The 144,179-nt window shown below is 32.5% G+C and overlaps 1 protein-coding gene across 2 annotated transcripts; it reads left to right on the top strand.

The window, feature by feature from the left end:
- The first annotated feature begins 44,458 nt into the window (after positions 1–44,458).
- Positions 44,459–131,943, top strand: LOC129806434 (homeotic protein ocelliless). Of its 2 annotated transcripts, XM_055855026.1 has the most exons (4): positions 44,459–44,556; positions 88,033–88,260; positions 120,772–120,926; positions 129,059–131,943. In XM_055855026.1, exons 2-4 carry the CDS (start codon positions 88,083–88,085, stop codon positions 129,962–129,964), a joined length of 1,239 nt encoding a protein of 412 aa, XP_055711001.1. In that variant the 5' UTR covers positions 44,459–44,556; positions 88,033–88,082; the 3' UTR covers positions 129,965–131,943. The 2 variants fall into 2 exon arrangements, with proteins under 2 accessions (XP_055711001.1, XP_055711000.1); XM_055855025.1 differs by lacking the exon at positions 44,459–44,556 and having other exon boundaries at positions 88,033–88,251.
- Positions 131,944–144,179: the final 12,236 nt, after the last annotated feature.

Raw genomic sequence — 144,179 nt, 5'->3', positions numbered from 1 at the left:
ACACGAGCTTAAACTAACGCTATACTTCATGAGAGCGAACTGTCAGTTAAATCCGCCGATTCTTCGCTAAAATCGTTCCGATCTGCCGATTTTTGTAAATGAACATGGACAGTTCAACATGCCGATCTGTCGATTTCTAGTCAACTTGTGCCGATCTGTCGATTTCTAGCCAACTTGTGCCTATCTGTCGATTTCTTAGAAAAATAGTGCCAATCTGTCAATTTTTACGTCCAGATCGGTAGAGTTTTGCCGATCGCCTTTTACAGTTCACTCTGAGAGTCGCTTATTCACTGTCAATGCTTTTTGTTTAATTTACTACTAAGTTCCACTGCATTTAGTGAAGAGTTAGCCATACATGTAATAAAGAAGTCTGATCACAAAAAGGCAGTAAACTATAATAAGTTTTAATGGTTATAGGTGGGCATTATGTCTACCTGTGAATATATCGGTAAACCATTCCCAAAAACGGATTTTCAAGGTCAAAGTTTTAAAAAGGCTTAAGAAAGCGTATCTCTCAGTCAAAGAGCATCAGATTTGGGATCATTGGAAAGGTTTTGGAGTTCTTGACAAGCCTGAGCTGATTGCAATAAGTTATGAACAATTGTACTTTTTTTAAGCTATTTTGAACGATCTTTTAAGTGACTTATAAATCGGTTCAAATCGGTTGTGAACCACTAAATGAGATATAGTATCAAAATCACGAGTTCGAGCATTTAGTAAAGTATATTTCGAACACATACTTTACTGCTCAGCCTGTGCGATGATCGTCAAAATCTCCACAGTTCAGTAGCTCCAAAAATCCACAAAAATCATATCATACATAAAAAAAATTATTACATTTCTTGTGCTACACATAAAAGCTCCACGGTGAGGCTTTTTTGGGTGCGAGGTGAATTGCCCAAAAGAAAAAGATCTGCGGTATTTTCGGCGACGAAGAGATGAAAGAGGAGAAGATACGAATTATGCATAATATAGCCACTACTATACAAACTTTAAACTAGCGCTTCTGGAATTCAAATTAAAAATTATGGAAATAAAAATATCTGCATAATAAATCAATAAATTAACTTTATGACTTCTTTGTACCGATTTTTGAAGCTGTTTTCGATCCAAGTGATTCTCTTGCCCCACAGTAGAAAAATATCATTTATTCTCCTTTTCTTCTACCACCATCCTCGTCTTTGGGCCTCTTTTTTTCTCTCTTCACGGCTCTTCATGTGCTTTTAATATACAAAATTTATTGATATTTGTGTGAGGTTTGCTTCTTTTTATCAGACACTTTGGGGTTTCGATCAAAATCACCACCAACGAAAATGTCTTGAACCAAAAAAAAAAGAGAGAAACGCGTTTTACTTCAAAAAACTTGAAGCATTTCCGTTTTGACAAAAACCATCGGATTTTGAATTATTATTTTACGATCATCTAGTTTAAGGTGGGAAATCTCTTTGGTAAAAAAAAATGGATATTTTATTGTATCACATTTGCGGCTACCTTTTAGTTCTTTTTTTTTCGAGCCATTCACCAAACTTCACCCTCATTCTATCATTGATCAAAGAAAAGAGATGTCCTTTAAGTAAAAAAAAAACCTTCGCGGTGGACAAAGAGACAGGTGCCCTTCCCCTATTTCTTTCAACCATTTAACACCAAAGGACATCCAAGTTGGTAAAAAAAGGCTTTTTAGTGGTGGAAGGAGTAGAAAAATTTATATAGATGCTCTGCAATAAATTACGTGCTAATGACATTGTCAGTGGTTTTCACTGTTAAGAATTGCTTCACATTTTACCTCCCTCATTCACAACAAATCGATATTTTCCAGTGTAAAGACGACACAAACTAAATATAAAGTCACCCTTCATGCTTTTCAGACCCCCTTACCACACTTCCGCCTCCCCTTTAAGCCCCTTAGACACGGAAGAAATGATGTTGCGTATTGATAGAGAACGCACATCATTTTTATATAAAGATCAACATTTCTTTTTCCCATATACATATCTATATAAATATATATATATAACTCTAGAAAAAATAGACGATTCGACATTTTGCTTGAATCAAAAAATAAAAAGGAAATATTAACAAAATACAACTATTCTTACCACCTTCGTAAACTTCCTGCCACTCCATTGTCCTCCCAATTTCATTTATTGGCCATACCCAAGGATCAAATCGATTGTAATGTCCTCGGGATCTTTCATTTTTCTTCTTTTACCCATTTCCCAAGACAGCAAAAATGGACAAATGATTCGATCCCCCTCGAGACATGAGACTGAAAAAAAGTAGAAAAAAATCAGATTGTAATAAAGAATGAAAAGACAAGAGAAATATGAATTTTCTTTAAGCACCTCTCGTAGAGAATGGTCAAAAAAAATCTTATTAAATATTTATAAATTGCCATATCACAAGGACTTTGCCTTATTAGAAACCAAAAGAAAACAACAGAGAGAATTGATAAAATTTTCACAACGCACTTTTATTTAAAAAAAAACTTGGGCACTTGAATTTGAAAAAAAAATCAAATTTATGCTTGTTGTTGAATGTAATAATCTTTCGAAAATGTGATCAACCAGGGGCCCATCAAGCCTAATAAAAAGTGAAGATATTTTTCACTTTTCCTTGCAAAAATTTTGCAGATATTGCACCGCGACTTAAACAAATTTGCCGGTAGTTCTTGTATTAGTTCGGCGAATATTGTAAATGGCGAAATATGTATTTTTAGATAGCTTTTAATGCATAATTTCGAAATATATCAGACTGATAAGTCAACCCAAGAAGCAAAATAGCTGCCTTATAGAACCAAGTATTAGACAAGTCTTTTAGTGCACTTTTAAAAGACTTAGAGTGAGAATTTTCTGTTGAAATTCTTATAGAAACTCTTAAGATCCTTAAGAGTGCGCCACTTTAATTCTAGTAATCTCAGTGATGGAATCAAGAGAGTTATAAGCAAATAAAAAGTTTTTTGGTTCTATAATGTCTTACTTAGGGAATTCTACAAGACTATATTAAGAAAAAATTGCTCCTTGGGAATTCTCTTTAGAAAAAAATTTGCCAATAGTCTTCAGTGTCTCTATGCAAAAACGTATGGAAAAATGAAATGTTGAGAGGCCCATGTGGTCAACTAATATTGAAATTCTCAGACTATTAAATAAACACTAAAAGAAAAGAAAAACAAAATAAGAAATCTTGAAAATGAACTCTATTTGGCTGATTGCTCGATTTTTATTCGAACAGAAATGACATCTCACACAAAAGTTAAATAAAAGCAAAATATAGATCATAAACTTATAAATCAAATTTAAAAGAGAAAATGCAAAACACAGTTGGAGTTTTACCGATATTTTTCTTCAAAATTGCTTAAAAATCCAAATTTTAAATTTTTGACAAGTTTTTCTACATAATTTGAGCTACAATGCCTCTGGTGTCGGATTTACGAACTTCACTGGGTCTAAAAAGTTTAAGACAATTTAAAGGTTTTCAACTTATTCTTTATAAAGAATGAAGTAGGTTTAATAGAGTTCTAGTAAAGGTCACTTCAGCATAAAAACAGAAAATAAGAATTTGGTTACGCATATGCTAAGTGTACCAAATTCCGGACAGCTTACAATTCCGGACACCTTTATATGTTGATCAAATTTTCATGAATTTTTAGTTTTTACATACTCTAGAGATTATACAATGCAAAAGAACAACAAATAAAACGTAGCTTGGGAAAACGAGAAAACGTGAAAAAGACATTGGAATAATTCCCGAAGAGCAAGGAACTGTGAGAATGAAAACGAAGTAGCTAAACTGACATGAAGTTAATATGAAGGTAGGACACGAGTGTCCCTTCCGGAAGCGTCAGTGGAAAAATTATTTTCAACTCAGAGTTCCTCAGAGTTTCTCTGAATTCAAAATCATTTTTCCACTGACGCTTCCTGAAGGGACACTCGTGTCCTGCCTTCATATGAGAATGAAGGTTGTCGAAATAGGGTACCAAAGCTATGTCTACACTTTTATTTATTTTAAAATGTAATAATAATGATTTTAGAGTAAATAAAGATGATAAACTCTCTACAAGGTTCCAACAACACTCCTTAAGGAGGAGTAATAAAAAAAATCAATTTGTATTAAAAATATTACATTTCAAACCTGAGACTTTGGCGCTTGCATGCAACTATGCCGAAATTTGGCACACTTACCTTATGAAAGCAAGAGCGAATTGAAATCAAAATCAAAAGCAATGTCTTGCATTTTATTAAACTGAAGCAATAAAATAACAGCAAAAGAACTGTGATCCAAAATCACTGTTGCATAGTCTTATCTTATTATACATCTATCTATAATAACTTAAAAAAAAACATTTTTTACTAATATTTATGGTTATTTAGTTTTTTTAAATGTCATAAAAAACACCTTTTATAATACATAAATAATATTTTTTACTATGTTATGCCCAACGCATAATAACTTTTTTTAAGCATAAAACATGCTTTTTGACATTTCAACAAGAGTGAATGAAATGTAGATTTCGCCATCTCGCTCACTCTCATAGTAAATTTTGAAAATATGTTTACAACCAAAAGTTATTATGCACTAGGCATTATGCGCAGCGTACAATAACTTTTGTATTAAAACTTTAAAATATGTTCCCCAAGTATTCTATTTGCGTGAGCAGGATGACTATATCTAAAATATCTCGATTTCATTCACACTTTTTGAAATGTCAAAAACATATTAACAAAACAAAAGTTATTGTGCTCTGAGCATTACCTTAAAGTTTCAAGATCTACTAATTGAGAGCAATTTTCGGTAAAAATCACCTTTTTAAGTTCATCTTTTTCAATCAAAGGAAAATATCAGAATTATGTCAAAATAACATTTATTTACGAAAATAGCTCCAAACCAAATCAAGCCTTAATGGCCACTACACATTAATAAAATTCCTGTCCATATTTGGTATAATTGAAGAAATTTTAACAGTTTTTCTTTCATACGTGTAAGCAATTTTCTTCAATATTCCAATTTTGACAAAAACTTATAGTGTGTAGATTATATAAGGGCCTCTATATATTGACATTATAGCAAATTACATTAAGTCATTTTGAAAAAAAGATTGTATAAATATTTTTAAGCAAATTTTTGAAGAAAATACCACCATATTGGGTGAAATATTTACAATAGAGTCTCTCAAACTTGAATCTCTCAAATTCGAACAACTCTCAAATTCAAATTGTCAAATGTGAGGTTATGCTAAAAATTCGTTTTGCTGAGGATCATTGAGAACCCTGTTTCCCTGTTACTTCCTGAATATTTACGCACATTATAATCGTATAATAATAATGTAAGGGCACTTGATTTAAAGTACTATTTAATGATATATAGTAGGTGTCATAAGTTTGTTACGTCTTGTATGTTGAAGAAACTAGGTGGGAAAAAAGATAGAAAAAAATTACTTTTTAAAAATTTTCTTTTTGCAAATTGGTTGCCTGTAATCCGTAGATCTTATTAATGTATTTTATAAATAATAATTGATCTTATTTCATATGAAAAATAATTGTTTGCCAAAAGTTGATTATTTTTAATTCGTCAAAAGTTTGTTACGTCAATTGGATAAGTACCTCAAAAAGATAAAATAATTAATCCGGTTATATTTTGAAGTTATATCATTTAATAAGCAAATAGTACATTTGCACATTTTTAAAATTTTCAATGGTCAATATATGCATATAAATAAAATGATAAATAATAGGAAATAATTTTTTTTGTTAATTTAAAATTTAGGTTAAAATGGCATGTTACAAGAAGTTAAAAGAAGAGATATTGTCCAGAAATACTGCCGCAATGAATCTGCGTCGTCTGCGTCAGATATTTTCTGTATTGGATGGAAAATCCCTGCAGGATGTACATAAAATCGACAAAATTTATAGTGATTAAACATAACTACATGTGGAAAACGCTACTGGTCAGACCCAGGGTTTTGATTCTGAAGGTTGATAACTGCATTATAAGTATCTCTGATAGTGACCCCATGATATCTGTTCCAAAAATTCAAAGTAACTTGGTTACCGAAGGGATACAGCACACTTTTGTTACAAAAATTAAGCTGAAATTGAAAAAATGGAAAAAATGGTTGAGTGACTCCCGGGATTTCATGGGTAGGAAAGACTAATTTGGTTAAAATGTTGTATTTCTACTCAAAACGCGTTAAAAAAGTTAATTTGCAACATTTTAACCAAATTAGTCTTTCCTACCCATGGAATCCCGGGAGTCACTCAACCATTCTTGCCATTTTTTCAATTTCAGCTTAATTTTTGTAACAAAAGTGTCCTGTATCCCTTCGGTAACCAAGTTACTTTGAATTTTTGGAACAGATATCATGGGGTCACTATCAGAGATACTTATAATGTAGTTATCAACCTTCAGAATCAAAACCCTGGGTCGTCCTGACACGAGTTTTTAAAGTGTCAATAGGTGTTCCTTTCACCCTATAATTTTATGGCGCTATTTTCGTTATTATCTGGTTGTTCAAGTATTTCACTAAAAAAAACCTAATTATAGAATGTTGTATTAAAAATTTTTCTTACGAAAAGGCGCCAAAGAAACCCTACTGAAAATAATTTTCACGCGGAAAATTGAAAAATGTGGGAAATGCGATGAGGTTTCCAGGCTTGGAAATGCGAAACTCAAAGTTGTAATCAATACCATTTCCATTATCCATCGCCAAATGGTATGAAAATTGGAAAATTCAATCACACTGAGACTTATCCATTCTTCTCTCTCTCTCTCTCACTAGGTGGTGAGAAATTTTTTCAACTGTAAAATTACTCATGAATTAAAAGACAAAAACAAAATTCTTCGTGAATTTCCAGGGGAAAGCATCAGTTGGGAGCAAAGAGAAGTAGAAAAGAAAAAAGAAGTAGCTGCATAGAGAGAACTTTTTGGAAATAGAAAAATTGTGAGAATAGAGTGTCTGTAGCATAGAAAAGCAGCATGTTGCATCCCAATGTTTAAGCCCTTTTTTTGTCTTCTTCATCTCCACCCAACATACACATTTTATGGAATATTTCACTCCTCTATTGAACCTCTCACACCATTCATGGTATACCCATTGAGTATGTTCAAAATACCAAAAGTAATTGAACAACAATCACCAACTGGATACAACATTTTGACGTGGAGGTCGTGTCCCGATAGAATAAGGTAGCATACACACAATTTCTATGCTGATGAATTTCCATCCTACAAAAGGATCACCCCACAAAATATATTTCATTCTCTTTCTGGGTGGACTCTAGTTGCCATTATAACAATGGCCTGGGACAAAAGATGATGGAAAAGAGATGTAAAAATAAGATGTGCGGTTTTTAGGGGCGGTTGAGGGTGTACCACTCCACATTCTCAATTATTAGCCAACACTTTTACCTATATATATATATATAGCTTTCGTGAATTACCTGGAATGTACCAAAAATGCCTCTCAAAATGAACACAATTCACCCCCCTGGTGATACCACTGAAATTGAGTTCCTTTTCTTACTAATTAATTTTCTCTTATGGCATTCCCCAGGAATCCCCTTGAGAGATACTTGAGGTATTTTCTAAAAATACCTCCTCTCAAGTTGAATAGATTTGATTTAAAAGTCGCCATTTTTTGAGACAAATTAAATTAAGATTGCGATACTGAGAATCTTAGATGAATTTTAGACATTCAATGCCCTAATAAAAAGTTCGTTTACCTTTTTTCCTTCGAAATTAGATGAGATTTCTTGGTAGAGAAATTATTTAAAGTGCTTTTTATGAAATCTTTCTTACAAGAAAAAGTCTGGTTATGCATATAGAATCAGGAGGGGAAAGTACTCTCCCTTCGAACGTTCATGCCTTCGAATACTGTGAATTTTCTTTTATTTTCCTAAGAGATTTCCACATTATTTTCACATAATTATCAATAAAATTGATAATAAGCTAAATAATATTTAATAGAAATGTTTAATTTTCTTAGGAAAATTTAAAGAAAATTGACATTATTCGAAGGTATGAAGGTTCGAAGGGAGAGTACTTTCCCCAACATCTCATGTTCGACTTTAGTTGTAAATAGAATTTTGCATATGACTCTATCGACAGATGACGATATGTAGGAGAGACTGGGACAAAACTTGTCAAAACGCATATTTAATTCTTTCACGAGCTCTGAGAAAACTTAATTGTTTTATAATAAGCATACTCTTATAGGAAATTTACTGTTCTACAACATTACAGAAGACTATTTTCCTCTATCTCGAAAGAAATGTGATTTTCGAATCATTTTTTAAAAGTCGATTTTGTGGAGATTCTCAAAATTGCTGGGGCAAATTTTGTCAGTCTTTGGATAATTTGTGACGTTTTACTCTCGCAAACGTTAAAAATATCAAATAGACATATTTTTATAGGAAATTTATTCCTCTATAACTTTGTCGAAGATAATTTTTCTCTACCTTAACGAAAGATATGCTTAAATTGAGCTAATCAGAAGGGTAAAGTGATATAATTTGGAACTAGTGTTACAAGTTGGACAATTCGCCGGTACAAGTTGGACATGGCTTTTTTCTTGATAAATACAGTACAAAATTTGTTCTTAAGCACAAGGAACCAAATTATAAAACTAAAGTATTAAAAATATACAAATAAAAATCAAGTACTACACTGGTAAAAATAAAGGGGGCAAATTGACCCTTTTCAACAAAAATGGATCATATTTGACCCTTTGAAAGATTCACTTGAATCTTTTGAAATTTTGTATGCATATTTACCACGATAGATCGTGCTTTATCGTAAATTTAGTATTCTTATCGTATTTCTCTCATCTAAGCGAACACCAACGATGACTTTTTCATTGCTTTTGTTCGTTTATTCCAGAGTTAAATAGGTGTCAAAACAGTGACCCTTTCAGAGGGTCATCGGTGACCCTTTTATTTTTACCAGTGTAATTTATAAAGACAAAAAGCCCTGTCCAAATTGTACCATTGTCCAACTTGTACCACTATCCAACTTGTACCACTTTACCCTATTGATATTTTCTGTAAGGCAAATATTCCAAAAATAAGGCTCAAAATTTCATTATTTTTTATTTTACATAATCCTTCCTCGAATCCCTTGAAACTTTGTAAGTTTAAGAAGGTTCATGAAGGCTATCTATAATACAAATTTCAAACCTCAGTCTGTTTTATTTTAGAAAACAGTGAATATTGAAATTTTCGTTTTGACAAATTTTGCCCCAGTCTCCCCTATATCCCTTAAATCTAAAATAATTTTCAAACTTTAACGCAAAAATTTAAATAAGCAATGAAAAAGAAAATTAAATTTGCTGAACAAGATATTAAATTTTTAAGAATCGAATTTTTTACAAAAAAAAACTCTAATTTACACAAATAACATTTAATGGGGTTGCAAATAAATTAAAAAAAAAACATTTATTTTCCCTTTGTAAATGCATAAAAATTTTACTGCTTTTAAATTTCTGAACTGAGTAGGGGAGACCGGGAAAGTTTGGGACACTTTTTCATGTTTTGGCTTTGAGACAGTATTCCATCAAATCAAGGTAATGTATTGTTTATAATATTATGCGGTCTAGAATACTTATGGGTATTGACTTTATAAAAAGTACTAGATAGAACTTGGAAAACAACTGAGTTTTCTTGGAAAAGATAAAACATTTAACCTGAAGCTTTGTCCGAAACCTCCCTGATTTGGGGCAGTATGGGACGTAAAAGGGGATGTTTGGGATGCATTTTTACTAGCATAACTTGCATTATTGGAGCATGGTAATTAATTTCAAATACTAGATTAAAAATATTTATTAGAAATTAATACCAATCTTATTTGTACAGTGGAGTAATTTTTTGTTAATCAGTTATTTAAAGTATTTTCTTCTTGTTTGCCATCCTAGCTTTCACAGTTTTTTCATTCTAGATATTGGATCGTTAAATCCATGTTTTTTTGTGATTGGTCGAAAACGCGTCGTGCGATTTTTTCATTTTTGGATACGTTTTAGAGATTAATTAGGCGGACGTTTCGTCCTTAGGCGAAAATACCGTTGAATTATTCCTAATAACGGTTTTCCAAGGTCAGAGATTAAAAAGGCTCTAGAGAGCGTATACATCAGGCGAATGGGGTCATGTTTGGGTTCGTTGGAAAGGTCTTGGAATTTCTAATAAAACTGAACCGGTTCAATTATTCAATTATATTAGTCCTAAGTTATTTTGAATAATGGTTTGAGTGATTTATAAATCGGTTCAAATCGATTTTGAACCGGTAATGACCCCGTTATTAACCGATAAGTAATTTTTGTCCGAAAATCGATCTTATTAATTTTCACTCAAAAAGGGCAGTTCTAACTTTGTATGGGATTTTCAAAAATACAGCTCTTGTCTGCATAAAAATATTTTAAGATCCGAATCAACCTAAACATGTCGTGCTTTGAATTAAGTAGCGTTTAAGCAATTAAGTTAAAATACCATCTCACTAACAGCGAATTTTGCGAGGTTATGCCCAAAAAATGTGATCCCCAAAAAATTTGAAAACATTTCGGGCATTTTGCTCAGCGATAGTCGAATAGAAAAATATCTCCCGAAATGTGAGTATCAAATTGGACAAAAATAGATCAATTTCGCTTTAGATTTTAGTAGAAAATTATGGAATGTGACAAATTATAGTTTAGAAAGTGTATGCGGTGGTAGTTCACTAAAAAATGTGTATTTAATTTGCTTTTTTTTATTTGTGAGCGTACGTCGATTTTGTTGTGATGCAGCACAGAAAAATTGATACTAGAATCATAATTCGTTTTACTTTGCTTCAAGAATTTCTCAGTACTTAAAATTCTTTCAGAGACTATTTTTCCATCTATCTGAATTTAAAGACTATACGTTCTTGAGTCAAAGCATTTTTTAAAATAAATACTTTCATTTAAGTAAAATAGTCTTAAACTCAATACACAAATGCTCATTCTTGTTTCAAGAGCTAAATTAAGAACTGTTTCGATCTTTCAAGTTGATCTTTTGAGTGATTTACAAATCACATAAATCAGTTGAAAACCGGTAAACAGTAAACGAGAATAGTATGGAATGTAGCCGTCGAAATGTCAAGAATAAAGGAATTTAGAAATGGCAGAACAATCAGTGCTAAAGCGGCGAGTACGTGAACTTACACTTTAGGCTTCCGGTAGATTTTCGAATAGGTTTGGTTTGGCTTTGGAGTAGCTTTGTCTCTTCGAAAGGTTATTACTGAACGGAACCAATATGGATATAAATTTCTTTAGTGTGTAGGAGCCATAAGGCTCTTATTCCTCTCGACTGTTATTAAGTTAAAATGTTTAATCTGTACGTAATTTAGATAAAAATTTCTTACATTGTGAAAATCCTATTAGGCACACAATGAGTGAAATGGTAGGTATCTGCTCAATAAAACATGTAGGAGGAACTGGGGCACCACCAACTACGGGGTAGTATTAAACACTATGATTTTTTAATCAGATATTAAACTTCAGAGGACAAGCCTTATTCCTACACTGAGAAAAAAAAGAGGATGCGATTAACTTTTTTTCCTCGTAACTTTAACACTTTTTAAGTGTAAAAATATATTTTTAAATATATCATAAATATATATATCAACATTTTTTAATGTTAATTTTAACATGAAAAAGGGTAACTAAATAGTACTTAAAAAGTTAAAATAACATTCCGGAAATGTTAATTTTACCCTGCATTATTTATCCGAAATCGGTATAGATATTATGCTTTTTAGGTGTATTATGGGTTAACCCATAATACACCTAAAAAGCATAATATCTACACGGATTTCATACAAATAAAGCAGGGTAAAATTAACATTTCCGGAATGTTATTTTAACTTTTTCGGATTTCTCTCAGTGTAGACACACTTACGACTTAAGCCGAGAGACGGCTTAGTGGAAAATGATAAAAATGCGGTTTAACTATTATTTCTGATATAATTACGCTAAGTCGTCTCTCGGCTAATCCTCAAGTCTGTTAAGGCCCTTACAGTCCAAGTATTTTAGAAATACAAATTAGTGTTTGGTGCTAGGGTGAAAGGAACGTCTATTGACACTTTAAGAACGGCAAAAAACAAACGATCAGTAAAAAATTCTAAATGGGCAGTAAAAAATTAAAAATGAGCAGTGAAATATCTAATTATGGTCGGTAAAAAACTTAAATCTTTACAAAGATGGGCCTAATTTATATATTTAACATTTAAAATATTTCCATATAGAGTGAAAAGCCCTTTATTTTCCCTTTGCCAAAATTTGGACGATAATATCACTGTTTCAAATTTTTTTGTTACTGATCAATTTTAACTTTTTACTGCTCATTTATTCAATGCCTTTAAGAACTCGTGTCAGCACCTATTGACACCCTACTCTATACCATTTGGGATACGAAATTTGAACATCTCTGTTTATAGTAAAAGGTATATTAAAGAAAAAACGTTATATTACATTTACTAGATACATTAATTAATTTTCAACATTTTGACAAAAGTGTCAATAGGGGTTCCCTGTCGAACAGATATTCCTCCGACCCTACGCCGTATTTGGTGGTACCCTAGTTTCCCCTATTCCCAGTTCTAATCCCCTCTAAGTTCGTATAGGAATCTTTCACTATTGAAAGTGTTAGAATCTCAATTAGTCTGGAAATCTTAGTTCTTGTATGGCATAACATTGATTCCTTTATTAATTTCATATAAATTTTGTAAGTCTGAAATTTGATACATCAATTTTCCTTTGAAAATTTCATAGTGCAATCACTTTCAGTGTAAATTGTCACTAATAGAAATCCCTTCTCTTATGAATGCAACTTTAGTTTATTGTGCAAATAAGACCCAAGAATCAAACAACGAATTAATTGCCAGTAAAAGACACTGAGAGAGTGTCTTCAAAGTATCACAAAGTTGAGCATTATACTTCAGTAACATTAACCATGAGAAAATTCTTAATAAAACATTCTCTTATTCTGTCTCATATAGCTTTTGTTTGTGAATAAATTGTGATTATTTTCGTGTATTTTTAGGGAAGAGAAATACCATAAAAAAAAAGTACACCAACGAATGAAACAAACAAAAAAATATAGTCTAAAGACACCTTTTAAGTATATTGTCGAAAGAACTGGGAAGCCGATGAGTTCTTCAATTATTCCTGAGTTGAAAATCTTTCGCTTTTTTTTATTATATTCCTCTTGGGGTTCATTGTGGGACGACTTTGAGGGATGCGCGCACTCAAACAAATTGTATCATGCAAGGATGAATGATAAAAAGGAGTCCCGCACATTTAATACAAGACGCTGGGAGGAAGCAAAAAAAAAAGAAAAAAAATTAAGTAAAGAAACTGTGGACAGAGTTACCGAAGATGGGAAGGTTTTTTTTGGAGTAAAAAGCCAGGAGAGTAAAATGGGAATCTCACAAGAATCCAAACATAATTCGATGCAACGGCCTGGAAATGTTGAGTGCTCCGCACTTGAATTCAACACTTTTTTCCATCAATTTCCAACTTTTTCTCCATTCGTGATCCTCCTTTTTTTTGTTCTTTTTTTTTTGCATTTTTCACGGATCTCTGATTCCCCTGGCAAATGCCGCAAATTCAAATTAACGAATACACCATAAATCAATTTGAAAATCTATTGAGATACAAAGCCAAGAAAAAAAAGCATAACACAGAGAGTGAAATTTAACGTATTAAAAAGTGAATATGGTCCGGATCTATCTCACAAAAGACATATCTATGGCTAAAAAATTATATATAATTCTATGATATATATATATAAAGAAAATAAAATCGTCCAACTGCAAAAATGTACCTCGATTTTGCTTCATTCTCAATTTCTCGATCACCCCGTCAATTTTCATCGTATATATATAAAGCAATAATAGAAACGGAACTCCATTCAGATGGCATTAGCATCCTAATCTTGTGTGAATGATACTTTTCAACCCTCATACACCCCAAGTGATTTTAGACCGTGAATTTATATTACTCTCACCCATTTCTACCCCTCCTCTGCATTAGCCCTCAAAAAAAAAGAATCCCGCCAATACATTTTCAGTCTCATGCCTCCCTGAAAAATTTTCAAGTTGAAACGATCAAAAAATTTTCATCCATGCACTTTTTACCATCGACCTTTTACGTGCACATTGTGAATAATGGGCCAAAAAATATAAAAATGTGTACATAGTATGGGGAAGGACCTTAAATCCCTCTTGTAGACTTTTTTTTCGCCTCTTCGCCTTCCTGGCCCAAACCATTTTTACGATATATTTTTTTTTATTATTTAGATTTTCCATACTTCGCATTTTAACCCTCATCGCTTTTCTCAATAAATCAATCAACAGTCTCGCAGAAAGAATATGGCTGGAAAATTCACATCTACAGGAGATTACGCAAGATACACAAAGGGTATAGTCTCAATGACCGCCAGAGTAAACAACTTTTAGATAAAAGAGAGATGAAAAACTTCTCGAAAACTCAAGAAAGACTTTGATCAATAAACCTTTCATAAAAGTCTTTAAAATTGTGGTCAATTAACGAAATATTTAAAGTTCTTTCTTGACCATCTGTTCCGTTAATGAAAAATACTTTAAATAGTACAAGTCCAAAGCTAAAATCAAAACTAAACTATAGGGGAAAGCGCGCTACCCTCGGACGTCTCAAGCATTGGATAATTCAATTTTTTCTCTATCTAAAATTTTGAGGCATTGGACTAGCTATTAAAATATAATATTATAATGGGCCAAATTCATTTATACCACATTGAACAAAATCATTTGTTGCGAAGCTTAAATCGTCCGAAGATAGCGCGCTTTCCCCTGCACTATTCATTAGTTTAACTGAAAAGCTTCTAAACGAAAATGAAAATAGACAATATTGAAATGGATTTCCAAAGTTTGCACTCGAATTGTTTGAGCCTTTGATACTAAATTGTTCAATGGGGATGAAAATGTAATATAGGGGCGACTGGGGCTGTTTAAAAGGTATAGGAGAAAGCACGTTACCTTCGGACGACTCATGCTTCGGACAATTCAATTTTTCTCTATGTTCCTTATGGATTTCACCAAAAGCTCTTGTCTCAAAATTTGATGTATTGCACTACCTATTAAAATATGATATTATAATTGGCCAAATTCATTTATAACACATTAAAAAAATGATTTGTGTGCAGCATAATTGTCCGAAGGTATCGAGCTTTCCCCTATAAGATAAAAAACTTTTTTAAGTACGATAAATAAATATTTAGAGGTGTTGCTATATGTTTTCAGATCGATTAGGCCCTTTGTAATATATAATTTGAAAAAAGAATTTTGAAAATGTATTTAACTGTAATCATCTGACATTGAAATTGTCAAAATTGAATAATTTCAATTTAGGGTAATGTGGTACATTTTGGAAAACCGTTGGAACCTAATCTGGAGTGTTCTGGAATGCAAAATAAATATATCGCTTAAAATCATATGAATACTTGTTTTCCCTTCATTTTTAAGTTTTATTTGAATTATTTAGCTTTCTACGTACCAGATATAGTCAAGTGTGCTAATTCGGGCGCTTCGCTATGTGGATCGTTTATGACTAATCCACTTAAAATAATATTTTCATTTTTATTTCCGTAATATAGTAACTCCAGTAACATAATATAACTATTCAAGTTTGAGAAAAAGCAAAAATAATATTTTTATCCATTAAATAAGTGACTGTAATCGACTCATTTCAATCTTGTGTCAGCTTCACTAAAAATTTTCTAGCAGTGATATTTTCGCTAATGACAGTTCGTTGATTGAAAACATTTATTGTTTTTTTCTTGTGAAAAAAGTATTTAAAATCCAAAGGTTTAATTAAAAGTGAATTAGCGAAAAGGCGACTCAGTTAGTGCATGCTAGAGTTAGAGTATTTAAGTATTATCATTATTTTATACATTTTCTTTAATATTTTTGATAATTTTTTTATATATTGTTCCTGAATGAAATATTCAATAATTCTATGGATTTAGAAGAAGTAAAAAAGAATTTCATCAGTTCAAAAACAAGCGTTTAAGTAGCACTCTTTGGAAAACGATCCAGTTACCCCACCTTACTATATACATAAAACTTCAAATTAGATTTAATTTAGAGTGTAACAAACGCGCGGAAATTGACAGTGTACCATTCCACTTTTCACAAAATCTTCAGTGTGGTCAATTTTGCCGATGTCAGCAGAAAAAGTGCAAAGTTTTTTCATTATTTAAACTATTTTATCAGTTAAATAGAAACGTAATTCTGATAAAAAAAGAGTAAAGTTTGGACCTTGTATTCGAAGGTCAGTCATCAAGTTCAATGAAATTTGTTTGATTTTTTAGTGAAAAAAGCAAATTTACAAAAGTAAACAATCCAGTGAATTTTGGAATGTGAAAGAACTTTACAGTATTTCCTGTTTTTTTTGAAATTTCGATATCAAAGGAGCCTTTAAAAGGCAATGTGTCAAAAAGTACGATTTTCACGGGCAAGTGTCCAGTGAAATTCCAGACAAGACTCCCCAAAACTTACTCTCGAGGGGGAGAAGGACCTGGTGCAATGCTTCTTAGATTGTTACAATCGGTAGCATCCAATAACCCAAGATCAAATGTTGGATACCCTGTGTACAAATTCGTCTTGTTCCAAAATACCCCATTTCTCTTTGTTCCAAAATACTCACATCTTTCCAAAATGTACCATTTTTACTTCTTTATATTTTTTGCTATTTTATATAAAAAATTATGCCTTTTCCAATAATTTTCCATAAGATTTTTATTCTTAATAAACAAAGAATATAAATATTAATTTCAACAATGAAAAAAATAATATGGGAAGTCACTAACGTGTTTGAAAGTTGAAAAAGCTAAAAGTCGGTCAAAAATGTACCACATTACCCTATACGGGCTTCAGACCTAAGGCTTGGCTATCTGGTTTAGCTTTTCTAATTCCTCATCAAGCATGATTTTTAGGAAATTGTTGTTTAACATTGGATATTAATGACAAATATTCCATGCATTAGATTTTGAAAAATCAATAAAAATCCTTGTTATTGAGATTTTTGAGATCTTCGGGAACTGGGCTAAACTTCCAGTCTGAGTCTGAAGCCGGCATTAAACTAAAATTCAAATTCTTATAATGTCTTCATTGCCTTTTAAATTCTGAATTTATTAGTTTCAATTTTTAGTCACTGTACTGATCGAATTTGATTTTTGCTTACGAAATTCAGTGAGATATTTACATTTACATTTTACACTTATTGATAATAAAGAGTAGGGCATACCTTCTTACAAGAAAAGTGTAAAAAAAAAAAAACAAAATACAAATGAACAACAGAAATAAAAAAAAAACAAAAATAAAGGCAGATGTCAAATACTACTCGATCAATGACGCAAAACGATTTAAAAGCTCGCTTACGAATTCATAGGAGTTCATTCCGAAAAATGATTCCCTCAACGAATAAACAGCAACGCAAGATTCAACAAAACTATCTCGGAATGAGCAGACACGAAGACCTTCGATCAGACGGAGAGAGAACATTTGGAATCGGTGTAACCATGGCAAGTTTCTAATCATCGGGGAAGCAAGAGCAAGTAATTGAATATAAAGATTGAATATCCAGATGCACAAAAATCACCCCTAATCTAAATTTTTCCTTAATTTATAATCCTAAAGAGCAATAAATGAAATTTATATTAATAAACAAATAAGAGTTATTTAAAAACTGCACAGAAATTCTCTCAAAAGAAAAAATACTGATACCAAAATCGTAATCAATTTTAATTCCCTAAATAATACGGTTTACAGATTGGAGGTTTAACCCACTGGTTCCAGCCATAATCCAAAAAGTGAAAATGCCGAATGCCAAAATCCTGAAAAGCCAAAATCTCGAATGAACAGCATTCTTAATGGATCGAAACCTTGAACGCGTCGAAATTTCGTGAACCAAAATTCCAAGTAACGAAAATCCCGAGTAGGTCAAAATCTTGAACGTAAAATTCCGAAAACCAAAATCCCGAAACCCACAATCTCAAATGGTTAAAATGCTGGAAGAGATAAAATTTCTAAAACACACACAACTTCCAGTTGCCTCCAGCGAACGTGGGAACAATCGTAGGAGTATCTATGACACTTTTAAGAATTTGGGATCTTGGCTTTCTGGATTTGGCCCTTGCGTTATTTTGCCATTCGGGATTTCAACATTTGGGATTTGAACCGATTAGAGATTTCGGTTAATAGGGATTTCGACCCATTCGGGATTTTGTTAGATTCGGGTTTTTGGCTTTTCGGGATTTTGGTCCATTTGGAATTTTGGCGTTTAACATTTTGGTAATTTCAGGATTTTGGTGTTCGAGATTTTGTCCGGGACTCTTAACCCACTGGCCTAAAGCTTTGAATATCCCATGTCAAAAATTTTCCAAAAATTCTCCCTGAAGTTGAAGAAGTTGAGCTATATAGTGAGACACTAGATCTGAAGCTCGTATACGAATATCAAAACGCAATATTAATTAATATGGGTCCCGGTCAAAATCCCGAAAGCCAAAATCCCGAACGCCAAAATCCCAAAAGCCAAATTCCCGAATTCTTAAAAGTATCATAGCTACTCCAGTGATTGTACCCGCGTTTTCTGGAGGCAAAGGGAAATCTTCTGAGTCTTGGAAAATTATTCTAAACATTTTCCCCCATATAATTTCATCCCTTCCAGGATTTTGAACATTCGGGATATTGGCTTTCGGGATTTTGGCTGCCACCAATTAATATATCCTACTTAATACCACATTAAATGAATTAGAGAAATGATACTACTCAAAGAGAAATCATTAACCTTTTTCTTAATTTCGAACCATTAATCAAATAAAATTGAGAATTTTGGGATTCATTAATTAGATCATAACACTAACTAAGTAAGAAAAATCAATTATTTGGGTTTATGAAAAACCTTGAACTGAAATTTAAGTGGCCTATCTTTGAATGAAGCAGCCTTTGAATATTTCAAATTTTCTCATATGTCTCCAAGCAAAAATTCTATTCTATAAATTATTCTATTAATTATTTTTAATTAGTAAAAAATATAGATTATATCCTCAATCATCGGCCTATTATTAACACCTTTTTTATTATTATTATTTATTATTAACACCCTTTTAAGCCCCACCCTCGATGAAAATTTCTCCTTTTTAACTGAGACACTGCGGAAGAATTATACCAGACGGTAGAGAAATATCTCAGGAACGAACCACTACGAAAGATTTTCTATGAAACATTGGAGTATAGCACACCGGGGCATTCCGAAATAATCCCGTCTAAAACCACTTTTTGGGTATCAATCAAAAAATTTAGCAACTTCTGTATAAAAACTAACTGAATTTCGACTAAAATTTGCTTAAAATTCCAAAATGGAAACCAATGATAAATTTGATAAAAAAATTTCCTACTAAAACCACCCCAATCTCCCCTTCTGACAAACAATTTCATTGCAAAACATACTTGTGGGAATATGCCCCATTTTATTTTCTATACTAAAGTTCGAAATCATTGGTAATCGTTCGTCAAACAACCAACTCGACAATATGGCAAGAACCACAAATTCCGCCTGATTTTCCACACAATGTGCACATTACACATCCATGCATTACTAAGCCCAAAAACCGTGAAGTGAAAAAGAGAAAGAGAGTTGAAGTAACGAGAATAGGAACATAAAAGTGATTATCCGTGATTAGCAAGTGTCAAAATATGGGACTTAAAAGTTTTATCGTATCAAAATGTGAGTAAATAAAATTAAATCTCAACTTGTGGAAATACTTGAAAAATTTCCACTCAGTCATGCGAGAGTTTTTTTTTCTCTATGTTACACTCTTCAATCTCTTATAATCTATTTTCTAGAGAATTTAGTTAGCTTCTGAAAAATATTTTAGAGTACAAACAAGATTTTCACGCATGGCGACAGAGAAAATACCAACAAATCATATTAAATATTGTTGTGCTAATTTTTTTTCTGACCACTCGCTGAGAATTTACATAAGATATTATAGATATGTTTCAATATGTATGTCGTCTAGAATAATAAAATTTGATTCTATAAATATCGAATGCAGTTGTGAACAAAAGAACTCTTTTAGCATAAAAATCAAACTATAAGACAGTGATTTAGTCCCAGAGGGAGATTATAAAAGATTCTCCCAGACAAAATAAACATATATGGTAATTTAAATAAAAAAATAAAAAAGAAGGTGATTTTCTGCAAATAAAAGGGGTGACTAAGTGAAAAACACTTCGCGGAAAGCTCGAGCTTGTCCTAGGTTTTTTCCTGAGTTTTTACAAAAAAAAAGTATCCTTGCTTTAAGCTTTAAGATACGATAATTGTTTCAGAGTTCAGACACGTTGTAATTGAAAAATAAATCAGAATTTTTCAGAAACAAAACAGGTAGACGATATTAGAAACATAACCTCAATGATGCACTCGGTAAATCGCTCATAAAATATCTATTTTTGCACGAAAAACTTAGTCAATCTGTTTAAGTTTACTGCAAATTTACTCGTAAAGAACTAAAATTTTTTAACACAAATTAACACAATCTTTATGAATACTTATTGTCCGACATTTCTCTTAATGTGGCCGGCATTGTAAGCTGTCCGAAATATTGCTCTGGTACCCTCCATTTTAATTTCTATTTATTTTATCTCAATTTTCAGGATGACCATATCATCGCTTTGATCAACAATTGTCGTACCTTATTTGTCACCTCAGTATAGTTAAGTAAACTGTGTATTTAGTCACGACAATAACTGATCTAAACGACGACATCTGCAAGATGCGTTTTTAAGGTACCTTCAACATTTATTTTGGAGAAGATAAAGAGGACATAGATTAAATATTGGGTCAAGTAGAAAGTTTTCATGCTTTCTCGCAACACATCTTTAGTGAGCCACATCTCAGGATATATAGGGTCGAAGGCATACCTATTGACATTTTAAGAAATTGTGAAAATGAATGAATGAATAAAGAAAAGTGGCCCAAGAATAAGTCCCTGTCCTACACCATGAGAAAGGATAACTAACTGCTGTAGTTGTTTTTCCAGCCAACACAGCAAAGTAGGATCGTTCTCTACCTCTCTGTAATGGGTCGCGACATGAATGGTGTAGCTACTATGTCATGAAAGCTTTCCTAGTTCATATCGTGTATACGAGAAGTTCACACAGAGGACTACCACAAGTCTGAGTCCTAAGTGCCTCTTTTATGTAGTTATTTATTTAAAAAATCGAACTGCTTTTGAAACCGTGTGTCCCTTAGAGGTATAATAACAGGCAAGAGGTTTATGCGTCCACCGCCGTCTTAGCGTTGATGCCCAGTACTTCGGAGCCAAACCGTGGAAATGCTCCTCCCAGGGAGGAGACAGTACAGTATAATGGCAAAAAAAACTAGCAGTAAAATTTCAAAATGTATAATAAAAAATTAAAAATGATCAGTAAAATATCTAATCAGAAAAAAACTTAAATCTTTACAAAAAAGGGTCTAATTTATATATTTAACATTTCAAATTGTTGCAGATAGAATGAAAAGCCCTTTATTTTCTTTTTGCCAAAATTTCGACGATAATATCACTGTTTCAATTTTTTGTTACTGCCCAATTTTAACTTTTTACTGCTCATTCATACAATGCCCAATATGATTAATAAGCAAAACAAAAATGAAACTAAAGGAAAGAGAAGAAAGGCAGTTAAGGCATTACAAAAGCTTGGATCAATTGCTTTATTCTCTCTCTAGGGGATTTTTGTGTTCCCGGCGTCCAGGAAGAAATTGGGACACTTCACTGTTGAGCCTTTATCTATCATATTACCCAGAAACTCAATGAAATAAAAATAAATAAATGCCAATTTTTGCTAATGAACATGCCGATCTGTCGCTTTCTCGCCAAATTCTGCCGATTTGTTGAATTTTTAGCTTGAATTGAATAATATCGGTCTGACCTAATCTGTTTTAGGTAAGAACTTAAGATTTTTGCACGCTGTCCAAAACCATTCTAACCATTTACTGAAGAACTGTGACCAAAAAGTACTGTTTGTTAATGCATTTCTAGTATTAGACAGTTGAATATTTTTGCTTGAACTACTCTTACTCCGCGCAAAATTCGTTCCACGTCCAATTTATTCAAAAGAAAGCCCCTGCGGGTATGCAAATTTTCTCGATGCATAATTCCATTTCGCGCGTTTTTTCTGTTCCGAAAATGTGCATAATACCGGGATTGAGTGTATGAGCTGCTGCACAATGGTCAAACGCCCAATTCGGACCTCTATTGTCAACAACTGATCATATTGAAGCAGGCGATCAACCAGAAGCGTCTAGAATTGGCCAATAGGAAGGTTGTTGTGTTCCATCAAGACAACGCCAGACAGTAGGGAAAACCGGGCCAGAATTAACCACGGATTGAATTAGGCAGTGGCATGTTATAGTTTGCCTTAGAAGGAATATTGAGGAAACTATTAATTATTCGAAGAAAATACCTTCCTTCATATTCAATGAAATATTTATCAGCCTGATAAATTTTCCTACGAATTAAACGCAATGAAAAATTTAATTTGCTAGCTAAATCTACCCCGGTCTCATCTACAGATCTTTAGAAACGCTTTAGAAGCTCCGAGAACTTGGATAGAAGATTCTATTGCTAAAGTATGTAGTTTAGATCTGGCAGCAATCTATCTTTTTGATAGTACACAACTGTCTTCAAGAACGACTTGTAAAAATGAGCCAGTCAAGTGCACTAATTAATCAGAAAGGATGAGTACTTGTTCTATTGTGAAATTGCCATCAAAGTGGACGAAAGTTATCAAACATAACGGCGCATATTTGATTTAAATCGTGAGAGTAGCTATTAGGGGGAGGTGGGGCTACTTTGAGGTCTGGAGCTACATTGTTATAGGATTTTTTCGCATATTTCTAATAGAAGCTGGGTTTTAACATTATGTAATTTGAATCAGCCTCATTTAAAAATAGTCGAAAAAGTCGTAAAACAAACTAGCCCCACAGTTCAAAGTAGCCCCACCTCCCCCTATACTTTGAAAAATTCGGGATTTTGGCTTTCGGAATATTGACCCTTTCGGGAGTTTTGAATTTTGACCCAATCAGGGGTCGAATGATAACTTTTGGACACTATCGAATCGATAGTATCGATAAATCTATCTGTTAGGTTAAGTGAATGTCGACTTTTTACTCATTGCTGGGCAATTCATTGTGATCTAGTCCCCGGTGGGTGGCCTTCAAAATTGAAGCCAATTTTTTACTTTCACATACAAATGCGTATGGGAATTTTGCTGCACTCGTGATCGTTATGCTAAATATTTAAAAAGTGAGAAGTTTCTACGTATTATAAGATACCTTTCCGTATGGAGGAATAAATATACTAAATTTTTGTTTAAGTAAATTTTTTCCTTGGAGCACTGTGAGCTGAGTCCGAGATCAATTTAGGAATTGGCTTCAAGTAGCTCCATATAAAAAAGCCAACTTGCCAGGCGCTTGATTGTGATATTCTTAAAAGAATGTGACTGTTTATAAATATCTGTATTCGTTACAGGAAGTTCTGCTATAGTTTAAATTTTTCAAAATCGACAGACGATAGTATCGAAAATAAGTTATCATGTCACCTCAGGATTTTAGCCCTTTTGAGAATTTCGCTCGGAATTTTGACTTTTCGAAATTTTGGCCCATTCGGATAATCCTTTTAACTATGTTAATTTCATTTTGAAAATAAGGCTTAAAAAGCCTTAGGATTTTTTACTAGCCCTAATATAATTGATGACCATAACTCGCAGGTTTGCTTTTGAGGATCCCCTAAAGACCACACGTCGCTATCTCTAACCGTTTGGCCCCTATCTACCACAGTTTTTATTATAAAATTCACCTTTATAAGAGTGAAAGCATAAAATTCGAACTATTTAACAATCCAGGGGGGGAATTCTGTAACTCTGGTGAAGCGATCACCTGTCAAAATTGATGACCGCTTCACTGAAGTGATAGCAAAAGAGATTCTGTAACTTGCGATAGTTTCACGTGAAAGGATCACTTTGAGGTTATGTGTTTCACTTGTCAATTTTTTGGTGAAGAAGATGTTATCACTCGGTGAAGCCAGTAAAAATTTTTTCCATACTCAGCTTGAAAAACAAGACCATATCATTTCTAATACTCAATTCTAGTGTTTTCCATAGTTATTTAGTTCAAATATTGATGAAAATCTTAAATTCAATGAAAATTTCAATACACTTCCCCTCTCTGCTTCACGCAAAGGTACAGAATAACTTTTCTAACAGTCGTGAAGGGAAGCTCGTGAATTTTTCACTAGTGAACCGTTCACTAATGAAGCGTTCATCGAGTTACAGAATTCCCCCCCAGGGACTATAATATCAGGGGCCTCTCGACATTTCATTTTTCCATACGTTTTTTGCATAGATGCACTGAAGACTGTTGGCAAGTTTTTTCCTAAAGAGAATTGACTTATCAGTCTGATATATTTCGAAATTGTGCATTAAAAGCTATCTAAAAATACATATTTCATAATGCTCGCCGAAATAATACAAGAACTACGAGCAAATTTGTTTAAGTCGCGGTGCAATATCTGCAAAATTTTTACAAGGAAAAGTGAAAAATAGTTTCACTTTTTATTAGGCTTGATGGGCCCCTGATAGTATATTGATTTCTCAGTAGAGTTCGAGCAATTGTTAGCCACAAATACCATAATCACCGTCGCCAATAAATATTGTATAATTTGCGGTTAATAGCTGTTCCTCCCCAAAGAAACATTGTTCAACTGGTATCCTCCTTCATCATCCCACTATTCACCATCTTGCTCCTCTCTGCATTCATTTGATATTTATAAATTTATTTTCATCTCCTCCCAAAGACACAAAAGCATATAATGGAGTGATAGAGAGGAGTGACTCAGGACGGCAAAAAGAAGGACGGCAAAAAAATGCTATATATGAGTGATCTTCTAAGCCGATCTCTCCACCATGTCACGTTACACATTTCAGTTTGTGTGACACATTTCATCCCTCGATATTGCTAATTGAATCATGTTTGGAGGCCCCCAACAAAAGTGGGTGTATGTCATTCATTATTACGAATATATCAACACAAACATTCAGGCATACGTATTCTTAAGATATATACACATATTGTGGATGAATTGTCGGGAGAATGAGTGAAAAAGGAGACCTTTTCACAATATATCCTTCTGTCACATTCCCATCAACTTCCCTCTGGCTCAATTGAAGTGAATAGAGGCCAATGGGAATGTCCTGGAATTCTTTAGAAATAGCTGTGAAAGGATATAAAGTAGTTTCACTAAAATTAATACCTAAATATTTCTAATTAATGTAAATATAGAATAAATTGAGAATATGATGATCAATTTATAAATAGGGGGGTCACTCAAGGATTACTACAAGATATCTCCCACTGTTTAGCCTCTAACCGTTGATAAACGACCCAACAACTTGACTTAATTCTTTAAGAAGTTCATTACAAGCAGCAACACTTTGAAGTTTTAATTTTTCCCATCTACATATCGGTATTATTTGATCAATTTATAAACTCCAACTCAACGTCATCTTAAATTAGCCAATAACAATTTCTTTATTTTTTTTCTAACCTTTTTTTCCCTTTAATCACTTCAATTAGTATCAAATTGTACCGTATTAAAGACATTGCAGTTAAGTAGTTTAATAAAAAAAGCCCATCAATAACGAAAATCTCATTGGAAGGTCCAACTAAGATTTTCGCCTCGAGCAATAAACCATCAGCAAAGCATCAAAATCAACATGCTGCTGAAGGTATTTTACATCAATTGACAAGCGAAATTCATTTGAATTTCAGAGTCCACGGAGATGAACTACTTCCCAAAACTCTATTTTATAAAAGAAGAAGAAAGAAAAAAAAGAGAATCTTGATGCATTTGTCGTGTGCATTTGTGATATCTGAAGAATTTGAAAGGTCTGACAGGTCAACAGTGATAAAAACGTAACATTGAAGAGACACAAAGAAATTTACCAATTTGGTACGTTTTTATCAAATAAATTTTTCTAAGACCTAGCGCATTCTTCCTTTTTTATTCACCTCGCCTTCAACTCTGTCGTTTATTTTTTGTTTTCTTCATGTCTTGAGGTTCAAGATGGGTCCATTGGAGGCCGATCGAGGGTAAAAAGTGTGAGATGTGAATGAAATAAAAGGAGAAAACTTCATCTGAAGCAAATTGAAGAGTTGACAACATCGAAATGTGTCAATCTTCACAGAAACACATCCAAAAGGTAAGGAAAAAAAATTTAAAGAAAAAATTAGAGAAACCGAAAGTAGTCGACATAAAATTTCTAAAAAATGTCTCTGCAAAGATTCATGAAATGAGAAATTCCCAAAACACCTTTCAGATACACAAGAAATTTCTATATCGAAAAACCAAATGTTCATTTTTTAATACAGTGGAACCTCGATAGAGTCAACTAATTATTTCCAGGCCTGTTGACTCCATTGGATTCGGTGACTCTATCGGAGTCCGAAAAAAATCAATTAAAATGTGAAATTTTAATATAAAGGGGTATTATTTTATGTTTGTACTAAATAATTGATAAGTATATAACACGATAGTAGAATATTTTATTTAATTAACCCATAAATTCTGTCCCCTCTGGTCCAAAAAAGTCGTATGATTGGGCAAAAGTTGAAGATTACAGAATGATTTTACAGAATGTTTTTAATATTAGTAAGTATCTTAAGTGAAAATTACTATCCATGTGATAATATTGAAGTCCATCCACGATGTTAAGTAAGGAAATGGTGTCTTAAAGATTTCTTTTTCACTTTTTGTTTAGAAGAGCTCCGGTAGATATTTAATTGTTGAAAATTCTGATGCAATTAACGTTATTAATTAGAATTTATTTTAAACCGTTATTGTATGAAAGAAGACATTGATAGTTGTTGTTATTGTTACGACATAACTATGGCTCTCAAGGGGGATATATTAGGGTGAAAATGTGCACACCACTTCCAGCCACTTCCACAATTTGTATAGGAGAAGCCTTCACACTTCCGAAAATTCGCAACACTCTCGAAAATATTGCAATACTTCCAGTACTTCCTGCACTTCATGCACTTCTCATACTTAGAAATCAGTAATTTATTTAATCTGATGAACAATCTAATTAGTAAAAATTAAAAAAAAAATTAACGAAATATATTTTTTACCATTTTCCTTATATTTTGAATTTCTAGTGCCCGATATTCTTGAATTTTTTAATATTATCTGAATTTTACGAAGGGGTATCAACATATTTTGAATTTTCCTAAGATACCAGTGAAGCTACTTTTGGAAAATAGAGTATCTAAAAAACAATGTATTGTCATTTGTAATTATTAAAACTGTGCTGGATGGTCTACAAGAGCCCAAAAGTACTAGTGCAAGAACTAATTCAACACTTCAGACGTATCTTCACTTTTTATTAAGTTCCCCTTATTCCTTTCAGTGAAAGAAATTGACACACATATGTCGAGATTTTAAACATATCCAGGCTTTTCTAAATAGCAAAATACGGTCTAAGTATTGCTTTTCAACATTTTAACAATCTCTTTAATTGTTATCCACAAATTTTCATTCACTAGGATACTCACAATATTGCCATTAATATTACAGGCTGTTTAAAATGGAATTGATATTTCGAAGGATAGATCGAGATAGACTTTAGAGCAAGGATACGATTTAAATAAACCTCCAAAATGTTTTTTTTTTTCTAAATGGAAGTCCATCAGATAGGTCTTTCCAAAATTAGTCTAAAATTAAATATTACAAATGCACCTTTTGTTCCACATTTTATAAAAGTCCTGAAAACCACAAATCGACCTTTTTGACGAATACTTTTTGCATTGAAGAGATGTAAAACACTAAAAGCTTTCCAGTATTTGAGAAAAGGTAAACAAAAATTGGTGGAGATAACATTTGGAATACCCCTTACCTATATTCGCGAAAAAGTTACACTAATTTATACAATCATCCAATTACATACATATTTACGACAAATTAGAAAAAAATATATATCAAATTGATTCACAGTCAATTGCAATAGCAATGTCATTATTGGTGAGCAACTACATGAATTTGAAATTCCTGTAAAAATTCAGGAAGATCATTATTCAACTGAATATTTCCTCGGAAAAATTACGACACAAATCAAGCTATAATAAATTTCATTATCATAACCGAACTTGAAAATTTCAACAAACCTTTCCAAATTATACTGCCGCTCGAATTAAAAATTAAAAGTAACGTAGTCTGAAGAATATGGAATTATACAGAAAAGACTTTATATTCGAGTACTCCCACTTCCGAAGACTTCAAAGCACTTCATTTTCAGCTGTACACTACATCCGACCCTAATATCTCCCCCTTGATGGCTCTAAACTTCACAAAAAGAGCAATAAAGCCAATTTTTCTCATATTCTTCTTATTCTGAAAAATGGGCGCTAAATGGTTAGAGATACCTATTTGGAGTCTTCAGATGACCGCCTAATAAGTCCTAGTCCCCCTAGGAAAACACGTCATTCGCGATCATAGGGCTTAATCAAAAAATCTTAAGACAGGAGAGCAAAGATAAGAGAACTTTCAATCGGTCAAACCTCTTAAAATCACGAAAAGAAAATTATTTTGTCGAAAATTGATTACACGATTAATATAAGAATTTTATCATAATATTGTTTTTCTTGTGTTTATAAACGTTACATTGATACACCAAAACACTGATTTTAATTTTGAAAAAGTCATACAATACAGAAGACTCTCTCAAAATTGGGCACTTGAGACCGAAATGTCACCCGAATTAGAGAGAAATTCGCGCTACATAATTTTTGAAATGCAACAATTTCTTTTATTCATCTGCACACTCATTAAGTTTACATATTCATATTTGTTGCAAATGTCAAAAAAAAACATCATAAGTAAGGCAAACCAATGCAAATTTAAGGATATTTCCTTCATTCGATAACCAAGATCAAACTTGAAAAATGTCAACAAACTTTTTTTCAAAAATATCTGCTGCCTGAATTAAAAAGTATCCCGATCTTAAAAGAGCCGAATTAGCGAGAGTCTACTGTATTATTAGTTCAATAATAATGGAAAAGTTGACTCTATCGGAGTCAATTTGGGTCCAAGTGGACACTATCGGAGTCCGGAGAGTAAAAAATAGCTTTTGACTCTATTGGAGATTGACTCTATCGTGGGTTGACTCTATCGAGGTCCCACTGTATTTTCTACCTTTGCAAAGTTTTTGGAATGTTGCATTATCAATTTAATATATTTTGAATGCAATGATCTAGTTATGCAAGATTTAAGTTTTTACTGAATAGTCGAAATCCCGAAAGGCTTGTAATCTTGAATAGGTTAAAATCCCGAAAGTCCAAAATTCCGAATGAACCAAAATCTTGAAAAGCCAAAATCCCGATATAGAAAATATCGAATGATCAAAATCCTGAAAGGGACGAAATATACGGAGGATAATATGGGAAACAATTTCCCAAGTCATGAAAAATTTCCCTTTGCCTCCAAGGAAGGCTGGTTCAATCGTGGGAGTAGGGGAGACTGGGGCAAAAAGTCACAAAAATGATATTTTATTTTTTTACAAACTACCCTAGCGCTCCAGAAATTTCTATTTAGCGCAGTTTTATAGGAAATTTACCGCTCTACAACTTTGTGAAAGTCACTTTCCCCTATTTCGTAAGGAGACACATTTATCGAGCTGTTTTCTAAAAGGTAATTTTGTGACCATTCTCAAAAATGCTGGGGCAAATAGTATCAGGCATAAGATACTATCACATTTTGATCGCTTTATAACGGGTTTCCGTAAATTTAAGTAAAATACCGAGATTATATATTTTCATAGGAAATTTATTCATCTGCACTTTTGTAAAACAGAGTTTTATCTATCTGAACAAGAAAAGCTCTGTTAAAGCTTTTAGAAAAAAAACACACACAAAAGACTGAAAATCGTTTAACCAATACAAACAACAAGCGGCGAGACATGATAATGACGTTTCTCTTCACCGTGAGACATCAGAAATTGCTTCGGTTTTTTTTACTTTTTGCTCAATACCTTTTGTTACTTTTTACCCCACGTGGTCATTTTCAATGAAAGGAATTTCTCGAGATAAGAATCTTTGTAAAATTCTAAAATAGATAGCGGCTTCGTATTCAAAGAATCCAAATTATTTCAAAATCAGGGCTAAAAAGTTCATTTTTCTTGTTCGAATTCTAAAAAACTTACGACATTGAAGAAGGTCAACGGAGGCTATCTGTGGAAAAAAATTTAAGTTGATATCTTTTTTAACTTTGATGATATTGAATTTTAAAACTTTCGATTTGTAACATTTTGCCCTAGTCTCCCTTACCTTTGAAGGACACTGAAGAATCCAGGATTTTGGCTTTCGGAATATTGATCTTTTCGGGAGTTTGGCTTTCGGAATTTTAGCATCCGGAATTTTGACCCATTCATAATTTTGGTCCTTTTGGGAATTTAGTTCGGAGTTTTGGTTAAACGGGATTTTGGCCCATTCCGGATTTCGACCTATTCGAGATTTTGGCTTTCGAAATTTTGGTTTTTGGGATTTTTGCATTCAGGATTTTCGCTTTCGGAATTCTGGCTTTTCGGATTTTGACCGGAAAAATTCAGTCGAGTAAATATTCAATTTCACCGTGGTGTCACAAAAACCATAAACCACAAAAAGATAGCAAGCGTTTTATTTTGCCTCTTTCTCGCATTTCCCCTCTGCGTACAAAATTGGCAGTCATTAAATCGCTCGAAAACTGACCGAATCACAGTTGGCACTCATGGAAAATTGCAGGGGCATGACATTTCCTATGTTTCCCATATGTTTCTAGCGATCCGAAAAACTTTTGAGTTTATTAGCTGTTTTCTGTCATTGTAGAATGAATTAGCAAAAAATACTAATACAAAATAAAAGCCAATTTAATAACGAAGAGGTAACCGAAAACCCTAAATTGGAAATCTACGTAGTTTTGGAGATATCTCGTGAAATGTGTACGAAAACAGGGAAAATTTTACACTAAAACCGGTTGCATTTTTCAGACCTAATGTCACCCCCTTGGAAAATTGCTCGAATTGCCTGTAATATGGTTCAGAAAACAATTAATACGAACAGTAATATATTACTCCACTAGAATGTACTCTTCCTAACACACGTGATAGGTAATTCCGCACTGTTCAGACTAAATTTTACTTTTAAACTCTCATTAAAATTCGAGCATAGTGTAAATAAACAAAAACTATTTAAAAATGCGTTTCACTTATTTGACAGAATTTTGATTTAGTGCGGTGTTTAAAGTCACACATTATTCATCATCACTTGCCCCTGGAGGTCTTATTTGACCAATAAATTGTTCATTGACATTTCCGGTTTATTAGAAGAAGATGATCACATAGAGAATTCAGAAAAGGTGTTTGGCGAAGTGTAATGAGTGAAAAACCAAGTCAAAAATAGACTTAATAAAAAAAAAGACTGACAAACTATTGATCAAATCTCAGAGATTACGTGCATCGAAATTAGTTTCGTCAGCCTAGGATTAATGTCTGGAGGTCTTGAAACAAATGGTCAAAAGCACTTTGAGTGTGAAAATGATTTTCTTACTAATTTACCAAGTGTGAGGCCTCTAGTTCTTATTTTATTTTTTTTCCTGATGTACAATTGGAAGAGATTTATACCCACTTCCTCTTCTTATACAATTGCTTTTTTTCGTATCAGTAGGTCAATTGACTTTTTCATTATTCTCCTTAAAGGTATTAGCTTAGTTATAAGATTACAGGTGATCCTCATAAGCCATTAGCCAAAAATCCAACCACAAGCATAATTTTCATAAGTCGAAAAAGAGGAGAGAAGAAAAGGGATATTGGGATGAAGATGAAGGAGTTTTCAAACATATGCAATGAATATTACCAACTAATAATGTTGCAAAGATATTCATCTAACCCAAGGGTTCAAAATATCTCTCATATTGAAAGTTTTACTGCTCAGTAAACATCTTTATTATCTTCAGAGGATTTTTATCCTAGATTAACACATCCTGCTGCGTAACCCTTTTGCACCCTAAATATTCCTGAGAAAAAGATCTCAGGTTAACCTTAAGACCATCCCGAGATGTCTTCTGGTGTGGTCAGATCCAAAAAAAAAAACTCAAAGATAGTTTCACCTGTCAATGGAATTCTTATTATGGAATTTTCCTTTCTACATATCTCAAATTATAGCTGTTAAATTGTATATCAACAATGAAAATCAAACAGAATCCGATGCGCATCGAATCCACCCATTTCCATCAAATCAAATACCCAACATAATTTTCTTAAATTTCTCTCCACCTCATCTTAATCTCCGATACCACTGCCCTTTCCTTTAGCCACGGACGAAAAAAGGGATAAAAAAAAAACTCGTGTGCCTACAACAATGCAGGGAGTGAAACCAGAAGCCAAATCTATGTTATGTGACAACCCACTAATCATCTTCGACCTGGAAAATATTTCTCTCTCAATAAAGCACCTCCAAATCCAGCCAAAAGAGAGTAAAAAAACTGTAGCTTAAATCTCTGCCTACAACAAAATGTTCTTTTCTATTTCAAATTATGCTTCTTTCTGATGCAATAAATTAGGCACGATCGCTTTTTGTTAGTCACTTTTTGCTGGACCCTTTTGTCATTTGTCTAATATCGGGTCCTGCTTTGAGATTTTGTTCACATCGTGAGTCATATCTTCATGGAAAATTTAGACTGTTGCTCAAAATATGTCGTAGTTGTGATAAAATTATTTACATGAGTTCAGTAGGGTCGAAGGAACACCTCTTCAACAGGGTATAACCGTTTTATTTTCAATCTAAAATAGGTACAGAATGGTGAGAGATACAGACTTGGGACCTTCGGGGGACCCCCCCATAAGTTGACCCTGGGACCATTAATATGTCCTTTATTTTGCCCCCCACTCCTCCCCTTCCCCTCCAAAATAATCTTTTCAGGATTGCTCGAAAACACGTCGTACGATTTTTTTTCAATTCTGGATATATTTTAGAAAAACATAAAAATGGTCCCAGGGTCAACTTATGGGGGGTCCGCTGAAAGTCCCAAGTCCCTATCTCTCAACATTTTGCATACAGATATCCGTAAACATAAAAAAGGATGTTCTTTTTATTGCTCATTCTGCAAAATTTGAGATATAAAAACTGTCATATCGGTTATAACTGTTGTGTTCTACTTGTTCATACTAAAAATTTAGAACAAATTCTAGCCTGTAATGTTAATCACAATCTATTTTTTAGTAATTAACTATCTACCGGAGCTATTTGAAAAATACGCGAAAAATGGACAACTTCAACATATCGATTCCTCAACTTACCATCGTGATAGGATCCCCATATTATCCCTGAACATGGAGGATAGTTCATACACAAGATATTTGCAAATAACAAAAACATTCTCTGAAACCATTCCTTAATCCCTAACTTTTCGTCAAACGTACGACTTATTTCGGAACGGAGGGAGTATTTTTTTATTAATCTAAGTTTTTCGATAAAGATAAGTGTTCGAATTTCGTATTCCACTGATATGAGTGAGAGAAATCCGAAAAAGTTAAAATAACATACCGGAAATGTTAATTTTACCCTGCAGTATTGATCCAAAATCGGTGTAAATATTACCCTTTTTCATGTTAATTTTACCCTAAAAAAGGTGTAAAATTAACATTAAAAAATGTTAATATATTTTTACACCTAAAAAGTGTTAAAGTTATGAAAATAAAAGTTAATCGCACCTTCTTTTTTTTCTCAGTGTCCAAATGGTACAGAGTAGGGTATCAATAAGTCCTGACACGAGTTTTTAAAGTATCAACGGGTGTTCCTTTCACCCTAAAAAAGATATTTTGATCAGTAAAATCTTAATACTTACGAAAATGCATCATTCATATGAAAAGCTCGTCATTTTCCCTTTTACTTCTCTTTTTTGATTCTTACTTTCTTAGTTTTAATTTTATCACTGATCAAATTATATTTTGTGCACTGAGAAAAACATATTTATTACCGGCAATACTGAAAGAGTAATGTATGATCCCTAAAGCCTACTAGGAGTATAACTAAAAAAAATGCTTTCTTAAGGAAAATTTCCCCTATCATTGTAGGCTGGAACGTCAAATTTTTTGAAGGGAAATTTTTGACGAAAATTGCTTCTAGTGTGTTGACACCATAACTCAACACCCACTTTAATTTAACCTCAAGCAGGGTTTTAGTTACATTCAAGTGTTGAAATAAATCTACCTAAAGCTAGCTTCAGACTAGACGTTTAATATTAATATTAAGAAAAGCCGGAGAGAGAGGTATATATTATTCAAAATTTCAAATGGAAAATCACGTGTGTTAGAAAGAGTACACTCTAGTGGAGTAATACGATGAGTAAGATATTACTGTTCGTATTAATTGTTTTCTGAATCGTATTACAGGAAATTCGAGCAATTTTCCATGAGTGCCAACTGTGATTCGGTCAGTTATCGAGCGAAACATAAAAGAGAGGCATGATAAAACACTTGCTATCCTTTGCTAGCATTCTCGCAGTTCAGAAAGTATTAATCTTAATATTAATCTTATATGTGACATGGTCATTAGGCTTCTTTTAGTGCGAGCTTTGTATATACCGAATCTACCGAATCTGAAGAAATTGACTAATCTCTAAAAGGACAGTTTCTACTCAACCGTCGCATTTTCGAATTTGAGAAGTTCGTATTTGAGGAATATGACTATACAATGCTTTGGATTTGTGAGAAATTATGTAAACCTATTTCTCGGTCTAGTTTATTTATCCGTTTGGTACAAGACCTAGAAGCACAGTAACCAAACGGTTTGAGATCCAACTGGGACATTTGGAGAACTCTCGCTACTCATAAGTTGAGCAAAGAACCATTAACATTACCTTCATGTTGCCATCACCTTTTCAATATCATGTTTTTTGGTAATGATTGAAAAACCGTCGTGCGTTTTCTTTTTTTATTTTGTATATATTTTTGAATCAGATTAAACCGGTTTAAATCGTTTGTAAACCAGTAATGAACCCATTATGGCCCGGAAGTTACTTTTATCTGAAATTCAATTATATTATTTCTAAATTATTTTTGACGATCGTTACGGAATTATTACGGAATTATTTCTTACTTATCATCTTCACCGATCTTTTTCAATGTCTTTTGTCCTTTCTCCATCTCGTGCACGATAAATAGTAGATATTAGCACTACTTTTTATGACAATTTAATCACGAATAAATTGGTGAGAAAATTGTGGCGCAGAAACTACCCGAATGACTGCAATAAAGTAGTACGTGATGAAAATTTAATGAGCAAATTTTGCTCATAAATTTGCTCAATTCGGATTAATTTGTGCATTAATTATCAATCGTATTTATGTTATTTTAATCTATTTAAACCAATTTTTGTGACTCGAGTACATTTTTTATCACTAAATGAATCGATTTCTAAAAGCTCTTGACGAAAATTGCACATTAGGACACATACCAGCAACAATTAATGAGAATCTCATTAAAATTTTAATGTGAAATTCTCTAGTGTGATACCACGGTTAGAGTTATTTAATATTAAATTGGTTTAAATCGGCAGTGAACTAGTATCTAAGCATTAAATCAAATTGAGAAATGTGAAAAAGAACGCGCAATGATCAAATTTTGACTCATACTCATTTTACCCATTTTAGTTAAAATTGCGAAAATAATTTTGCCGTATTGCATCTAGCACGAGTATCAGACTAAAGCATTAACTCTAAAAGAGGCTAACAGAACAACTATACCCGAAGTATTAAATTTTAAGTTAGAATATTCCCAAAAATCTTGCATGAAATAAAAGAAGTTAAACCATATGTCTAAATCTTTAGTCTTATACTGGCTTCAGACTTGAGGCTTAAACATATGGCTTAAATTCTCTAATACCTTATCAATCAAAATCAAAAAATATTAAAATAATAGAAGATTTACGACAGGATTTTATACCTTTGATCATAAAACTCGTCTAAACTTCATCGAGTATGGCTTATACAGGCTTTAGACCTAGGCTTAGTCATATATCTTCAGTTTTCTACAATAATTATCTATCAGTCAAGACTTTTGATAATATTTTGACTTAGGAATGGATATTAAGGAAAAATTATCCATTAGATTTTGAAAAATCAACAAAATTGTTTGCTGTTTAGATTTTTGAGGTTTTCGGGAACTGGGCTAAACCTCCAGTCTGAAGCCGGTATTAGTCTGAGGCTGAAAAATCACGAGTTCGAGTATATCGCAAAGTATGGAACGCTTTGCCGCCCCTTTTGATATAACAAGTAAGTTTTAGAGTTAAAGCTCCAGTCTGATAACTTCTTAATGCGCTTGTTTTTATGCCAACCAAGCCAACCAAAGTATCTCATCAAATTTTGCGTGATATGACCTTTTCTTTTAGGAAAAATAGGTGATTTTGCATTGGCCAAATGAGATTTTTCCTTAATGAATTTTCAGGTGAAATGAGAGCCAAAGAAGGTCAGTGGGTGGCAGTTGAAAAAAAAAATACTAAGAGGGTAAATGATCCTTGCTTCTTGGTTTTCGAGTTATTATTTTTCTCTCTTGGTTCTGCTTCACCTTTCCAAGTTGTCCGAGGATGATCCTTGTGCTGCATGGACAGAAGGACTCTGGTGAGTCAATTTGTTCCACCCAGTGGTATTCCGATTGTGTGTGAAGGACACACGCGACACAAGAAGGTAATAAACACAGCTTGGCGATTGTCTAATCTGACCACTAAGACTCAGAGTAATGGGCGATTATGGGCATGAGGGGGGGCGGCTAAGCCAAATTACTTATTATACTTTGTACAACACTCTGCCTTGTGTAATTTTTTCACGTCTTTCCTCCTTTACTTTACCCATTTTCTCCCCGAAAAAAAAATACTCTTCATCGGAAAATTTATTTGCACTGCGGCTTTCTTTTTGCCCAAAAAAAAAGTCTTCAGACAAGGGATGTATTTTTTTGTGATTTTCGACTCATTCCTCATGTTAATGGCCCTATTAACATGAAATGGTCATCTTCATGGTAATTACATTAGGGTCTAATTTCTAAATTATTTTTAATAATTATTATTTCGTTTTTGGGGGTAGATACGACGACTAGAAGTCTAATGTGCAAGTCACAAAGTTGGGGTGCTAGGTGATTATTACCTGAGAAATTGTTGAGAAAGAGAGGTAGCAAGTGGTGGCTTCCAGCAGAAAAGAAATTTGACCTCCTGGAGAGTCCAGAGCTCCCTGGCACTATCTCTATATTTCGTCCCAAAAGTATCCTGTTGCAAATCCATCAAGGAATTTCCAGCATTTTGTCTGGCCATAAATCAATTTGCATAAATGTATGCAGAATTTAGGAGAGCGATATATTTTTTTGAAAAATACTCCGTTGGGAAAATGTTGGCAAAAAGAAGAGATTTCACCACTCTGTTGCATGCAATAAATCCCTTTTTTCTACACCAAGAAATGTTTTCTTTCCACAGAACTTAGGATAATGGGCCAGAGTGAGTATGGGGTGTATGAAACCATCTGAGACAAGGGATATTTTATTGCCTCATTTGCTGATTTTATTGTTAACCCAGGACATTATCCTAATGAGGTTTCTCACTCTTCACACAAAGTCAAAATTTGCATACTAGTGGTCTGGTCATTTCAATATACCTCCTTTCTTACCTTTTGTCCTAGGTAGAAATTTACAAAATTCTTTATAACGTTTTTCACTATATTCCAAATCATTTTGCAGTTTAAAGATTAGGGGAGACTGGGGCAAAAAGTCACAAATCGAAAAATTCAAAATTCAATATCTTCCAAGATAAAAAAGATAGCGGCTTAAATTTTTTTCTATAGATAGCCTCCATAAACCTTCTTCAATGTCGTAAGTTTCTTAGAATTCGAACAAAGGAATTTAAAAAAATAAAAAAATATTGAAATTTTTAGCCCTATTTTTGAAATATTTTCCTTGCAGAAATAACAATTATTACCTACTTATTTTTCCAAAATTGATGCACTGGTGAATATTTTCTAAATACTTTGGATTTTTTGAATACGAATCCGATATCTATTTTAGAATTTCACAAAAGTTCTTTTCTCTAGAAAACCTTTTATTAAAAATGGCCACTTGGGGTAAAAAGTAACAAAAGCTATAGAGCAAAAAGTAACAAAAAAACGAAGCAATTTCTGATGTCTCACGGCGAAAAGAACGTCATTATCATGTCTCGCTGCTTGTTGTTTGCATTCGTCAAAAGATTTGCAGTCTTTTGTGTCTTTTTTCTAAAATAGCTTGAAAAGCTCTTTTCTCGTTTTCTCACTTTTCTCGCCGAGAAAACGGTGTTTTACAAAGGTGTAGATGAATAAATTTTCTATGAAAATATGTCCTCTAGGTATTTTTTCAAATTTACGGAAGCCCGTAATGAATCGAATCAGAATATGATAATACGCAATGTCTGGTACTATTTGCCCCAGCCTTTTTGAGAATAGTCACAAAATTACCTTTTAGAAATTGGCTCGATAAACGTATTTCCTTACAAAATAGAGGAACATGACTTTCACAAAGTTGTAGAGTGGTAAATTTCCTATAAAACTGGGCTAATTAGAAATTTTTGAAGCGCTCGAGTAGGTTGTAAATAAATAAAATTTCCGTTTTGTGACTTTTTGCCCCAGTCTCCCCTATATAAGCAACTTAGAAGATAATTTTGTGAATTATACTAATTTTTGAAGACAGATTTTTTATTTTATTTTTTAAATTTGCATCAGAACGATTGTAGCAAACCGTATCAATAACAGCGGTCTTCATATTAGACTCACAGCCCAGTTACAGGTCTCAAAATCCTAAATGAAAATCAATTTTATCGATTTATCAGAGTCTAATGGATCATTTACCCTTTTGAAAATTCTGCAAAAAATTTTGATTGATAAGAAATTGGAGAAGTTAAGACGTATGGTTATGCCTTGAGTTTCAAGCCTGTTTAATCTTCATTATTATCTCATACTTCTCTATCACAGGATCTCATTGGTTATAAATCATACATAAACCGAGTATAAACCGATAAATTATTTGTGGTCGAAATACAAATGTTTATGTTTATACGGGTCCCAGTCATAATCTCGAAAACCAAAACCCGAAAAAAGTCAAAATCGCGAATGCTAAAATCCTGAAAGCCAAAATCTTCAATTGGCCAAAATCTCGAAAGCCAAAATCCTGTATTCTTAAAAGTGTCATAGGTACTCCCACGATTGCTGGAGGCAAAGGGAAATTTTAATTTCATCCATTTGAGGATTTTGGCTTTCGAGATTTTGTCCCTTTCGGGATTTTGGCTGCTTCCAGTTTAGACCAATTTTATAAAATCCAGAATTCGGTCATGAACCGGTTAAATACAAAACCGATACGTTTGAACTTGAAAGGACGGGACCCTTAAACATAATTTGGATCCCTTTAAAACTTTATTAATCTTGGCAAAAAATGCAAAGAACTTTTGAATTATAGCATCTGAATCTCAAGTTCAAGTTGTTAAAGAAACATTATCTTTGTTTTTATGTGATTATGTTAAAAATTATCTGCAAAAGGGTGTGATAGTTATCACATAGGGGAAAGTACTCTCCCTTTGAACGTTCATGACTTCGAATAATGTGCATTTCTTTTATTTTTCTCAAGAGACTTACGCATATGTATCACATAATTATCAATTATTGATAATAAGCACACTAATATTTAAAAGAAATGTGTAAGTCTCTTAGGAAAAATAAAAGAGAATTCACATTATTCGAAGACATATGAACGTTTGAAGGGAGAGTATTTTCCCTGTGATATCTTCGCCCATATCAAAGAATCCACTTTTTCAATTAAATTAATCCAGAGTTAATTTTACCCCTCAACACTTGAGAGTCAACAATCTGAATAAATTTCACACGTCACTGAAGGATCTCGATACAATTTTCCTTATAAACCTTACAAGTCTGACGGTAAGTCGAAAAATGATTTAGCGTAAAATTATTGGAATTGTAATTCAGCTATCATTACATTAAGCTGTGTAAAGATAAACCTCGATCTGTGGAAAACTCTAAGTTCATTAAAATTTAGAAACCCTCACTAAACCTCAAGTTTAAATAATAAAAGCTTAATCCCGGGTTTAATGACATTAATTTTAACTTAAAGGAAAATAAAATCATTAAAAAAATATATATATAATCGTTTTGAAGATAAAAACTATTATCCTAAAATATCTATATAAGATTAATGTTTTATCTGAGATGATCTTCTTTAGTGATCCTCTTAAAGCACCCTATTTAGACTTGAAAGTCACCTGCTGAAGAAACTACTTCCAATAATGTTTATTTTAGGGGAAGTATTATTCGATATTTTTGTTAATTAAATATTTAAATTCAAACAATATTTTATGAGTAATTTTACAGAACAGTGAGCTAAATTTCAAGATAAAATTTGTAGTGTAGTATTCAATATATTACGCATATGTAGTTAGAGGTTCTTTAAGAACTCGAGGATGCAGGAGGAAGGAATGGTCATGAAGATCTTATAGAATTTTGCTAAATTGTCAAAATCAATAATTTTTAACTCAATGCAGTATTTGCGTAAGCGTAAAATCCCAAATAAGTCCATTGAACCAATTATTAAAAAGAAAACAACAACAACAAATGAATTTCAAACGATGATGATTTTTAGAGAAACTTCTCAGAGAAGTTCTGATAGATCTAAAAATGATTTGCGATCGACTGGATCGTTTGGATCCCTCTTTAATTACCGTTAATATCTTTAAAACCTGAAAAAAAACTTTTTTTTTTGCCACAGATAGAAAACTCTTGTCAAGAAGGTGTCACAAAGAACGTTTTCCGTCATAAACTGATAAACAATTTTAATTTCATTCGAAAAAAGTATTTTCAACGATTAGGGGAGGATGGGATAGTTTCGAAAGTACATATTTTTGAGATAATAAATAACTATATAGGAATTGTAGTGGGTGGTGGATATTTTTAGATAGGAAATAGTCAAGAGAAACTAACGAGATATAGTTTGAATACGATTCATACAAGTTTGGTAAATAGGTTTTGAAAAAGGGTTTATCTGCGTGAACTGCCTCACCCTCCTGTATCAGCTAGGCTCGGTACCTATTAAAAAATGCTACTTCTACGCTCTCATTCAAATATACTATCCAAACAATTCAATCAATCACAATTTATTTTTAATTTTTTTTAAGATATGTCTAAAACGTTTTTCCGCTATAGTCAAGTGTGCTAATCTGGGCGCTTCGCTATTGTAGATCGTTTATGACTAATCCACTTAAAATAATATTTTTATTTTTATTTCCGTAATGTAGTCACTACAGTAACATAATGTAACTATTCAAGTTTTAGAAAAAGCAGAAATAATATTTTTATCAATTTTTTTTAAATTTTTTTTAACAAAAGATTGTTTAATTGGGCTAAAATTAGCCAACAACTGATTTTTTTTCGTTGTCTTTAATTTGTGGAAAACATTTTTCAGACTGATAAATATTTCACTGAATAGAAAAAATTATAACAACCCACTGTCTTATTCTTCCACCTTCGGACTCCTCTATAAAATTTTAACGAGGATTTTCTTACAGTAGAACCCCGCTATAGGCCATCGCTCTATAGTCCACATTTTATCGAGCGTTGATTTCAAAACACTGATTTTAAGTTAGGTTATGTTTTTTAGTGCGCGACATGCAATGTTGTCATAATTATTTTAATATTTTTGGCAAACTTTGTTGAGTAGTTGTGATAATTGTGATCGATAATGAAGAGAGCGAGGACAAGTACCACAATCGCAAAGAAAGTGGAAGCCGTCGAGCAATATCAATACTAAAAGTCGTTGATAATTTAAAAAAAAAATGACGGACTATAGTACGACGCAAGTGTCAAATCTGGAACCAAATATGGCCTATAGCGAGGCTCTACTGTATAACCATTAAAGTACTATAAAATACATTACAAAACCCATAATATTTTAAATTCAGATAGACTTTGATGATTGAATAACGGCGTTATCACACTTGCACATTAAAATTTTAATGTGATTCACATTAATTGTCGCTTGTGAGCATCCAAATATGTTACTTGTGTCTTTGAGTCACTTAATATTTGGGGTTTTTCTATTTATTGATAAAGAAGTGGACTTGGCCTGCAAAAATAAGTTTAACTTCACCTAAAGCATAAATATTTTTCACATAAAAAAATTAAAGAGAAAATCGCATTAATTAAATAAATCAATTTATATCAAATTTTGCGGGCCAAGTCTACCAAGTCTAGTTTTTATCAACAAATAGATCAAATTTTGAATACAGAACGATTCAATCACACAAATTACACATTTGCACTCTCACCAGCGACAATTAATGTGAATCATATTAAAATTTTAATGTGTAAGTGTGATAACACAGTAAATCTATGCTCAACTAAAGAAAGACACTGCCCAAGCAGCAATTTTTTCTTAAAATAGTCTTGTAGAATTGCCTAAGTAAGGCACTATAGAACCAAAAATCTATTAATTTACTTATAACGCTCTTGCTTCCATCACTGAGATTACTATAAGTAAAGTGGCGCACTCTTAAGGATCTTAAGAGCTGCTATAGGAATTTCCACAGAAAATTTTCACTTTAAGTCTTTTAAAAGTGCACTAAAAGACTTGTCTAATACTTGGTTCTATAAGGCAGCTATTTTGCTTCTTGAGTGTCCAATGTAGCCCTGCTCTCCTCTATCATTGTAAAAAAAGGTCCTCCAACCCTAGCTTCAATTGAAGTTCAAAATATATAAATTTATGAAATGTGTAATTATACCAACGTAGGTTTACATTCAATTTCAATAGCAAATTCCGCCCCAACTCCCTTCAAAATGTAAAATCACCATGCAAGAAAGAGACGGAAAAACTTTTCCGTTGAAATATGGAAAAGTTTAATTATACAATTCATCACTCATGCTGGAATAAATTATATTGAACTCCATCCAGACTTTCAATCAACATGAAAACTTTCTCTCCCACACTTTGACACTTTTCTATGTTTTTTTTTGGCTCCACAGGGATTTTATGTACAATATTTTCCAGGATAGTATATGGTAAAAAAAATGGGATATTTTCCCTTTACACATAAAATCAGAAATTTTTCACACAAAGGGTAAAGGGATGAAAAAAATATAAAACTGCTACCTCAAAATCATTTTTGCAACATTTTTCACTTCTGCGCTCAAATTTTCTTCCATGGAGAGCATACAGTTTTTTTGTTGTTGCCTCTTCATGGATGGTGATGATATATTTTCCCATTTGAGATGAAAAGCACATTTACTTTTTGGGGAAAATGATGCTTTTACATGCAGATGTATTAGTGCATACCGGGTGCGTATATGGTACATAATGTACTAAGATAGAACGCTTAGCGCAAGCCTTGGAGGGCGGAGTTTGCCGTATGAGAGGGAGAGGTAGCAATAATGCTGCTTTTTGGTCTTGATACCACCAGGGAAAAATTCATTGTAAACCAAAATGGAAAATTGCAGGGATATTGATTAAAGGTGAATGCGATATTTCAACTAAAAGCCCTACTAAGGCCTTAATGAGTTACTAAATAATCATATGACATGAACATCTTGAATGATTTTCAAGCAAAGAAAGTCAAATTTGGCCATCGAAATCACACAATTCTCAGCCATGTACACCGGACAATCTTGAATGGTAACACCACCTCAGAGAGGCCCATTAAAAGCCCTGGGTTAGAGTGAGACAACCAGATACCCGACCAAACAGCAGACGCAACGGGGGTCATTTGCTATACTGGTAAGGCCGAGAGGTATAGTTTGTTTTTCGACTTAGTACGTATCAGACAGTCGCGTGTAACACATGAGGAGGACAGTGAGCTTCGCATCGCAGCCAATATACAAAACTTGTCTCCTCACCGTAATCTGTGCTGTTATTTGTTTTTTTTTTCACTGTTCATCAACATAAAATCCGAAAGCCTAAACAAAGTGCTAAATACTCAATCAACAATTTGCCATTTATAATCAACCAAATCCGGTTTTGATTAAACCACCCTCAAGACCATAATCCGTCTTGTCAAAAGGACCCACAAAAGTGTTTCAAGGATATTTGTTTCAAATCAAGTTTCGGGTATTTATCCCGTAAACCGTTCTGCCAAAAAATCTAATCACGTGGATATCCTCAAGGCTTCGGATTGATCACCGGGACTAAGGACATCGTTTATAGATATTCCGAAAAGAAAAATTCTAAAAACAAGTGTAATCTAGTTAATCACAGTGATACATTCCCTCTTTTTCTCTGTTAGTGTGCCGGATTTGTGTGTTCGAATAAAGAGGAGATAAATTGTTCTTTTCTGAGAATACTCATTTAAAAAAAAAAACAGCCACAAAGTGATTCCGAACGTGGCTCGATCACCAATTAACGGAAATACTGTACGGAACGTTTTATCCGACGAAGGTACGTCCCCAATAAAATATCAATATCAACTTTTGACATTACATTTTAAGCAACAGTGTTTTGGGTTAAGGCTACAGTGGATGCCTGATTTTCTTTTTGATTTGGATGAATTATTGAATTACAGTGGTACTTCAATAGTGTAAACGCGTTATACTGATTCACTTTTAAAACGTGGTCTTTAGACGTATTTAGTTTTTACTTTTTACATCAGTTCCCGAAGCTTTTTATTTTCTAAAGAATCATAGGGGATGTAGGGCTACTTTGAGCTGTAGGCCTACATTGTTATACGATTTTTTCGCATATTTCTAATGGAATCTGTGTTTTAACATGATGTAATTTGGATAGACAAAACAATTGTGAATCTAAATAAAATAATTGTAAGGACCAGCTTCATTCAGAAAAAGCCGAAAAGTCGTATAACACTCTAATGCCGTGATTTTAAATATCGTCGGTTGCCTCAGCAACTGTGCTAACTGCATCTGCTTTGTGTCTGCATTAGTTGCAAACGCCGCGCAGCGATGCGTTGCTTACAACGAATGCTGACACAAAGAAAATGCAGTTAGAACAGTTGCTGAGGAAACCGACGATATGTTATGCCTTAAGTCAAACTTAAGTTAAGCCCTATTAAACCCTAAACCTTAGATGAAATGGATAAAAAGTATAAAAATAATTAGTAAAAAATAAGTTTGGTCGGTAGGGGAAAGTGCCCATACTTTTCACGGTCCCAAGCTTCATAATGACTAAATTTTTGAATTTTTTTTCCTATGTTTTTCAATAAATGTGACTCATTTCTTCTATATTTTAAAAACTAGTGGAAAGTGTCCTGTTTTTAAAAAGTATTGCGGAGTTACATTTACTCAAAAACACAGGATAAAATTTAGTCATTATGAAACCTGGGACCGTGCAAAGCATGGGCACCTTTTTCACCTAGATAAATGAACTAAAAATTACAAACTGTAATCTTCAAAATAGTGAAATGTTTCTGACAAAGACAAAATTAATACGATACAAACCAAATCAGTATCGTCGGTTTTGTTTAAACTTTCAAAGTGAGTTCTAATCACATGAGAATCACTTTTAAAGTTTCTGCTGATCAGTTTGATAGTTTACTGATCAATTTTATTGATTTACTGATAAATCCAGAAATATACTAATAAAAATATTTAGTTATTTTTTACTATGCGTTTAAACTATCGAATTCGCACTGTAATTTATTATTTTATTTCTTTCTATTGAAGTATATGAGTAAGGTTATCAGTGAAAACTTATCAATTTCCATTTTTACGCGTTTTCCAAAACAAAATCAACGTATAGGATGCCAATTGACATGAGAATCGAACCCAGTTCCTGTGTTACGAATACCTGTGCTCGATTTAATTGTATATATTTTCTTAATCGTTATCACAAACTGGTCTAAAAACAAATTACCCCTTACGTTAATTAATACAGCAAAATTTAAATAAGAAAATAGAACACTTTTACACTATTTGATGGTATTTATGAGAAGTTAGAGAAGTAGGTTAAAATAAAAATTTACACTTAATTTCATTCCTACAGAAAGATTAAATAATTAAATAATTATTTTTTAAAATACAAATATTAAAATTAGGTTGACAGAAAGAATAATTGGCGGACATTTTATTGCAGTCCGGAATTTTAAGTGAAGAAGTATTTCTTGGTTTACTGAGCATTACAACTTATTTTAGTGTGATTGGTTCCTTAAACTGTTTCCAGATTATAAGTTTAGCCCAGTTCCGCAAGGTCTCAAAATCCTAATTAGCGATCAATTTTAGTAGTTTTTTAGAATGTAACCGATCATTTGCTCCTTATAATCCAATCTTTGTAAAAAATTTCTTTAAAAAGACTTGACTGATAAGAAATTAGAAAAGTAAATGAGCCATATGGCTAAAACCGTGAGTCTGAAATCCATATTAAACCTAGAATTTATTTCAAAACAATTCAGTTTTCGTTTACGTGAATAAGAGAATAATAATTCAATTTTCTGTTTTGGTACTTGTTGTATACTGTAGGATGGTATCCGGAATGGCATGGAATAAGAAATTTAAAAAAAGACTATTTCGGATTTAGACAAGTCCCTAAAAATTTGATAAAAAATCAACAGAATAATCTTAATTAAAAGTACTCTAAAACAGCATAATTAAACCAAATTGATTAGTCCGACATTCTAAATTTTTTATATAATGATATTGCTAAATTTGGCAACAGCGAAAATAAAATTGCCATAACGAAAACAATATAGTCTTGTTAAAATAAAATAAGAATACTAATAATTACATAAAATATAGGGGAAAGCGCGCTACCTTCGGATGATTCAAGCTTCAGACAAATTATTATTTTTATAATGTTCTTAATGGAATTGATCCATGGCACTTTTCAATATCTTTGAGGCAATGGACCAGCTATTAAAATATAATATTATAATGAATCATATTCAACAAAAACATAATGAAAAGAAATGAGATGTTCGAAGCGTGGGTCGTCCGAAGGTACCGCGCTTTCCCCTACATTGATTTCCAATATTATTTATATTTTTTTAACTCTATAAATACGAGAACTTACGAATAAAAGAATAAAAAAATAAATCACCTAGAAACTAGGCTTTCTAGTACCGTAGATGCGGGTGACTGAACTCCGTCCGAAGGTAACTTTGCACTCCTGCTTTTAGAAAGCTTTTCTTTAATTCTAACACATAAGGATGGTCTAGACCTAGAGATAGAGACTATGCAAACTCACTCACATCGACGGTACGCAAGATTACATGAGCATTATTTTTCTTTTTTTTAATTAGAATTATTGTCTAATTATCATTATAAAAAATATGGGAAAATTTAGCTACTGAATTCTAAATATCGTGAGGGATATTCTGTAACAATATGACAATGTCATATGACAAATTTTGATGGTAAATTCGGGAGCAGAATAACATTAAAGCTCAGTGAGTATCGAAAAGCCGTTGGAGAGCAAAAAGCTCTATAAAGCTCTTAGTAACTGATATACATTACTTATTCGATTATTTCTTCAGAATTTACAATTTAAAACAATTTAAATTTGCCATATGACATTGTCACACTGTTCTGTAATACTATGACAATGTTATATGACAAATTTCCGTAGTATAGGACAGCTTAGCCCTTAGCACACTTGAATATATGAAAAGTTTTCCTGGTAAATTCGGGCGCATAATAACACTAAATCTCAGTGAGTATGGAATTGCCACTAGAAAGGGTTCTATGAAGCTCCTAATAACTGATATAAATCGAATATTCAATAGGTCTTCCGAATTTACTACTTGAAATATTTTATTGTTATTTATTTATTTATTTTAATGTACCGGGCATTTTGTTTTGGCATTTTGTATATTTTTCAGTTTACAAATTTTTATTCAGATTACATTGTGTATGTGAAATATGTCAATTCGGGGGCCACACCGCTCAAGAGTCGAACGATCCTACCAATTGCACCACGGACTCCCTTGAAAAATTTTAAATTTCCCATAGGGTAAGTGTGCTAAATTTCGGCATAGTTGCAAATAAGCACCGAAGTCCAAAGTTTCAAATGCAATATTTTTAATACATCTTGAAATTTCTTGTTAGGGGGAAGTGGGGCACTTTTGAAACTGGGGCACCTTTGAAATTGGTATTTTTCACCTATTTTTAAATAAAATTGAGCCTTATCGTGATATAATTTAGGTGCACAAATAGATTGAAAAGCTAAATTATATCACGATAAGGCTCAATTTTATTTAAAAATAGGTGAAAAATCCCAATTTCAAAGGTGCCCCACTTCCCCCTACTTCCTTTTCGGGAAGGTTGTGTGGAACCTTGAAAACTAGATTATCATCTTTGTTTTCATTAAATCACTTCCTAAAATATTGAAAAATTAATAAAAATGTAGACATTGCTTTGGGTAGTATTCCGGCCACTTTGAGTGAAATACCGGCCACTTTTTTTCTGACCACCTTTTGTAACGCAACGGATAGAAAAATTTCAAAACGTCAAACGGAACGAGTTTAGTATTTAGTTTAATACGTTTATATGACCCAAAAGCCCTGAGATCTTCCGTGTAATTTGTCCTGAAAACCTGAAGAGTAGCATCTCAAATTTGCCCTTCCTGAACTCTTCCGAGGCCTTTTCCACATCATCTTTTTCATAGAAGCGATAGTTTTTTTCTCTGGACATTGTAGAACTAAGAAATTAAAAAAAAAACACACAAAATGAATAAGAAATTTAGGAAAGCAAAAGATGTTGCCGGAATAGGCAACATTACCTCACCGGAGACACGCTCACAAAGTATCAACTTTTTTACGCGAAATACAGAATCCAGCTGGGAAATTTTACCCGAAATTTAAAGATTGTTTCGCTATTAACATAAACAGAAACAATCTTTAATGAAAACTAATCAATTTTCATGAAAAACACCGAAGAAAAACCTTTTGCACTTCATCACAAATCACAAGACTGATAGAAATGTGATCTGTCACATTTTTTGTAAGACTCTTTCACACTGAGTTTTCACAACGCAATTTAAATTCAAATTATACCTAAATTTTAACGGTCTTTGTGTTAATACATCCTAAAATGAATAAATACTTAAAAGCAAAATGAATTCATTGAGGCTATTTTCACCGCCGCATTGGATTGAGATTGAATTGTCCCAAAATTGGATTTTGGGACAATTCAGTCTGAATCTAACGCGACAGTCTAAATGGCCTCAATGAAACCGTTTAGATTGCGGCCTTAGATTGAGACTTAAAGATCAGAAGTCCGATTTTGGAACGGTTTAATCCCAATCTAATGCGGCGGTGTAAATAGGCTCATTGACTATTCAAAGATTACATATACGTACATGATTTTAATTAATTTATTTGCATGGCCGAAATTACACTTAAAGTGGCCGAAATTAGAAGTTGGACGAAATTTGGCACACTTCCCCTATAATGACACAAAAAATACAGAATTTCCCTATAGGTTGAACTAGTATTTTGTTTGTACAGACAAAAAGATTTGTGAAGAGCCTATCAATATTCCTAAAATAAAACGTATCTTGAGGAATATCACTATAGCCGTCGCCATAAACCGTACCGACTCATCAGTTTGGTGGGTGTCTCTGGTCAAAATCACTTTAGTCTTGTCCACAAAGCGCAAACAACACTAAAAACACGCATTTTGGCAGAGGTAAAGACACACATCAACCAAATTGATATCACGTTCGCATAATAATACCATTAAAATGCATATATACAAGAGCCTGGATAGATAAGCAAATTGGAAAATCATACAAAACGTATAGATTTTTTTATTGTATATTGAAATAGTATCGACTTGAGGCTATAGAGCACTATCAAAAGTGTTTTAGACCATTCTTTTGACTTCTCATTTGTTTCTCTGTTATTTTATTTATTTATTTTTTATTCTTTGTCTTTTGGTTAACTTCTTTTGGCTTTTAATGGGATTTTCGCGCATGTCAAGGCTCTGTCTCTCTTCAGAAACTTGAATAAAAGTTTAAAATATTTTGCCTTCATTAACAAGAGCAAAATTATTCTTCAATGAACAAACAGTTGACTAATTTTCTAACTGTGCACAACCCATCAATTACACCTTTCTCGCACTTTGGCTCAATGAACAATCTTAACAGCATCTTGTGAGGACTAGAATACTTCACATGGAGATAATATATTGAGAAGAAAAGTTGTAGTGTTAAAATAGTTCTCTCTCTCGTGTCTCAATGCGTGGAATTTTAATCGAATATTTCACACCCCATTTCTTTTAAAAAATTATTTAAAAAACAAGAGAATCAAAGATGGAAAAATGAACGAGAGGGACCCAACAAATGACTAATTTCTGGCCATTCTCTCCTGAATATGTCTTATGATCATCTATACCAAGAAAAAAAAATATATGACTTGGGTGTTATTTTGTGTTCTCAATTTTTTCGCGATGAAAAATATTCAATTATTTATGCATAAATCCATTTGACGCATACAGTACACATTATTAAAAATCACGATACACCCAACAAATTACTGTCGAGAAAAATGAAGGTGTAATTAATCTCTTTGCAAGTTAGTATCATAAGAAATGCGACGGCACCTCGAAAAGTCTCTTTTTCCACTCTCAGAAAAGTCCAAAAGATTCCTCTCTACTCTTTCCACTTTACTCTTTTTTCCATTCTTTCTTTCTTCAAAACTCAGGTTACCAATATTCACAAAGAAAAAAAAATAACAATCAAAAAAAAGTCATGGAAGATCTTTTGGGTAAGGAGAAAGAGTCAAGAGATGGAAGGAGAGTGGATGAAAAACAATAAAACCCATCTAATTAATTTGTCGAATTTGTAATGGACTATTTAGTTTAGTGTTATTAATTGCTTTAATTAATTATACTGTCAGAATAGAGGCGTCTGATTGTAAGAAATTGTAAGATCCACTTTTTTTCTCAGCCTCAATATTTTATTATAAAGTTTCAAATTAAAAATATTATCCATCCACTGAACAGTTTTTCAGGATGAGAAATTGAGAAAGATTTCATTTTTCTTTTTTTTTCTTTTTATTCTTATTTTACCTCAAATTATATTCCTCAGAAAATATTGATCCTAAATTTTTGTTTGACGTTCCACTATGTGAGTCACAGACCTCAACATTCCAGACCATTTTGAGATGTGCGGCATTACTTAAAAAGAAAGAGATCAAAAGGACGACTGTCAGAAATGCTAAAAATCATATTCAATTTTGGGGTTAATATACCTTCACTGGCTGAGAGAAATCCGAAAAAGTTAAAATAACATTCCGGAAATGTTAATTTTACCCTGCAGTATTGATCCGAAATCGGTGTAAATAATACCCTTTTCAGGTGTATTATGGGTTAAAGTTACCCTTTTTCATGTTAATTTTACCCTTAAAAGGGTGTAAAATTAACATTAAAAAATGTTGATATATTTTTACACCTAAAAAATGTTAAAGTTATGAGTAAAAAAAAGTTAATCGCACCCTCTCTTTTTTCTCAGTGTTTGCTTAAAGCGGTCTTCAGACTAGAGGTTTAACCCAGTTACCGAAGGTCTCAAAATCCTAAACAGCGAGTAATTTTATTGTTTTTTGAGAACCTGATAGGATAAGACTATTAAATATAAATGAATGACCTAAGTGAAATAATTTAAAAAAAAAATCATGATTGATAGGACATTAGAGAAGTTAAGCCATATATGGCTAAGCCTTAGGGCCTCAACAAACCAGAGAATTATCCGAGAGAAGGCTTAGCGTAATTTTATTCGAAATAATGATTAAACTACATTTGCATAATTTTCCAGTAAGTCGTCTCTCGGCTTAAGTCGTAAGTGTGTCTAGAACATTAGGTCTGAAGCCCGTGTAAGGCTTCCTCAAAACTAAGATTAAGGATAAACTACAAATTTTCATAAGGAATTCCTGAAGAATGTATAACTTAGGATGCAAGAATAAGAGCAATTAATTATGTTAGTTATTAATTATTATTCCCTCCCTTTTCGCGGGAAATTCATATTTCCCGCCTCTCGCTCCAAGCATAGCCTTTTACTGGCGGTATAATTCTATTTCCCGCCGTGTGGGGGATTGACTGACAGGAGACACTGTCAGTCAAGTCAGTCGGTAACATGGTCTGGAAGAGTACGAATGAGCATAGGCGTACCGTGGCGGGGGCAAAGGGTGCGATCGCCCCGGGTGCTGTAAAAATAAGGGACGCCGTATGGCAACCAAAAAAATTTAAGGACCTAAAAGATTAAAGCGCTATAAATGAAGGCGCTTTAAAAATGAACACTTACAAAATTAGAGCTCCTAGGCGCCAAGAAATTAGAAAGAAAAAAACATGACGCAAAAATTAGGGGTATTTAAAAATTAAGACATTTAAATTTAGACCGCTCAAAAAAATAGGGGCGCCAAAAAATTAGATTAGACGGTGAAAACTTAAGGCTTTAAAATATGTAGGCGACCCATTTCTTAAAGATTTTCATCTTAAGCTAATTCAGAAACACTGCTAGACGGACCATAAGTTTCTCTGACAGATATTCTCAAGAAACACAAAAAACCGAAATTACCAGTCCTTTGAAAGAACACGAGAAAACTTTGTAGCACAGTGTTATACAATGAATTTTATAGTCAATTTTGTCGGAAACCATAAGAGATGGAGGCCTAGAATTTTACATCTGTTTGGAGCACCCATTGTGCTTATACGGGCTTCTGACCTAAGGAGCCACAAGGCTTGACTTCTCAAATTTCTTATTAATCAAAAGTTTTTGGAAATTTTTGACTTAGAAATGTGTATATTTTTAAGGGAAAGTAATCTATTTGAATTAAAGGAGCAAATTAAATAATTTAGGATTTTGAAACCTTCGAAAACTGGTTTAGCCTAGTTTAGTAGCTCTAGTCTGAAAACGGTTTTACGATGTGCGTAATTCCTCTTGGGAATAAGGAAAACTCTATAAACAAAAAATACAGTCCGCGAATAATTTCGCGAAAGTCCGTAATTGTCTCAAAAATCCGCGAAGAATTCCTAAAGTGCACAGTATACTTAACATAATATTTACACTAACATTTCGACTAAGTTTAGCTCCTAAATTTCGCGCCTATTAACAATAAATGTTCTACTAAAGCCAACTCAAAATATTCGAGATGTAATGCCTCCCTTCTAGACCAGCGTCTCTGATGGTACCTTTATGTATTTTTTTCAAATTGGTTTATTCAATTAGTTTTTCTTTTAGTTTTTTTACGAAAAAAATAAACACAAATTCTCATTTTTAGAACTGATCCCTAAGCAGATCCCTGTATATATTTTGGGCTTTACGGATATAAAGCTTTCTTTTAGTGCCGTAGATGGGGGTAAGTTTGTCCGCTACGGGGTGGCTTCGCCCCTGTTGCTCGTAAGCTTTTCTAAATTCTCCCAATTAAAGATGATCTTCATCGATCGGACATGGTAAATTGGATTAGAATAGATCATCCTTAAGTGCTAAAATTAAAGAAAAGCTTACGAAGGGATCAATTAACCCCGTATGCCAAACTCACTTCCGTCCAAGGGTACCACTATAAAGTAGTTTTACCAAAAAGACCTTTATACTATCAAAGAAATACATTAAAAAGGATTTTAGGGGTAAATAAAATTCTTCGGAATATGTTATTGCACTATACATCTATAAATAAAACATTTACAGATATTGTATAATCAAGTTTCTGTTTTGTCAAAAGTATTTATAAATACAAAACCAATAAAATGAAATTGGTAAATCACTTCAAATTGTATCATTCTGACAAAAATATCTCACAATGTGTAGAATCAATTAATTTAAACGATTTTTTTTTACAATTTAGAAAACGACTTTGATTTTAACTTTTTCTGAAAGAAAAGACTTGTAAAATTGCAAACTATATTTGGTTAAATTTTTGTTAAGGATGTTGTAGCGTAATTTTCCAAAACTCCCATATTTTTTTTATAAACAACATCTTTTTTACTCTTTAACGCTTATCCGACAAAAAACCGCTTTTTACCTTTTTATTATTTCATATTTATAATCTTCCTTCATTGTAAAATAAAGCCAAATAAATTTTCGTCGAATTTTTGAGAGTTACACAATATTAACTTACCCGTCAATTTGACAAAGCTTTTATGACAGAGTATAGCAAATGTTTCTAAATAATTTTTACTCAAATAGGGTAAATGTCCTAATTCAAAACCATTTCTATACGCTTTTACTTTGACAGAACATTCAACACATTAAGTTGATATCTTTTCTGAAGAGAATTACATAAATTTGCTCCTTGACTCTTTTAGAATGTTACTGTAAACTCTTTTAATATGATTTGAAAACTTTTTAAATACAAGAAAAATACGCGAGTGTAAAATGCTGCAATTGGAAACATATTAATCCAAATGGAGATAAGGGAAAGTTTCTAATTGGAGACAAAGAGTGTAAGTGAAACCGCGACGAAAGGCTTCCAAAACCTTGTAGAGTTGCTCTTGAGTGCAGGATTTGTTCTTATTCCTGGTCTTTTCTCCTTTGTCATCTAAAACAAAATAAGAAAATCTCTCCAAAAAATCATATTTCCGGGGTTTCCTATTGAAACATTTGCAGACACTTCAGAAAACTCCTTTTTGTTCACGAAATAGGTAATTATTTCATTTGAAATCTTCACGTACCGTTAACAATAAAGATTAGCAATTAATTTAACCAAAATTAGCCAGAAATATGACATAAATGTTAAACAAAACGAATAAACAACAGTCACTTTATTGTGTTTTCATTGGAAAACATGGTCGATCGATGAAAAATTCGACGGTGAAAAGGTACACTTTTAATTCTTCTGAGAAATTGATAAATTATAATTTGTGAATATGAATGGATTTTCGCTTTATTTGGAGCAAAATTAACTAAATAATGAAACTGTGGTATAGAAAATATAAAAATGTAATAATTTAGTACTGTATTTATCGTGAAAACAGTGACGTCTCCATTTGGAGGAGCGAAAAATTTCCATTTGAAGCAGGTTTTGAATTAGCTTAATTTACCCTAACTTCACTGTTAACTAAAAAAATAAATAAACTCCAAAAATTATTCGCAATATGAATTAAATATAATTTTCATGATTACTCTTAAGCGTGCGATTTTTTGAGGTTAATTTAACCAAAGTTCTTGATTATAAGGCTTTAGAATAAAAACTTGAGAACAGTCTCCAGCGCCACTAGCGGAAAAAAACAGCACCATCACGTGTTAAAAATGTTTCTACATGATTTTAGATTAAAAAAATGAAGACAGAGCATAAAGTTTTCCACTAGTCTTTTGTCAGTTAGGGGGAAGTGGGGCACCTTTGAATGAGGGCCAACTTTGAAATTGCGATTTTTCCCCTATTTTTAAATACAATTGAGCCATATGATATAATTTAGCTGCACAGATTGAGGAGCTGAATTACGTTGTGATATGGCTCAGTTTCATCCCAATTTCAAAGCTGCCCCATTTAACCCTATTACAAAGGAAATTCAAAACAATTATAATCACTGAAATGTTTAATAACTACTAAAAAAGAACCCTAAATGTTTGTTGTAAAGAACATAATTTGCTTAATTTTTCCGTTTTAAATTATGAAACTGATTAAAATAGAATCTTATTTTCAATAAATATCAATTTAAATTGAATTAAATTAAATATTAATTGGATACCTTTATCTTAAGGTGTAGAATAGAGGTCATTATATCAAGCTACTTTGCATAATAGGCGTATTCATTTTTCACTCTAATAAAATAAAAGTAACAAATCTTGATTACACACGCGACAGCTGTCAAAATGTTTGTGCATTTGTTATCAATTGAATCAGTTATTTCATTTTCAAAGTTTTACAAATGACTCCAATTCATCACTCTTTCTGTGCAAGAAAAAAGGCACCTATTCGCATCTAAAATTATTTCCTATACTGTATCTCATGTCACATACCAAGAATTCCTCATCTTGTGCATGATGCCCATTTTTTTTTTGGTGTGTTACCTGCCAAAAAGTGCATATTCTCACATTGTTTGCCCATCATTCACTCAATATTTTTACGCTAATTCAAGAAAAATACCCAGAATTCCCCAACAATGGCTAAATTTGACTCTTGGCAGCACCCAAAGAGACTTTTTGCCAATTATTGTTCTGTCATTGACGCACGGAAGGTGTATCAATCACTTAAAAATATTTTTAAAAAAAAATAAAGAAAACCTTAAGAGATAATGGAAAAATAGAAGTGTTTTTGTTGGCCCCTTCATCAAATGCAAATTACTCAATGCGAGAAATTATTTATCATGCCTTGCATTCAACCTTTTGTTTCTAAACACAACCAATTTGTCATTTAGAATATTTCATTTTTTCTTTCTTTTACAAATAAGAACAACCGACTGAGAAAACACGACATTTCATGGTCTCAATTTTCATGTTGATCTATAAGAAAAGACCTGAAGAAAAAAAAGCAGCGGCATTTTAACCATCAACATATATACTGAAAGCTTTCAAATTCTTATCTAAAGCACACATATATATATTTACCAGAGAATCTGTGAATGTAAAAATATAAATATAGGAATAAGAAATAAGACAAAGACAAATTAATTTATATTTGAAAATCAATCGATAGTGAAATTGTGTCTCTGCCGGGCTGACAAACAACTTGCACTAAATTATTACAACATTTTATAGTGAAAAAGGAAATTTCATTGCCGCAAAAAAAGTGAATCGCTCTACGGGCAAAATTGTATACAACATTATACTATTTAAAAGTTCAAAATTAATTAACTGTCATGATTTTTACAGTTAGATAAGCAAATTGAATATAATGTTGAAAATTTGTTTGTATATATATTTTGTGGCAAAACAAGTTGCGATCAATAGATTTTATTGGAAAGAGAGAGAGACCCACAATAGATTGAAATGATATGGGACACAAAAAAAAGTCATTCGTGTCGATTTCATAAAAATTTTGCTCACCAAAAATTATACACTCGGAAAAAAATCAGGGGTTAGAAGTACACCAGACGTGGTTGGTTTAAACACTGGATTTAAATTCCAATTACAATGATCGGGTATATTCAATTACAGTGCGCGCTTTGTAATCCGGATGATTGGGAGACAATATGACAGATGTCCGCTTCGTAATCCGGATGGATTTTTTAAATTTGTTCAACGTCTCGCAAATATAATACAAGTTTAATTAATGATGTTGAACTGGCGCAATGTACTTTGTGAGGGACTTTCCGGTGTTCGCCAGTGAAAAAAGGGTCACCCTAAGATGAAAACACTTTTTTCGACTTGCCCAGAGCTTTCGGTCCCGATGTGGACCTTCTTCAGTGGCTAAAAAGGGCATGAATTTTTATTTTACAACAGATTATGTTAAAAAAAAAATTTACAAAGGTCATTTTTGGACAATTTCGAACAACACTCACTCGACTAAATAAAGTTCTCGCAATTACTCTTAGGGATCGTGAAGTTTAAGGGATACATATCACTCATCACTATCAGGATGTCAATGTTGGGTTTGGTTTTTCTTCTTAGGAGAACTTGTTCCCTAATTTTTGTAACTAATTTTCACGAAATTTAGGTAGGAAAAATTTGAGGACCGAAAGCTCTGGGCAAGACGAAAAAAGTGTTTTCATCTTAGGGTGACCCCTTTTTTCACTTGTGAACACCGGAAAGTTCCTCTCAATAATACAAGTTTTTTTTTGTAGAATTAGAATTAAGGTTTTAAAAAAGATTAAAGAGACATAATTAGAGAATTCTATGCTATTATACTTCATTTACTAAACAAGTACATCACAGGACAATTAATTTTCATTGCTGAACACACATGCATGCATTACCTCAAAATTATTTTAAATGTAACCGTCGATAACTCGTCCGGATTACGGCGATCCGGATTAGAGAGCGGGCACTGTAATTAAATTTAACGATATATATTTATATTCTGACAGTTGAATGTTGAAACGAAGGGTAAAGATAATCCGTAGCTGATCTGCCATTTTCTAATGATGGAAGATGAAATAGTGTAAATTTAAACCATGGATTAAAGCATAAACCAAAAATTGAATCCTCGATTTCGGAGGTCTAATATTTTGGAATAAAATTATATGTGGAATCTAGTTAAGTCAAACGGAAAAACAGATGGCAAAGCGTCCCAGCTTTGCAGAATTCTCTAACTCACGAGATAGAGCTCTCCCCGAATTAGTTTTTCTCATTTTTCGCATGATCTTTTGGTGCTTACTCGTTTAATAGAAAGAAAATCGGCACTTAACGGATTCATTACCAATGCAGCCGGGTTCGAAATTAACTTTTCCATAAAAATAAAACCAAATTTAAACAAATAGGTTGAAAAATGGGCCCTCCAAAGTGGTTGAAATTTGACCTTCAATAACTCAAAAAGGCGAATTTTCCCATCATAGGTATGTTTCGACGAAATTTTCGCCTGGACTAGCTCTAAAACGTATCCAAAAATCATTGAAAAAGCTTGGGTCAATTTTGAGAAAAAAGCCGAAAAAACATTCTTTTAGGGGATTTTATTTATAGGGGATTAAAAATTAATCAAAAATCAGTACTTAACCGGTTCATTACCGATGGAGACTGATGCAGCCGGGTTTGAAATTTCAATACCTTTCCAAAAAATTCAAATTTAACCTAGGTTGAAAAATAAGCCCTCCAAAGTGGTTGACCCTCAATAATTTAAAATGGCGAATTTTCTGGTTATAGATATGTTTAGGCGAAATGTTCGCCTGGATTACCTCTAAAATATATCCGAAAATCATTGAAAATGCTTGGACCAATTTTGAGAAAAACTAAAAAAAAAACATAGTAATGAAGGCGGTGGTCTTGGTGGAAAAAAGGCATCTGGAGATATTTTTTTTATTGGGGGTTATCGAAGACCGCAAGTAGATATCTCTTACCGTTTGAGCTCTAGGACAGTGACAATTGCTTTGAATTGACATTTACTGGCATGCCAGTAAAGCCAAAATATAGAGTTGCCGTATGAAAGAAAAGATATCACGAAAAAGTACTATTCTACGCAAGGACGTAAGGAAAGAAACGCAGAGAGGGTCCATTGCCAACACGATATTAAACGATTTATAATAAAACATAAAAATGAAAATGATGTAAGACCGCTAAGATATAGGGGAAAGTATTCTCCCTTCGAACGAATAATGTGAATTTTTCTTTATTTTTTCTAAGAAACTTACACATTTTTAATAATATTAGTTAGCTTATCATCAATTATAACTGATGATAAGATATTTAATATTATGAAAAATGCGTAAGTCTCTTAGGAGAAATAAAGGCAAATTCACAGTTTTCGAAGGCATGAACGGTCGAAGGGAGAGTACTTTCCCCTAGCTCATATTATTAACATTTTTACCAAAAAAAAACGTAAGTTTGAGACCTTTTTGCTGAATCTTATGATCTTTCCAAAAAGCTCAAAATCGTTTAAATTCGGATTAAAACTGGATTTATGGTAACTTTTTTTCAAAACATAATACAAAATCTTATTTTAAAACTTCTAATGGACTAATATTTTCTCTAAAGAAACGTACAATTTCGTCTTAGAAGAACTTTTATGCAATCTCTCCAACTTTCCACATCTATTCCAAAATAATCAAAATAGGTTTAGCATTGAATTTTTGGTTAATTTTTTAAAGAAACTTTGGCTTAAGAGTAGATCGTTTTTTTTATAAAGAAGCTAATACACACTTTATAAATCGCTAATGAAAAGAAATTGGTAAATATCGGTGAAAGACAGATACTAAAAATAAAAACAAAAAATAAAAAATGTAACAATAAGCGTCCTTCTTCCATTACGATTCAGGGAAACGTTAAGAAACTGCTACAAAGAAGTATCACATAATTTTTAGAAGTTAATGTTTATGTGTATTATCATGTATAATTTTTACACTAGTTCTAAACTCTAGTAGGTGAGAAAAATACTTCTTCAATACAGTGTAAATAATTAAATATTACTTGATTATATTATTTGAGAAGTTTGTGTCAAATACCTCCAAGTGTAAAATTTTCACCAGTTCTAAGCCCATTCAGATGCTAAAATACTTCATATAAAGTGTAACTAGTATACTTAAAGTATACTATTAAGTAAAATATTATTACATGAAATTGAGATTGGCGCTAATAATTCTAATTTTAAAGTATCAAGTGTAATTTTTACGCCAGTTCTAAACCTTTGTAGGTGCCAAAAGTACTTCTAAAATACTGTGTAAATATTACACTTAAACAGAATTACATTGCTGGAAGTTATATTTTGTTTATGGTATTGATTTTTCATTTATCTCTTTGAGGACTTGATGTCAAATATTTCCAAGTGTAGTATTTACACTAGTTCTAAGCCTTTCCGTATGCTAAAATACTTTATATAAAGTGTAAATAGTATACTTAAAGAGAATTATATTCAAGGGCCCATCAATAAATAAAAAATATCAATAAAAAAAAATAAAAAGTGAAGCTATTTTTCACTTTTCCTTGTAAAAATTTTGCAGATATTGCACCGCGACTTAAACAAATTTACTTGTAGTTCTTATATAATTTTGGCGAACATTGTGAAATATATATTTTCAGATAGCTTTTAATGCAGGATTTCGAAATGTGTCAAACTGATAAGTCAATTCTCTTTAGGAAAAAACTTGCCAACAGTCTTCAGTGTCTCTAGGCAAAAACGTATGGAAAAATTAAATGTCGAGAGGCCCCTGATTATATTACTTGAAATATAAATTGTGCTGATAGTCTTAATTTTGAAGTATTGCTTTTGAGAAATTCAAGTCGATGTTTATCTTAAAGTGTAAGTTTGACACAAGTTTCAACTCTTGCAGGCGTTAAAAATCCTCTCATACAGAGTGTACATTGCACGTTTAATTAGTTTTACATTGATTGAAGCTTAAATGCTGTTAACATAACTTTTCCTCTTTGCTTTTATAATAATTTAAGCTTGAATTATTATAGATTAAATACAACACTTTTTTTCAAACTACTCTTTTTTTTGAGTGTACATATTCCTATTTTCATTACTTCTGCTGAGAGTCCATGAAAGCCAAGAAAAAAAAGCTCTATAACTAGTGACATTTTGCATTTTGAAATTTATAATCTGCACAAAATTTTCTGCGTGGCCCCAGATTTTAATTGCACGAATTAATTTTTAAAAGTGTAAAACCCACCGCTGGCGACAAACAGAGAGGAGAAACTTTCTCTAATCTAGAAAATATACCATCAGCTGATGGTCTGTGACAAAAATCTTACCACTCAGCATGAATAATAATATGACACATGTCAAGGTGTTCAGTGACATTTAACGTTCAAAAGCGCGACATTACAAGACGAACCGTTTTTTTTACCTTCTGTCTCAATTCCAATTTAATTAATTTGTCCATAAATGCGATTGCGGGAAAAATGCATGGAAGATGAGACTCAGTAGCGGAAAATATGTATCTCAAAAGATGTTATACCTAAGATACCTAACTCTCCCATAGAATGCAACATGAGAAAATCCAATGAGCAATTTATAATCTCAAATAATTAAAACTGTAATTATGAATGGAAAGAGACAGTTGTGCCATTCGATCTCTTAAGGTCTTTCGATTATGAAGATTGTGAGGAAACTATCGCTCACTAATATCATATTGGCTAATTAATCACAATCAGCACAGAAATTGAAGATTATTAATGTCACTATAACTTCACTTTTTAGTGCCCTCCACTTCTCGTCTCATCTGTGAATGACTTTCCGAAATGTGTGAGAAATATTGAATTTAAATATGAATATCCAATTAATTTTGGGAATTCAAATTTTCTCAAGAATCTGCCTCTGTTCGAAACTCTAAAAGCAAGTTTTGGGCGAAATCTAGTTTTTAAATAGAATAAAGTGAAAAGGTTCTATTTCTGTCAGCTATTAAGTATAATTAGATAAATCAATCAAATTTTGATATTAACATTAGCTACTAGTTTTATTCATAGATTGACATTCTAAAAAACATACTTAAAAACCGAAAATAGAAGGTGTATCATTTTCTTCAATTATTTAACTTCTTCGGTGATTTACATAAACTAAGTCATTTATCAATTGTTTAACAAAACGACTTATTCAGAATAGTAGCACCCTATTAGCCAGAACAATTCCGCGTGATAGGACACAAAATATTGCAAAATTTTTAAAAAAAAAATTTAATAAATTGAAGGAAAATATAATAATAACAATGAAAAATTACAGTACGATTTTTTACATAAATCCTAGAATTGTTCTATTTAGCAGAAGTATTTCACATATTTCATCAGGCAACACACCATGAACTAATCCGAAATCTAGAATAATTCTTTTTCTCAACTAAAATAATAATAAATAAATATTAGTAATTTCTAACCATGAAGATATTTTAAAATATGAAAAAATGAACAGTATATAAACTTTTTTTTAATAAGAACGTTTTTCTACAAACAAAATAATAATAATAGACAAAAAGTACACTGAAAAGTCGTTCTAAGAATTTAATTTTTGTAAGATACAATATTTCTTTAATTGTTTATAGCATTTTTTATTGTCGCAGCTGTATGAGCCGTTTCATTCTATTTTCTTCAATTTGTTTTAATTTTCTACTATTTCAAACGTCTTTCAGCAAAAAGGGTTGCCATATATAAAAGCAAATTCCATCAAACAAAATCCTGTATATTTATGCGGAGCATATCTCCATCTTGGCAGAAATTTTTCCAAAAATCTGCAACTTTTCATATACTGTGCTGAATTTTACTGTGTTATCACAATTGTACATTAAAATTTTAATATGATTCACATTAATTGTCGCTGGTGAGAGTCCAAATGTGTAATTTGTGTGTTTGAATCATTTTATATTCAAAATTGGATCTATTTGTTGATAAAAAGGTAGACTTGGCCTGCAAAATTTGATAAAAATTGATTTATAGCATTAATGCGAAAAACTAATCCGATTTTCTCTTTAATTTTTTAATGTGAAAAATATTTATGCTTTAGATAAATTTAAACTTATTTTTGCAGGCCAAGTCCACTTCTTTATCAATAAATAGAAAAACCCCAAATATTAAGTGACTCAAACACACAAATTACACATTTGGACGCTCACAAGCGACAATTAATGTGAATTACATTAAAATTTTAATGTGCAAGTGTGATAACGCCGCTACTGTATTGCCAGTTTATACTTTTTCACAAATATTGTTCGTAACTTGACGAGCATTTTTTGTTCTTTTACAAACATTCGTTCGTATATTTCTGTCTGTTCTGGCAAATCTTTACGAACAAATAATGACAAAATTTTTTGAACATTTTTTTATATGCTTGTTTGTAAAAGAACATAAAATCGACTTGTCAGAATATATCGTATCCAAAAATCATTTTATTCGCTTTTTGGATACTTCTTTATACCCTCTATAGCTTCCCTGTGAATATTATGCTTCAAAAATAATTTTTCAAAGTTATAGAGATTTTGAATCTCAAAAATCTTATACTAATAAATAAAACATTTATTTATGCCCCAAGCAAAGCATTTTACAATTAAGGGACTATACAAAAAATGCATGTAAAATATCAACTTCAAATCTTCTTCTGTCAAATTTTCCTACTGCGAGTTATTCGTTTTTTATTCTGAGCGGTCGAAATATGCTCGTCAAGTGATCATTACGTACAATGTTTGTGAAAAAATACAAACTTTTTCAAACTTGTTCGTGGGTTATACGACTTACGAACATTTTATAAGTCGTCAGTGGGAACTCACAAACATTTTACAATTTTTTTTCTGTGGAGGGTGGAATCACCACTTCTCGGCAGTGAACCACTTCTCGCCACTTATATTGAAATCGCTATTTTTCCACGATTTATGAAATAAATGAGCCACAAAGTTACTTGTATTTTTACTGCTGCTACGTATAGAGTCGAAAAATAATAATTATTCGTTTTGGATTTACGATTTTAGACATTTTTTAAAGTTCTATTTCAAGCAAGTGCATCGAATCCAATATTTCTTATCAATTATACTAAGTCTTATTAAATTTTTATCACGCAAAATATACCTTTTTGGACAAATAATTTGTTTAATGAATTCTTAATTACACTTGTGGAATACATAAAATTTGTACTTACAGTAGACTCTTACTCAATCGGCTCTTTTTCAATCGGGCGAAAAATTTTGTTGACAATTTTCACGTTTAATTATGAAGCTAATTCGCTCAAATTCGCTGTAGTTCTTCCTATTTTATCGTGATTCTTTATAATTGAGCGCTTTTTGTGGAATTTACAAAGGCTTTAACACTCAATTCTATCCCTAAACCGGATGACATTTTGCCCCATATTCCCGATTGAGAGAGAGTCTACTGTAGTTAATTAATATTTCATTTTATATAAAAATGAGGCATGGCGAAAAGTAGTTATCTTCTAAAACTGATTTTACCACCTGTCGCCATTTCTTTTCAATAGGCGACGCTGATTTCACTTCGTAGATTCTCAGTTGTCAAATCCGCATTGTTTACTTTCTGAAATGGTCCTATAATTTGATTTTTCAAATAAAAGTGAAGAAAAATCATTTAAAGTAAGTAATAATAAGGTGATCATAAGAAAAAAAGAAATGCTGAATATATTCTTTGCATAATATTGCCCAAAATAATCGAGTTTGGACGTTTTCAAAAGGGTGGCGAGAAGTGGTTACAAAACTGGCGAAAAGTGGTTAAAAGTGGCGATGAAGTGGTTATTTTTGCATTGTTAAAAAAATCAGTTTTTTAAGTAGTCCAAAGTTAAATTCTATGTGTATTGTTTTGACGAATCTAAAGCCAATACATCTAAGTAACTTTCTGTCAAATTTGAGTTATCTTGTAATAAGGATTCAAAAGTTATAATATAATTAATTCCCTTTTTTCCTAAACATGTCGATAAGTGGTTACTCCACCCTATGGCGATAGGGGTAGCTAGATATCTTGTTTCTTTTCCATATAAATCAACTTATTTTACAAGATTTTTACGAGATTGTTTACAAGATATTTTTTTACAGAAGGTGATGAAAGAATTATGACAGTAGCTACACTAAGCGACGATATGTATGCAGTTTTACAAATTGTTTTATGAAGCTATTTAGCTTTACGATCTTCTTCACAATATTCATTAAGTTTATTAGGTTTGTCCTTCTCCCTCCGAATGAGATTGCTTTTAAGCCTATTTGGTGATAATTGTGTAAAACGAGCGTCGGGGACCCAGCCACTGAGGAAGGCTTGAAGTTTGAGAAGGAATTACTGATATGGATAGGAAAACTTGTTTAAATTGCCTCATTGAAAGAAAATTTCAATTCGCAGTAGATTTCTTGAGGCATCAAAAAATCTGTGCGTGCATTAGATTAAACCGGGACAATACGACAATATAGTTTCCAAAGAAAAAATCAATGCAAAACAGCTTAATGCCTATAATAATTTGACTTAAAAGAAGCTTTCGTAAGATGATAAAAATTTCTTTTGAGATAATTGTTAAACATAGTTCTTAAAATTTGAATAATAGGCTAAATCAGACAATCTTGAAATATTTCTGAGAATTTTCACAAAATGTCAAAATCAACTCAAGTGTGATTTTCATAATAGTCTTTCGAGGATTGACATAATTTTCATTATGCTAATTCGCAAAAGAATCAGTTATTGTAACGTTTAGTGATTTTTTTTAATATAAAAGAAGAAATCTATCAACCTTTCCACACGTTCTAATTAATTGAATATCAATCCACAAAAAGACTTATTTGACAATTAATTTTTCTAACTTCTGTCTAGCCAGGGGCCCATCAAGCCTAATAAAAAGTGAAGCTATTTTTAATTTTTTCTTGTAAAAATTTTGCAGCTATTGCACCGCGATATAAACAAATTTACTCCTAGTTCTTGTATAATTTCGGCGAGCATTATGAAATATGTATTTTTAGATACCTTTTAATACACGATTTCGAAATATATCAGACTGATAAGTCAATTCTCTTTAGAAGAAAACTTGCCAACAGTCTTCGTCTTCAGTGTCTCTATGCAAAAACGTATGGAAAATTGAAATGTTGAGAGGCCCCTTGTCTAGCACAATTCTCACAATATCTCCATCACCTTTTTCTTCTTTTCTTTTTTTTTAAATTTAATTCTTTGTATCATTTCCTCATCTGTTAGGCAAAGTCCATTGATGAGTGAAAATCATTATCATAACTCAAAATGAAACCGTTTTAACGTTTAAGTTGATTTGTCAATGAAGCCGTTTTTCTCACACAACAAAAACCATTTCTTCCCAAATAAGGGACAAAATTAATTTGACAAGAAATCGCTTAAGAACATGTAAAAAATCTATCTTGTATCGATTTCTTATGTTCAATTCTATTGATCGGAGATACTGAAAAAAAAAAACGAAAAAGAAAATGCTATATCGGTGAGAAAATATTCGTGATGGCATAAATCTCTTTCGCATAAATTGAGGCAAGGTGTAGTATCCCCCCGATGGAGAATTTTTCACAAATTTCCAAATAGTTTTGCAGTATTTATTGTGAGGGAGAAGAGTCCAGCAAAAGAGATGAGTGCCTTTTGTCAATATTACCATATTCCAGAAGCGTTAAAATGCTGTGTAATATCTCTAAAATATTCAAAATCCATTTGCATAAATAATTATTTGATAAATGCGTTGTTAAAAGTAATGTTCACGCTTAATGTACATACTCAAATGGATATTTTTGAAGTATATTTGTATTTGTATCTGACTGTGGGGGACTTGGAATGTCACTCTTTTAATGTTTCTTTTTTTTATTTTAATTTTTTTTTATTCATTCAATCAAATATAAATATTTCTAATCCTCCAACACAGTCACAATTAGCCGGTAGCACAAATCTCCATAGAGATTTCTTTTTTTTTCCCTTTTCTTGATATTTTCTTACTTCACATTGACCGCTATGCACATTTGAACATTGATTAGTAATAGGAACGCAAGTAGTAGCGCGATTGTTATGCTTCTTTTTTTGCTAACTTCTTTTCCTTTCATGGATCATTTTTCTCGTGGTCCCCCGTCCAGCATCTAGCCCCCCTAAACCACCTTCAACCACCTGAACTTAAGAGTTCTATTCAATTAAATTCACAATTCATAATTACACAACACACTTTGAGTTGATATTCATAAATAAAACCGTGAAATTTTTGCCTCTTGTACCCGCCAACCGCAGAGATATTTACTGCGAATTTACCGCCGTTTTGGAACAATTGTTCAGTAAACGAATATTTATGACTGCTTGATTTTTTTATTATAACAAAAAGATACTAGGATATCCCTCTTTCTCTCCATAGATTCTGATTAATGCAAAGTACACTTGAAATGTATGAAATGATTCGGAAAGATTTCATTGGAATGGAGCCTTGCAGTAATGAGTAATAAAGATCATTAATTAGTGTTTATCACTTATTATAATGAATAAATTTTCATTATGTAGAGTGGAGTAACCACTTATCGCCATGTTTAGTAAAAAGATGAATTAATTTTATTATAACTTTTGAATCCTTATTACAATATAACTCAAATTTGACACAAGGTTACTTAAATGTATTGGCCACAGATTCATAAAAACAATAATCCTCCAATTTAACCTTGGACTACTCAAAAAACTGATTTTTATTAACAATGCAAAAATAACCACTTCGTCGACACTTTTTACCACTTTTCGCCAGTTCTGTAACCACTACTCGCCACCCACTTGGAAAGGTTCAAACTCAATTATTTTGGGCAATATTATGCAAAGATTACATTCAGTATTTCTCTTTTCTTATAATCACCCTATTATTACTCATTTTAAATGATTCTTCTTCGCTTTTATTTGAGAAATCAAACTATTGGACTATTGCATAAAGTAAACAATCCAGATTTGACAACTGAGAATATTGAAAAGATATGGCGACAGGTGGTAAACTCATTCCTAAATATTACCACTTTTCGCCTTGCCTCATTTTTATATAAATATATATAATATAAAATGAAATATTAATTAACAAAATACTAATTCTATCTATTCCACAAGTGTAATTAAATATTTAATAGACAAATTATTTATCCAAAAAGATACATTTTGCTTAATGAAAATTTGATGACACTTAGTATATTGGATAAGAAATATTGGATTCGATGCACTTGCTTAAAATATTATTCTAAAAAATGTTCAAAATCGTAAATTCAAAACAAGTAATTACTGTTTTTCGGCTCTATACGTAGCAGCAGTAAAAATACAAGTAACTTTGCGGCTCATTTATTTTATAAATCGCGAAAAATAGCGATTTAAAATTAAGTGGCGAAAAGTGGAGCACTGGCGAGAAGTGGTGATTCCACCCTAATTTCATTAGCAACTATGGAGATCTCAGTGGCGCAATAGGCAAGAGCGACAAGAGCGATTGGTCTTGGGCAGATAAGATCCCTGACTCGCAAAGTTTTGAGTTCGAGTCTCGTCCGGTGCAAGTAACTGAATATCAGGAAAAGACATTTTCACTGTGATGAAACTTAATACAAATGCACCGAATTAATAATAATAAGCCACTATGAGAGGGCACTTATGTCAAAGTAGAGCTAGGGCGAGGTGGCCATTATCTTAGATGTCATAACCTCGTGACTCTCTAGAGATAAACGACTTGGAAAAGAAGGGATGGACGTCGGAATAGAGCTTTTAATCATGTGAAAACCTTAGTCCGGATTACATTTATTTAGATTGAAATGATTAGACAGGGCTAGGCTAACTTAAAACAAGTAATTGTCACACTTTTCAGTATTCAGCCTAATTTAATTTATCCTTCAGAATCTAATAGAATATTTGCTCTTAATAATCCTATCCTAAGTTGATATATTCCACAAAAATTGACTAATGTAGCCCTTCCGGAGTGGGAGCCTATCCCACTTGATTAGATTTTTTATTTGTGATCCTGATGACCAATATTAACTCGTTTATAATGTTACCAATTTAGGCAAATAATGTTTGATCTATTTGTTCTTTTCTTGTGATATAGTCCTTCGAGGATAGCTTTTTGCCCCTCGTTTTAACTGATAAATTAGTCTAATGTTGTAAAACCGTAAAAGTAGGCCAAGTTAGGCAAATCAAGTTTAATCTGTTCGATCTTTTTTGCAGCCATATTTTACAAGGATTGTCTTCCATCCCTCTCCGTTATTGATCTATTACAGTAAAACCTTAAATGTAGGCACAGAGCTAGGGGCAAGCTATATGGTTTTCGATTATGTAGTTTTCGCACCTATTATAAGTTCCAAGTTCTTTAATGAATTTGATGCATGGCCCTTTTCAGGGAACAACAGATATAGGACTAGATATTGAAATTTATATTACCATGGTTCAGTCTTATTACATTACCCAGGATCTGGGGCAAAGGTTGTCCCAGATCCAATACTATGTATAAACTAAGAAGACCTTACGACAAAGCAAGAAAAAAATAGATTTGACCAGTGAGGGAGATTTAGAAACCTAGCTGAAAACTTTGGGAAAACTAATTTTTCTTAGCTGCCCTATGTCCTGTCGCTTATACGGGCTTCAGACCTAAAGCTTAGGGCCTTGACAGACTTGAGGATTAGACGAGAGACCGCTTAGCGTAACTTTATTCAAAACAATGGTTAAACCATATTTCCATCAATTTCCACTAAGCCGTCTCTCGGCTTAAATTCTAAGTGTGTCAAGGACCTTAGCCATATGGCTGAACTGCTCTAATTTTTTATCAATCCGGATTTTTTGTAAAAAAATTAATTCTGAATTGGATTATTAAAGATAAACAATATATTAGGCTCTCAAAAAGTAATGAAATTGCTCGCTATTTAGAATTTTGAGACCTTCGGTAACTGGACTAAACCTTTAGTCTGAAGACCGGTTTACCAAACCACACCAACAATATCGTTGTAGATTTTAATAAATTGTTGAAGACCTTTAAAGCTTCAAACGTTTAATTAAAAATCGAGGACTACCCGACCCTGTGAGTTTCAATACTCTTCTCAAGTGTACCCAAGGGTATCCACGGTTTCTTATAAGTTCCCGAACGTTCTCGGAAGGTTTGCCGAACCTTCTGATTTCAGTTTCCACAATACGTAACCCTAAAGCAGGCCTAAGCTAAAAGGAAAGCCAAAGTGAACTTGGTGGTGACTGTTGGCATTCCTCGAAATGCCGCGAAAATTCACGTAGAGAAAATTAGAGGTTTTTTAATGTGAAAATTGTTTAATTCCTTGGATTTAAGTCATTTTCACAAGAAAATCCTTTTATTAATTTAGTTGAATACAGTTATTTGTGTTAATTGTGAATAATTGTCGATATTACAACAAAAACATTGGGATGGAATTTTTGAGCTGGAAGACTCATATTCTTTTGAGCTGTCCCAAAATTCAGGAAAGGTTTGAGAAAAACCCTTTTGTACAACACTATTTTGCCTAATAAGGAATGCAAAAGTACATGTTACAAGAAGGGACACGACCTGCTAATAAGGATAAAATAGAGAAGAAAATATTTTGTCGCATTTCAGAGATTTTTCGCAATCGCAGCGCCGCCAGACGTTTGTCAAGTGAGTTATTTGTATCTCTATCTCTCTCTTTCCATTTGAAGTGATATTTGCATTAAATTTCTTTGTATTTCTGCAAGATTCAAGTAAAAGGGTGTGTAGTGAACAGCTATCCGTCTTCCGACAAAGATATTACATTCCAATAATTTCTTTCTATATGAGTTTTTATGTCTGTTATGTCTTTTTGGCGCAAAAATATTTATAATGGCACCGTGAATGAGCGGGATTAGTGTTACCAGTATGGCTATCTGTAATTTTCATTAAAATTATCAATACAAAATTTCCGATATTACACGACTTTTAACGAGCACAGGTCTGTTTTACAAAGCTGCAAAATTCAATTTTCCTAAGCTGCAAAGGTGTAATTTTTGTGAATTTTCCTCCACCCACAAAAACGACCCCGTTCGAGCAAAAGATTTTCACGGTGAATATTAACCCTGATAAAGCACAGGTCTGCCCTAAAGTCTAGATGCAAGGCTTGAACTTACAGGTTTGAAGCTAACTTCACATTACTAATAAATACTCCCACTTATTCCTTCGATCCTAGATTACAAGAAAACTTCCTCCATCAAAGTTTCACAGGAGAATTTATAAGAATTCTTAATACCTAATCATGATTTTTTCAAGTGCGCGAATCATGTGTGAAGGAAATAAGAAAAGTACAACTGTATAATATGAAAAATTGCACATTCTCATTGCAATGAAGTTAAGAACTAAGAGTATATCAATGCAAATAGTCTCGACAGGCAGAATCATCGAAAGTCCATGCGGTTATGCCTTTGTGCTTTCTTTTCCGACCACATATTCAATCCTAGATTGGATTTTCCTTTTTTGTTGTTGTTTTTTTTTTAAAGAAGCAACTCAAATACAGGCACTCTTGAAAGCTCAATGTTTGATCACATATGGCAGATGCTTTTTCACTCAAATGCCGCTAAGAATTTCCATTAATTCCGTTCGTATACAGTCCAATCCAATTGATTTCATCTCCTGAAGACGATAAAACGCGATTTAATATTGGTTATAACAAGACGACAATTTAATTTTTATTCATCGCGACCACCGTCGCTGCGTCAAACTCAAATGCACCAATACCACTCATCTTTGCTCTGATGATAATTCTATCTTGCCACTCACAATATAACCTTCTGAATATAAAATTCTTTGATCTTAATACATTAGTACTAAAAGATTTCTTTTGTCTGTCTTTTGAAATGTGTAGGGCTACTAAACAATCTCAGCTCAAAAAGCAAAATAGCTGCCTTATAGAACCAAGTATTAGACAAGTCTTTTAGTGCACTTTTAAAAGGCTTAAAGTGAGAATTTTCTGTTGAAATTCCTATAGAAGCTCTTAAGATCCTTAAGAGTGCGCGACTTTACTTATAGTAATCTCAGTGATGGAACCAATAGCGTTATAAGCAAATAAAAAGATTTTTGGTTCTATAGTGCCTTACTTAGGGTATTCTACAAGACAATATTAAGAAAAAATTGCTTCTTGGGAGCTAACTTCATGTCGCTCTTAAAAGTTCGTTTGTTTTAAATTATTGTTCCGTTTTAGAACTATATCTTTCCGAATTAAGGTTCCATATGGGTATAGCTTCTGTTTTCTTAGCTTTCACACCCCAACCTTCCCAGATTGTATCAAATCCGGTAAAACTGACAGTTTTTTATAACCAAATTTTGCGTTCTTTTGTTGATTGTCACGGGATGGGGCGATGGTGATGATGATGATGGTGGGTAAAAGTAAAAAGAATTCCACCGTCTTTTCTTCTTTCATCTTCTTTAACTCAAAATACATCCAAACTGGTTTTCCATTCGGGGGCCCCCCCTTCGGTATTACCGCACCGATCCAGGGGGAGTTATAAATTTTGAAAATATGACCGCACGCTACTGTATTCACATCTCTTCGCATCGATCCGACGCGCACTTTGGAACAAGAAGAAAAGGAGAGTCTCTTACCAGTTGCCGCGGCAAAAGTAGCTCTGTGCCGGGACAAGAAGAGAACTGCCAAACAGCAGGGAATCCCAATAAATTTTTCCACCTCTATTAATATTCTCCCAGCAAAAGTCCATCGGTGATCTAACACCCTCCACAATTGACTTCTTTTTAACATTTTTTTTTTTATCTCTCTACTTTTATTCATCGTGGCTTTTATCATCTGCCTCCTTGCGTGGCATCAACTTCATTTTGCCACATCGCATCCTTCGTTTTTGTGACACTCAACGGATTTCTCATCCCGCGTGCAAAATTCTTCAGTTCACGATCATTTACAAAGCTCCATCCCGGACAAATGAAGCGTGGACACAATCTTACACAAAATCTCCTTCTCATAACACTTTTATGCATTCCTATGGAGGCATTAAGCGCTTCTGCAATTTCGGAAGATGGTCAGAGAACAAAAAAAAATAATGAGGAATTGCTTTGGATATAATCATTTAAAGGACTTTTGAAGCATTTTCCGAGAAGTTTAGTTTGAAGCAATCTTCCTAACATAGTAGCGAACACTAGAAAGAATTTGTAGATAACGCTACGTTTGATGTTTAAATTAAGATTTAGTGTGTAGTACACCGACGGCGTAATTGAATCAGGGAACTTATTCAAGAAACAGAAGGGAAGCTTTTTGATTAACCCATTCCTTACCATGGTATTATACATCATACGCAAATTGAGTGATTTTTGATGATTTATTTCTGGGCAATTTTTATCCGAATTGCTGTTGGGAATGGATTTTTAGTAACTTTAGTTCTTCAGTTACTTGGGAAAAATGGTCTGACAGAGATGAAAATACATTTTGTTATTATTTTCTTGCTTCGCGGAAGGTCATGCAAAATTTTTGCTCAAAATGACGGACGCAAAATACGACATCCCGTTGAATTTGTTAAAATTGACCTCCATCCTCTTTCCTGATTTGAATTCTAGTTGCCAATTGGGGTTCTTGGATAGTTACTCTATCTAAAGCAATAGAGTTTGTAATGAATTAATGCACAGAATTTAAATTCAGTGACCGTTAAGACGTGTGTTTGACAGAGGCTCCCCGCGCCCCCATGAGATAAATTTTTTTTCTTTTCAAAAAAATCATCTACTAATCTGTAGGAAACTAATCCCAAATTATGAACATTCTATCTCAAGTATTTCTGGTACATTGACTGAATGGGTTAATAACATAATGGATCAGTTGTTTATTATGTTACAGGGAGGCTTTCAGCCTGCGCACACCCTCTGGCTTCAAACTCTTTATATTTATCCCATATTCCTTTAACGAATTTAACGTAACGTAATAGGTCAGACTCACTAAAGAAATATCAGGAAAATATGAAGTGTTCGAAGGCAGAGTGTATAGTGTGTGCGAAGTATGATAGCCTTATACGGGTTTCAAATCTAAGGCTTTTAGCCAAATGGCTGAACTGCTCTAATTTCTTATCAATCACGATTTTTGGAAAAATTTTAATTTAGGATTGTATTATTAAAGTTAAGTAACCTGTTAGGTTCTCAAAAAGCAATAAAATTGCACGCTATTTAGGATTTTGAGACCTTCGGAAACTAGGCTAAAGGCTTAAATAGACTCAGGCTGATCCTCGAGAATATTTAGCCTTTAAAATTTGAAAGTAAAGATTTATTCAAAACTATCATACGTTGAGGGCTTTAGATCATCGATTAGAGGTCCTTCGCATAAATTACATTTACCTAATCCATTACTGCCAGAATTTACAGGCTAAATATTCTCGAGGATCAGCCTGAGTCTACTTGGGCCCTAAGCCTCTAGTCTGAAGACCGCTTTACAGTGTTACAAAATGTTTAAGTATTATATGTCCCTTGAATTTCGATAAAAAGACTTTTAAATTCAATAAAATAAATAAATAAAATTAATAAAGAAAATAAATTATTAAATAAATAAATAGACATCTAAAATTAATATTAGATATACTAGATCTTGATATATTAATGTATAATGGTGTTCTATCAATTTGCGTCTTCAATTTGTTAGATAAAATCTTGTTTTACCTATAATCTATATTATGATTATAGATATAAATATAAAATCAAGATTATGATTAAGATTATAGATTAGTATGTGTCACAGATTTCATTTTCGCAACTTTACACACGTTTTAAGAAATTAAAATTGATATTATTTATACGCATGCACATTAGACAGAGTGATGTCAACAAGGATATAAATTTATAAATAATTATGGCAAATGTTGTTTTCAGAATCCAACACAATGCAAGTGCATTAGTGTACACAGCAGGATGCCAAACTTTAAAAAGAGTAAATTAGTAAGAGTATGGGCACAAAGAAGTTATTTGAAATCCGGATATAATCTGGATTTTTGTTATTTCCTAAGTGTTTTAAACGGGCAGAAAGAAAAGTTCACGAAGGAGTCGGGTAAAATGATATAAGTTGAACATAATGTTACAAGTTGAACAATTCGCCGATACAACAAGTTGGACATGGCTTTTTTTCTTGATATATATAGTACAAAATTTGTTTTTAAGCATAAGGAACCAAATTATAAAACTAAAGCATTAAAAATATACAAATAAAAGTGAAGTACTAAATTTATCAAGAAAAAAAGCCCTGTCCAACTTGTACCACTTTACCCTACTCCTGAAATTAGGGCTTGTACTTCTTTTTGATCTTTCTTTTCTTTTTGCTTATCTGAAATACTGAGAAAATCTCAAAATTCAAAACTAAGTGGGCTTTCAAAATACACTACTGTACTCTACGTCTACAGCATCAAACCTGTTTGCATTACCGATGTTACACAACGGTTAACTTCAGTTGGATTGTTTATATAGCTAGTTGATAAATTCATATTTTCATTGGATAGTTCATAGGTTTATTGGATAGACATAAGGGTTCAAACTTCAAACAGAGCCTAGGTGTCTAAAAAAACTCTTACACTCTTTCTTGACCGTAGAATACCCAATAAGGTAATTGCCGTAAATTCATTCAACTTTATATTTTTAAGGCTTAGTTTCTCAATAAGAAATTTATGGACAGAAAGAATTTCTCTGATTCAAAAGAATTTAGTAAAATGCCTTCAAAACTTTTGCACAGTTCTTGAAGAATGACAAAACCAATAGTTTGGGTTACAAAGATCTACTATATCCAATCCCCTTCTTAAAGAGTTATAAAATTTCAATACATAGTTGCTCGATTGCAGTGATCTTAAGAAAAACTTAGATTAAAAATACTTGAAAATTTTCATGAATCGATACAGAATGTTTTTAAGACTGGAAGAATTAACTTCTCTAGAAGAAAAGTTTAAACAAAAAATATTCTAGGGCTTAGCTAGACAAAGGTGTAGCGTGGGAGGAACCGATGCATCCACTCCCAACACGATGTACGTACATTAAAAAGAAAAATAAATAAATAACCTATTAAGTAATTTTAAAACCTTTAAAGAAGATCTTTACTGGCTTAAAGGATCTTTAATTGAATCTTATGATCATTTCATAAAGCTTATAACCTTTGAATTTTGATTAAAATTGGATTTATGGTGAATTTATGAAAAAATTATTGCACAAAAGGCGCAAAATCTAATATTTAAAGAAGAAATTCTAATAAATTAAAAAAATGAAAACTTTGGGAAAGCTTTAGATCAACTTTTCCTTTTAAAAATACTATGTTTTGTTAAGACGAGTTAGGAAATCTATCACACTTCCCACATCAGCGTAAAATAATCAAAATCGGTTTTTACAAGAGAAAAATTTTTGAGACTCAATTTTTCACCAATTTGCTGTTATTTTCTTCAAGAAGAAGTCTTCGTAGTTGTCTTTAGCGAGGTGCCAGCTCACAAAATACGCCAAGTTCATTAAGATTGGGTTTAAATTAGATTTCCAAACATAAACAGAACATTTTTCACAATTTTCAATTTGTGTTTTTTCCCAATTTCTCCCTAAAAAAAAGTCATTTTGAAAGTTTTTCTTAAGATTTTGTTGTGAGAATGTTCTTGTTTTTAACAATTTGAGATCAAAAAGAAAGTGTGGAAATGGATTATTGGTGAATTTTAAACAGAGAAAAACTTATCGAAACCTTCCAAAATTTCAAAGGAAAATTGATACATTTTCACACCCCTTTTCTGAAAAAAAAACTAATATTCATGAGTTGTAAAATTGATTGAAAAGGTTTATAAAATATCCAATCAAAATCAGATTTAAGTAAGATTTATGCCATTATTTATAGTAACGTCTGATCGTGGTGTCTCATATAAGATTAATATTAATATTAAGAAAAGCCGGAAAGAGAGGTATATAGTATGCAAAATTTCAAATGGAAAATCACGTGTGTCAGAAAGAGTACACTCTAGTGCAATAATACGACGAGTAAGATATTACTGTTTATATTAATTGTTTTCTAAATCGTATTACAGTAGACTCTCTCTCAAATAGGCATTTTGGGCAAAATGTCATATGGTTTATCGATAGATTTGGACGTCAAAGTCTTTGTAAATTCCACAAAAAGCGCTCAATTATAGAGAGTCACGATAAAATAGAAAGAACTAAAGCGAATTTGAGCAAATTCGCTTCATAATTAAACGTGAAAATTGTCAACAAAATTTTTCGCCCGATTTATAAAGAGCCGATTGAGCGAGAGCCTACTGTATAGGCAATTCGAGCAATTTTTCATGAGTGCCAACTGTGATTCGGTCAGTTTTCGAGCGAATGTATTGCTGCCAACTTTGTACGCAGTGCGGAAATGCGAGAGAGAGGCAAGGTAAAACAATTGCTATCTTTTTTGCCATTCTCGCAGTTCAGAAAGTATTAATCTTAATATTAATCTTATATGTGACAAGGTCATGAAGAGCCTTATTTTGTCTAAGAAGGTTTCTTTTGGGGCATATGAAGTTTAAACGTAAATTACTTCAAGAAACGCAACTTTCTAGGTAGAACGTTTTCGTTATACCCTTTTGTCTAAATCTGTCAAAATCATCAAAATCGGTTAGAAGATGAATCAGAGGAATAGAATTTCCTCAAACACCGGTTTCTTCTAAGTGATTTTTTTATCAAAAAGTTCCAGTAAAAATAAGGTAAAGTACCTTTACTCGACCGGTGTCCTCGACTCTGACCGGTGGGTCAATTTTTGATTGTTTGATGGTCAATTTCTTTGAAATTGTCACTGATTCGTATTATTTATGCAATAATTGGCCTATTAATTAAATTAATTAAGTAATTGAGCCTATTTATACCGCTGCGTTTGATTGAGATTAATCTGTCTTAAAATCGGATTTTGTGACAATTCATCTTAATATAATGCGGGGGTGTAAATGATCGAAATGAAACCGTTTATATTGCCATCTCAGATTGAGTCTAAATTGTCTCAAAACCCGATTTTGGGACAATTTAATCTCAATCCAATGCGGCAGTGTAAATGGCCTCAATGATTCTACCGGGCGAGCGAGAGAACTTTATCTTATTTTTAATTATTTTTTTAAGAAGCTGAAATTAATAGAGTTTGAATTTAAATTAGATTTTAAATGTGGTTCCTTACATAGATCATAATTTTTATAATTAGCTCAAAAAATATTTTCTTCTTGGGTACCCGAGAATCCAGAAAAGACAAACGATTTAAAGGTTACGTCAGGTTATGTCTTTCAGATTGTACCGAAAATATGGAAATCCTGGTATCCCAATTGCACATTAAAATTTTAATGTGATTTGCATTAATCGTTAATAAAAACCTTCCAAAGGTTTCCCATGGGGTAATAAATATTTTTCAAACAGCCTAAGGGGTTTCCATCCAAACCAAACTGATGCGAATTTTCTGCAATGGGTCACCCCTAATTCTCTACGGAAAGTAGATCTTCAAGTTGATTCATGAGTGATCTGTTGATGTTTCAACTTTCTCAATGACTTTTAGAAATATTTTCTTCCTGAATTTCCGTACCATGTGGCGTGGAACATGTCTAGCACAAAAGTTCAGGATTACAATGACACCCTTACTACTTTTGTTACTATTTTACATGTATTGCGTGTCTCTTGCATATTTATATGTTTTTTTTTTACCCTGACTTGACTAGGTCTTTCTCCGACATTAAATGACATGGATGGGACCTATTTAATTCTAAACTATTTGTTTTCCTCACGTTTCATGACACATTTCTACTATTTGGGTTTCATATTGAGTGGTATATGTTCCTGTTTTTTTCTCTTAATGCATCACTCTCTATGGCTTCAGATTTCGTTGGGTTCGGAATGTGAAACCCAGGGGCGAATATAAAATTTTGCAAATGTGTCTTTAGAATGCTAAAATCTCTGGCATTCAATCCACTTCTGGACGTATTATTAAAATTCGAATGGACAAATTAATGAATTTTCGGAGCTTCTTAATCGATTTCCAATCTAATAAATTTGTGTGTTTTATAGATAAAATCCGATTTAAATATATACATACTTACACATTTTCTCATATGTTGAATATCTTTTTTTATGAAAGAAATTTTTGTCATGTTTTTGCCTCCTCTCGAGATGCGGTTGATTCAATAAAACAGAAAATATTGTAAATCATAAAGAGAGTGAGAAAGACCCAAAGAGATCAAAATCAACCTGTCGAACTGAAACACTTTTTGTCTGATGATGATGTCTTTAAAAAGGAGATTGAGAGACGCAACGTGTTTGATATGTGTAGTACAATTATAATAACAATTCAGAGTCCACTCAAAAAGTTGTGAGTTTGATGTATCTACCATTCATCTCTCGCGGGGATATTTGCTCAGAGAACGTATCAAAAGAGGCAAAAATTCTGAACTTCATATAAATCTCTGGGTGGTCTTATACACCAGGGCAGAATTTCTCATCGAATATTATAAGTATATCTTCTTATGATCAGATTTATCAAAATGATAATTACACCCAAATGATACACATTGTTGAGCATGTTGTATTACAACACTTTTAGCTTCATGTGCCACCGATCTTTGGACATAAATTAATGTGTTAGGAACTGGATGAGAGAGAAGGTGAGATTGAAATTCTAGAAATGCGTCATCTTGACATATTGCATAGAGGAAGGCAAAATTGTATTAAAATTTAAATTTCTGCTTTCAAGAGTTTTCGTTTTTCAAAATCTACTGGGTCTTTATATTTCTCTTAGTAACAATATCCGATTTTGTTCAGAAATCAAGCAAATTATTAATTTAATCAATAATTCAGGAATTTAACTAGTTTACTAGGTGATGGGAAAGGGGTCATCTTAGTTTAGAAATAGATATCTCTATCCGTTTAGCTTCTAAATTCATGAGAAGCAGTTAAATGAAACCGATCAATTGTGCGCACCATGCCTTTTCCAAATCTCGCTTCCCGAGAGTGAAGGCCTCTATACATTGGGAGCAATTTTCATCAAAAATTGCATTTTTGACAGAATTTTGACGTTTCTGCCTACAGCACTGCAGCCAATTTCCTTCAAAAAAGAAATTTTTGACGAAAATTGTTCTCGATGTGTAGACACCTTAAGCGATTGCAGTGCACAATACAATTGGTTGAAGTTGTGCAGCAAATCAAGCAGAGCATGTGGCCTCTAATAGCTCAGTTGATAGAGCACTCGTCTAGTTAACGAGAGGTCTCCAGTTCAATTCTGGGTGGTGGAAGGAATTTTTCTTATCTCCACTGAGAAAAAACTGGATGATTTGAGTGTCACATGCTCTGATTGACGATTCTCTGTACATAAGTATAATAAACATTAAAATAAATTCGCAAAATTCTCACAAGAAACGGATTTAGCTTCAAACTTTCGATTTTCTATATATTTTCTTATATTTTCTCAAATTCAGTCATTTGGTCCGAAATGTCATGAGAATTAAGAGAAGTTCGAGCGTAAAACTGTTTGAAATCCAATGATTTTATGTTCATCAATGCGTTATGATAGTTCATGATTGAGGATTTTTATGGAATTTATAATAAACGGACGGACGGACGGGAACAGTTTTTATCCATCCATATATTCGTGATCAGGAAGTGGCCAAATACATTCTGGCAAAGTTTGGGACCGATCGGAAGACATGAGATTTTGTTAGAATTATAGTAGGTGAGATTGTTAAGAATCTCACTTAATATGAATAGAAGGAAAGGCTTTTAAGCTTCGCTCATAATTCTCCTGCTCAGTAATAATCTTCTCGATTATTAAGGTTGAGGTTTTTCTTCTGTACCGGTTCGAAGGTACATCAGAGAGAACTTACCTAAAAACCCGTTGGAAATTTGAACGTTTAAACGGTTTAAACCGATGAGTTAAACAAAAATTCGCTTTTTGCAGTAAATGTTTACACACTATTGTTGACATTGCTGACAATTAGAGTGTCAAGAATACCGAAATTCGAAATGTCAGAACAATCGGCGCTAAAGCGGCGAGTACGTGAACTTGCACTTTTGATGATAAATAATTTTTTTTTATTTTTCCCTCTGCAAACTAGTGATTATGGAACTTGCACTTTAGGCTTCCGGTAAATTTTCAAATAGGTTTGGCATGGGTATGGTGGGGCTTCGTCTGTTCGAAAGGTTATTACTGAAAGAGACAAATATATCTTATTTTAGCTTGAAGGAGTAAGAGGTAAAATTTCAATCGATTGAATTTCACTCAATTGTTAAGGTGTGCCAGCGATATAATTTTAATTTGACAGAAAGAGACAGCTATATTTGATTTCAGTTTGAAAGAGTAAGAAGTAAAATTTCAATCAATTGAATTTCACTCAATTGAAAAGGTGTGCTAACGCCATACATTTTTTAAAAGAAAATTTAATAAACGTATCATTTAAATATTTAAAAGCATCTCGACTCTCGACTTAAAAGACAATTGACGCTTCATTTGTATAAAATATCAAAAATGTATAAAATGTATAAAATATGGTGTTCGATTCGAAAGGTTAAACTTTAATTTCGAAATCTGAACTACTTTTCACGGGAATTTTTGAAATGAAATTCGAAATTACTTTTTAAGTAATCAAAAAGCTGTAATTTGGTTGTCTAAAAGCTCCTCGAATAAAAAATAAATAACTATTGTTTCGTATAAAGTATCGCTTATGTTCGAAAATTCAAACTTTAATTACATTAGATAAATTTTTTACGCAAAGTTGTGAAAATCAATCAAATCCAACCTATATTGTGCAATAATTATGTGAAAACAATCTCGATGTTTGGATTTGTCATATGAAAAATTGAACTTTTGACATCATAAACATTTCGGAAATTGAATTATAAAATTTCTGAAGATCCTTAAGAATTTACGAATATCGAAAGATGTCTTTTTTAGAACTTTAAAAATGATTATTGACTTTTTTTGTCTTAAAGAAACTATGGTTAAACCGGCTAAACCTATCCAAAATATCAATAAAATTACGAAATCTTAATGAAAGATTTATGTGTATTGTGGAATTTTAATAATAAAGAAAAGAACTAAAAAGAGATCATTTAAAATAATATAAATTTTAGATGTCATAAACATGACTGACCTGCCCAACTTTCCTCTACAAGTTTCAATAAATATTTTCGAATATGCATTTTGGGAATTTGTAAGAACTTTCAATTAAACGTAATTTATTATCTACCATAGATGCGGGTAACTTTGATCTCCAGGGGTACTTTGTCCCCTTCCTGATCGTGAGCTTTTCTTTAATTCTAGCACTTAAGGATGGTCTTCACAGATCAGATTAGTAGAAAAGATCTTTATTTTTAAGTGCTAAAATTAAAAAGAAAAACTTACGAACAGTATTGCCCTCTTACTTAGTTATCCGAAAATTTTGAAGTTCTATTTGAAAAGCCAAAAAAAGACATTTTTACATCTTGATACTTTCGTAAGGTGGCTGAAGTACATCATGTTCGAATTTCGAAGTGCTCAAACGCCAAAATGTGTCGATCTTCACTTTGTTGTGAGGATAAACACAAAATGACGACGTTTATTGTTTCTGTTCCATTATTTAATTACTAAATAATCACTTGAGTAATTCTTTTACGAGATTATAGTGTGATGTTTTATAAAGTTTCCCCACCTTGTTCAAAAATTTAGTACAGTAGAGCCTCGCTATAGTGCATATTTGGTTCCAGATTTGACACTTGTGATTGAGATTTGACTTTTAGTATTGAAATTGCTCAACGACTTCCACTTTCTTTGCGATTGTGGTACTTGTCCTCGCTCTCTTCATTATTGATCACAATTATCACAACTACTTAATAAAGTTTGCCAAAAATATTAAAATAATTTTGACAACATTGCATGTCGCGTACTAAAAAAAACATAACCTAACTTAAAATCAGTGTTTTGAAATCAACGGTCGATAAATTGTGAACTATAGAGCGATGGCCTATAGCGGGGTTCTACTGTAACACTAAAAAAGGGGATCCTCTGCTTGTTATCTTTTGCACTCAATGTTACTTTTCAATTTCCATGAAATACAAACAATCTAACAATTTTGTCAAAAAGTGAAATATACAGCAAATCACTCACTTTCTTTCATTCTTTCTTACTGTGCTCTATTCCTTGTTAAATTTTGGATAAAAATAAGATACACGATCTAATCAATTTCTCGACACTTTCGAAATTCGATACTTTTTTTCTACACGAACTATCTTGATTTGTTCGAAGTGAAAGACTTGTTTTGGCCAATTTTTCATAAATACATTTCAATATTCCAAGTGAAAATCGCAATGACAAAAAAAAAAGAAGAAAGACCAAAGAAAACCAATATGAGAATTGTATATATGAGAATTCGAAATTAAATTCGAATTCTTCGAACATCAACGACTTTTTGTGCAAATAGAGTTCCATTTACCTTTTACCCAAGACACTATTGCAGAATCAAATTCTACTTGTGTTTGGACCCAATTCAAAGGGAGTAAGATTACCACGGTATGTTAGTAGGGCACCCCCTACGTAAGCTATTAGACAAGTAACCACACCTTTTAAATCCACGCTTCATTTGTTAATTACCTAAATTCATTTTAAAAATCAATTCTTTAAATAAAATCACCCTATTATTGTCATCATCAGATGAGAGAGGCCGGCAGATTTATTTCACACTTCTTTAAGCACAAAAAGGCTTCTGGTTTTTCACGTGGTGACAAATTTTTATTCGAAGATGCTTCGTTTTTGCTTTACCTACGGATAAAGAAAGAAAGAAAAAAAACCCGAAATCTATCTATTGATTTTGCCGGTACCTTTTTGGTGGGATTAACAAATTGATTGGTTACTGAGAAAATTCCAGTTCAAAAATCATTTTGTGTTCGGGGGACAGCCGAAAAAGAATATTTTTCAGTGAAAAGAACATTTGTAAAAAAAAAACATACCAATATTCCTAGCAAAAGTGCGAAAGAAAGAGGGAGCCAGACTTTTAGGAGAGAAAAAAAGTGCTTCATTTCATGTCCGGGATTATGGCCAGGCTTTTTTTTCCTCCTTGTCACTAGTCCATCCGTATGGAGTGTATGAAAGTTGTCTTTAAAATTCCTCCAGTGTTTCTGCTACTACGGGATAATCTCTTTCGGGTGAATATCATCCTCCTCACCAGAGAGTTACAGTGTGTTCACTTTATATTTTTGTAGGTCGCAAACAAATTGCAAAATTTTCGTGGAATTCTTTTATTTATTTTTTTTTATCACTTATATTCCCCTTGCCAGAAGATGATGTAAAAAAAATCAAAGCAAAACCAGAAAGAAATGTTTGTCAAAGAGACAGTTAAAAATCTTTTTTTTTATTATTACTTTTAACCACGATATTACTGATCACTCTCCTCTTTCTTTCTCTCTTTTACTGATTTATTGCACCTTTTTCCCGGTGCTTTGCCAATCTCATGACACAATTCGTGATCTTTTCTGTCACCTATCTCCATGTTCCCTCCTTGTTTCTTTTTTCTTTTCTGTTTTTTTTTTCTTTTTGTTTCTTTGACCCTCCATCCATAACTCTCAAAATGATCATTTTCTTATCTAAATGAATGAAAGTTTTACACACATTAATCGAATTCTGGTGGTTTTTCTCTTGTCTCTCTCATTCTCACTCATTCTTTCCTTCCACTTCAATTTTTCCTCCTAAATGGATCATTAAAGTGCCTTCTTCTTGTGGAGTGTTTGTGATTTTTGGGTGAGTGGATACGAGGATCGATTACATTGGGTTTTGGTGTAGACCTCATGTCGTCACCTTCATCGCAAAGTGCTTTCAAATTTTTCGATTGAGGATCAATCTCAAGGGCCCTCTCTCAAGTGGACGACTTATGCCACTTTATTATTCTCCTATTACGCCTACATTTTAGTCTGATTCTTTTTTTTTTGCAAAACCGGAAGCATTTTGAAAATGGTCGATTTACCTAACAAATATCAATAAAATATCAAAGGTATCAAGTGGAAAGATGCGATATCGCCTTAATAAAACACTAGCTTTATGACGTAAGGATCCTGGGTTCGATTTTCGTATCAAATACGTATATAGTAAACATAGGGTAAAGGCTCATAATTTTGTCCAGTCTGCTTATAAGCATCGATGTTCCAAGTTTGCAGTGAGATATTTTCAATACTAATTGATTTTTTTGTTACTCCCTTTTCACAAGGGTTGTTTAGAAACTCGGCTAGCTATTTGTCGTCTTTTTTTTACTAAAATCAGTTTTAATACGTTTTAAAATGAATTGATATGTAGAAGTGAATTTTACTCTTATTTTGGACAACTTGGTTATTAATTTGGACAACTTGGCTGTAAATTTGGACAGCTAATCCGTCTCAACAGGATGCCAATTGTTCTTCATTTCATGAAACAATGTTACCAAGTCCTCTTCCTGTTCATGTAAGGGAAACGTATAATGTCAAAAGAAACCCGGAAACTTTCCATATCATTCATTAAAGTGAGTTGACTTCGGTACTCCAAGTATTATTCATTAAATATTGGAATAGAAATCCATAATTTTAATCAATTCATTTTTAGTGTCCAATTTTACGCTCAAAGTGTCCAAATTTAGAAACCGTCCAAAATTATGAGCCTTTCCCCTATGTGAACTACTCAAAATTGATTTAAAACTGCTTCAAATCCAGGTATTCAAAAGGGTTCCCAATATAATGGAAAGCTTGTACTTTTAGCTAAAACAAAACTTAGTAAATAGGGCGTAGAAGATTTAACATCGAAATACAATAAAACAAATTTCGATGTGACTAAATATAACGTGATAACTTTTATCCTAGATGACATGAAAATAGGCGAATTCAAGGAAATACAGTGGGACCTCGATAGAGTCAACTAATTATTTCCAGGCCTGTTCACTATTGGATTCATTGACTCAATCGGAGTCCGAAAAAACCAATTAAAATGTGAAATTTTGATATAAATGGGTATTGTTTTATGTTTAGACTAGATCATTGATAAATTCAAAATGATAGTAGAATATTTTATTAAATTAATCCATATATTCTATACCCTCTGGCCCAAAAATGTCGTGTGTTTAGGCAAAAGTTGGAGATTAAGAAATGATTTTTAAGAATATTTTTATTATTGGTAAATACACTCAGTCCTGGGATTATGCACATTTTCGGGACCGAAAAAACTCGCGAAATGGCACTATTCATCAAGAAAATTCACATACCCACAGGCGATTTCAATTTTAATGAATTTGCTTGAAAATTTTATTTTTCTGTTGCTTATTTTTGTTTTTGATCCAAATATTCTTTTAAGATACTGATACTTTAAATTAAAAATGTAAGTTAAAATAAATTTACACATTTTGTTTAGAAGAGTAATTTTTATGATTGTTTATCATGTACACTTTTAAAAGAAGTAAAGTCTTTAAAAAGTTAGAATAAATTTAGAAAAGTTTCTTCACTATGTTGTACTCAAAAAATTTAGCATCCTGTACGTTTTTTTGTAATTCGAGTTTATTTTTTTTTGTTTTTGCCATAATATTGTTCACTTACAAATTAATGAAAGCTCAAGATTCCTTACATTGTGATCATAGACCTAATCAAAAAATCTTAAGAGAGAAAAGACAAGAGAACTTTTAATCGGTCAAAAAGCCTAAAATCACGTAAAGAAAATTATTTTGTTGGAAAATGATTACACGGTTAATAAACCTACGAATTTTATCACAAAATTACCATGTTCTTACATAAATATTTTTTCTTGTGTTCAAAGTGTTACGTTGATACACAATAAGACTGGTTTTTATTTCGAAAGGATCATATTAAATCATATAATGTTATTAGTTCAATAGTACAAGAAAAGTTGACTCTATCGGAGTCCGTAGAGTAAAAAAATAGCTGTTGACTGTAATGAAGATTTACTCTATCGGGGGTTGACTCTATCGAGGTCCCACTGTATTACAAAAATTCAAAATAAATATTCCATGTGAAGAAACCATAAAAACGGAATCCTCTCGTTCAGTAATAACCTTCCCGATTTAAGAGCTCTCTTCAGTTGAGGTTTTTTCTTTACCGATTCTAAGTTGTATTAGAAAGAACTTATTTAAAAACCCGTTGTAAGTTCGAACGTTTAAACCGACGAATTACACAAAAGTGAGCAATTTCATGAAATTGACATTTATCTTAATAAAACTGCGATTAAAACATTTCGCCATCCTGAAATTTCACAAAACTACACAAAAATTCGAATATCGAAATTCGAAATGACAGAACAATCAGCGCTAAAGCGGCTGGTATAAGAACTTGCACTTTAGGTTCCCGGTTGATTTTCGAATAAATTTGGCTTGGCTTTGGCTTGGTTTTGTCTCTTCGAAAGGTTATATAAAGGTAAAAAATTTTGACAGCCACCAATAGCGCTACCCTGATGTCATACGTCAAAGAAAACTTTCAGAATTTATTTTCAAAATTCGGAACTGTTCAACTTAGATTCTAAACAGTTCTAGGATTTTGACAGCCGTTTAAAGCGCCGTATTGCCATATGCAAAAGAATTTTTACAAAATCAAATATCGACAATTCATGTTAAGAACCCTAGGCAACTTAGCACAGTTTTTGGACTAATTCAGAGACTTCTTTAATTTCGAAACTAAGGTTCAAATATATCCAACTCAGATTCTAAACAGTTGAAGATTTTGACAGCTGTCAATGATGCCATCTTTACGCCACATGCCAGATTCCAGACAGTTTAAAGAAGTTGGCAGACGTTATTGGAGACATTTTTATGTTATATGGAAGAGAATACTTTAAAAACCTTAAATCGATATTCTCAGTTTGAAAGCCTAACCAACGTACACGTACATGTTCACGGAATTAGAGAGCTATCTGTTTTTAAAATTTTTGACACTTGCATACTCTAAATTCTTTAAAAATATTCACAAGTGATATTTTGACATTTGAAGCTTTCCAAGTTTTAAATTAATTTCTTGATAAACCTTGATCCTAAAACTCTTGGTCAAATATCCTATTTTAAGAAATCAAAATTATGATTTCTTGCCATTCTAACAAGTATCTTAATACTTTGCAGCGGCGGTTAGAAACAACTTTACCGTGGCGCTCCATTCAACAGAAGCCCTGATGGCGGGCTTTCTCAAGTCTAGTGACTTGGGACCTCATCCACACACCTACGGAACACCGCACCCCCATCACGGTCACCCCCATGGACCCCTACCACCCGGAATGCCCATGGCTTCCCTAGCACCCTTTGGACTACCACATGGACTGGAGGCGGTCGGATTCCCCCAAGGTATGTGGGGTAAATATTCAATTTTTTTCTATCTACTTTATCAATAAACTAAATGTGCTTATTTTTTTTATTTAAGTAGAATAGTGTAGGATGTAGGATGGCATTTTGAAGTTATCAAAATGTCAGAGAGTGTCAGAATGTAGAATCTCATATTAAAAAAGAAACAATGTAATTTTTTGAAGAAAGTATTAATTTCACCGGGCAACCCTAAATTCTTCTGTCAAGTGAAGCTATCAAATAAATAAAATTTGTGTAATTTTCGCAAGACAGAACTCTATTAGCTATTATGAACGTTACCTACCGATTCTCGCCGTCTTTTACGTTGACAAGTGTCAAATATGACACTTAAATGTCAAGTGTCAACTAAGTTCAGCAAACAATGTAGCTTCCTAAGATCATTTTTCATAATAATATGAGCTTCTACATTCGCACTTAAATAAACTTTTTGTACTTCCAAGAGCATGCTATTATCTGGAAATTGTTAAAACCAGAAGCCCCCAATGAGACGATCTCCAAGGAAGTACAAAAAGCCATCAATCATCACCAATAAATAATTTTACCTTTGATGTTACCACTCACAGTGATTCACGTCTTATCTCACACGTATCCATGATTTATGACTACAACAGCAGAAAATAGAATGACAATTAAATCATACTGAAAATCACAAAATCAACCCCAGTTGCAAATTGTTGGAAGATTTAGGGACTCTACCTTTCTATAAGTCCTTGTCTTTCATCTTTCATGTTTGCGCTATTATTTTGTGATATACATTAGTTAGAATTTCGTAAGTAGCGCACTGTTTAATTAACCTAATTAAATAGTCATTTATTCGGATATATAACGACATTTTGAAATGAATGTGATCGTTTTCCATGAAGAATCACCACACTAAAGCCCTATGGTATCTCTCTTTTTAGACACATTATTGGGGAATTTTAGAAATTACAGTACTGTCACGTAAAATTTGATGCAGTGATTTAGTACAATTTTGAGTCAAAGTTTTTAGTGACTTTTGGCAAAGGTTTAGACAGAGAATAAATCATATTTGTGTATTGTTATTGATATAGAAAAGAAAATGGTAAATGGAAATTGACAATAAGACGAAAATATTGCAGGTTAATGACGTCATATGGTATAAAATTTTACTTACCTTATCGACAGTGTTTAGTGGTAAACAAATTACATGCATATCATCTTTATAGTTGTCTTGAAAGAAATCCTAAAACTAATATTGCATGTAAACTTTATTACCCTGCAGAGAAAAACATAAAATAGGCATAAATAAATATTGCGTGTGCGTAAGTACGGAAGATTGTATTAAAAATATCCGCAACTGTTGTCTATATAATATAAACTAGTTTCTCTAAGTAGCATTTGGGTGTTAATATTTCTCAACTATAAGATAAATATTTAATAAAATGCATAATTGCTTAATGGTATATAAACTACCAGTTGTTTCCTTCTAGGGGGAGTTTTGTACAGCTTCGTACGGAAAATGATGTTCAAGATTTAAGATTTTTTACTGAATGCCACATAGATCAAATTAATTATATCAGTACGTCAAAACGGTCAAAACAATCTCTTATTCATTAGGTGAATAATTCCGCTTCACAAAATTCCTGAAAATCCTTGGATTTTCCTCTACAGGAAAATGAAAATTTAGTGGCGATTTTTACGAAGCTGCCCTGATTTGCTTAGCTTCGTACAACATTTTGCCTACCTATGTTAGCCTTATTTACCCCGGAAATATTACACTGGTCACAAAAATTTGGGCATCACTACTTAGATGGAACTCTCATCTATTTATTTTCACCGTCCGTATGAGGTATCGCGCATTAAATAATCAATTTTATGCTATTTTTCTAACAAATGTTTTTTTAACACTTGGAAAACCATTTTTGCACTGCATTCTGACAATCAATAAAGTGTTTGGTCAGGTATGATTCTCTCATAATCATACTCAATGGGGAGATATTAGGCTGAAAATATATACACCACTTCCAGACACTTCCACAATTTTTATGGAAGAGCCCTTTACACTTCCAGTATTTCGGAAGACTCCCGAAAAAGCTGCAATACTTCCAGTACTTCCAGCACTTCTTGCACTTCATGCACTTCTCATACTTAGGAACCAGCAATTTATTCAACATTATGAAAAATCTAATTAAAAAATTTAAAAAATTCCCAAGAAATTTATTTTTACGTATATTTTTGTAATATTTCGCTTATATTTTGAATTTCTAGCGGTAGATTGTCTTGCATACTAACACTGTGCAACAATTTTGAACTTTTTTTTTGTCCCTGGGTTCTCATGCTATTTTTTCTATTGCTAGGGTCAAATGATTTACGAAAATACTTATCATTTTGATTTCATTTGGATTTTACGCCTGGAATCTAGGCAAAACCGTTTTTGCCGTTTTTTGATACTTGTGTTCCTATATCTCCGATTCTGCTGAACCGATTTAGTTCTCACTATGGAATAATTTAGTCTCCTTTACATGCCCGATAAATCCGCTGAACAGATAAAGTTCGTACAACTGACACCAGGGGCGCTGTAGTCTCATAAATGTCAGAAAACATGGGAAAATCGAACCTTTTAGCAACTTTGATAAAAAATATCTCGAAAACTAGGACTGTCCCTAACAATCTGTTTTGTGGGTTTGATAGAGAATTTAATCAGCTACATTTTCGTCCATGTACAACTTTTCTCTCAGATTTTTTTTAACCTCGATATTGAAGTTCAAACGAAAAACGAGCACTCAGCCAACTAAAGAAAAACTTAACTATTTAGGTTTTATGAAGCTGCAAAATTCAATTTTCCCGAGCTGCAAAGGTGTAATTTTTGTGAATTTCCCTCCACTCACAAAAACGACCCCCTTCGACCAAAAGATTTTCCCGGTATATATTAACTCTGTTAAACCTTCTATAACTGGGAAGAGTTATTTTTTCGGAAAGACACTTGAAATTTGAATAATGCATGAAATATTCCACATAAGAATTATACTATTTTAGGCCCATTTTTTTATTTTTACCTTTTTGACCCAGGAAAAAAGGCTTAGGCTTCCAAGTTTGTTAGGAATTGTGAGATGTTGGACTAGCTTTTAGAATATGTGACAATGGTTGAAGTTCTTTTAGTAACTTGGAAAAAAAATAACTTTTACGAAGCTGCAACATTTTACGAAGCTACAAAACCTTTTCCTACATGTTACTGATTTGCAAAAAAGAAAAAAAGAAAAAGAAATTTAATTGTTTTTTCCGCCTGGTTTCTCTATCATACATGAGGCAACAAACTTTTGACACCTACTGTAGATCTAGTCATCTTGCTCACTCACTGTTTTCTCAAATGTGGTTCATAAATAATTATTTTATGTGCTGTCTCATATCGATTTGTCAGAATATAAGTCGAACAACTCGATTTTTTTTTACAAAAATCGTTTTATTCGCTTTTTGGATACACTGAGAAAAAAAGAGTGTGAGATTAACTTTTTTTTCTTCATAACTAATACTTTTTAGATATAACAATATATCAACATTTTTTAATGTTAATTTTACACCTTTTTAATGGTAAAATTAAAATGAAAACGGGTTAATTTAACCCCTAATACACCTAAAAAGGGTAATATTTACACCGATTTCGGATCAATACTGCAGGGTAAAATAAACATTTTCGGAATGTTATTTTAACTTTTTCGCATTTCTCTCCTGCTTTTATAGAAAATTTTGAAAACATGTTTACAAAGTTGTAACATTACGAAGCTGCAAAACCTTCCCCTACATTCTTCCATCAAAACTCACAAAATGTACAGCGACAACTTTTCAGGGACACAACTGTTGAACCTTAGAAGCCAATAGACAGATGGGATTTCCAGTAAATTTTCGATTACAAGAATTATTCATATAAGAATAACCTGAGAAATGATAGCAAGTTCTATCAATTAAATTGATTTATGTGACCACTAAATGCTTTTAGACACACCATGCCTACCTCTTACATAATAATTTAGCGTGGGTGAAAGTGGAGCTTTTATCATCCACGTCCAAAATGCTTTTCATCCACTGCATTTTATCAAATCCATGCGCTTTGATACATATTTCTTCACTCTCTGACATTTAATCAAATTTTTTTTCCACCGAATCGAATAAAAAGCAAAAAAGGAGGGTGAATGTCTTTCGTCTCAATTTTTAATATGCACTTCACGATTTGTTCCTAATTGATTTATGACAGCTGAGATGCTGATTTTTTATTTAAAACACTTTTTTTATACATAATGAATCCAATCACACATGCACTTCACTTTCATTTTGTCATATTCGATATACATTTCGCATTATGTCCAGACTTTGGACGAAACAAGATCACCGGCAAGAGAGTGGATTGATTGGGAGAGCTTGAGAAGACGATAAAAAAAAAGACCAAGCTGACAAATTTTGATCCGCATGCGACATTTAGTGAGAATTTATGTTTTATGAGAAACAACATGGTATAAACATCAGCGTAAAGAGGCATTTGGAAGAAATAAAGACACTTTCAGATAAGTCATTTGTCACATAATTGATTTATTGTGACGAGTATCGTGAATTTCTCACGAAACTTTACCAACTCAATCACAAATTCACGACTCTATCAGCTCAAAATCACTCTTGAGGATTTCTTTCTTACGAATAGATCTTGTAGAAATAACATACAGGGACATAGAGAGACATTTAGATCGGAATCCTAAAACACTTCAAAAATATTCGTGAAGTCCGAATAGTTTACCGAATAAAATACATTCGAGATATTAGCGAATCCCAGAAAAAGTATTCAGGAAACCTATAAGAATCCCAAGAAAATATTTCGCAAAATTGAAGAATCTTAAAGGTGAATCCCAAGAATACTTTCAAGTTTTTCGCGAATCCCAAGAAACTAATGCTCAAAGTCATATAATTCCATTAAAGTATTCGTGAATTTCGAAAATCCCAATACAGTACTTCGCGCAATCCAAAAATTTCTAGAAAATAGTCCGAAAAACTATAAGAATCCCAAGAAAATATTTGCGAATCCCAAGAATACTTCCAAGATATTATCGAATCTCAAGAAACTAATTCTCAAAGTCTTATCATTTCAAAAAAGTATTCGTGAATTTCGAACATCCCAAGAAAGTAATTTGCGAAACCATAGAATACTAAGAAAGTATTTGCGAATCCCAAGAAGACTTCCGAGTTACTCATGAATCCCAAGGAAATAAATCACGAAATCATAGAATCCTAAGCAAGTACTTGTGAATCCCAAGAATACTTTCGAAGTATTTACGAATCCTAAGAAAGTAATTCGTGAAATCATAGAATCCCAAAAGAGTATTCGTGAATTCTAAGAATATTCCAAGTATTAAATTATCATCATCCTCATTTTCGATCGCTTATCCTTATTGGGGTCACAGGCCAAGATCCTGAATTTGATTCAGCCACCTTGTCCTAGGTCTGTTCCGAAGTCGAGGTCTTTTCACAATGGCTTGCATAGCTTTTCTGGGGAATCTTACAGAAGAATCAAAATCAAGAATCTCAAAGGTCCTAAGAAAATATTCGGTAAACCTTTAAAAATCCCAAAAAAGGTATTTCGCGAAACAGAAGAATCCTATGAGGAAATATTTCCGAATCCCAAGAATACCTCCAAGTTATTCACGAATCCCAAGAAAATAATTTGCGAAATCGCAGAATCAGAAGAAAATATTTTCGAATCTTGAGAACGTTTTCGAGATACTCACAAATTCCAAAATAAAGAGAATCCCAAGAATAATGTACGAAATGGCAGAAACAACCCATTACATCAAAATATAAAATAAGTAAATATATTTGCGAATACCAAGAATATTTCCAAGTTATTCACGAATCCCAAGAAAATAATTTGCGAAATTGTAGAATCACAAGAAAATATTTGCGAATCTTGAGAATGCTTTTGAGATATTCACAAATTCCAAAAATAAAGAGAATCCCACGAAATCTACGAATCCCAAGAATAATGTACGAAATGGCAAAAACATTTCGCTACAATAAAATATAAAATAAGTAAATATATTTGCGAATCCCAAGAAGATTTCCAAGGTGTTTACGAATCCCAAGAATATAATTCGCGAAATCACAGAATCCCACAAAGATTAAAGAGTACCATAAAAGTATTCTCGAAACCCAATATACTCCCAATCCGAAGAATAAATATTCGCGAATCCCAAATATTCCATAAAAGTAATTCGACCAATCGAAAAGTTCCAAGAAAATATTTTCAAATTCTAAATATATACTTCAAAGATATTCGCGAATCCCAAGCATCCCTAAAAAGTATTAGTAAATTCTGAGAATAGTTTAGAGATATTCACGAATCCCAAGAATTCCAAGAATGTAATGTATTCATGAATTCGCAGAATATCCCGAGAACGAAGAGAATACTACAAAAGTATTCGCAAAATTCAAGAATCCCAAGAAAATATTTGCGAATCCCGAGATTACTTACAGGATATTGAGGAGTATCCTAAGAATCCCACTAAAGCAATTCGCGAAATTCAAGAATCTCAAGAATGAGAATACTATAAAAGTATTCGCGAAACCGAAAAATCCCAAGAAAATATTGGCGAATCCCTGAATCCCAAGAAAGTAATTCGTAAATCCAAGAATCCCAATAAAATATTTGAATATTCAGGGAATATTTTCAACATATTCGCGAAATACACGAAAATATCGAAAAAGGACCTCTCGTTAACTAGACGAGTGCTCTTCCAACTAACTTGACACACGACTTTAACCAATTGCTATGTTGAAATAACTCTTTTTCGTTGTGATTTTCTATTAACTATATTTTAGAGTTGATTTTCCTTTTATTTAGGTGTAGTATTCGGAAGAGTTGTTTTAAATTTTTTTCTTAAAATTTACATGACAAAAGAGTGTAAATAACTCTTTTTAAGACTGAAAATAACTCGTTTTAAGAGTTAAAATAACTCATTTAAAGAGTTAAAAAAATCTTTTTTTAGAATTAAAATAACTCTTTCAAATCCCAAAATGGATATAGTAAGGCCATGTAACTCCGACGATTGCAAAACTCGGATGCCGCGACCGATTTAACTCCGATACATCCACTTAAAATATAATTTATATTTTTATTTCTGTAATTAATTACTGTAGTATCATAATATAACTATTCTACTTTAAGAAAAACCAAAAATTATATTTTTATCGGTTTAATAAGTGGGTAAGAGAAATATTTTTTAAGCTCGGGTCAGCTGGGTTGTGTACTAAAAATTTAATTTCTGAGAAAATTTTGCTGTTGACAGCTCGTCGCTGGAAAAAGTTTAGTGTTTTTTCTATATAATAAAACATTATTTGCAATCAAAATTATTAATAAAAGTTAGTGTAGTTATTGATCTACAAGGTGAGTAAGAGTTTATTGATAATATATTAATAATTCATACAGAAATAAGTGATTTTTGTGAATGTTTACATTTCGATGCATGTCGGATGCGGTGAAAGTCAATGTTTTGGTTCAGAATTTGCATTGTTCAGGACTCTTTTTCTGTTTCAGATGCCAAAGGGAACAAAAGAAAAGACCTATAAGGACAAGCCCGACTCTAAGGAAGGTCTTAGGAATGCCTTGCAGTGTGTACGAGATGGTTCTACCATAGCATATGCATCCAAAACATTTAATGTCCCAAGAACAACACTGCACAACAAATTGACTGGCAGATACCCGGAAGAGTGCCCCAATGGCAGGCCAAACGACGCTTACAAAAGAACAAGAAGAAGAGCTTGTCAAATGGATCCTGGGATGTGAGGATGGCTGGCATCCCATCGGGAAGGAACAAGTTCTGGACAGCGTTAAACTCATCTGTGAGGTCTACAAAATTCCAAACCATTTTACAGCTGGAAGACCCGGAGACGTTTAGTTCAGGAATTTTCTTAAGCGTCATCCAGAGCTCAGCATGCGCAAGCCAAAATCCTTCTCATTGGAAAGAGCTACTGTTACTGCTGAAGACCTCACGGAATGGTTTCAGAATTGTCTTAAATATTTCACAGAACACAACCTTCTGAGCATTTCACCAGACCGTGTTTTTAATTGCGACGAAAGTGCCTTCTTTTTGACACCGGAAGATGGAAATGTCCTGTCCAGGAGAGGTTCACGTGTAGTTCCATCTCTTAAAAATTCAGGACCGAAGCAATGTATCACAGTACTCCTCAGGGTGTCAGCTACTGGCGAACTTGCTCCTCCAATGGCTGTTCATAAAACTGACATTACTCCAAAAATTGCCATTCACAACGCAGAAGGATGGAAAATGGGAACGTCACCACAGAGTGGCTGGATGGATGGGCCACTTTTCTATGCTGGTCTTTATTTCCCGAAAATTGTTTTCCAACATTCAGAGGAGTCCATTATCAATAACCAGCACGATCAGGCCACCGACAATAATCCTTCAAATGATCCAGTCATCCCTGGAAACCAACTCTCTGCAACTTCTGAGACTCAACCGATCTTCGACACACTAAAACAATGCTATTTCTGGCCAGGAGAAATTCCAAAACGTCGTCAGAAGAAGAGGGTCAAAGCCAGCAATGTCAAACACCAGTATATTGTATCTTCCGAGGAAATTATCGCGGAACAGGAGGAAAAATTGAGGCAGGATTTACAAAAAAAGAAAGAAATTGCTGAACGGAAGTTGACCAGAGAGAGGAACAAAAATATAAGGGCAGAAGAAAAGGAGATAAAACTAAAGGAGAAACACATGGTTAAGGAAAAGGCTCAAATGCCAATTGAAGCTGAAAAGAAAAAACGTGAAAGGAAGTCAGCCAAGAAAACCGAGGAAAAATCAAAGAATTGAGTGCAATCTTAAAATAAATAAAAATATATATAATTAAAAAATAAATTAATGAAATAAATTGATGGAATAAAACTCTAAAAAAATGTTTTTGAAATAATATCTTCTCATTTTTATGCATTAAACTTTTCCTTAAAATGAGCATCCGAGTTTGATCGAATTCAACGGAGTTACATAAAAGCGTCGCAGTAACATTCTTGCGCATATATTAATATTATCGTAATTTTATTAATTTTCATCAATATTATTGCTAAAATTCTATTTCTATTATGATTCTAAATTAAACAAAGAATAATTCTATTGATTTGGAATGGGGAAAAAATATTTCATCAGTCCAAAAACAAGCATTAAAGTCGCACTCTATGAAAAGTATCCGGATTACCTCTCTTTACTATATGTTTTGCATTTTTATGTTTTTGTTTAATTTTATCATTTCTTTATTAATATTTGCTGACCACAAGTTCCGTATGTTCCGAGCGAAATATCACGTATTATGCACGCACATGTCTTTATGAAACACTGTTAGGCATATTTCTAGTTGATGTTCCATATGAACTTTGTCACACGAAAATCTTCTTGATTGAAATATATTCTTAAAACGAAAACACTTGAGCATATACTTCAGTCGAGATGAAATTTTACACCGAAAAAGAGTAATAATTACATCGATATCCGACAATTCAATATATGAAATTAATTCAACTAGCACGAAGAGTTTCAACTCTATTTACTAAAATTTACAACGAAAAATAGTAACAATTACGTTGATATTCGTAGAGTTAATTCAACTCTACCATAGAGTTGTTTTAACTTTTTAGGTTTTTTTCTTAGTGTATACATAGCTTTTTTTTTAAAGGATTCACTAGATCTTAAAAAATCGCTATTTTGTTTGAAAGAAAAAAACCAATAAAAGTTTTTTTAAGCGTTACGACATTTCTTGATCAACCCGACGATACGTTTGTAAGCTCCCTCTAATACCCGAAGCCCCTGAAGCTGTTGAATGAAGATTCCATCATGTGTGAGCCAGAGAGCTTCTGTTTCTGCCCAGAAAGAAGACGTTCAAATGTTAGGAATTCCAGAAGACAATGTCCCAGAAATAGCTCCATATGGAGCCTTCCTTCTCCATGAGAATAAAAGAAACTCTAGAAGGGCAGAGGAATATGGGGTCTCAAAAAAGAGATGTTTTGGAGTCTGACGAGTGAATGATATGAAAGGTTATAAAATAAGTTTCGTGTTCGCGTTTTTGTATCAAAGAAGGAAAATACTTATATTTATTTCAAGTTCGGATGAGAGAGTGTGTCTTTTTGTGATGTGGATGAGGAATGCTTTTAAAATGACACACGGACTTTGTGTCACGAAACCCATTCAGCCGTTATATGATACCAAATCTGAGAGGCATTGACGTATCAATCACTCAAGTGTAATTGAAAAATTACACACGGAGGCGCACAAAGTGGAGCTGCGAGGCAAAAATCTCCCATGTTGCCCCCATGGGATGGTAAAAACCAAATAAAAAAAGGAAAGAAAAAAACTGAGGTGAATACGGACGATAGGATGATGGTAATATGTGGTAACACCCGTGGGGACGACTGAGTCAGATACCTTTTTGGAGTAAGAGATATACCTCTTGGGTCTTCTCTCCCTCATCTCATGTGCACCATACTCTCCTGATGGTGGCCCCCCGTGGAACAGAACCATCATGAGCGGGAATTAACTAGAGATCAGAGGAATTCTTTTTCGAAGGCGTTAGGGCTACTGGTTTTTCGGTGGACAAGTCATCTCTTGCGATTTCTTTCTCTCCATCGCACACTCAAGGAGTGAAATTAATGGTTTAAAATCTGCTTCCAAAGAGGCTAAAGTGACACAAGAACCGATATCAAGAGCATTTAGTAGTTGTAAGAGATGAGATTCAAGTGGTAACCATCTAAGAGCACAAGCATGTCCAATGTAGTAAAATGAAATCAGTATAATATTATTTATAGCGAGTGGTCAGTAATTATTTGGTCATCCAAATTATTACTGACTTATAGTAATTTGAGTTTACATTGATTTTATAACCGATAGGAAAATAAATTGGTAATTATAATGGTAAAAGTGGTGGCAAAGTGTCCCATGCTTTGCAAAGTACTCGAACTCGTGACTTAGATACTACACCTCAATTACTTTTGCATTATTTACCTTTAGCCGGTTCTTAACCGATTTGAACCGATTCATGGATCACTCAAAATATCCTCCAATATAGAATAATAGAATTTATTTTCTGACAAAACGATTTATCGGTTCATAACCGATTTATTATCCGTTTCAAAAACGATTTGAACTGATAATACTCATTCAAAACATTTTGTCCAAAATACATCTCATGAGTAATATAAAAGAATTTTGAATAAAAATTAGTTATCGGTTATAAACCGGTTCAAAACCCACTGGAACCGGACAACGCGTTTTTGAGGAATCCCAAAAGACATGGTTAACAAACAGACTTTAAAAATCGGAATTAGAGAAACGGTGTAATATAGGGCAGAATAGCCTAATTCAGAGCATGATCTAAATGGGAATTTCTCGATTAAATCCTATCAATATAAATCGATATTCTATTTATCTGAAGTGCAAGTGCATAATCCCAGGATTCACTGAATCAGAAACCAGCATAAGAATATACAGAAAAGCATTTAATATTAAAATAAAGATAGATAAACCTTGTATATAAAAGTAGAAAATGATTAGCAAAGACACACAACAAGTAGTCACAGAAAACACCATTATCAATTATCACACTCCATTGTAGGAGAAAGAACCCGTGCTTCGTATTATCCTTAGAGTAATAGATACTGGGGAAAATTCCTCAGTTTTTAAAAAACATTGCGGAGTCACATTAATTCAGAAACGTAGGAAAAAATTTAGTCTGGGCACTTTCTCCTTCGCTGTTTTTTTTTTTAATTTATAGGGTAAAGTGGTACAAGTTGGACAGGGCTTTTTTCTTGATAAATTAAGTACTTTATTTCAGAAAGTTTCAGAAAGAAATTTCAGAAGTTTTATGTTTATCTGATACGTAAAGAGCCTAATATTTCATATAGAACTTAAATATAATTAGAAAACAAATATTTATAGGATCTTTGATGCGTCCAGAAATACCCATATCATGTTCCGAAAAGCACCTTAACCAGAAATACCACATGTTACCCTAATGGTAAATTGTGTGACCAACTGCGAATGATTACACACTTGTGGACATTTTCTTACATATTTCGTGTAGAATTACAGAGTTTTCAGGCAAAATGTGTACAAATTACACAGTTTTCAGACAACATATGTACAAATTACACAGTTGTCAGACTAAATGTGTATAAATTACACAGCTTTCAGACTAAATGTGTACAAATTACACAAATGTGTATCAGTACACATTGGTACACATTATTACATGTTTATGTAAAATTTACAACAAAAATCATGATAAAGTAGATGAATTTTTTTACTGTGTAAAAATAAATACACAGAAGTGAATTATTTTGTCATTCTTAGAGTCTCGACTTTAAAACTACAAGAATGTTTTGGGTACAAATGAAAGTCTACAAAATATATTTGGGTAAAATTACATGTTTTTTGCTAAAATGTGTAAATCATTACACAAATTTTAGAAAGAAAATTTACTTGTTTTCGAATAAAAACTATTTGGCGCACTTAAGTAATTGTCAATGCTGTAACAAATTTTGTCTCAAAAATTCTAGCAATTTGCTAGAATTCAGACACCAAGCAATTTAATTAAAAATATTATTTTTACACGTGAAATATGAAAATTCTGCATAAACATGTAATCACATAAACATGTAATCGTGTGTACTAATACACGTTTGTGTAATTTGTACACATTTTGTCTGAAAATTGTGTAATTTTACACAAAATAAGTAAAAAAAATGTACACAACGATGTAATCATTCACAGTTGATTACACAATCAATTACAAAAAAATAAATTACACATTTTCAGATTACGTGTTTTGCTGAAATACATATTTGAGTAACTTTACAAGAATAATCGTGGTAAATAAGCAAATCAACGATAATCCTTGTAGGGGAGACTGGGGCAAAATTCGTCAAAGCGAAAATTTCAATATTATCTATTTTCTAAAATAAAAGAGACTGAGGCTTGAAATTTCTATTATAGATAGCTTTCATGCACCTTCTTAAACTTACAAAAGTTTCAAGGGTTTCGAGGAAGGATTATGTAAAATAAAAAATAATTAAATTTTGAGCCCTATTTTTGGAATATTTGGCTTACAGAAAATATCAATACTGATTAGCTCAATTTAAGCACATTTCTCGTCAAGATAGAGAAAAATTATTTTCGGCAAAGTTGTAGCGGAATAAATTTCCTATAAAAATTATCCGAAGACTGACAAAATTTGCCCCAGAAATTTTGACAATTTCCACAAAATCGACTTTTAGAAAATGATTCGAAAATCACATTTCTTTCTACTTAGAGGAAAATAGTCTTCTGCAATGTTGTAGAGCAGTAAATTTCCTATAAGAATATGCTCATTATAAAACGTTTAAGTTTTCTTAGAGCTCGTGAAAGAATTAAATATGCGTTTAGACAAGCTTTGCCCCAGTCTCCCCTAATGTTTTTTTTAGTGTACATGTACAGTATTATTTAATCTTGGCTTCTAGGGCAAGGGGCAAACAACTGACCAAAATTTCATGTCGTAGAATCAATATTCACAAAATATTCACAATTTTATATGGGAAGAAGAAAATATTCGAATATTTCCCTAAATATTCGCGATATTCGCGATATTCGCAATATTCAGGAAATATTCGCGATATTCATGAAATATTCGCGATATTCACAATATTTATGAAATATTCGCAATATTCACGAGAAAATGCCGATATTCGCAATATTCACGTTAGTAGAAGTTCTAGACTCGCGAGTTGTTTCCCGCTTGTTCTAGGGACTTGGGATGGTTCACAATTGCTGTGCCATTAAGTTGCAATAGTTCAGCCAGCAATGGACTACATTCCTGAACACTGAGAAAAAAAAGAGGGTGCGATTAACCTTTTTTCTAATAACTTTAACACTTTTTAGGTGTAAAAATATATCAACATTTTTTAATGTTAATTTTACACCTTTTTAAGTGTAAAATTAACATGAAAAAGGGTAACTTTAACTCCTAATACACCTAAAAAGGGTAATATTTACACCGATTTTGGATCAATACTGCAGGGTAAAATAAACATTTCCGGAATGTTATTTTAACTTTTTCGGATTTCTCTCAGTGAATGAACCAGAAGTATTTCGGGCCTTTTGGATCCCATTTCAACGGTGAAGTATCAGACCACCCTAGTGTACGGTATTGATAAGGATCAACTGTCCTTTTAAGCCATCAAATGGCTTATCCTTCCCCCCTCCACCCCTCAAACTTTTTAAGCAAGCAAAGATTACGAATTACGACACTTGTTGATGCAAGCGTTCACCATTGCCAAAAGAACATTGTGAAGAAGACTAAAAGAAGCAAAAGGGTGCTCGTTCCCAGGTGAATCAAATTCAGAATGAGCTGGTGAGAAGAGTAATTTCGTGATTGTGAGACACCACGAAGGAATGCCCCAAACTCGCAATGTGTCCAATGGCTTATGAATTTTTCTATATTAAATGTATTATGCTTGTTGGTCATCATTTTCACGTCTGTCTCTCCCTTCCTTTGGGCATTTGACACCAACTCGAAGAACCCATTTTTGGGCTGCTGGACGCTTCTGTAAAAGGCCAACAACTAGAAAGAAAAGATCTCTCTTTGATCTTTTTCCGCGTTTCTCAATTCACTGTCTTTTCATCTTTTTTTTTCTTTCCTTAATACTTGCTCCATCGGATCTCCCCAACACTTCTGTCAACCAATTGGAAATTTAAATAATATTCAAAATTATGTCCATATTGTCATCGTTTTTTTCCCCTTTCCCGTCACAATTTCATTTTCAATGAATTTTTTCATCAATCACGGATCCATTATTTTCATTATTTTTTTATCTTAAGAGATATTAGTTTTAAGACAAAATTGATTTTCTCTAATTTTGCGGAAAGAAAGACAATCTCATTCGACTAAAAAAAAACAACGCTTCATTTGTCTTTCAGTATTACCCCAATTTTTCTTTTCTTTTCATCTAAGAAAAGTAAATATGTAAGCCGTCGTCGTTTAATTTTTAATAAACGAACCAAATAAAACCGATAATCTCTTTTCCGTCTCATTTATAATGATGTCAAATGGTAGAAGAAGAGAAAAAAAATTCAACAACATACTGCAAAGTTTGTTTCAGCGCAATTTTCCTGGTGGAAAGAAATCCTTTAAGGATGGGTCTTTTCTTTAATACATATTTTCCTGATGTATATTGTCAAGAAAGGGAATAACAGGGAACATACTGAAAGAAAAGTAGATGAATTATTTTGTGTTCTCTTTGAGAAGTTTCAGGATTGAAGATGGTGGTTTTTCCATCCAAGAATGAAATGTAGTCAATTTGATACTTTTTCATTTCAACCAACAAAAGTTTTCTGCATTACCTATACCATTGCCATTCATATCAACTCTTGAAAAATATATATTTTATAATATTATATATAAAGCTATAAAACAACCTACATCTCTTTCTGCCTTAAGGCCTCTACATATTGAGAGCAATTTTCGTCAAAAGCTGAATTTTTGACAGAATTTTGACGTTTCTACCTACAGCGGTGTGGACGATTTTCTTCAAAAAAGCAATTTCTGATTTAAAAAAATTGCTCTCAATGTGTAGAAGCCTTTAGTGTAAGGTAGTTCAAATATTCTAGCAGTTGGATTTGAATTTTTAATGAGAATTTCAGAACAATATTCTCTTAACCCTTTTAACCGATGGGACAAATACAATAATTCATGAACTAAGAACCAATTAAACAAGGAAATACTTATTCTAGCAGTTTGAAATTAACAGTCAAAATTTAAATAACAGAAAATGAAATTCTACACAAGTGTGCAAATTACCATCATTAACTAAAAAAGAAAATTTGAAATAAAATACCATTATAATTTAAACTAAAACAAAAATAAAACAGGAATTAAATGTTAAATTCTAGTAGTTGGTTTTCAATCTAGCAACGAAATGGCATGAATCTTGAAATTTCATTTGTGAGCAATCTCAAAAACAGCAGAAATGCGAGTAAATTTTCAACAAATCAAATAGTCAATGTCAAATTTAAAGAAGATTTAATCAAAAATTCTAGCAGTTTGAAATTACCTGAAGAAAGAGAAAGAGAGGTTGCATATGAATTATTATCTATTTGAAAACAATGCTTTACAAACAATCACGAAATATTTTCATTTAGAATCTAATTGTCAGACTAAGCAGTGTATAATCCCAAAATCTAGCAGTGGAATATTTGTAAAGTCGATTATCATATTTTTACTGAAAACTAGATTCTGTCACAATAATTAAAAAGAATACATTTTTAAATTTAATTTTATATTTAATTAATAATTAATTAATTAATTAATGTAATTGTTCCATTTGATATAGGCTATTGTACAGAAAACCAACACACTTGCTGATTGAGGCATTGATATTTAATGTAATTGATATATCCAAAACATAGGGGAAGGTGGGGCTACTTTGAGCTGTGAGGCTAGATTTTTATACGACTTTTTCGTCTTTATCTAAATGAAGCTGCTCCAGTTTCTATTAAAAATATGTGAAAAAATCGTATAACAATGTATCCTCACAGCTCAAATAGGCCCATCTCCCCCTACATTAACACATATTTAAACGGTACTATGTCACTATCAAACTTTATGAATTTCTTAAAATATGCTTATAATATATTTTTCAGTCATTAAATTCAAATTTTTTGCTTTTTTCCAAGTAAAATTTGTTGAGTATCCTACCCTACCGCGGTTTGACATTTTACCAAAAAACGATTAAAAACGGTCGGTAGGTTTAGGGCAGAATCACATTGACAGTAAAATGCTCACCGTCACCGTCAAAGCCCTCACCGTATTTCGTTGATTTACGCATTTTCATTGTAATTTTTAAGCAAATTCTCAATTACCGTGTTACATTATCTCATACTCGGTGGCACTAAGTGAAAATAATATAAGAAAATTGAAGAAATAAAACGAAAATGCGATAAACGGTGAGCAAAAAAACTATACGATTAATTTCTCTTACCGTTTATCGAATTTTCGTTTTATTTCTTCAATTTTCTTATATTATTTTCACCTCGTGCCACCGAGTATGAGACAAGGTAATATCGTAATGGAAAATTTGCGTAAGAATTGCAATGAAAATGCGTAAATCAACGAAATACGGTGAGGGCTTTGACGGAGACGGCGAGTATTTTACTGTCAATGTGATTCTACTCTTTTAGTGTTTAATAAATCAAAACCAAGCAAAACTTTCTACTCAGTTTAGAAACCCTAAATGGAACTTAAAAATTGCAAGAATATTTAAAAAAAATTGAGAGATCCTTCACTTTCTATAAACTGCTAGAATATTAAATTGCACCTGTTCAAGTACTTCTCTGAACGTCAAAATGCAGGGATATACAAGAAATGACATATGTTTTCTTACTACGTTTACCTGCAATAATAATAATGCAGTTTTGACATTTATCAGCCAATTTCTTTTGTGCTATAGAAGAATATCAAGCCAGCAATAGTATTCTAGAAGTTATAATATTCTATAAATTTGAAATATTATAGATAAATTATTTGTTCTCAGCTGTTTGATAGTTCAATGTAACAACTACTAGAATATTGTATAAATTCTAGCGTTCCTTAATTCTAAAGAAATAGGGGTAAAACAATGTTTTCCTCCAATTTTGGTGCTTATATATGTCAAAACTGCAAGAATATTGTGCTTTTGGCATCCATAGTTTTGAAATATTAAAGGTATAAATATGTTTTCCTCAAACTGTTACGATTGAAGGCCTCTACACATTGGGGGGCAATTGCATTTTTGACAGAACTGTGACGTTTCCACCTACAGAGGTTCAGACGATTTCCTCCAAAAAGCGTTTTTGACGAAAATTTCTCTTAACGTGTAGATGCCTTGATACAGGAAAATGACAGAAATACTAAACTTCTACTACTTTGACGTTTCGAGTATTCGACGTGATTTTCCCTGCCATAGATACCAGACGAAGATGACATCCATCCTCGAAACGTCGCAGAGAATATGTGTTTTCAAAATCAAGAGAGGTTCAGTGTTTCTGTCCGTATCGATCTTCTGTTACACTCCATCGGACTGAAAGTTTTATGTTGCGATTGATTGTCAAAACTGCAAGAATACACGGTAAATTTTGACATTTTATAGATTTACGAATAGGCAAAGCAAAAGGAATAAATTGTTTCATTTCCTTGATTCTTTTTTTGAATGTCAAAACTGTCAGAACATTCTAGAAGTTCTGTTTTGACATTAGTTTCTTCGATAACAAACTGCTAGAATTCATGTCATCCTTTGCAAATGATATTAAGGGAACGTTTCTATTTAATTCAAGTCAATGTGTTTGACATTAAATTTATGAATTTTACACTAAAATGGTGTTCTTCTTGTAGATGTTCGTTTCTTTGACCTAATCAAGAATATTTCTTTCTCTTTGTGGACGAAAAGAGCCATTCCTTTTGTCATTCTTTGAGTACTCAAGAAAAGTTCTTGGTTTTAAGTGTATTTCACCCAGGATAGAGAAAGAGAAAATGATGCCACTCTGCATTTGAGGACCTTCCATTTCCATCATTGAATCTCTGAACACTCAGAGAATTTTCCGAACCCCAAACATTTCAAATCATCCATCCAACGATCTTCACATTCTCTGTCTCTCCATCCCTCTTCGTATATGTATTGCCATTATATTCATTTTGATGTTGGGGTTGGTACCTCACTCAGAGGGTTCTTTTTTTCTAGAGGGAAAGAGGAAGTTGAAGGGAAAATGTGTAAGGTAAAAGTTGCCACCCCGCTAAGCGGTTTATCTTCCCGTTTCAGGCTACCAACATTTTCTGTTTTCCACTTCTCCCTGCTTAACATTTTCACAACCCCTCGTCACATGAAATTTCACCCTCGATGGCGGAACAACCAACCCAAGCAAACTTCATACCCTATATATTTTCCCATATTCACTCTCCCTTTTTTACCCACCTACCCTCTACTTCTCCTTTTTGTACATAAAGCAACTATACTCAAAGTCGACAATGTGAAAATTCATCCCTGATGTTGTATCTTTTTCACCATTTTTCCCCAAAACGAGGTTGTGACATCCTCGCTAGTCATACATTCATGATGCCACGCATAAATAATAATCATAGAGGGTATGATGATGCTAAGAGGGTGTGTTTAGATCCCGGACACGACACAATATACACCTCAAAAACCCATCAACTTCCTTCCCAGATTCACCAACTGAATATTAAGAAAATTATTCTTTAAAATTTCCACCAAGCAAAAAAAAACAAGACACCGAATTAATTGACTTCAGCCAAAACGATTACTCTCTAGAAAGGTTGTTCTTAAGTCCTCAGCTGATTGTTCACTAAATGACTCTCAGGACATCGATATAGAAGATCATCACACACTGATTTCTTAATTCGGCAAGAGGATTAATCTCTAAATTCTCTCAGTGGAGTGTGCAGAAAAAAATAAGGGGATTACAGTGGAAAAGTAGCAAGGGTTAAAGAGCCATTATATGGGGCTTTACGTTTTTCTTTTTTCAACTCGAAAATTCAATAACCAGGGCAATGTATTCTAACTTGCGTGTTTTACAAAATATAATCGATATTGAATTTAATTAACCCATTCCTTACCAAGGTATTATACATCATACGCAAATTGAGTGATTTTAGATGATTTATTCCTGGGAAATATTTATCCGGATTGCTGTCGGAAATGGATTTTTAGTTACATTAGTCCTTCAATAAATTGGAAAAAATAGCCCGACAGAGATGGGAATACATTTTGTTATTCTTTTCTCGCTTCACGGAAAGTCATGCAAAAATTTTGCTCAAAATGGCGGACGGAAAATTCGACATCCCGTCGAATTTGTTAAAATTGACCTCCATCCTCTTTCCTGATTTGAATTCTGGTTGCCAATGTGTTTTCTTGGATAGTTACTCTATCTAAATCAATAGAGTTTGTAATGAATTAATGAACAAAATTTAAATTCAGTGACCATTAAGACGCGTGTTTGAGGGCGGCTCCCCGCGCCCCCATATGAGATAAAAAAAATTTCTTTTCAAAAAATTCATCTATTAATCTGTAGAAAACTAATCTCAAAATATGAACATTTAATCTCAAGTATTTCTAGTACATTGACTGAATGGGTTAAAAGAAGGAACATTGAAAAACATTTCATGTCACGTTTTTATCTGATTATTAATTCCTTAATCCGAAAAAAACTTATCGAATTTCGGCAACAGAAACTTACGTGATTTTCACTTAAAAGCGGTTCAAGTGGATCTGATAACTTTTCGGAACAATCATAGTTCCTTTTAACATCGCAAGTGGCGCTATATCATCTAAAATCTACTATTGCCCCATGAAAATTTTGTCTTATTTAATTATTTCTGGTATTTGACCAATAACAGACCACTTATACTCTGTTAAAGAAACAAATTGTCTGTTTTGTAACACCACTTGAGAGAAATCCGAAAAAGTTAAAATAACATTCCGGAAATGTTAATTTTACCTTGCATTATTAATCCTAAATCGGTGTAAATATTATACTTTTTAGGTGTATTATGGGTTAAAGTTACCTTTTTCCATGTTAATTTTACTCTTAAAAAGGTGTAAAGTCAACATTAAAAAATGTTGATATATTTTAGCACCTAAAAAGTTTTAAAGTTACGAGGGAAAAAAGTTAATCAACAAAAAGTAAATATATCAACATTTTTTAATGTTAATTTTACACCTTTTTAAATGTAAAATTAACATGAAAAAAGGTAACTTTTACCCATAATACACCTAAAAAACAATATTATTTACACCGAATTCGGATAAATAATGCAGGGTAAAATTAACATTTACGGAATATTATTTAAACTTTTTCGGATTTCTCTCAGTGAAAATAAAAAAAAACTTACAACACAGAGAAATCCGAAAAAGTTAAAATAGCATTCCGAAAATGTTTATTTTACCCTGAAGTATTCATCCGAAATCGGTGTAAATATAATGCTTTTTAGGTGTATTAGGGGTAAAAGTTACCCTTTTTCATGTTAATTTAACCCTTAAAAAGGTATAAAATTAACATTAAAAAATCTTGATATATTTTTACACCTAAAAAGTGTTAAAGTTACGAGGAAAATAAGTTAATCGCACCCCAATTTTTTCTCAGTGAAGAGGCTTATGATTATTAACCTTTATCAGGCCTATAACCAAAAATTCTAGACTACTTATTGTGGGTCATTGGGAGTAAATAAAAAGCTATATTCTACTGTAGAGGAGACTAGGGTAGAATTAGCGAGCATATTAAATATTTGTTTACCTATAATTTCGACTTATTAAAATATCTTACCATCCACAAGTAGATCTTACAAAAAAATCGAAAATCTATTTGAAGACACTTTCCTGTAAAATTGTCCATTCGCGACTTATTCATTTTATATTTTGAACTGTCGATTTGTGGAAAACATATTGGAATTAGACTGTGACAATCTTTAAATGCATAGGGGAGAGGTTAATTATTCTGAATAAATATGTACAGTATCGGTCAAAACTTTCTTGACAAAGCAATGTTCGAGAAATCAGTTAGCAAAAATTATAGAAAAAATTACTCCTTCTGTCCCGAAATAAGTCGTACATTCTTTCATATAAAATGTACTAGCAAACGTACGACATATTTCGGGACAGAAGGGGTATCTTTTAAAATTTTTCTTTTCGTAAATGAGTTGCCTGTAATTCATAGATGTTGTTTATGTATTTCAAAAATATTAATTAATTTTATTTCATATCAAAAATAGTTCTTATCCAAAATTAGAATATTTTTCATCGGCCAAAAGTTTTTTGACAAATTTGAAAAATTCGATCAGAATGTTGAAATACATGCAATCAACATCCTGTTACCAGTTGTATTATGAATTTATGTTATTTGAGAAGCAATTGATCGGTTTGCACATTTCCAAACTTTTCAGTGGCCAATATATGAACAAAAAAGACATGATAAATAATGTTTTTTTTTTGTTAATTTATAAGGTTTAAAACTAGACCTTCTTAAAGTCATAATGACTTTAGTGAACTTAAATCAGTATGAAACACACCAGCACGAAATTGTGATTTTCTAGAGAAACAATACGTCTCAGTACATTTCATTTGCGCCATCTACACTAAGAAAATCAGGATGGTAAAATTTATCATCCTCCATACAAAATTTTAATAGCCGTATAGTAAAACATTGACCCAATTAAATGTAATATTACATCGAGCAATCAAAAATTGTAGAATTGTACATGCTCGTCTTTGGGATTTACTACCCTATAGTTCAGGCCTGAGACCGTTTGACCGATAAAAGCCGAAGTGAATTTGGTGTGCCAGTTGGCATTCCTCGAAATTCCGCGAAAATTCACGTTGAGAAAATGAGAGGTTTTTAATGTGAAAATTGTTTAATTCCTTAGAGTTAAGTCATTTTCACAAGAAAATCCTTTTATTAATTTAGTTGAATACAGTTATTTGGGTTAATTGTAAATACTCTTCGATATTACAACAAAAACATTGGGATGAAATTTTGAGCTGGAAGACTCATATTCTTTTGAGCTGTCCCAAAATTCAGGATAGGTTTGAGAAAAACCCTTTTGTACAACACTATTTTGGTTAATAAGGAATGCAAAAGTACATATTACAAGAAAAGACACGACCTGCTAATAAGGATAAAATAGAGAAGAAAATATTTTGTCGCATTTCAGAGATTTTTTGCAACCGCAGCGCCTCCAGACGTTTGTCAAGTGAGTTATTTGTGTCTCTATATCTTTCTCACAGTTGAATTGAGCGCGATTTAAGAACTCTCTGCAAGATTCAAGTAAAAGGGTGTGTAATGAACAGCTATCCGTCTCCCGACAAAGATATCAAGGAGACAATTTCTTTTTACATGAGTTTATATTTCTGTTATGTCTTTTTGGCGCAAAAATATTTATCATGGCATCGTGAATGAGCGGGATTAGTGTTACCAGTATGACTATCTGTAATTTCCATTAAAAGTATCAACACAAAATTTCCGATATTACACAACTTTTAACGACCACAAGGTCTGCTATAGTCAGTAAACTCTAGAATATCCTCCTACGAATTTAATCTCAAGGTTCTCCAAGATTCTAATATCCGGATTCTAGATGTTAATAGTCAAATAGTAAATTTTACTATCCCATTCAATTTAGGTTTTGAAGGGACCTAAAAATTACCATATTATGGAACCTTTCCGGTCAAATATAGAGCAGTCGCGCTATCAGGAGCCCATCAAGCCTAATGAACAGTGGAGCTATTTTTCACGTTTTTCATTTTTGGCGAACATTATGAAATATGTATTTTTAGATAGCTTTTAATGCACTATTTCGAAATATATCAGACTGATAAGTCAATTCTCTTTAGGAACAAACTTGCCAATAATCTTCAGTGCTTTTATGCAAAAACGTATGGAAAAATGAAATGTCGAGAGGCCCCTGCGCGCTATCACGTTTGAGTGCGATTAGAGATAAAAAAAAAATCATAAATGCTTTTGTGGGATTGTAACCAATAAAATGAACTAGCTTTATGCAAAATTTGAGCATTCTGTCCCAAACGGTTTCAAAGTTATGGCGATCTGGATTAATTGCACTTCAATTGACTCACCCTGTATTTTCAAATAGACAATAAGGGAAGAGCACCACGGATCGGAATATTTACAGATATGCTCGATATTTAGTTGAAAATATAAGCTCCAAAATAATTTTTGAAATCTTTGTTTTTGTTAATTAGTCTATTAATTATCCATTTAACAATATCTGTGAATTTCATTTCAAGTAATAAAAAATAGGTGTTAATCAAAACTTGCACTCTGTACCTAGGATCGTCACGAATTGAATCAGGTGTCTCACAAAAAATTGGTTTTATAAATTAAATCTGAGCTAATGCAAAGAATTCTTGTAAGAGTTAAATGGTAAAAAGTAGCTAATCATTTTTAAAAATTCATTTTATTTGGAACAACGATACGGTATTAACCTGACGATCCCAGGAAGACAGCCGATCGCTGGTGCTCTTCCCTTACCCAAGCGAAATCTTCTAGACTTTGTAAGTCTGAATGAAAGATCGGACTTAACACTAAACCTACTGACCGTTTTTAGTCGCTTTTTTGGTCAAAAGACAAACCGCGGAAGGGTAGGATACACAATAGGGCATTCGAAAAATTTTTTTTTTCTTTTTTTTCTGTGTGCCCCTCATCTTAAACTGTTCTTTATGATGAAAAAAGAAAATACTTGAAACATGAGCGAGATTGGACAATGTTTAGAGGTGGCTCAAATGATAAACATATTTTCGTATCTACCAAAATCTTAAAATCACTTGCTCCTAAGACCTGTTATTGACAATTTTTTTCTTTTTGATACCAAAAATTTTAATTTCTCACAGAATTTTTCTAAATTGACCCAAGTAGCAAAATCCTCTACCATAAATGTTTTTTTTTACTCGAAAAAATATGAATTTCTCACGCAATTTTTTGAAATATCAAAATCCTTTTCTATAAATGTTTTTTTCTTAACTCGAAAAAATTTTGATTTCTTAGGGAATTTTTTGAATTGACCCAAGTAGTAAAATCCTCTAACGTAAATGTTTTTTTTTTACTCGAAAAAGTATGAATTTCTCACGCAATTTTTTGAAATATCAAAATCCTTTTCTATAAATGTTTTTTTCTTCACTCGAAAAAAATATTTTTTCGAGTAAAAAAAAAACATTTATGGTAGAGGATTTTGCTACTTGGGTCAATTTAGAAAAATTCTGTGAGAAATTAAAATTTTTGGTATCAAAAAGAAAAAAATTGTCAATAACAGGTCTTAGGAGCAAGTGATTTTAAGATTTTGGTAGATACGAAAATATGTTTATCATTTGAGCCACCTCTAAACATTGTCCAATCTCGCTCATGTTTCAAGTATTTTCTTTTTTCATCATAAAGAACAGTTTAAGATGAGGGGCAAAAAAAAAATTTTTTTTCGAATACCCTAATACACAACAAATTTGTCTTGGAAAAGAGCAACAAATTAAATAGATAATTTTAACCGGGTCTTGGTAGGTTTAGTGTTAAAAAATACTTGAACTGCTTGACCTGCCCCAGTCGTCCCTACAAGCAAAAAATTTAAGTTAAATAGTTGATCTGTTGATCTATAAATTACTGTCTATGACATTAAACTAAATGGTAAAAAATACTAAAAGTAAGCAATATTAAGCAATAATCAATACATAAATTATCCAAGAAGTCATATAAGGGTTAAAGTGAAATAAAGACAAGAGCGAATTGCTTAATCGATAAATTCATTAAACGAATTGTGCAATAAGTGACAAAGTGACAAATAAATTTGAAAATGTTGTTACTCAGTCTCCAAGGCAGAATAAGACAGAACAGTGCGTTAATTTTGTGCACACTTGCCATTTACCAATTTTCTAGCGTGTGTTACTGTTTTTAAAAAAAAGAAAATAGAAAATTAAATTGAAACATACTCATTCACGTCAACATAAAATATCAATTTCTAGTGACACGTGCCACCAATTGGGTATTATCTAATTTTATGAATACACCACAATTCACTGTCATAAATGCAATTTCATATTACCACAAATATTTACACAGGAATTTAGCATAAAATATCCAATGGGTCTTGCCTCCTCCGTCAGAGATTTTAATTGTATGCGGGCGTAAAGTGTACTTTTCTGTACGTTCGTTTGTTATTTTCTCAACTGAAAACTTAATGTGATTATTTCGTGGCAAAGTCACTACACGTGAGTTTATGTTTGCCAGTAGTGAAATCAAGTGAATAAGCCGAAATGTGTTGAAGGAAGAGAGAGAGGGTTGTTTGCATTTAGGCACCGTGAATCAATATGAAATTTCACATAATATTTAGATACGGATCCTCCTCTCTCCGTCATCATTAACCCTGATACAACTAAGTGAAAATTTATGTCTTCCTGCCGGCAACAAACTATTCTGCACATCCTTCAGATGGAAAATACCGCATAAACTCACGACATTTCCCATCTAGATTTTCCACATCATCGCCCCCTGATAATGGTGGGTGTTGTGCTAAAGTGTTTGAGTAAACAAATGGGGTGTGTTTTTCACTGAAACAACTTACGAGGGATGATTATTACATTTACCACCCACATACTTATCTTGCCCAAATAACCTATATTGAAATTGATACAATTTCCAAATAGATAAATCACACCAATTTATTCTTCTCACATATCACAAAAGAAATTCAATTGATCTCTCGCACAGGTCTTTTATTGAGGGTGAAAAAATATATCAAATGAAAGAATAAAGCAAGTTACCTTGAATAAATAAACGTTTAAGATTAGATTATCAAGATCTTATACCTTAGAAATCCCTTAAAATAAAACACTTCCTACTCCTTAAATCTTTTAAAAAATTCAAACGTTGATAAATTATAAAGTTTGAGTTTATGGCTATGTTCTATGTGATTCGAGACAGCATAATCACAATCCATAATTAAGCTGAGATTTAAATAAGTTCAATTAATACTACTAGCAAATTTAATAGCGTCATCCCTTCAAATAGTCACATTGTAAGGGAAGAGTATTCCGGATCGGAATGTTAAGAGATATGCTCTAAATATTATTTGAAAATGTAAGCCTCAAAATACTATTTGAAATTTTTGTGTAAGCTAATCGATATATTAGTGATCCATTTACCTATATCTGCGCGTTTGCATTTTAAATTTTTACAATAAATTAATAAAAAATAGATGTAGGGGAAAGCGCGCTACCTTCGGATGACTCAAACTTCGGACAATTCAATTTTTTCTCTATGTTCCTTATGGATTTCACCCATAGCTCCTTTCTAAAAATTTGAGGAACTCGACTAGCTATTAAAATAAAATAAAATAATAAATAAATATAATAAAATATAATAAAATAAAATAAAATAAATAAATCTGAACTAATGCACACCATTCTTGTAAGAGTTAAGTGATAAAAAGTATCTAATAATTTTTTAAAAATTCATTTGATTTAGAGCAACAATGCGGTATTAACCTCACGGTCCGAGGAACACTGCCGATCGCTGGTGCTCTTCCTTTATTCTCATTTACGTTTTTCATGATTTTAAAGAATTTAGGGAGAGATAGGGATTTTCAGCAATAGGCCTACATAGAAATACGATATAGCATAATTCTAAACGCATCGAGGAGTTAGAATTACTGTTTTAGCTCCATAATTGTCTTCGAGAGCATAATTACATTACGTTATAATCAAATTTCCTTTAAAAATTTGCAAAAAGAAAATATATCTATATAGCCCACCTCATCCTGTCATTCCGTCCTAGAAAATATGCTATTTCAGAATTCTTAAGCTTTCAGGATATTGATATAATCGTACCTTTTCGTTTTTATGATTATCGGTTACATCCCTATAATCCAAAGAGTTTAAGATACCGACTTAGCTTTTTCGACAACACCCACATAATTAAAATTTTAAAAAATCTGTTAAGGTATTTTATTTAGACTTTAGATCTTGAAGCTTTACTATGACCAACGTGACTGCTTCAGTCGGTTAGTGCATATAATTTTGGCACAAAATACAGTTAGTTTTACAATCCGACTTTAAGTATAACCGATACGTTTTAACTTTAAGTTGGATATATTGCTTGATATATAAATGTACCCCACTTTCCCCTACATTTATTTTTTCCGTTGTTTTTTTTTATTTTAAAAGCACAGTAATGTTTGAATTTGACCACAGAAAGTAAACTTAGTGTTTGAATTATTCCTGCTACGTGGAAGCTGACAAAAAAAAGGAAATATTTTGTTAAAAATTGTCAGTATAAATTCAAATTTGGTTAGCAAAAGATAGGCCAACTCAGTAAAATTATACATTTTGCTAATAAATATTGCTAACTCATTCAAATATTTCATTTAATAGTAGCAGTGGAAATTGAATTTAAATTAGAAGTAAAATCCATTTTGAGTAGAAGAGAATTTTGGTCGGTAACAATTTCAATTAAGAGAATAATGTCTCCGGAACACCTTTTCGATCAGTATAATTTATGAAATCAAAATTCGCGTCCCATTCTTTCTCAAAAGGTTCGTCTAAATCTGTCTTATTCTTTCGGGCTCAAAATTGGACTGAACTAAATTTAATTTGGTGTGATGTTTAAAAGAAGAAGAAGAGTGCACAAGAGTAGGATATAGATATGCAAAGCTTTAATTAAGAAGGGGATGTAAATTTAGATTTTATGAAATTGTCCTGGCCTAAAATCTGTGCTGGAGCCATAAAAAACAAATTTAGGTAATTAAAAACACCAATTTCGGCAAATTAAAAATATATAAGTAAATGATGAGTGTATGTTGCTCGATTTTTTTCAATCAAAAATCGATTTCAAACAGTTATGAATTCGGCATAGGTACTTCGTAGATCAGGGAAATTTAATTCAAACCATTTTTAGCGTTTTTCACGAAATACAATTAGAGAGTCAAGAAATGAGAAATCAAAATTCACATCCCTTTCTTTTTCACAAGTTTCGCATGTGTCTATCTCATTCTTTCGTACTCCAAATTCGATTGAGCAAATTTGAATTTGTTCTGATGTTTAAAAGAAGAAGAAGAGTGCGAAAGAATGATATAGACATTTGCAAAACGGATGATAAAGAAAGAGATTCTGATTCCGACTAATTTTCTGATTTAAAAGGTGTGCTGGATCCATTATTAACGAATTCAATTTATTATGGCCCCGGCGCACCTTTTCGATAAGGAAAATTTCATAAAGTCCAAATTCACATCCCATTCTTTTTTAAGAGCTTTGCATATGTCTATTCTACTCTTTCGTACTCTTCTTCTTCTTCTTCTGAGCATTACTCAAAATTAAATTTAGTTGAGTCCAATTTAAGACCGAAAGAGTGAGATATACTTATGCAAATCTTTTGAAAAAAAAGAGAAGTGAATCTTGATTTCATGGAATTATACCAAGCTAAAAGGTATATCAGAGCCAAGAATTGCGCTTAAATCTAGGGAAAGAGTAGGTTTTAATTTCGAGAATCGTAGTTTTGAATTCAGATAGAGTATAACAGTTTTAAATTTAGAAGATCCACGGATTTTGTATTTAAATTACTTTTGAAATCATGAAACTTCAGTATTTTACAACAAATTAACTAATAGGCTAAAGTGATATAATTTGGAATTAGTGTTACAAGTTGGACAAATCGCCGGTACAAGTTTGGCATGGCTTTTTCTTGATAAATACAGTACAAAATTTGTTTTTAAGCACAAGGAACCAAATTGTAAAACTAAAGTATTAATAATAATACAAATAAAAATGAAGTACTAAATTTATCAAGACAAAAAGCCCTGTCCAAATTGTACCATTGCATTGTCCAACTTGTACCACTGTCCAACTTGTAACACTTTACCCTATGTTAATTTTTAGTTTACTTTTTTCACAATTTACTGGTCGTGTTATCCAATAATACTGACCACAAATTCTTTTATAAGTGGTTCACTGATTCAACCCTGATGGAGCCAAATACTTTGCGTGCGCTCTGTAAAGTATGACGATAGTCACTGAAGGGAATACTTTTGTCTTAAGGTGTCTACACATTTCATCAAGAATTATTTCAAAAATTTTTGAAAGAAAAATTCCTCTTTTTGAATGAATTTTTGAAGAAAAATGTCTTCACATTTCCAGAAAAACACACTTCCTTCGCATTTTTGGGAAATTTTCCACAAAAATTCACTAAATGCTATCCCAAGGAACTTCACCAAACGCTTTTCTCACTTTTTCCAACAGAAAACAACAAGTTTTCGTAAGAAACAATCTCGAATCGTGTTAGTTGCCTCCAAAAATTGTGTCAAAAATTACTTTGATGAATTTTGTTCCAATGTGTAGCAGGTAATTCCTTTCAAAAATTTTGGATGAAAATTACCTTGAATTGAATGTGGTTTTTGAAGGAAATTGACTACACATTTAACCCTTTAACGACGAGACACTTTTTACGGACTGTACATCAACAATAAAAATTAAACTGAGAAACATAATCAATGATAAGTCTTACATCTAACCTTGGAAGGTCCAACAGAGTTTGATTCGGTGTATTTTGTGCTTCTATGAACGATAGGGACAAAAATAGCCCAAGAATTTAAGTATTTTTTCTGACTATACCAATAACCGATAATTTTAACTCTAATGAAAAATATTGCGTATGATTATTGTAGTTTTTATTGCCAAAAGGGTTTTGCTTAAAAAAATTTGGAAGTATAAAAAATAAATAAAATCAATTATGAATTTGGGAATTTAAAAATTCGCCATTTTTGAGCTTAAATATTTACTACATGGCAAATAGCTAGAGACTTGCAAAAAATATTCTAGCAAAAAATAGGCGGAGACACTGAACCTTTCTTGATTTTCACAATTTTATTCTCTACAGAGTAAGTTAGTAGAGAATAAAATTGTGAAAATCAAGAAAGGTTCAGTGTCTCCGTCTATTTCCTGCCACATTCTGTTGAACCGAAATTCTTCTGAAAAATATTCTAGATTCCTTCAACCTTTTACTTTACAATTATGTACAGACATAAGAAAGAAATAACTTTAGGTAGTCAGGAAAAATTATTTCCTTTATGGGACACCGGTGTTCCAATCGTCCTTAAAGGGTTAAGCTTCTATACATTGGGAGCAATATTCGTTAAAAAATGCTTTTTGAAAGAAATCGTCTGCACTTCTCTGGGTGAGAACGTCAGAATTCTGTCAAAATGCAATTTTTGATAAAATTTGCTCCCAATGTGTAGGGGCCTTTAGACAAATTTTCTTCAAAAAACGATATTTTTATCAAACATTCTCACAAATGTGTACACAGTAAAAAAAATTACAAGAATAATCCTTGGTTTGCTTTTTTACCACGATTATTCTTGTAAAGGTACACAAATTATGTATTTCAACAAAACGTGTAATCTGAAAATGTATAATTTAAATTTTATGTAATTGTGAGCTGTGTAATCAAATGGGAATGATTACACAGTTTTGTATATTTTCTTACATATTTCGTGTAAAATTACACAATTTTCAAATAAAAGGTGTACAAGTTACACCGTTTTCATACTAATTTGTACAAATTACACAAATGTGTATTAGTACACACGCTTACATGTTTAATGTAAAATTTACAATGAAAATCATGGTAAAGCAGCCAAAAATTTTTTTACTGTGTAGGCATTTTTTTGAAGGATTCTTCTTGAAGCTCATTTTTGATAGAATTGTCTCATAATGTGTAGACTGTAGACAGCTTTACTTAAAAAATGAGCGATACCAATTCCATCCTTAAACTACATGAAAATATTATATTTTTCAATTATATCTTCTTATACTTTACGTACGAATACGAAAATATTCAACAAGTTCATTTAAAATTTCTAAATTCCACTATTTCTACATTTTTCACTTCAATAAGCTACAAGAATAAAAGCATTAAAATTGTGTAAATTGTTCATTTATTGATTGGGAGGAGTATTTCCAGTGTTCACAGAAGGTTTGAGCAGAAATTGGGAGGGAACAGCAGCAAAATGCTAAACACCATATTTCATATCAAAAGTGCAGCTGAAAATTGCTTTTGTCACACCACTATGTACACACATGAATTTTCTATATAACCACAACTTTATGCCAAAGGGAGAGAAACAGAGGGGCGGAAAGTTTTGAACATAGAAACTGAGGAGGTAGCATATACAAAAAATAAAATCATCCCCTTTCGAAACAACGTAATTTTTTTTACACTCTTCTCTTAATTCAGATTTATGATCTTCCATAATGTTTTTATTTTATTTTATATATATTCACACAAAATGCTATTTGCAATAAAAGAAATTCACAGTTTCAGCCGCAACTCATATTTTACTGTCTGGCTCAGAAGAATAAATTTATAAAAAAAAAATTGAAACAACTTTTTAGATCTTTCGACTGTCCTGTCTAAAACTTTTCCTACTGCACATTAATCTTCCATTGGGAAAAGTCAGACTTTTTAATTAATAAATCTTTCAATAGGAAAATATTTGCTTCAAAAATCTTCCTCTATAAATTGTTCTCTAAAGGTAAACCAAGCGAGAAACCCATTTTAAAGGACATTCAATATTTTAAAAGGAGAAGTAATAACGTATAGAGTTAATTTAAACTTTTCCTCACGCATATCCCTTCGTCAATTGGATGATATTGCGAATAAATCCTATCGTGTGATCCATTGCAGATGACACAAGAATTCCTTTTCGCAGCATCAATGACTCTCTCCCTCACCCTCTTCCCTTCTCCCGTGAAAATTTCCACGAGTGGTAACATGAAAATTTTAATACTATGTGTTTTCAGTGTTCCGTAGAAAATGATTGTGTCAGTTTGTAAATTTTCTTTAGCATTGTCACATGAATAAGCATAAGAATTTTTTTTGTGAATGACAAAATATTTGGGGAAAACCCAGAAAATTCACGTTTATCGTATTATTTTTCATTCAGGTGTAAATCCGCGAAAGCAGCGAAGGGAGAGAACAACCTTTACGAGAACGCAACTCGATGTCCTGGAATCACTTTTTGGAAAAACCCGCTATCCGGATATTTTCATGCGGGAAGAAGTGGCGCTTAAGATTAATTTACCAGAATCGAGAGTTCAGGTAAGGATGTAATATTTTATCTTGTCTCCCAAGGATTTGATTTCTCTTATTTTACCCCTCAAAAATTATTCATCAATTTACCATTCTCTCCGATTGTCTCATCGATCAAAGATATTTGCCTTCCGTCGGTTTCAACAGAAATTGCCATAAGGGAAAAATAATGATTGCGATTAACTTTTTTTCCTCGTAACTTTAACACTTTTTAGGTGTAAAAATATATTATATAATTTAGCCTTTTCTCTTTTTATTGACAAACTCAATGGTCTTATTTCGAGATGCTCCGTTCGCTCTGAACATTGTAAGGGCCGGGATAAGAAATTAAAACCCTGGATTTCTAATAATCTTCAGAAGTTAATCGCATACAAGAATGATCTCGGTAAGCGTTATAAGAAGCACCCGAATGATGCTCGTCTGGGACGGCGACTTAGAACGATTGAAAAGAATGTGAAGAAGTCTGTTGTGAGAGAAAAGAAGGGTTATTATGAGGCAAGGTTCAGGGAGGCCGGGAGGGATGGGAGGAAGCAGTGGGCTATTGTCAATGAGGCTTTGGGGAGAAATAGGCAAAATGGGAGTAGTCTAACGGAAATAAAATGCAATGGGGTGGTTGTGACTGATTGTAATTTGCAAATTTGCTTCAAAATGAAACGTGAAAATTGTTAACACATTTTTTGTCCAATTGAGCGAGAGTCTACTGTACATTTTTCATACCTCAGGCTTAACCGTAATAACTCAACTCCTCTAACTCCTTATAAAGCAAGATTTCTGTAGATACTATTATTTAGAGTTTGATATAGGGCAAATGGGGCAAATGATCCATTAAATTTTGAAAAATCAGTAAAATTTCTTTTCTGAGAAAATGGGTGAAAAAGCATCTCAGGCTTTGCGAAATGCTCGAACTCGTGAATTATATATTATACCTCAAAAGTATTTTCGCATCATTTACCGTTTACCGGTTCTCAACCGATTTGAACCGATTCATAAATCATTTAAAAGATCCTCCAAAATTGTTTCAAAAGTAATAGAATTGATTTTCGGACAAAAATTAGTTATCTGCTATGAACCGGTTCAAAACCGATTAGAACCGTTTCAGTTATACAGGAAACTTCAAGAGCTTTCCAACGGGCCCAACCATAACCCAATTTGCTTGACAAATGCGCTCTCTAGTGTCTTTTTAATCTTTGATCTTGAAAAACCATTATTAGGACTGATTCAACAAGGTGTGAAATCCACATATAAAAGGATAATTTTAACCCGTAAAACACTTAAAAGGGTAATATTTACATTGATTCGGATAGTAGGATAAAATTACCATTTCCGGAATGTTATTTAACTTTTTCACATTTCTCTCAATGCTTTTATTTATGTTTTTGAAACCTTCGGGAACTGTATTTAAGCTCCAATTGAATCCCGTCATTTACACTGGTTCATGCAGCCTTTTTTCTGTATTTTTTTCTAAGCGTAAAGCCAATGTAATATTAACGATTTGTAAGGGAAGTGTACCACGGATCGGAATGTTAAGAAACAAACTACATATTTAGCTGAAAATATAAGCCCCAAAACACTATTTGGTAGTTTTTTGTATCCCAGTTGATATATTAATGATCCATTTTAATATTTCTGTGTCTCTACACTTTTGTTATTTACGAAAATTAATACTAGATTTAAATGCAATGATGCATTGTATTCCGCGAATCGGAAGGGATTTAATCAGGTGATCCAGGGATCGGCAGACGTTTTTGATGCGGATTCATCTGCTTTCTTGGTATCCAAATTACTCTGCAATGCTTCATTGAAGCCTTTTCGTCACTCTTACAATGTGTAGTGTAAATTCACCAAGAAAAAACTTCTAAAATTGTTTAATTATCATTGGTAAAGTATTTTTTCACAACAAAAACATTCAATAATGGCTGCGAAAATGACATCTGAGTACGCTGAGCTCAATTTTCCACAAAAAAAGTGTTCCGATCCGAGGAATAGATGGAACAAAACGTACTTCTTCGCAAAAAAAAAATTATTTTCAATCACAAGAAACAATTTTTTCTTAATATAGTGTTGTGGAATTCCTTAAGTGCGGCACTATAGAACCAAAAATCTTTTTATTTGCTTATAACGCTCTTGGTCCCATCATTGAGAGTACTATAAGTAAAGTGGCGCACTCTTAAGGATCTTAAGAGCTCCTATAGGAATTTCTAAAGAAAATTCTCACTTTAAGTCTTTTAAAAGTGCACTAAAAGACTAACACTAATTTATTAAAATTCGCGTACCACAATTTTGCATTACTATCGGGGTACTTTTCCGCTTACGATGGTTGTTGATCCAATCATCCGTTGTTTATACTGCAAACACATCGCGTTTTTTGCCCACTCTCTATCATCAGCGAAATGTTGCATTTGTCACCCTTTTTTCGCACGAACCACTGAACATTTCCAAATGTGCGTCATCCTCTGTACCTCTTTTGAATGTGAAAAGTGATTGGGAAAAACATCTGCGATTTGTCACCACAGAATTTTCCCCCGCGCCAATGACTATTCCCCCAGGCTCAGGGGCAACAACAACAAAAAAAGAGAAAATCATCCCTCTCTCTGTCCAATGAATCTCTCATATTATTTGTTCAATTCAGTTGGTATGCCAGTTTGCGTAAAATTCACTCTCGGTAAACAGTCATAAATGGGCGCGATAATACATTTTCTTTAACAATGTGACAAATTCACCCCTCAAAATAACAACTAAAACCCAAGGGGAGGGTAGACAAGTATTTCTTTCAGTGTTTTTGGGATGTGCAAATATAGGTTCTTCGTGATGTTTTACTCAACGTTGGAAGGCAAGGCTGTACAGTAGAACCTCGCTATGGGACATATTTGATTCAAGATTTGACACTTGGGTCGCACTAGTCCATGTCATTTTTTTTTAATTATCAACGACTTTTAGTATTGAAATTGCTCGAAGGCTTCCACTTTCTTTGCGATTGTGGTACTTGTCCTCGCTCTTTTCATTATGGATCACAATTATCACAACTACTCAATAAAGTTTGCCAAAAATATTAAAATAATTATGACAACATTGCATGTCGCGTACTGAAAAAACATAACCTAACTTAAAATCAGTGTTTTGAAATCAACGGTCGATCGATGGCCTATAGCGGGGTTCTACTGTAACACTTAAAAAAGGGGATCCTCTGCTTGTTATCTTTTGCACTCAATGTTACTTTTCAATTTCAATGAAATACAAACAATCTAACAATTTTGTCAAAAAGTGAAATATACAGCAAATCACTTTCTTTCATTTTTTCTCACTGTGCTCTATTCCTTGTTAAATTTTGGATAAAAATAAGATACACGATCTAATCAATTTCTCGACACTTTCGAAATTCGATACTTTTTTTCTACACGAACTATCTTGATTTGTTCGAAGTGAAAGACTTGTTTTGGCCAATTTTTCATAAATACATTTCAATATTCCAAGTGAAAATCGCAATGGCAAAAAAGAAGAAGAAAGACCAAAGAAAACCAATACAGAAAAGATAGTTTGCAAGATCTCATAGAGATATCAGACAAATTTTCGGTTATTTAACACCTCATGGAGAATTGAACAAATGTATTTGAGGTATTTTTACTTTAGGGGTTTCAGTGTCACAAGAAAGGTTAGATTTGAGGAAAATAAGAAAAAGAAAAACATTCTCCCTCTAACATTACAATGCATTTTATATTTGTATTTTATTGGCAAATATTCCTTCAAACTTTGATTTTTTTCTTCCTTTGGAAGGATACTTTTATTGTGCCCCTCACTGTATTCATGACACTCCAAATGTCCGGAAAAAATATTTTCAAACAAAATAGAAGAAACACGGCTGTATTTGTTCATTGGACACTAAAGATGTCATCAATCTCTTGTATGAATTCATCTGGCGCCTTCAGGGGGTACAATTTGAGTGTTAAAGGGAAAAGAAAAGAGATATCTTGTTCTCAGTTAAAATCGATGTTTAACAAGGAGAAAATAAACATCAAAATTCCCATGTTGCATCATTAAATCACATTGTATGAGAAATCAAGGAAAAAAGAAACACAAGAAATTGGTAAAATGTTTAACAAATTTGTCAGCACCAATCAACCATTCTCGAGTTTGAAATCAAATTGAATTTCTCGAGATAAAAAAGAGTGAAACCTAATATCTTAGGCACACGCTGTGAGATGTGAAATCTAATAGCGAAAATTGTGTTATATCAGAAGCAATTCATCCCCTTTTGGTTGAGTGGGAAAGCATAAAACAGTGAAAAAGTGACTAAATAGAGGGTGAATATACTTGAAAACAAAAAACAGTTTGGATCAGCGAAAACGCAACACCGCAACAGAGCCTCTAGTGTCAGTTTTATTAACTTTACTAGCTCTAGAACAGAGGTGTGCAAGAACGGTTGAAACGTTGAACCATTTACGTACAAGTTTGATTTGACATTTGTTCGGTTTCAAACAGTTCTTGCACCTCTGCTCTAGAATATTGTCCATCATTCCAAGATCTTTAACTTTCTCTCAGAGTAGAATGAAATCGGTTTAGTATCTATTAAGCTACAGCCATATACAGTAGGTGCCAAAAGTTTGTTGCCTCATGTATGTTCGGGAAACCAAGTGCAAAATATGATAGAAAAAATTACTTTTTAAAATTTTTCCTTTTGCAAATTAATTCCTTGTGATCAGTAGATCTTCGATGATCTACAATCATCGATGAGCCAAGTGGGGTAATTCTGTAACAATATGACAATATCATATGACAAATGTCCATGGTAGATTCTCTATAAAACTCTTAGTACCTGACATACATTGGTTATTCGATTAATTCATCTGAATTTATCACTAAAAAAAATAATTTGTCATATGACATTGTCATTTTGTTACAGAATATCTATTCAGATAGTTAGATATTTTTATTCATCAGAAACACTCAAAAGTGCAAAACTTTACAAAAAATGACAAAATTTTACGAACATTTTTTCTGTACATTTAAGAATAATTACCAAGAAATAATTGTAAAAGAATAAAACGTACTCGTCGTGTGATCATGTGGTCGATGTGATCTATAATAGGGAAACCCGAAAGTCCACTCAGGGAAAACACAAAAACTGTTTCTAGAGCTTTCGGCTCGGTCTCCAAGCCTTTATCAGTCGTCATGTCTTGCACTCTTTCTTTGAGACCCGTTCAGGGTTTTGGTCAGGATTGTAATCGGGCATAAAAGGGAACCGGGCACTGTTTTTACACTATCTTTTCACAATTTTTATAATATTTGCTACAATTTTACGCCTTTTTCATCTTTTTGGGTTTTACTTGGATTTCTCTTTGTTAGCACTGGGTCGTCCAGAGGTATCATGTAACATACAATGTTTGTGAAAGAGTACAAACTTTTACGAATTTGTTAGTAGGATATACGATTTAAGAGTATTGCGTAAAGCCCAAAATAGACATAGGGATTGACTCAGGGATTAGCTCGAAAAATGAGAATTAGTGTCAATACACTCAAGGATCGGCCAAAAATTTGAAAGATCAAGCTGATCTTCTAAATTCACGAGGTCTAGTGAAATTACGAAGATTAGGCGACATCAGCGCCAGTGCTGAAAATAAAAAGCTTTACTTTGGGTGTTTTTGGGTACTTTTCGAAATGTCAATTGAATGAAAAAACATGGAGAGTAGTGGTAGGGGTCTCGGTAGCTCAATAGGCAAAGTGTTGGCTTTGTGACGCAGAGGCCCTCGGTTCGATCCTTGATCGAAGCGCGTCCGGTGAATAATTGGAAAACAGTTTTTCACCGTCCTTGAAAGCTACAAACTGAACGCAAAAATATCAAGAAGGAAGTATGATAAAAGATAAGGGAGCAAAAAAGGATTTGTGATGGAGCAAAAAAAGAAAAAAAATGATAAGGAGAGATGAGAGGAACAAACATATGGGAAAAAAAGAAAAACAGATGGAACTCGTATGTAAATAAGAGTGAGCGAAATGGCTATATGGACCTGATTGAGTCTGACAGCCAAAACATAAAAAGAAGAGAGAGAGAGTGTAGTGGTACGCAATGTCGTAAAATCTTAAAATTCATTAAGATATGAATAATGGGAAGGTTAGAGTAGTCCTGCCTGTATGAAAAATGCATTGATTGCAAAGCGGGCACATTTAATAAAAATTTACGCAAAAGCTAATCCTTGATCCTAAATCCTCAGTGTATGATAGTTTGGGCTGATCTTTTACCGCCAAATTTTTCGAGCTGAGTATTCTCGAGGATCAGCCTGGGTTTATTTTTGGCAAAAAGTCCCCAATGGGAATTCACAAACGCTTACGGACTATTTTATGAAATATTTATGTGTGTTTTTCATTAAATTTAAAAATAACCTCAAAAACAAAGTCAAAGTAAGTCTAGCTTAGCATTACTTTAAATTCTTGCTTTACTTAGTATTTAAAAGCAATTTAAACATAACCTTAAAATCTACAAAAAATAAACTATTTTTCTTTCTTAATTGAGACCTTCGCGTTTTTTTAAAATTTAATTTAGCAATGTATTGAATATTTTAACTCTGCGATTTACCTGAACCGATCCAATTCCAAAGAAGTCTTCTTTACTCTGTATTTGCTAAAGTATTTCATACATAACCTCAAAGACGAGAAATATCAAAACTTTACCTTATACGGGCTTTGAACCTAAGATTTAGCCGCATGGCTTATATTTTCTAATTTCTTATTCAATAATATTTTTGTGATAATTTTGATTTAGAATTCAATATTAAAATTAATTGGTTATTATTTAGGATTCCGTAACCTTTTACGGGCTTCAGACCTAAGGCTTAGCCATAGGGCTTAACTTCTTTAATTTCTTACTAGCCAAGAAGTTTTGGAAAATTTAGATTTAAGATTGGATTATTTAAGGAAAATGATTAACTACCTTCTGAAAAAATCAATAAAATAATTGCTATTTGGGATTTTGAGACCTTCGCGAACTTGGATAAATCCCTAGCCTGAAGACCGCTCTTAGGAACTTGGATAAACCTCTAGCCAGAAGCCCTGATTAGCCTTAAATTATAAGCTTTTATCGAAGCTTATAATTGCACATATTTGAAATCCCGATAGATGGCATGACCCTTATACGGGCTTCAGACCTAAGGCTTAGCCATATAGCTCTTAACTGCTCTAATTTCTTATTAGCCAAGAATTTTAGGAAAATTTGGACTTAAGATTGGTTTATTGAAGACAAATTATTAACTACCTTCTAAAAAAAAAAACAATAAAATAATTGCTATTTAGGATTTTGAGACATTCGGGAATTAGGATAAATCCCTAGCTTGAAGACCGCTTTTAGGAACTTGGATAAAACTCTAGCCTGAAGCCCTCATTAGCTTTAATTACAAGATTTTATCGAAGCTTATAATTGCACATATTTGAAATCCAGATAGATGACATGACCCTTATACGGGCTTCAGACCTAATGATTAGCCATATAGCTTAACTGCTCTAATTTCTTCTCAATCACAACTTAAAAAAATAATAATTTAGGATTGGATTATTAAAGATGAGTAACCTATTAGGTTCTCAAAAAGCAATGAAATCGCACTCTATTTAGGATTTTGAGACCTTCAAGAACTAGGCTAAAAATACCACATAAACTGCATTTAAACATCGCTTAAAATTTCAATTTCGCCTTGCATTATAAATGGTACACTCTGTACCATGTTAAAAACACCCCTTATACTGTAAATCGACAACCAAAAATTTTCCATCACACTCGTTTTGCCGCAGAAGTGAACGCTTGAAAAAATATCATCATTACTAAAACATTACCCTTGTACCGAAGGCAATTGAATTTTCAGCTGAATTTCAATGGGGTGCGATGATTGAGGGCCAGAAACTCCTTTCTTATGGGAAAAGCCCCGGGATGAATAGCATTCCTAACTGTGGAATTCTGAGGGGGTGTTTGTCATTTTCTGCCTAGTGGGCCAGATGATTTGTTTACGGATTTACACTGATGTAATTTTCCTGCGTGATTTTGGGGGAATGGGCTGAAATCAAGAGGGAGACTAGAAGGGCTAGAAGATATAGATTAGATATAGAAGACGCTGGATTTCTGTGGATATTTCGAAAACGATTTTTTTTTTGGATTTTTTTTGTAGGTATGGTTCAAGAATCGAAGGGCTAAGTGTCGTCAACAATTGCAGCATCAACAATCGACAACAAACCTCAACAATAGTTCAAAATCAACAAATAGTTCAAGCAACTCGTCAAATTCAACGGCGAGACACAACAACAGCAACAGCACCAATCCGACCACAACATCAAGTGGAACATCGAATAGCTCCAAGACGACGTCGTCGACGGCCAAAACAACATCGATTAGCAATCACAAGCACACACAGCCAAGTCAACCACAACATGGTACGAATGCTGCAAGTGGTTTGGGAACAGTTGCCGGTCACAATTCATCTCCCATCTTGCCAATAACCCCCTCAACGTCCGTCAGTCCGCCGATTAATGTGATCTGCAAGAAGGAAGTACCGTCATTTCATTCATCTTCTGGATCTCTGGGTACCGGAGGTGATAGCCTGAAGACCGGATCGACGGGATACGATGTGCTAAAAGATGCCGAAATGGGACTATCGGTGGCTCATCATGCCAGTCCCTATGCCAATATCAATGCACGCCTTGGACAAACCGGAGGCAACCTAACACCACATGGATCTAGTTCATCTGTTATCACAACACCTTCGCCACCGATAACACCACAATCTGCCGCCCATCAACCACCGTTGTCGTATGTGCCACATCAAGACTACAACTTCTGGCACAATCAGTACAATCAGTACCCCAATAACTACAACACACCCTCGTATTACACACAGATGGACTACTTCAACAACCAAAGTCAGGCCAACTACAACATGGGCCATACAGGCTATGCTGCATCAAACTTTGGATTGACTTCGGGATCTGGATTGGGCGGACCCATGGGAGCTCAGACCTTCTCACCAAATGGTCTCGACTACATGAGTCCGCAGGATAAGTACGTGAATATGGTCTAGGAGCAGGTGAACCATGAAGTGGAGGAAGACGAAGATGATGCTGCTGAGTGTGACTTTACGTCAACTGACTTTACATCAACTGCATCACCTACGTCACTCTTCAAGATCAAGCCACCACTTCATCATCACAAATCCTTATTCAAGAGGCCATCAATCAATTTGTCCCGAAGTGGACACGACTATGATGACAGTTAGTAGAGAATTCTGATAGAGTCTCTTCATTTGCCGCTACCCAAGTCCTAGATTATTCTAACATGGTTTTTCTTCTTCGTGAGAAAGATTTATAAAACAAAAGAAAAGAGAGATAAGACACCCATAGCTCCTTTGCTAAAAACGAACTACCCCTCCTCCTGAGATATTTATCGATGAAATATCTTGATAAGACAGCGACGAAAGGAATCTTATCTCAAAGTTTACTTGCAATGTTTAAGTTTTTTTGCTGAACCAACACCTTCCAAACTTACCAATCTTGGAAGTGACTTGTTAATTATTTTCTGACGAAACAAACACTACATGTATCGAGACTAGTTAGGGCTCCGTTCAGTAATATAACCTTTCAAAGAGACAAAGCCACTACAAAGCTACTACAAAGCCAAGCCAAACTTATTCGAAAATCTACCGGAAGCCTAGAGTGCAAGTTCACGTACTCGCCGCTTTAGCGCTGATTGTTCTGTCTTCTTCTTCTTCTATTTTATGTAAGGCTTTTGGACTCACTCAGCTCCATAAAGCAAATTGTCTCCTCAAAATGAAACTGTTCTAACTGCATTTTCTTCGTGTATGCAATCGTAGCATACGACGCTTCATGATGCGTCATTAGCAACAAATGCTGATACAAATTAAATGCACTTAGGACAGTTTCATTTTGAGGAGACGAAATTGTTCTGTCATTTCGAATTTCGATATTTTTGACACTTCAATTGTCAACATGTCACAAGAGTTTGCAAACTTTTGCTTGGTATGGACCCGAGTGAGTCCGACAGCCTTACATAAAATAGAAGAAGAAGAAGAAGAAGAAGAAGCTTTTGCAGCAAAAAGTGAATTTTTCTGTACTTCTGTAGAATTTCTAGATGGCAGAACGTTTGAATTGCATTTCTATTAAGATAAATTCATGAACTTTCGAACTTCCAACGAGTTTTTATGTAAGTTCTCTCTGATATACCTTCGAACCGGTACAGAAGAAAAACCTCAATCGGAGAGAACTCTCAAATCAGGAAGGTTATTACTGAACGAGAGGATTGTGTAATGCTATTGAAGATGATATTCTGGACAAGATTAAAGAAAAAAAGACACTATCTAATTTTACGATATATAAATAGAAATACAGCCACTAGAACATGTAAGTAATTATGGCAATTTGTCAGAGATATTGTTTCTATTTAAATATAAAAGAAAATGCCAGAGTCGGAGATTATTGCAAAAGAAAAAATACTTATATTAAAGAAAAAAATAAATAAATATTATAAAAAAAATATTAAGGAAAATTATAAAAAAAATTGTACAAAATATTCTATAAGTGTATAAAAAAAAAACCTACTCTTAAGTAACAATTAAGATATTTCTGTCTTACATTTAAAAAAAAAAAAAGAAAAACAACTGCTGATAACAAGTATATCAATTTGTCATATCAGAAAATTTAAAAATGAAAAAACCCAATTGAAATGGAAGATAATTTAAAGAAAAAAAACTATATGTGTGAAAAAGCAAGAAATAATTGCATTGTATTTAGATATCATTCTTCTAAACTTTTTTGTGCAATTCACTGCAAAAATTCAATGTTTAATCCAATTTACAAGACAAAAAAACGACGCGTAAACTAATCATCATTGACAATTCAAATTTAAAACAAAGAATAAATTACTTTTTCGCGTCAGAAAAATTGTTTGGTATTCCTCAAACAAACTGCGAAATGAGAATAATTTGCAAAGTATACTTCAAAAATTAAAAAAAAAAACGCTGAATCCAATCCACAAATACACACACTACACTACACGAAAGTAACAACAACAACAAAATATCTGTAATTTAATTTGCAGTAATTAAATATGATATTAAAAAATACATGAATGCAACACTGATAGTGTGTAAATAATTAAATTGCAAATAAATCTCTGAAAAAATTAAATTAATTGCATTTTTTATTCATTTTGTTGATTGAAATGTTTCATTTGAAGGCTCTTCTATTGATCGAACTCGAAAGAGGGAAGATGATTTTGAATGCTGAAGGTTTTTCGCATCTGACACTCATACTCGTGAAACAGAAATATTTTTAGCTAAGACGCAAACCAGGAAATCTTTTTAAAAAAACACTCACTATGATTTCTAATTTGAAAAACAACTTTTCTTGCAAATTAATTGAATTCAAAAATTGAGATTTCATGAAATCGTTTCGCGTTGAAAAAACAACTATGTTATATTATTCTCTGGTTTCAGTCTTGGCTAATTCTAACGATCAGAGTGGTTTTCTTCTCCTTCATTTTCTTATTTTAGTGATAAAAAAGCTTAAAACTCGAAGGTAAGTATTTGTCAGATATTCCTACTACCTTTGATATAAATTGACCTTCTTAATAGAAAATATTAAGCCGAGACACATAAAGTATAATAAGATAACCAAAATAAGATCGTATTAAGGTTAAATAATAAACTTTACGTAATTCTGTGCGCTCTTTAATCGTTTAGGGTAAATGTCCTAATTCAATACCATTTCCAGACGCTTTAACTTTGATAGAAGATACTACACATTGGTTCACCGTTCAGTAATAACCTTTCGAAGAAACAAAGCCACTCCAAAGCTAAGCCAAACTTATTCGAAAATCTACCGGAAGCCTAAAGTGCAAGTTCATATACCCGCCGCTTTACCGCTGATTGTTCTTTCATTTCGAATTTCGATATTCTTGACACTTCAATCGTCAACAATGTCAACAACATTGTGGAAAAATTTGCTGCGAAAAGTGAATTTTTGTGTATTTCTGTGGAACTTCAGGATGGAAGAATTAATTGTGGAGCTCAAAAGCAAAATGACACATATCCTATGGTTAAAGCATAGAATATGTGTCATTTTGCCTCTGAGGTCCACAATTAAATGTTAATTTATTCAAAGAAATGTCCTTTTGATTAACTTGCTCATTTTTATGTAAATTGTCAGTTTAAACGTTCGAACTTCCAACGGGTTTTTAGGTAAGTTCTCTCTGATATACCTTCGAATCGGTAAAGGAAAAACCTCAAGCGGAGAGCTCTCAAATCGGCAAGGTAACTTATTTATTTAACTTTACTCTATTACTGAACGAGAGAATTAAGTTCATATTTCTTCTGAAGAGAATTACATAAATTTGCTCCTTGACTCTTCTAGAATGTTACTGTTTAGTGAAAATTCTTTACATATAATTTGAAAACTTCTTAAATACAAGAAAAATACACGAGTGCAAAATACTTCAATTGAAAACAAATTAATTCAAATGGAGACAAGGGAAATGTTCTAATTGGAGACAAACAGTGTAAGTGAAACCGCGACGAAAGGCTTCCAAAACCTTGTTGAGTTGCCCCTGCATGCAGTATTTGTTCTTATTCCTGGTCTTTTCTCCCTTCCCATCTAAAACAATAAGAAAATTTCTCCAAAAAATTATATTTCCGGTGTTTCCAATTGAAGCATTTGCAGACACTTCAGAAAAACCCTTTTTGTTCACGAAATATGAAATTCAGAAATATGACATAAATGTTAAACAAAACGAAAAAACAACAGTCACTTTATTGTGTTTTTCATTGGAAAACGTGGTCGATCGATGAAAAATTCAATGGTGAAATGGTACACTTTTAATTTTTCTGAGAAATTAACAAATTAAATTCTCTGAATAGAATAGATTTTCGCTTTATTTGGAACAAAATTAACTAAGTAATGATACTGTGTTATAGAAAATATATAAATATATTAATTTAGTATTGTATTTATCGTGAAAACAATGACGTTTCCATTTGAAGTAGCGAAAAATTTCCATTTGGAGCAGGTTTTGAATTAGCTTAATTTACCCTAGTACAATCCGTTATGGTGAGTTTAGGATAAATGTGAAAAATATAATAAAAAATATGTAGTAATGATATTTTCAGATTTTCGAATTACTGAGATACCGAGTTTTGACTCAGTAATAATAATTGTTCACCATAAAAAATAGAAATTTTGTAATCAATATGTTTGGACCCTTGATAGCGACAACTAGAAGTACATAAAGATAAAACTAAATTTTCAATCAATATGAACCGAATATTTCATATATATGGTAAAGGTTTATAATTTCGGACAGCTTTTTCAAGCTTGAAGTGCGATATTTTCCGGAGGCAGCCATAATCCCGAAAAGGCCAAAATCCCAAAAGGCAAAATCCAGAAAAAGCCAAAATCCAGAAGGCCGAAAATGCGTAAGCCAAAATCCCGAATGCTCAAAATCCTGAAAGAAATGAAATTATATGGAGGATAATGTGTAGAATAATTTGCCAAGACACAGAAAATTACCCTTTGCCACCAACGAGCGCGACTGCAATCATGGCAGTACACATTAAAAAAAAAACCACTATTATAGTGTTAAATTTGTAAAAATTGTTTAATTTAAAATTGTTGAATTTCAAGTTGTTGAATTTGAAGTTGTTGAATGTAAAAATTGTTGAATTTTTGTGTAAACTCGAAAATTGTTGAATTTTCATTTGATTTCGTTTATTTTAGTTTTTTTTGCCTTTTTAGGCATTTGTAATATTTTTCCTGTAGTCGGGATCCTCCTTAATGCGAGATAATTACATCTGATGCTCGGATCTTCACGATATTCTTATTATGCATATAAATATTTGATGTTCTATGTGACTTTTGCCCAATGAAAAGCATCTTGACTGAAGTATATGTCTTAAATGCAAATTCAGCAATTTTTACACAACTTTTGTTTAAAAATGCAACAAATGTGGTTGAAATACACAAGGCTTCGCACTATAATAGTGTTAAAAATTATGATCAAAATATAATAGTGTTAATTTTTGATCATGTGACAAAAAATACCATAAAGTTGTGTATTTTTTCACACTATAATAATGTGAAAAACTATAATCATACTATAATAGTGGTAATTTTTAGAATTTTTCAACAGTTTTAAATTACAAAACATTGTTGAAAACTTTTTATGACTATAATAGTGAGAAATTTTACACAGATCGCAATTAAATAATTAATTTATTAGATTTCAAACTATTATAGTGTTAAAATTTTACACATTCTCAAATTAAACAACATTGTTGAAAATTTTTCAACTATAATAGTGGTAATTTTCAATCACGTGACAATAAATTACCAAATTACTGTGCATTTTTTAAACATTTTTAAATTAAACAACTAAAATGGTCGATTTTGCACTAATATAATAGCAAAATTTTACACATTTTTTTACTGTGTAGCTGTAACACTTTTGAGAATTCGGAATTTTGGCTTTCGAGATTTTGACCGAGACCCAGTTGACTTCGGTACTCCAAGTACGCGCGGACTCGCGCATTCCCTGGCCTTCCCGAGAGCCTTTTAAGGCTTTTCTCACTAAGTCTCGTTCGTTTGTTACATTGTTAGTACTTCATTACAGCTAATAAGACTGAAGTAAACACGAAGTTCTGTCATATTTCTCGTAAGCAATTGCTCACACTGAATTTTCAACAAAGCAATATTAACTCAATCATACTCAAAATTAACCGAATTTAATGTTAAAATCTTCCAAAAGAACAAATATTTATATAGAATTCATAATTCATAACGAATTTTGGAATAAAAATCCATAATTTTAATCAGTTTATAGTGTCCAATTTTATCCTCAAAATGCCCAAATTTAGAAACTGTCCAAAATAATGAGCTCTTCCCGTATCTGAGAATTATCTGTGATTACAACTTTCCAACAATAGTTAGATTACAATCCAAGCATTATTGTTAAACTGTTTTTCGGTTTAATCATGAAGAATTCAAAGGATGGAACTGTTTCAATTGATCACATTTCTAAACTGCTCAATGCGTAGGACATTTCCATGATTATTGTAAGAATAGACCAGAATAAAGACTCATTCATCCGATATTCATGATTATGCATTTTCTAGAGTATTCCAAATCTATATCAGAAACCGAAGCATTGTTGATATAGGAAACTGGATTTCCAGCATTCTCTCTAAATTCTAAACTGTGAAATATATACCGTAGAGCTTTCAAGAGGTTTCAGGGTTTCAAGATCTCTTAATTGTTTTGATCGAACATATCGATTGTAAATCCATAAAATTCTGTGATACCGTCAATTTATTCCTAAATATTTATTTAAATATGTTTTCATATTAAATCGTATGGTTTAACGCTTTTAGTAAACGTAATCGTAAAACAATTTAGATACAATTAGATTCGCTCGAGAAGTCTTGAAATATCTAAAATTCAATAAAAACTATGAACAATCATAATAATCGTTCCTTCAAGAGAAGAAAATACGAATTCAGCTCCTCCATTAACATCTTTATCAGAAATTTCATATATTATAACAATATTGAATATAAATAACAAAGAATCTAAATAGCGTACTAGTATTAAAAAAAAATCTAGCCTATACAGTAAACACTTTCACGCACAAAAGAAGAATAAAAAACTCACTGCTCTGAATAGTCTGTTCCAAATTTGTTTAAGTCGGACGTAAGAGCATACAATATGGAAAAATTATTTTCAAAAAAAAATCGTAAAGATAATAAAGTTATAGGGCAACTGCTTATAATTTGGTGCAGCTTGTCATTTTGGACACTTTGAAGGAAAGTTGGACACTACAAATAAATCGATTAAGATTATAAAATTTTCCTCAAGTACTATATTTAATGAATAATGTATTTTATTTAAATATTCATTCTTTTCAAACGATACACTGGTAAAAATAAAAGGATCACATTGATCGTTTTCCAAAGGATGGATCAAATTAACATGTTCTATTATAAAAAATATGCATTCAGTGTTTGAAATTTGATCAGTTCTCAAATATGGATCAAATTTGGATCAATTTGATCCTTTTATTTTTACCAGTGTATTAACACTAACTCTGTTGAATTTTGAATAAGATCTGAACTAAAATAGCTTTGTTGAAACTTCGGTGTGGAGAGTTTCTTAGGAGAACTATGACAGAACTTTCTGCTTGGATACATCCTGCGGCGCCTTCTTGCAAAAAGAAACAGAACTTGGTAAATTCAGTTCTTGAAATGGAAAACAATGGGAATCCTTTTGAGGCGCATTAGCTGTCCAAAATTACAAGCAAAGTGTCCAAAATTACAAGCAATGTGTAGAAAATTACAGTAAAATTTATATCTACTTATGGGCCAATCCATCTCAAGACGACCATAGGGGTACCCTTCATGGTCTTGGATGTTTTTGAATTTTACATATGTTAAAGTACACGATAAAATAATATACCCCTATTTTTTTTTTCGTCCGAAAAAAAATCCTGGCCGGAGATACATGGCGTCAAAGATGGCGCCTCGCGCTTCATTCCTCAATTGTGATTTTTGGCAAATATTTTAAAATGCTCTATTTCGGGAACGGGTTGAGATTTCTTCTTACTCTTTTTTTTTATTTGAAAGATAATTTTATACTCTTTAAAACTATATACTTGATTTTGCATTATCTGTTTAAGTTTTTTTGTAACGGTCTTTTAAAAAATTTTTGAAAAAAATTAAAAATTAATTTTTCTCAAAAACCCCATTCTCAAAAATTTTGATTTTTTTATTGTTGATCAGTAACATTGAGTACTACATTCCCTGAAAAGGCGAGCTTCCACTTTTGCACTTACTTTTTTTAAAAAATATTTGAAAATTTACCATATTTTCAAAATTAAAAATAACCAGTTAAACTCAAAATTTTGAGTTCAACTTTTCAGGGAATATAGTACTCCACAATACTTATAAACAGCCAAAAAATCAAAATTTTTCGAAATCAAGTTTTTGAAAAAAATTTTTTTTTTTGATTTTTAAATAAAAATGTCTTTTATTGACAAAAATAAGCCTTTAAATCATATTAAACACATGTGCTAATTATGTTTTTTTGTTTTCTTTTAGTTTTTCAAAAAAAAAATTTGGTAATTTTTTTGGATTATTTTCGAAAAAATTTAAAAAAAAAATTTTTTTGAAATTCCGTTTAAAAAAAAATCTACATATTGACACATGTGTCAAATGTATCTTAAAGTTTGATTTTTGTCAATAAAAGACATTTTTATTTAAAAATCAAAAAAAAAAATTTTTCAAAAACTTGATTTCGAAAAATTTTGATTTTTTGGCTGTTTATAAGTATTGTGGAGTACTATATTCCCTGAAAAGTTGAACTCAAAATTTTGAGTTTAACTGCTTATTTTTAATTTTGAAAATATGGTAATTTTTCAAATATTTTTTAAAAAAAGTAAGTGCAAAAGTGGAAGCTCGCCTTTTCAGGGAATGTAGTACTCAATGTTACTGATCAACAGTAAAAAAATCAAAATTTTTGAGAATGGGGTTTTTGAGAAAAATTAATTTTTAAATTTTTTTAAAAATTTTTTAAAAGACCGTTACAAAAAAACTTAAGCAGATAATGCAAAATCAAGTATATAGTTTTAAAGAGTATAAAATTATCTTTCAAATAAAAAAAAAAGAGTAAGAAGAAATCTCAACCCGTTCCCGAAATAGAGCATTTTAAAATATTTGCTAAAAATCACAATTGAGGAATGAAGCGCGAGGCGCCATCTTTGACGCCATGTATCTCCGGCCAGGATTTTTTTTCGGACGAAAAAAAAATAGGGGTATATTATTTTATCGTGTACTTTAACATATGTAAAATTCAAAAACATCTAAGACCATGACCCCTCGATTTGCGATTTTTTCGGTCGTTTTGAGATGGATTGGCCCTTATTCATTTTTAAACGTATTAAGATTAATTTAAAAAAAAAAGAGAAACTGCTAGCACTTCCCCTAAATCCTTATACTGCTCGAATTCAAAGAGAGAGCAGTTATATAATCGTCTTTTTTTCAACTTGTGACTGTCCTGAAGCTTAAACGGTAAAAGATATCAACTTTCGGTTTTTGATGACCCCCAATAAAAACAATATCTACAGACGTTTTTTCTTCTTTTCCCCCACCCTCCCTGAAACCATGTTTTTCGGGTTTTCTCAAAATTGGCCTAAGCTTTTTCAACAATTTTCGGATATGTTTTAGAGATAGTCCAGGCGAATATTTCGTCCAAAAATACCTATGACCAGAAAATTCTCCATGTTGAATTATTGAATGTCAAAAGTCAACCACTTTGAAGGGCTCATTTTTCAACCGATTTGGTTAAATTTGGACTTTTTGGAAAGGTAGTGCAATTTCCAACCCGGCTGTATCGGTCTTCATCGGTAATGAATCGATTAAGTACCAATTTTTTTTTATTTTGAAATGCTTTAGTGGTTTATGAATCAATTTAATCTCTAGTAGACCAGTAAGCATCAAAAGATCATACGAAAAACTAATTCACGGACAGATCTATCTCGTGAGTTCGAGGATTCCGCAAAGCTAGAATGCTAATTCTCGTTCTCTATACGACACAAGAGCCCTGGGTACTAATTGAATCCAGTAAGCTTCACTGAGCTTATTTAATTTGACAAGAATTGGGCAGGGCAGGGTAGTAAAAAATTTTTTTTTTACATTTTACCTGTAAAAAATATGTAAAAATGTAAAAAATATGTAAAATGTAAAAAAAATTACGCATTTTTAATCTTTTGAACATTTCTTGTAAGCAATACCAATATTGATATTGCTTATATGAGAAATATCAAGGAAACATTTCTGGGAAAACCATGAACTAAATTTCGTTTTGAAAACCCATTAGATGTGAAGTATTTGAACGATTTTGTACACATAAAACATATTGTCTGTGATAAAATAACTTTACTTTTTTCTAATTAAAAAGAACTTCGTCCATCTTTCACAGATAGATATTTCAGAATGTTATCTATATTAAATCCTCAACATGCTGAATTTTTAGTCATTAAAGAAAAATAAAATCAAAATTAATATTAATAGTAATTATGTAAAGCAATAAAACATAAAAATAAGATTTTTTCACTGTTCGTAAATAGGCAAATGATATGACTTGATCAATCAATTTTTAAAATCTAAAAAAATACTTTTTAATAATGTTTTATAGTAATTATATAGATTATTTATAAATGACTTTGATATAATGAGACGTAAAAGAACTTGCAATTTGGTATATTTGCAATAATTTTAATGCAAATTTAATACAGTGATATATTTTCTATATTTTTTTATCATCATTTAACCAGAAATTAGAGCTAAAATATAGTGTTTCAAATAGAAGAGTTGATGAAGAATTATTTAGCTGCTTTTGTATATTTAAAAAGCCAATAAAAACACCAGAAGTGCAGGAAAAATTAAGGATTTCATGTTCTTAATACAAAAGGGTTAAATACACTACGCAAAGAGCAAAGTCAAAAAATATATCTTTAAATCAGTCTTCAGTAAAAATGATCATAATTTTGCATAAAACCCGCACAGCTTAAGTTGAAAAAAGGTTGTCACAGAACCGGCACTGGTTCAGCATAAAACGGTTAATATTGTGTTCAAATCGCGCACAGCTTAACTTAAAATAATTTCACTTGTATGTAATGCACTCATAGCTCCAACACAAAAAGGACAAATTACAAGTAAAACGCGCACAGCTGCACCACAAAACGGTTAAAATTGAATATAAAATCCTCACAGCTTTCGAATGAAAGGTTTAGCAATTTAGATAGTTTTTACTCGGATTCTTTCGCGAAATCTTTGATTGAGTAAAAAAAAAACAAAAAAATTGAACTTGATTGATGAGTATCAATTAATTTTACATTTTTTTACATTTTAACTTTACATGTTAAAAATGTGGCACTTGTTAAAGGTTTTTTTTTTACTATGTAAAAAATGATGTAAAATGCAAAAAAATCGTCCAAGCCTGGAATTGGGTTTAGCAACCCCATCATTGTAAAAGAATAAACAGATAATAATGTTATTAGAAATATAATTTGTATTTTTCGTTCCTTTTTCAAAAGCCAAAACAATTTTTGTCTTCTTGTGTGCATAGGTCATCATCCCCAAGGAAAAACATCCAGATAATATACCTCGATTTGTTCACATGGCATAATAATCTCTAGACAAAAATCTCGTTCACTGTCTCCCAATTGATATTACAAATCAAACGTGAATGAGATTCAATAAGTTAAATGATTGCGCATAAATAAGATCTGTGTGCTGCATGAATGAATGACAAAAATTGTATGAATGATCTCTCTCATCCATATATATATATTTTATTGTAGAATAGGTCTACAATGAATCCAAAGGCATGGTGTGTTTTATTGTTTGAAAACAAAACTCTGAAATGATGATGATGCATTGCCAGACAATGACTTGAAAGTTATTTAGAGAGATGTGTCTTTTTCTCATTGAGGTACTCTCTTTGGGTTTCTGTTGTGACAATTGGGCTATATCAATTGTATAACTCATGGTTATTTCGTTTTGTGAATGGTTTACCCGAGCTTCTGGAGGAACATAGAAGGTGAGATTGTAAATTTTATTCCACAGAAGCCACAAGACAGACAAAAAAAAATTTAAACTGTCACGCTCTTCGAATAATTTATTATGCAAAATCGATTAACTTTGTCCACCCACAATCAGACAATTGTCACTCGCACCAACGTAAAATTGAGTTATTTGTAGAATGACAATTTAACAAAAAAAAACGTCCACAGAAAAGATCTTTCATCTTTTTCTGCATTTCTTTGTCTAATTCCATCCAAACTTACACAATTGTCCAATATTGTACGAAAAAAAGAGGATGTCTGAATGAAGAAAAGGCACAAATTCAATTATAATTTTACAATTTTTGTTTGAAAAGTCGTCAAAAGGAGGGATGTGAGAGATCAAAGTCAAACAAAAATTGGCAAACAATATTTTACGGCTCGTTAAATGCCTTCAAAAGCGAAGGATAAGTGAAAAATGCAGAAAAATTGTAACACAATTTGCAATTGATTTTGATGAATAAGAGAAAAATTGAAGAATTGAGTGGTTAATTGAGTTGAAAAAAAGTTAAATGCACTCAGTTTAATCACTTCTTTGTCTGTTTTTGGTGCTCTGCTCAACCTCAAAACATTTAGCAATATCTTGTTTTTTATATAGGGTCGAAGGAACACCTCTTCGACAGGAAATCCCTATTGATACTTTTGTCAAAATGTTAAAATTTATTTAATGTATCTGGTAAAATGCAAGTAATATGATGTTTTTTCTGTAAAGCGGTCTTCAGACTAGAGGTTTAGCCCTAAGTAAAATTTTTCCAAAAAATCGCGATTGATAAAAAAATTAGAGCAGTTAAGCCAGGCGAAGCCTTAAGTCTGAAGCCCGTATAATCTACCTTTTCTTACAAAGAGAGTTCTTCAAATTTCATATCCCAAATCGGTACTGAAAGTATCAATAGTATGGCATGATAAATTCTTAAAGTATCAATAGGTGTACCTTTCACCCCAAGTAGGTATATTAGGGTAGGGCTTTCTGCTTTGCACATACTCTGGCTTCGAACACTTCATATTTTTTCGCATACCCCTTTAATGAATCCAACATATCTTTGGCCAAGGGGGAGATATTAGGATTGGAAGTAGTGTACAGCTGAAATTGAAGTGCTTGGAAGTCTTTAGAAGTCGAAGTGCCCGAAAATAAAGTCTTCTCTGGCTAACTTCACATTTTGCAGACTATACGCTACTTTCAGCTCAGATTTTTAATTCAAGTGACAGTATAATTTGAAAAAAGTGTTGATATTTTACAATGAGATACAATGATAATGAAATGACTGTGAAACCTAAACAGATATTGTAGTGAGACTACTGCCACGCTGGACAACGGGCAGACCGGGATGAGTTCCCTAATGGTCCCCGTCTTTAGAAGTCAATATTGAGAAATGAATTGACTGGATTGTCGATTTTGATGAGATAGTAAATACTGAATTAATGCTCTTATTGATGATATAAAAATTGAGAAATCTCCTTTTTTATTTTGGTGGTTGCGATATATACTGGTCCGAACTTAAAATTGCGAAAGAATTGTTAAGGGCTAGATTGGTCGATATCCAACTGCAAAAAACTTTATGCTAATCTGGTGGATCGGTTAAGTGTTGCGATATTAAGGTTAGAACGTCTAGCTGGAGCCTTGTATCGAAAGACAGGTGTTTGATCTTTGATTGATGAACGATAGGCAAATTAGTATTGGTATGGTCCCATGCAACTAGAATTAGACCAACAATTTCTTCCAAGAAGTAAATCTAATTCGGCGCACAAGAAAGAATAAAATCTAATCTACAAGATACTATGCAGTGGTAGCGATTTCCCTCCTGATAGATATGTTTGCGATAAAGAACTTTTCTGGATCCATTTATGACAGATGTTGTTGAGAAATGATGTAATACAGCTACAGCGGAAAAGGTCTTGGGAAAAATAGCCAGTGTTGATGCAAATTTTATGGAATATCAGGGAAATTATTTGGGCTACTCCAATGCCATCAAATAAGCACAGTGATTAATTCATTAGATTCAATGAGCTTATTTTTTATAAAAAAGACGTTCAATTTTGGACGAAAGAAAGGACATAAGCTTGCAAGTCGACAGCATTAAATCATGCGTCGAACAATAGACATTGCCGAAATTTCACAAGTTGCAATGGAAAATTCTCCAGAACCTTGAATATTTTTCAGGTTTTGGCCTCTTCAGACTATCATTTGCTTCAATCTATATAAAATAATTTGCGGTACGAAAACATAAATGGACCCCTTGAAAGCTGTCTCTAGAACCAAAAATACTCTCCAAGACAGTTTCAATATTAGAAACAACAGTACATATTTTAGAGACTTTCTTTTTCAAAAGTAGCTGCACTAATGTCTTAGAAAATCAATAGAAATAAATTCTGTTGGTCGTAAAATACAGATAATATTAAAATATCATTGTCTTAATTAAATTTTTCATAATTATTAAATAAATTAATGAGTTTTAAGTATGAGAAATGCATGGGAGTGCAAGAAGTGCTAGAAGTATTGCAGCATTTTTGGGAGCCTTCCGAAATGCTGGAAGTGCGAAGGGGTCTTTCATAAAAATTGTAGAAGTGTATGGAAGTAGTGTACACATTTTCACCCTAATATCTCCCCCTTGTCTTTG

This window comes from Phlebotomus papatasi, chromosome 3 (genome assembly GCF_024763615.1).
Source record: "Phlebotomus papatasi isolate M1 chromosome 3, Ppap_2.1, whole genome shotgun sequence".
NCBI classification, from domain to species: domain Eukaryota; kingdom Metazoa; phylum Arthropoda; class Insecta; order Diptera; family Psychodidae; genus Phlebotomus; species Phlebotomus papatasi.
This window is presented reverse-complemented; position numbering and strand designations above follow the sequence as displayed.

What these genes read in the sequence shown, in the direction of transcription:
- LOC129806434 (XM_055855026.1), top strand. Translation starts at nt 88,083, where the DNA reads ATGGCGGGCTTTCTCAAGTCTAGTGACTTGGGACCTCATCCACACACC. An exon ending in ATTCCCCCAAGGTATGTGGG is followed by an intron (nt 88,261 to 120,771) that starts GTAAATATTCAA and finishes TTTTTCATTCAG; the next exon opens with GTGTAAATCCGCGAAAGCAG. An exon ending in TACCAGAATCGAGAGTTCAG is followed by an intron (nt 120,927 to 129,058) that starts GTAAGGATGTAA and finishes TTTTTTTTGTAG; the next exon opens with GTATGGTTCAAGAATCGAAG.